The sequence below is a fragment of the Oryx dammah genome, unplaced genomic scaffold (assembly GCF_014754425.2).
Source record: "Oryx dammah isolate SB20612 unplaced genomic scaffold, SCBI_Odam_1.1 HiC_scaffold_17, whole genome shotgun sequence".
NCBI lineage: Eukaryota > Metazoa > Chordata > Mammalia > Artiodactyla > Bovidae > Oryx > Oryx dammah.
This window is the reverse complement of record NW_024070201.1, coordinates 5603793-5747971: the sequence shown is the minus strand read 5'-3', so window position 1 is coordinate 5747971 and position 144179 is coordinate 5603793. Positions and strand designations below refer to the sequence as shown.

The following is a 144179-nucleotide window of genomic DNA, read 5'->3' as shown; positions in this document are numbered from 1 at the left end:
AAATATATGTGTGTGTGTATATATAGATACATATATATATGTATCTATATACATTTTTTTAACAGTCTTGTCAACTAATACTGGTCTCCTGCCATTTTTTGGCAGAGTTGTGGATAAGAGAGTTTATAATTCAAAAGGCTGACATTTTAGCTGAGGTCTAGAAAACAAATCTTATCTTATGAGTTCCTTACCTAAAAGCTTCCCTGTAATTGTAGCCTAGTATCATTTAAAAAATTAGGGGCACTGACATTTATTTTTAAAAGTAGATGCATTAAAAACAATCTATCACCTATTAGTGCCATCATTTTACAAAAGAAAGAATATGTTCTTAACAAAACAGAAGAAAGAAATCATCTTAGAATTTAAAAACTGAATGAATTAAATTACTAACGTACTATATTATACACACTATTTTTCATTCCTTTGCAGATTGATAACAGCCTGTATACCTGAGTTTGGAAACCACTGATTTCAAATTAAAATTCCAGCCTATATCTTCAAGCCCTTCCCAGTTAGTTCTTGCCCTACATCTCCAGCTTCTTTTCATCCTGCTCCGCACATCCATCAACTATAATTTTACAGACACTGGGAAGGGGAATGAGAAAGTCTAGAAGGCCCTTCTTGCACACGGTTACCAAGAGCTGGATATGACTGAAGTGACTTAGCATGCACATCTGTGGGATCTCAGTTCTCTAATCAGGGATTGAACCCAGGTCGTGGGAGTGAAAGCATCGAATCCCAACCTCTAGACTAACAGGGAACTCTCTATTATATAATCTTGCTGCTTAGAACTTTTGTTAATATATAATGTCCTTCTTTGACTCTTGTAAAGATTTTTGACTTAAAAGTATAGCTTATCTGCTGTTAGTATAGCCACCTTTGCAATTGTTTGGTTACTATTTGCATGAAATATCCTTTTTTCTCCTTTCACCTTCAACCTATTTTGTGTCTTTGAATTTAAAGTGGGTCTCTCATTTTTTTTTAATCCACTTGGGCAATCTTTTTGATTGGCGAGTTTGAGACTTCTGACATTTTATTATTTGTTTTCTATATGCCTTATAATTTTTTGTCCCTCATTTCTTGCATTACATCTTATTTTATACTTAGTTACTTCTTTGTAGTGAAATATTTCAATTCCTTTTTCATTTCCTTTGTGTGTATTATTGAGCTATTTTCTTTGTGGATACAATGAGGATTATATTTAACATCCTAAAGTTATAGCACTCTAATTGTAATTCATACTTGCTCAATTTCAAGAACATACAAAAACAGCTCCACCCCTTTCAGTTGCTGATGTCACAATATTACATCTTTATACAATTGTGTGTCCCAAAATATAAATTAGTAATTTTAAATATCTTTTATGTAGAAAACAATGTGAAGTTATAAGCCAAAGTTACAATAATACTAGTTTTAGATTAATAATTAAGAAAAGGATTAGTCTTCTAAATCGTGTTGGAAAAAAAGTGGAGTTATGTATCATTGCTACAGCAATTGTAGCTTTTATAATTGTCTGTCTCTTTATATTACTGAGATCTTTATTATTCAGGTGGCTTTGAGTTATTGTCTTTTCACTTCAGTCTACAGGACTCTTGTAACCATTTCTTGCAGGACAGGTCTAGTGGCTGTGAGCTCCTCCTGCATTTGGTAATGTCTTAATTTTTCCCTCAGTTTTGTTGTTGTTGTTGGCCATGCTGCCCGGCTTGAGGGATCTTAGTTCTCCCACCAGGGACTGTACCCAGGCCCATAGCAGTGAAAGAGCTGAGTCCTAACAGCTAGGCCTGCAGGGAATTCCCTTCCCTCACTTTTGAAGGATAGTTCCAGCAGATACAGGGTTCTTGGTTGACAGTTTTTTTTTTTCCCTTTTAGCACTTTGAATGTATCGGCTTAATTCCTCTGATCTCCAAAATTTCTGATGAGAATTTGTTTATAATCTTATTGAGGATCCCTTGTATATGATGAATTGCTTCTCTTTTGCTGCTTTCAAGAGTCCCTCTTTGTCTTTACTTTTCAGTTTGATTGAAATGTGTCTTGGTGTGGATTTCTTTATCTGTTTGGAATTTGTTGAGTTTACATGACATTTATATTCATGTCTTTTATCAACTTTGGGAAGCTGTTGGCCATTATTTAAATATTTAGTATGTTCTATTCTCTCTTCTCCTTCTGGGACTGCCATAATATGTCTTTGGTCCGCTTGATGACCATTTTTCTTCAGTCTTTTTTTCTTTTTTTTCCTGTGATTTAATAATTTCCTTTGTCCTATTTTTAAGTTTGCTGGTTCTTTCTTCTGCCTGCTCAAATTGACCTTTGAATTACTCTAGTGAATTTTAAAATTTCAGTTATTTTACTTTTCAGCTCCAGAATTTCTTTTTGGTTTTCTTTTCAATATTTCTTTATGGATATTTTCATTTTGTTCATACATTGCTTTCTTGGCTTTCCCCATGTCTTCTTTTAGTTCTTTGACCTTCTTTAAGATACTTTCTCTAGAGGTTTTTTGGTAGTAAATCTACTATCAGGTATTTGTCAGGAACAGTTTCTGTTGGTTTACTTTTCCTTTGGATGAGTCATAGTTTGTGGTTCTTTGAATGCCTTGTGATTTTTTTTCTTTGTTGTTGTTGAAAACTGCCCATTTGGAGCTAATAATGTGGTAACTCTGGAAATCTGATTCTCCTCCTTTCACAGTGTTAGCTGTTTTTTTTGTTTGTTTGTTTTCAGTTTATTTTTCTTTATTGTTATAGACTATCTCTGTGCCAAAGATCTGCCTGAGGAACAAACTTAAGGTTTTCTCACGTCTTTTGTGAGCCTCCACTTTCTCCAGGGCATGTGTGATAACTTTCTAATTTTCTCTGTATCTACAGTTGCTTTTGAATTTCCAGGCATGGAAACCCACTACAGTATTCTTGCTGGTAGAATCCCATGGACAGAGGAACCCGGCAGACTATGGTCCATGGGGTCTCAAAGAGTGGGACATGACTGAAGCCACTGAGCATGCACGCACAGTCTTCTGTCTGGCCCTTAATAGGGAAAAAAGACAGAAATGAGGGAGAAAAAGTCATTGATCCTTTAAAGCACCGGGAAGTCACTTTGGCAGGATGGGGAGAGACTTGAAATGGTATGAGGAGATGCAACCCAAGGAATATTTCCTTTTTGTCTGCACTTCTGTGGTCAGAAGCAGCAATCAGTGGGACTTCCTTGACAGTCCAATGGTTAAGACCCCATGCTTTCAATGCAGGGCTGCTGCTGCTAAGTCGCTTCAGTCGTATCCAACTCTGTGTGACCCCATAGACAGCTGCCCACCAGGCATTTGTGTTCAATCCCTTGTTGAGGAACTAAGATCCCATATGCCATATGGTGCAGCCGAAAAAAAAAAAAAAAAAGCAACCATTAGTGATCAAATATCAGACTTCTAACATTTGGAGGACATCCTCACTCCCACGGCTGTGCAAACTGGGTACAGGCTGCTCCAGGAGTATGTGCATAGCTGCCTGCCGTAGGGCTGAGAGGTGGGTAGCTAATTCTATACTAAGAGCTAAAATTGACCAATATTGACTAAAATTTATGGTCCAAGCCTTCCCCTGGAAGTTTCAGGCCCTCTATAGTCTCCAGAGTTCCAAACAAGCTGCCTTAGACAGAGTTGGTCAGTGCAATTTTTGTCTAGGAGGGGAGATATATTTCTGATGCTTCCTATTCCACTATCTTCCCAGAAACTTCCTCTGTCTTTGCTTTTTGTTTTTAATTTTTTAAGTTATGTTTTTTTCTTTATTTCTAGTATATCAATCCAGTTACATTTTAATGTATAACTTGATCTTATGTCTTTTAGAAGTCTTTGAATGATTTCTTAATTTGGACACAACCTAAATGAGAGGTTTCTGTGAGTGAACCTTTCATTTTGCTTTAGGAGTAATTTTTCTTTGCACAAAAACACATTCAGCTTCATAAAGGAATTGACAATCTAGTGGAGACTGTGTATTCATCAGAAGATTGTAAGTCAGTGAGACAAAAGATGACCGTGAGGGGTGCATGTTTGGTACCATGCAAGGTCTTAAGGGGAATGTCTAAGCAGATGCAGGGGTGAAGTGGAGGTCTTTTGGGCATGGAAATGTCAGGGCCGAGGTGTGAAGAATTGCAAGAGTTGCCAGGTGAAGAAAAGGAAATGCCTACATGCATGTTTTTTGTATCTGCGTAAGTGCTGTAAGCCGGGATTGTTTTCCTTGTAGAGCCTCATGGAGTGATTCTGATGGCAAACATCTGCCTTCATCTCCTTGTTTTTCATAATCAAATTGACAGGCAAATTTAGTCAAGAGTGAATCCTTAGTTGATCACTGAATTCTAGATCTCTAAGTCCTGCTTTATGAAGTGAGAGAACTCAAAGGATAGTCCAAGACCAAGAGATGTAAGGAAGCCCAAGCTTTCCTTACTGTCTGTCAGAGCACAGCTAGAACCCCAAACAGAACCTCAGACACGGTTAATACTCTTTTTATTACATATCATTGTTTTTACATTAACAGCAATGGAGTGACAGCAAAGGGCAGCTCTGGTTAGCTTCACACGGGGCTGACACAGTCTATACCTTTTCAGTCACTTTAAAAACAATGATTTTATTTATTAATTTATTTTGGCTGTGCTGGGTCTTCATTGCCGCGGGGGCTTGCCTCTAGCTGTGGAGACTGGGGGCTGCTCTCCAGTTGTGGGCGCAGGCTTCTCATTGCGGTGGCTTCTCCTGCTGCAGAGCTCAGGCTTTAGGGAGCGCGTGCTTCAGTGGTTGTGGCGGGTGGGCTCAGCAGTGGCCCCCAGGCTCTAGAGCACAGGCTCAGTAGTTTCGGTGCGTAGTGTATGTGAATCTCCCCGTCAGGGGAACCTGTGTACCCTGCATTGGCGAGTGGATTCTTTACCTCCAAGCCACCAGGAAAGCCCCTCTTCAGTCACTTTTGATCTGATCTTTGTTCTTTCTTGTTGAACCCCATTTTTATGGAAGATTCCATAGCAAACCATGGTAGATAATGCTGATGAAGGGAGGAAGAAGATGCCTGTGTTATACTATTTCTCTTAATTTTTGGACTTGTTCTGATACTAGCTTAGTTGAAGAGGAGATTTATTGAAAGGACATTACAATGCCTTATAGAATCGAGAAAACTACTGAACAACCAAGCCTTACGAAAGGAAAATACTACAGAATTTCTAGGATCTTGAGCCACAGAAATTTATGGAGTTTTCCTGAAGAATCTGACCGTGAATAAGACTCAGCTCAGAAATTCCAGTCTCTGAGTCTCTCTGTTCATTACTGCTTATGGTGAATTTGTGGGATCCATGTACATAATGACTTTCTTTGTTTGAAATTATATCCTTAAGGTTAAAATTGTGTCTGGAACATGGTAAACACTCAATAAATATTATTGAATAAGTAAATGAATGGAATCACAGTCCCCCTGGAGAAGATACCTCAAGGGCCTTGCCTGAGGTGGGTGTCTGCCTTTTGCTCCAGACGACTGCGGTAAGAGGTGGGATAGCAAACACTTGCCACCCTAGATGCACCGCGGGTCAGTGACATTCTGAGAGCAAGGGCTGTCAGGCAGGTGGCCAGGATCTGAAGGTGACTGTTATTTGTGTTTATCCCTAAAAATACTGACAAGAAATCAATAGTTCTGGAAAACTAAAACTTAAAATAAGGGAAGATTACTGTACAAATCTGTGTCTCTTTTCATGTACTACATCTAAACTTGGTACTCCAGTGAGCACATTTCAGTGAATTAAAATGTCATCTATTGTAGGATGAACCATCTCTGTGTTCAAGACGTTCAAGAAGCAGATTCTAACATAAGATCCCAACATAAGGCTGGGATAACAAATGGCTGGCCTTTTGGTAAAAGGGGCGGGGGGGCCTGGTGGGCTGCCGTCTATGGGGTCACCCAGAGTCGGACACGACTGAAGTGACTTAGCAGCAGCAGTAGCAGCAGACCTGCCATGCCAAAAATGCAGCAAGAGCACGTGGCAGCCTCAATCATAGAGCTGAGAGGAAGAAAACATCCTACCTGACCCTGTGGTCTCCAGTCTGGTTCAGTTCAGTTCAGTGGCTCAGTCGTGTCCAACCCTTTGCGAACCCATGAACCGCAGCACACCAGGCTTCCCTGTCCATCACCAACTGGAGTTTGCTTAAACTCATGTCCATTGAGTCGGTGATGCCAACCAACCATCTCATCCTCTGTCGTCTCCTTCTCTTCCTGCCTTCAATCTTTCCCAGCATCAGGGTCTTTTCAAATGAGTCAGTCCGTTGCATCACGTGACCAAAGTATTGGAGTTTCAGCTTCAGCATCAGTCCCTCCAATGAACATTCAGGACTGATTTCCTTCAGGATGGACTGGTTGGATGGATCTCCTTGCAGTGCAAGGGATACTCAAGCGTCTTCTTCAACACCATAGTTCAAAAGCATCAATTCTTTGGTGCTTAGCTTTCTTTATGGTCCAACTCTCACATTCATAAATGACTAGTGGAAAAACCGTAGCTTTGACTAGATGGACCTTTGTTGGCAGAATAATGTCTCTGCTTTTTAATATGCTGTCTAGGTTGGCCATAACTTTTCTTCCAAGGAGCAAGTGTCTTTTAATTTCATGGCTGCAGTCACCATCTGCCGTGATTTTGGAGCCCAAAAAATAAAGTCTGTCACTGTTTCCACAGTTTCCTCATCTATTTGCCATGAATGATGGGACCAGATGCCATGATCTTTGTTTTCTGAATGTTGAGCTTTAAGCCAACCTTTTCACTCTCCTCTTTTACTTTCATCAAGAGGCTGTCTAGTTCCTCTTCACTTTCTGCCATAAGGGTGGTGTCATCTACATATCTGAGGTTATTGATATTTCTCCCGGCAACTGTGATTCCAGTTTGTGGTTTATTCAGTCCAGCATTTCACATGATGTACTCTGCATATAAGTTAAATAAGCAGGGTGACAATATATAGCCTCGACAAACTCCTTTCCTGATTTGGAACCAGTCTGTTGTTCCATGTACAGTTCTAACTGTTGCTTCTTGAGCTGCATATAGATTTATCAGGAGGAAGATCAGGTTGTCTGTTATTCCCATCTCTTGAAGAACTTTCCACAGTTTATTGTGATCCACACAGTCAAAGGTTTTGGCATAATCAGTAAAGCAGAAGTAGATGTTTTTCTGGAACTCTCTTGCTTTTTTGATGTTGGCAACCTGGTACTCGCTCAGAATTGCTGACTGAATTCACACAAACAGTATAGTGAGAACAACCCCAAGCACATGATTCAGTGTAAAGCGATGTCAGGGTGATAGGCTCCAGGTGATAGGCAAAAGCAAACCCAAATCTCCTGGAGAATTGCCAGCCCCTACTGCAAGATGTCATCTTATTTTTAGCAATGTTAATATGTAAACATGTATATTATGTTTTGTAATACATGGAATTGGCAACGTGCTCCAATTTCCTACATTTTTATATGGTCATGATTGATCAAATTTACATTTCATCCTGTAACCTTAGTTGACTCCCATTTCCACTTGAGACCTCTCCACATATCCCAGACTGAGTCTGATATATTTCACCTATCAGCTGTATTAGGTCTTCATAAATTTAATTTTCTTTAATTTCCTTCATAAATTGCAATTCCTAGTCCATGGGTAGACCTCCTTCTATTCTGTTTTATTGGTTTACTACCACTTAGATGGAAACTCAGAAGAAAGCAAAGATAAATTTCTGTGCTCAATCTTCTATTTTAAACTGGAATTTGACTTTAAGATTAGAAAAGATAACAATAAAAGTAATCAACAAAATACAAACAAGTTTTGTGAACTTCTGTAAGTATGCAGTATTTCGGTTTTAACATACAGTTGGTTTTATTCCTTAAAATATAATAGTCCTTTTGTTAAATAAATGTCTCAAAAACAAAGCCACATTAATCTTTTGTTGGTTCTCCTTTCCCATGGGATGGCCCAGGATTAGCAGATGAAAGGGATGAAAAAAGGTAAAGAGGGACATTGCGTCTAATTCATTAAAATAAGAATTTATTTTCTTTAGCTGCATAGATCTCAACTAAGGGTTATTTTGCCCCTTAGCGGTCATTTGGCAATGTCTGAATTCATCTTTGGTTGCCATGACTGAGGATGGTTTACTGGCATCTAGTGGGGAAAAGAAGGGAGCAACATAGACTGGCAATTCGATTCTTACATGATATTATACATGTTTCAATGTCTGATGCAGGATATGGCACGCTTGGGGCTGATACGCGGGGATGACCCAGAGAGATGTTGTGGGGAGGGGGGTGGGAGGGGGGTTCATGTTTGGGAACGCATGTACACCTGTGGTGGATTCATGTCAATCTATGCCAAAACCAATACAGAATTGTAAAGTAAAAATTAAAAAATAAATAAATAAATTTTTTTAAAAAAAAAGAAGGGAGCAACAGAGGATGAGATGGTTGGATGGCATCACCGACTCAATGGAGATGAGTTTGAGTATTGTCTGGAGTTGGTGATGGACAGGGAGGCCTGGGGTGCTGCAGTCCATGGGACTCAAAGAGTTGGACACGACTGAGTGATTGAACTGAACTGAGCTGAGTGGGGAGAGGCCATGGGGTACTGCTGAGCATCACCCAATGCCCAGAACAGCCTCTCATGAAGAATTCTTCAGTTGAACATGCTAATAGCGCTAAGGGTGAGAACATTTGCTGCTGCTGCTGCCGCTAAGTCGCTTCAGTCGTGTCCGACTCTGTGCGACCCCATAGATGGCAGCCCACCAGGCTCCGCCGTCCCTGGGATTCTTCAGGCAAGAACACTGGAGTGGGTTGCCATTTCCTTCTCCAAAGCAGGAAAGTGAAAAGTAAAAGTGAAGTTGCTCAGTCGTGTCCGACTCTTAGCGACCCCATGGATTGCAACCTACCAGGCTCCTCTGTCCATGGGATTTTCCAGGCAAGAGTACTACTCTTGCAGAAAAATATGGGTATACTTAATATGAACTATACACTTAAAAATGGCTAAAATGGTAAATTTTATATTATGTGTACTTAACCACAGTTACAAAAAAAAAGAACATGGGTTCTTATTTTCTAGGCAGAATTTCTAGTTAGAAGTGAGCTTATGCATTTTGCATAGAAATAAGAAAATTCAGCTTCTATGCTCAATTAGTGTTTAACTTCATATTTAAGACCGGTGAGATACACAACAGAACCCTTGTGTCATACACCATAGGAGAGCTGGTCAAGCTACCATGGCAGAGATTTGCAAACAACAGGGATAAACTGACTCTGGTTAATAGAAGCAAGAGATAAAATTTATTGGAAGGCCCTGCAGTCAGCTGCAAAACCTAAAGAGAAGTCCTGTACCTAAGATGTTTGTAGGTCAGGACCCAAGGCAGCTTCAGAGATTTATCCAAGTGTAGGACTGAGTAGGCAGTGTCTCCAAAACCCACTGCCAGGGTAAATCAGCCTCTGGTGTTTACAGGTGAGTGTCCGAGAGGCCAAACTTGGTTCCTGTAACCCTTCTCAGCCCTGGCAATATGTGGCATACATAGTGATGTCTTACTAAGACAGTCTACAAAGGAGAAAGATGGTCCCTGTCCCCAAAAGTACGGTGAAAGGATGCTGGGCAGGTAAAAACAACATGCATTTCAGCTGCAAGATAGATACTGTCTTCTGTTGCCCAAAGCAAAATGCAAACTGGCAAACAAAAAACAAGAAATGCTTTAAATACAAGACATTTGTTTACTATGAAATTGATGGAAATCACTTATCTTCTCTTGATCTGTTTTATCTTCTACAAAATGAGGAACTTTAATGATTTCTATCTTCTTCTACATTTTTATTATAGACCTGTTCCCTTATGTTTCTAAAAAAGTCTTTGAACTCCTGTTCATATATACCTTATATTTTACCTAGGCAGTGGATTCCCCCTCTCATTTGTTTCTGTTCTTGGAATGGTTTCCTAATGGTTTTGGTGGTATTTCTCACTGGGGTCCAGCCCCCGCAGAATCCAGGGAAGCCCGAAGGAGAAATGGTGTTGGCGATTGCGATTGATTTAGAGAGAGAGAGATAGTTAAGAATGTTGTAGATAAGAAAATAGAGGAGAGAAGAAAAGAGGCTGATGTTTCTTGGTTTATACAGAAAATCAATAAAGTCTCAAAACAAGAGACTTGCACCATCTACGTGAGGCCACAGGTGCCCTCCCGGTCTCCCGAGGGAGTGAAGGCACAGGGTGCCTTCCCGTTCAGGTCTTAGAAACCCAGGCAAATAAGTAGACACGGCGGATCTCTGTACTCCAGATGGGAACTAGCCTGAAAGAGAGAGTAAGAGGAAAATGATTGACACGAGGAGACCAAGCTGCTTTGATGAGCAAGATCCATAGCTTTATTTTTAAACGGTACTTATATACTTTTTTGGTACATAGAGGGAAATGAAAGATGCAAGGTCATACAGAGTCAGCCCAACATTCCAGTTTTGCCCTTATCGAAACCATGATTTTTCCTGCATACCGTTCTCACAAATGATGTTGTGTACAGTATCTTCTGGCCTTGGAGGCCTGTGAACATTTTATGACCCTCTTTTGATAAAGGCTGCTCAACCAGAAAACTTATTTTCCCTCAAAGTGTTTTTTTCTTTATATTTCTAATCTATGTTAGTCTCAGAAAATGCCAAACAGAGTTATGTTTTTCACAGAGCAAAGGTGAAGCAAGTTACAAGAAAGAACCAATTAGCTCAAAAGTCTGATATGGTTAAATTCAAGGCTACACTTGTTTTTCTTGCATTCTCTCTATTTTAACTAATACATTTTCAGGTGCACAGTGGATAAGAGATATGGGAACTTAGCAACAAGCATTGGCCCAATAATAAAATCCTACACCAGCACTAGCACTACTCTAATAACTTTTAACTCTTTCAAAGCCTCTATGTTTTAGGCTTTCCGTGCTTCTCACAGTTGGGAGGCTGTATGCATAGCTGCAAGAGTCTGGATATACCTGCCAAGCAAGCTAAAATGCTAACAGAGGGAGTTTTATTTGAAATATTCTTCTCATGTCCAGGAGACTTATTAGCTATAGCCCTAAGGTGATTTTCTCCAGAGAAAGGTGGTCAGGGTTGGCCCCCTGTTAATGTCAGAGGAGTTGGTGAAAGTCATGAAACAATAAAACAGACAGATTCTGGTTTTGGGGTAGATGTTCGAGAAAGCCTAGGGAGCCCCTTGAGTTCTAAAGCCTTGCTTAACAGTTCTCTTCCGCATGACCCTGTCATGGGTGGGATCTCCCTTGGCGGCTCCCAGCAATTTCCAAATTTTGAATTATTGATATATTTTGGGTGAAATAATAGATCTTTTCATGGCGCTTATGTGTGGCATAATTTGTATCAGAAAGAAAGTCGATTCCAATTATTCATCCCTCCACTTATAGAGAAAACCGTGAGGGGGTGTAGGGAGTATGGAGGAGGAACAGCTTACATGGAAAAGCCTTTTCCGGCTCTGTGTCCTGCTCAGGGTTAAGCCCCGCACGGAGAGTGTTTTTCCTACAGAAACACAGTAGTGAATCTCTATGCCCGGAAAGGGAGAGCTCCCTGGACTTCAGGAGATAAGCTTCTGAGGGAAGCTGCAAGGACTGGGGTGTAGAGATCTGAAGATCAGGAGAGACGAGGGAGGAGGTTGGGGCCTGCGGAGGCTGGTGGCTGGTGGGAAATTCCTGACGCTGGGACGCGTCAAGGATGTGAAGAATGAGGATAACATCCAAATGGAGTTTTGGTCAATCATCGTCCTTGTGCAGTGTAAAACCGCACGGTTGATACAGATCTCACAAGGTCTGTAGGACTGGTTTGGAGAAAGGAAGAGAGAAGAGGGTGATCCATATCTGGGTTGCTGTGGGGCAGAGGAGGGGGGCCAGGGCAGCTGTGGTGGGAAAGATGGAGTGAGGTCAGGTCGGGGGGGAGCTTGCTGCTGGGAGTGACTATGAGAATGCAAATCCTTGGGAATTCACACATGTTTTGTGGGAAGCACTGGACTACTCAGAATACTCAGAGTGAGTGCTCGGCCCAAAGGGTGAGGGGAACTTAGTGTGCTTTTGGGCTCTACTGTCTTGGGTTATATTACACTATACCTGACCTGGTAATAGGTTAGGGGCAACTGAACATCCAAAATAATGTGGTGGGGTTACTTATGTTTTTGATTTCATTGAATGGCATGTCTTCTTTCGCCACAGTCCTCCCAAATAGAAATCATTTTTGTACTCAGTCACTTCAGTTGTTTCTGACTCTCTGCGGCCCCATGGACTGTAGCCCGCCAGACTCCTCTGTCCATGGAATTTTCCAGGGAAGAATACTGGAGCAGGTTACCTTTTCCCACTCCAGGGGATCTTCCCAACCCAGGGATTGAACCGGAGTCTCTGGGGTCTCCTGCATTGGCAAGCAGATTCTTTACTACTGCACCACCTGGGAAGCCAGAATAGTTTTACCAAGAAATAAAAATTGTATTTATCTATATGTTTAACATTTATTGACATCCACCAAGTGTGCCTTGCTTGAGGAGAGGCATAGATGAGTAAGACATACTGATATCATAAACAAGTTTATCCACAAATGGAGAGACATAAAAACCAACCAGAATACAAGGTTGGAGGCAGCAAGTGTTAAATGGAAGGCAGGAACAGTGTTCATTAATTCTGGTTGGGAACAGTTACATAGAACCCAATGAATGAATGTGTGTTCTTGCTGAAGTTTCTATTTTTTTCTTGAATCATTTCTCTTTCCTGTTAAGAGACAAAAATAAGAACATTCTGGCATTGTATAATACACAGCACACACAAATCCTAAGGCTAAAAAAACACAAGAAGTGTTGCAGTAGGTACTCATTCATCCAGCCCACTTTTCTATGCCTGGGACAAGTTTTGAAGATTAACCTCCAAAGGCTAAAAAGGCAGCATTGAATAGTGTGTAGGCCTTGGGGGTCAGATACTTTTGCATCTTGTCTCTGCCATTTTACCAGCTGCATGATCTTGGGTAAGATACTCCTTATTAACAGCCTCTCTTCGTATTAGATTACCAGTCTATAGAACAAGGGCATTAATAATTTACTGGATTGTTGGAATAAACAAGCTAATGCATGTGAAATGCTTGGTACATTGTATAAACTTGATGCATTTTAGCTATTATTTTTATGATCCTGAAAAGAATGTTGGGAATTTTACATTTGTGAGTTTAATCACATTCTTTTGAATTTATATTTTCTGCTCATAACACTTCTTGGATTAATAAACACCTTACATTTAATACCTATATAATTAAGTCTTGCTTTAATTTATCCAGAAGCTATCTCTTTCCAACTTTGACTGGAGGCACCTCACTCTCTAAAACATAGGATTTAAAGCACTAATCCATGAGTTCCATGGTTTTATATAATGGGAGGTACTAATAATATTTTCTACTTTTTGGTGATAACTGCCAACAATTGTCAGTGTTTCATGAGCTTTTTTGACAGCAGCATCTCCTTAAATAAGAACTTTGAGGTACAGTTACATGATATTTTCCAAACTGTCTTCTTTGAAATGCTATTCTGAGAGGGCTCAATGGGTGTTCCAAAGAGAGGATTGTAATTTAGGAAGCGCTGAATTAAACGAGAGTTTGTTAGGTTCTCTGTAACATCCCATGTACCTCAAATACAGTAGGTAGTGGTTTTTGAATTTGTTTCTCCAAAGCATCTTTTTTTTTGGTGGGGGCCAGGTAGAGACAGGAATTGTCCGGTAGGACAAGTGTTCCGGGAACACAATTTGAGAAAAGCTGATTAATAGTAAATTACAGCTTCAATCTGTTGTCTTACAGGAGTAATTTCCCTCTGAGGACATGACATTATTTATTATGTGGAAACACTTTCACTGCTTTTCTGAACATTCAAAAACTCTTAGGTGATCTTTCTGCCGTGTATTCTTATTATCCTGACATTTTTGCCAGAAAAGTTTAATTGTATCTGTTTACTTAAAGATATCATTCTGTATGTATTCTCTTTTCCAAATTGCTTTTAAAAGCATACTAAGTAGTGATCAGCTGAATTGTGTAGTAGAAAGTGTGAAGTCATGCAGCCCTGGCTTGGAATCTGTTCAAGAACCCAGAATTTGTCCTTGGACGATTTATTTAGCTTCTTTGATTCCTACTATTATATTTTCTGCTCTATTACTATTATATTTTCTGTAAGGATTAATAAACTCTTTACAGTTAATACCTATATAATTAAATCTTTCATTTGTCTGGAGACATAGCTTTTTATCCTTGTCCTTTGATTTCTTTCTCGCAATACTCTTTCTGACTTGATGAAGCAAATACAAATCAGTTTATTTTTTTAAAACTGAGTTTGGAACTTGATTAAAACAAAAAAATCCCATGTAGATTGGGACATGGGATATCCATACAATCATGACTAGCAATTGTAAGAAGTCACTGCTGATGGCTAACCCCTTTCCCTATGTACATATGCAGGCATGAAAAATTAGGTCACTTTTCGTCCTCTAGGGCCAAATCCTTGGGAGTGGGAAGCTACAGGGGAAGGTGTTATATTCCTTAGTCTATCCCTGTTAAGGAGTCTCCTAAAGTACTTGAATCGAGCAAGAAGGAAGAGCGAGTTGCAGCTTAAAGAAAAATCCCTTGAAGTTTCATTTTCATGATTTCATCAAATGATATTATATTACTGAAAACTTAAAATCATAGTATAAATATTCTCATAGTATAAGATAGTCTGATTAGATTTCAAATATCCAATGTCTCAGATTTCTCCCCTCAATAGGCTTTTAGATATATAAGTTCCAGTGTGTTTTTCAAAGTAAATACCTATTTCCCAGCCTTTCTCATTCAGGCCTACCATAAGGAGACAATGCCTCCTTATGGAAATATGGAAATCATAAATATTACCATATAATATCTGAATTCCGTTGATATCATCCTGTGAAAGTTTGAAATTCTTGGAATCTTCTTCACTGTAGGTTGGATACATCACAGCATTAGGATCAGACGAATGACTCAGACCTAAGGAATGGCCAAGCTCGTGTGTTGCAACATACAGGAAGTTAATTCCTGAGACCAAAGAGAGACATACAGTGACTGTAAAAATAACTATGTGTATAATAAAATCAAAACAGAAAATCAAAATCAAAGTAACTAGAAGATACCCAACTCTTTAAATCCTCCATAGTTGTCTTGTTTCCAGACATTCTTGAGGGGGTAGGTTTAAAAAAGGAATCAGAAAAGTAGTACTTTAATCTTATCACCACTTCTGGTTTTAAGAAAATATAAGTTTTTTCTGCTTATTTTCTTCTTATGTAATCACTCAGCAGTGTTCAGAAGCAGAAAGCAAAGGCTTATTATAAAGACCTGAGTTTGAAACCTGGCTCAGCTACTTATTAGCTGGACAACTCTGGACAAATAAATGGGTATTGCTGAGTCTCAGTTCCTCATCTGTTAAATGGAGACAATAATTCCTACCTTATAGATTTGTCATAATAACTCAAATTTCCCAATATCTGAAAAATGATGAATATTCAATAAATGATAGTGGCTCTGAATAGCAGGAGAGAGAAAATTGGTTTCGAGAAAGCATGACTGCAGGGCAGGACCTCCAGGCAAGGCTGCAATTTGCTTTTGATTTGTTAAAGTGTGTTAAATATATGTTCTCTCTCCCTCAGACTCATAGATAGGCTTTGCAAATAAGAAGGAAGTTGTGAGTGTGTGAGTTTGAGGGGCCAGAGTTCCAATCATGGTGCATTAGATTGAAAGAAAGTGTCTTTAGTCTACTTTGAGTGGGAAGAGGGAAGAATGAAAAACACTGAGATAGAAGCAGTGTCATAATTTTACATAGGTTAGATTTTCACAGCAAGGCATCACTATGGTGGTGAATTCCCACTGCCAAACACAGGTATTCATTTCACTTTCAGGGCCAGTTAGTAGCCAATTTTTTAAAAGCATTGCTTTCAATTAGGATTATTTATCTAGAGCTTCATTAGTTTTCTGTTTTGTCTATAATCTTCCACTGTAAAATGATGACCACAATGGGCTGGGTTATAGTGTGGGTTCTTTTTGACCAATAGTGACTAATATTAGTGTGTGAGTGCTGTCGCTTCAGTTGTGCCCATGTCTTTGCAATGTTATGGACTGTGGCCCACCAGGATCCTCTGTCCACGAGATTCTCCAGGCAAGAATACTGGAATGGGTTGCCATGTCCTCCTTCAGGGGATCTTCCTGTCCCAGGGATCGAACCTGCCTCTCTATGTCTCCTGCATTGGCACGTGGGTTATTTATGACTAGAGGAAACTAGGAAGCCCAAATAATATTAGAATTATATATAATTCTCCAGACATCATAGTCTCTGCCTCCCTTTCTCCTTTAATTAAAACACATTTTGGGGATATATACAAAAGAGTTATAATTTATTGAAATATTAATATATTCCAAGCTCAGTGCTAAGCATTGCATAAGCATTATCTCATTTAATTCAAACAACAATCCTGAGAGGTGGGAATTACTTACAGTTCCATTTCACAGATGAGGAAACTGAGGCTCAGAGAAGTTAAGTAACTTGTCCAAAGAGAATGTGACTAATTGGTAGAGGTAGAGCAAATTGAACCCAATGTTGCTTGACTCTGTAGCCCGAGCCTCCATCTTCCATACATGGAACTTTATGAGCACATTTAAACACAGAGGTTGGCAGTTAGCAAGACTAGATAACTATTATTAATCAAAGCAAATATCAAAATTAGAGTTAAGATATAGAAAGTTCAGGATTTTAAAAAGGATGTGTAGTGGAAGAGATACAGGATGCTGTACCTATCCCGCTAGCATCAGTCCAGCGCTCATCCTCATCGAAGTGAGCATCTCCTCCCAGGCCTGGCCCAGGTGCAAAGGCATGAGCCAGTGTGGCTCCTGGACCATCAAAGGGATACGGGTCCCCGTGAGCTGAAAGGAAGCAGAGCGATTGCCTTTAGAGATTGAATCTATATCCAGTCATTCCGTCTTTCAGTCTATATGATTAGTGAAGTGAAAAAGATCAGTCCAAGCAGCCAGCTACATGACAGGGTGGTTTGGGTATTTGTTTGTCACAGGAACTTTTTCTTTCATACAGCTACTGCTTATCCCCGATAACCTCCACATTTTGAAAACTTACTGATGCAGGACTTTAAAAATATTCACGTCTAATTTATGGTGGCATCTAAACATTAAATTTGATCATTTTTCTTTGCCGCATGGTGGCAGAGTGGAGAACACTGGATTCAGCAGGTAACTGAATATCATTTAATGTAAGTTTTCTTAAAAATCTAGCTTATTCTTTGTGAATATAGTAGATAGTTTCTTAAAGAACTGTGCTCAAGGTGTCTTAAAGTGGATTTTGATGTGCTTTTGTGATGCAGAGAAATTTCTTTTCAAACTGTTATCTGGCCATATCCAATTTATCTGGTTCTTAAAAAGCATGGATTGTCATGATCAGTACTTTCTGTAAGGTTTTCTTCACTCTTGTCAATATTGTGGTTTAAGTTTAAATTTCAGCTAAATTCACAGCACCCAGGAAGTAATATTAAAGCAGACCAAAAAAGTAACATTTTCCTCTAAAATTTGCACCATGAAGCACCAGTGATTAATAGCAGTTCATGTATATGGGTTTTATCTCCTTAAGCCCTTTAACATAAAATTTTCTATTTTCTGCTTTCTTACTAAATACATGAAAGGTGTTGGCAATAGGCCACAGGGGCAATTCAATTCTTGGAGACCACCTAAGGCCTTTGGAAATTGTAACCTCTTCTTTTGCTTATATATGTGTGTGCATGCTAAGTTGCTTCAGTCATGTCTGACTCTCTGCGACACTATGGACCGTAGCCTGCTTGGCTTCTCTGTCCATGGGATTCTCCAGGCAAGGATACTGGAGTGGGTTGCCATGCCCTCTTCCAGGGAACCTTCCCAACCTAGGGATCAAACACGTGTCTCATATGTCTCCTGCACTGGCAGGCAGGTTCTTTACCACTAGCACTGCCTGGGAAGCCCTTGCTTATAACTTACACATGTATATAAAATGACTCATGTTATAAAATAGAGGTTGGCAAACTTTGTCTGCAAAGGACCAGATCTGTGGGCTTCATGATCTCTGTTGCATTTATTAAAGTCTGTCCTTGTAGCCCAAAGCACTCACAGACAATAGGTAAATGAAAGAACATAGTTATGTTTGGGCTTTCCTCATAGCTCAGTTGGTAAAGAATGTGCCTGCATTGTAGGAGACCCCGGTTCAATGGACATAAGTCTGAGTAAGCTCTGGGAGTTGGTGATGGACAGGGAGGCCTGGCGTGCTGCAGTCCATGGGGTCGCAAAGAGTCAGACATGGCTGAGTGACTGAACTGAACCAAATAGCTATGTTCTAATAAATATTTATTTACAGATTTGGCACATGGATCATAGTTTGCCATCTTCTGCTATAAAAAGTGGCTCTAAATTAATGGACTAGAAAAAATGTAGTAACATTGATATATATATATACACATGCATCTTTATATCTGTATTCCATTAATCTGTAAAGAGATCAATGTATCTGTCTCTTATCTATCTATATCTCATTAAAGATTTTAAATCTGGAAAACAGGAGGGCGTGGATATACACAACAAGCAAAACAGCACACAGGATCAGCCTGAAGGAATCTTCCTTACCTCTTCTTGCAAAGCCAATCATGATATCAGCAGTTCCCCATCTAACTCTCTTAAATGTCAGTGGGATCACTTCGCTCCATATTTTGAAGGCCTTGGCCACTAATTGATTCACTGTGATATGTGGTAAGTCTGAAGTATATGTCACGATCCTGGTAGCAAGCAAGAAAACAAGTTTGACCTTTTAAGAAAAAGACTATATTGCTTTTGCCAAAATGAGCCGAAGCAAAACTGACCTGTAGGTGACTACTTTGGAAGTCCATTTTGGGTGATTTGGGAATAGCGAAAATTCTGCAACATCTGGTACTCCACATCTGGGCTTCTGCATGATCTCTATAATACGGGGGCTTAATATTCCAGTGACAGGAAGGTGAAAGAATCCTTCCATCTGCTTGAGTCTGACTTCTAAACTATTGGCATTTTTCATTTTTGAGTCAGATGAATAAAATCTCTTAAGATAGTCCTGTTGGAAAGAGAGTAATTGGTCTGTAATTCTTGTTTGTTGTCTTCTTTTATCTCAGAAGTCTGCCCATCTTTGCCTCTGATTCCTATGGACCCAAATAGTAGTTTGGAGGCAGAATAGTTACACAGTAACCAGGTAAAACAAGAGTGCATTCATGAGAAGAAAATTTAATATTGATGATGAGTCATTTCCATTTCATTTCATGGCCAAAAGAAAAGAGTCCCTCTATTTTTCTATTATCCCTTTGTATAATTTATAAAACATAGACTTGTTTTTAATAGTCAGGAAGAGTGCCCAGTGTCCTCTCAAGGTGTGCACCTGAGGTCTTCCCTTGGCATCAGAGACCCTTCGGGGAGATCCAAAATCACCCAGCCCTTTCTAAGACGTTCTGGAGGTCAGGTCCCTGAGGTTAAAGGTCTTAACATTTTAGTCCTGGGAAAGGAAATTAGGACATTATTTCATTTAATATATGTATTTTCTAGGTGAAGAAATCAAAACTCATAGTAACTAAATGATGTGCTCCGCAGTCACGTATTAAGTTAGTAGGCAAACTGGTCCTGAGTTTCTTGACTGCTTGCCAGGCCAGCGCTCCTTCCATAGCTAAATTCTTTGTAAAACCCTCCTTGTGAAGCTGTAAGGTAAAGCAGGTCTCTTAGGTGTTTTCCTTGTGCAGTTAGGTCCCTGGTAATTTCTTAAAGGACCCCAGTGAATGGGTGTGAGGATAGTGGTCCCGCAGCCTAAATAGGAAAAAATAGAGAGTGAATGAAAATAACAACAGCAGCAGCCTCCCAAGAACCTTGATGAAGCACTTACTAGCGGCAGGGACTATACCAAGAGCTTTATATGCTTATCTTATTTAAACCTCATAACCACCCTGGAAGTTGGGTATGGCAATACTTTCCTGTTTCACATTTGAAGAATCATGGCTCAGAGAAGGGAAGTAACTTCCAGGAGTAACCAAAGCAATGGGTATTTGAACTATTCTGATTCCAAAGCCCGTTTCCCCAGAAAAACCTACAGCATCATGCTAATGTGTGATAGTGCCGTCGAAATGAGTTAGGTGTATGAACTTCACGTAAGTAACCTTTGCAGTAAGGTGCTCTCTCTTCCTGTTCCCAAGGACTGTGTTTCATTCAATACAACAAGTACTCACTGTTCATCCAGGACAATGGGGAGTTAATCCCCGATTTGAAAACAAATAGCTCATTTTCTCCCTTCCAGAGCTACCAGCTTTACAAAGACATCCTCTGGAAGAAATCTCTCGGTATCCTTGAGATGAGTTTTCCTACCTTCCTTTAAAACTAGAGAACCTCCCTCTGGTTTACTGGCAATCTGCACCCTGGGTGAAGGGGCTCAACACTCCTGCAAGTGGACTCCCCCTGGAGAATCCAGAAGGTGGAACTATATGAAATGGATGTTTTCAGATCAAAAGAAAACAGTCAAATAAGACCTCCCTGATGGTTCAGTTGTTAAAACTCTGCCTGCCAATGCAGAGGACATGGGTTTGACACCTACTCTGGGAGGATTCCACATGCCGTGGTGCAACTAAGCCTGTGTGCACAGCTACTGAACCTATCCTCCTTATAAGAGATGCCACCACCATGAGAAGGCTATGCATTGCAACTGGAGGAAGCCCGCACACAGCAACGAAAACCCAGCGCAGCCGAAAATAAAATAAACACATTTTAAATAATGGTCAAATATCAGTCATTTCATATGGTTCAATCCAACACATTACAGGGACTTTCATAAAAGTCAAAGTTAGTGTGAAATAAAACTCAACTTTTGTTATGCTTAAAGCTTAAATTTATAAACAATACTTTTACCAAGTAATAATTACATGCACTTTGGGCTTTTCTGGTGGCTCAGCCTGTAAAGAATCCGGAGAACCCAAGGAGGCTTGGGTTCGATCCCTGGGTCAGGAAGATCCCATGGAGAAAGGAATGGCCACCCACTCCAGTATTCTTGCCTGGAGAATCCCATGGGCAGAGGAGCCCTATGGGCTACAGTCCATGGGGTTGAAAAAGAGTTGGACTCGACTGAGCCACTAACACTTTCTGTCCCTCACTCACATTAGGATAATTATTAAGTAATATATTGGAAAGTACATGACTTTTGAACCAGAACTTGTTCTTGACTCTTGTCTCTACAGTGAGCAAGTATGTGGGATGTGAATCAACCTTACTTTGGTTTCTTCTTTTTCCCAGGATAGAGCTGAGGATTCAATGACACCACGTTTAGGACGTATTTCCTAATCTGAAGTTGTTACATACACGATAGTTAGTATTGTTACCACTTCATTTATTTGCTAGACTCCTCCAGGTATAAAACACAGTATTACTGTCTCCACTGGATATATGAGAAAACGAAGTCAGAAGTTCATGCCTCACCCATCATCATCAGTTTATCAGTAGGAGAGCTGCAACATCTACCTTCATTTTCTGTTCTCAAGTCTCTCCATCACTAGGGTCCTCATCTTAAGAAGCATCGCTTTGCTCTTTATGAGAATATCTCGAGTTACAATACACTGTAGTGGTCCTGAAAGCTTCAATTTTTGTAATATGTCTCAGGGATGTTGCTTCACAACACCCCCATTTGATTGATATCATTGTATCTTCAGCTAGAAAACTGAAGCTCAAAGGTTAATAACATGCCTCTGTCCATCGACCCAGTAGAGTGAAGGAGGTGGAACTTGAATCCCCTCTGGGCAGGCTTCAGAGCCTGCACTTAATCGCTACTTGATTAAAGCATATAATGCCTTTATAATCGGGAAAGTTATCAAAGTGGCAAAGCACAGTTTGTCTGGAAAGTCCGTGGCGGCCCAGGAGAGCGGGCCAGAGACGTACCTGAGCCAGCTGCCAGCGCGGGTCGCCCTCGCCTCCCGGGCCCGGGCTGAGCGGCAGGGCCGGGCTGCCAGGCAGCAGGCATGCGGCGCACAGCAGTGCCAGCCGCATAGCTGCCTCCTTGCACTTACGGGGCATTTGGTGTTCTGTGCCGGAGGCTGGAGAAATTTATATGGCTTCTTAACCTTGAATGTGAAAACAGGTGACTCATTTGAGTGTTTTCTTTGTTTGGAACGTCTTACGGAACTTTGAAACGTGTGTGTTATCTTTCATTAATGACAACGAGGAAGTATTATGCTCTTATTGGCAGGAAGCACACAACAGATATGTCTTTCAAAGGGGTTTTTTCCCCACTTGTCTTCTATATAATTTAACCCATGAGAAGACATATTTTCTTTGCCAGAATCAAATTGCTATTTTTTTTTTTTTTCTCATTTTAAAGCCTTTATTTGTGCATTCATTTTTGGCTGTGCTGGGTCTTTGTTGCTGCGCAGGGTTTTCTCTGGCTGCAGCCAGTGGGGCTACTCTCTGGCTGCGGTGCGCAGACTTTTCATCACGGTGGCTTCTCTTGTTGCCGAGCACAGGCTCTAGGGTGTGCTGGCAGCAGGAACTGTGGCACGGGGGCTCAGCGGCTGGGACCCTTGGGCACTAAGCAGAGGCTCAGTACTTATGACAGATGGGCTTAGTTGCTCTGCTTCCCAGATCAAGGATCGAACCATGTCTCCCGCGTTGGCAGGCAGATTCTTTACCACCGAGCTACCAGGGAAGCCTTCAAATGGCTACTTAGACATGTCTTCTCAATGAAAAAATCGAGGGAGCATTATAAACAGGACACCTGTATTTTAAACAATATTAAAAAATGAAACACATAGAAAAATACTAACACATAAAACATGCAAATAGTTAAGCCACGATGAAGCAAACACTGTAACTGTCTACAAAGTCACAGAGGGGAAGTCACATTGTTTACATCGTGTACATTCCTGAGTATACTCTACTGGAGCTCATTGTTCATTTCTGAATTTTCTGCAGTTAGCTTAAAATGTATTTTGCTTTGAACTTTTGCTTTGTTGCCTGTGTTTAGTCATGCTGATTCTGTGCCTTTTGTAAAAGAATGTTGCCTATAGCCTGAAGTATATAGGATAGCCTATTCTTAAGGCTCTGGCTTTTAAGAGTCCATTCATTTAGAGATTAAAGAGTTGCAGAAGAAACAATAGTATTTGTCCTGTTGGAAGTTTACAGGAACACTGTGACTGACCTACATGAGCAGCTGCAAGAACAAACGATTCCTCCATCAAGAAACTGGCAACAATCAGCCATGCCCCTCTCTCATTTCGCCTTTAAAAGTGATTTGCTGAAACCCTTCGAGGAGTTGGGGGTTTTTCGGATACAAGCCACCTGTCTCCTTGCATGATCCTGCAATAAATCTTTCTGCTCCAACTACTGATGTTTTGGTTTGTTTCATCTCACTTGCATTAGGCACATGAACTTGTGTTTGGTAACAATAGCTTCCGACGATTTTTTCAAAAGAAGGAATATCAAGTAGACAGGTGAATACTTAGAGCAAGGGGCATCAGGAAGGAAACTTTTCCTAAAACCAGCTACAAATACTTCCTAAATTGTTTTGATAATTCTTTCTTTGTAGATATATTTTTATTCATCATAGCAATTCTCTCTTTTGTGCATAAGACTTCCCTCAGGAAAGAAAACTTTTTCCTGATCTGTCTTTGAGCTAGCACCATTAAGTATATTTCTATGTCCCCAAATTTGTGTTGTTGTTTAGTTGCTAAGTCATGTCTGACTCTTTTGAGATCCCACTGGACAGTAGTCTGACAGGTTCTTTTGTCCCTGGGATTTACCAGGCAAGAATACTGCAGTGGGTTGCCATTTCCTTCTCCAAGGAATCTTCCTGACCCAGGGATCCAACCCACATCTCCTGAATTGACAGGCAAATTCTTTACCGCTGAGTCACCTGAGAAACCCTTGCCCAAATTTACTCATTCATAAAACAAAAACATTCATTTATCCATTATATGTGCTTGGTCCTAGGGATAAAGGAGTCAGTATACTCTGAACTCAATTATCTTGTAGGGAGATATAATGGAATCATCTTACAGAGCTTAAATTAAATATTAAACTAAAAATATGTGTAGAGTCATTTGTTGCTAAATCTGGAAAACTCATTTTGGTCCTTTTCACAGTTGATCATGGATGGGCAGTTGATCCCTGTCATGAAAGGCTGTCTTCCCTGGGATTCTGTGGTAATACATTCTCTTGTTTTTTCTTCTATTTTGATCCCAATTTTCCTATTTAAACTCCTCTCGTGTCCACCTCTTAACTCTTCGTGATCTTTAAGTTTCCGTCAGTGGCCTTTACTTCTTGTGCTATGAACATTCCTTCAGTTCAGTTCAGCTCAGTCTCTCAGTCGTGTCCGACTCTTTGCGACCCCATGGACTGCAGCACGCCAGGCCTCTCTGTCCATCACCAACTCCTGGAGTCCACCAAACCCATGTCCATTGAGTCGGTGATGCCATCCAATCATCTCATCCTCTGTGGTCCCCTTCTCCTCCTGCCTTCAACCTTTCCCAGCATCAGGGTCTTTTCAAACGAGTCAGTTCTTCGCGTCAGGTGTATTGGAGTTTCAGGTTCAGCATCAGACTTTCCAATGAATATTCAGGACTGATTTCCTTTAGGATTGACTGGTTGGATCTTCTTGCAGTCCAAGGGACTCTCAAGAGTCTTCTCCAACGCCACAGTTAAAAAGCAACAATTCTTTGGTGCTCAGCTTTCTCATATCCATACATGACTACTGGAAAAACCATAGCCTTGACTAGATGGACCCCTGTTGGCAAAGTAATGTCTCTGCTTTTGAATATGCTGTCTAGGTTGTCCATAACTTTTCCTCCAAGGAGCAAGTGTCTTTTAATTTCATGGCTGCAGTCACCATCTGCAGGGATTTTGGAGCCCCCCAAAATAAAGTCTGACACTGTTTCCACTGTTTCCCAATCTATTTCCCATGAAGTGATGGGACCAGATGGCATGATCTTAGTTTTCTGAATGTTGAGTTCTAAGCCAACCTTTTCACTCTCCTCTTTCACTTTCATCAAGAGGCTCTTTTGTTCCTTTTCACTTTCTGCCATAAGGGTGTTGTCATCTGCATGTCTGAGGTTACTGATATTTCTCCAGGCAATCTTGATTCTAGCTTGTGCTTCATCCAGTCTAACATTTCTCATGAGGTACTCTGCATATAAATTAAATAAGCAAGGTGACAATATAAAGCCTTGACATTCTCCTTTCCCAATTTGGAACCAGTCTGTTGTTCCATGTCCAGTTCTAACTGTTGCTTCCTGACCTGCATACAGGTTTCTCTAGAGGCAGGTCAGGTGGTCTGGTATTCCCATCTCTTTAAGAATTTTTCACAGTTTGTTGTGATCCACACAGTCAAAGGCTTTGGCATAGTCAATGAAACAGAAGTTTTTTCTGGAACTCTCTTGCTTTATTGATGATCCAATGGATGTTGGCAATTTGACGTCCAGTTCCTCTGCCTTTTCTAAATCCAGCTTGAACATCTGGAAGTTCATAGTTCACGTACTGTTGAAGCCTGGCTTGGAGAGTTTTGAGCATAACTTTGCTAGCGTGTGAGATGAGGGCAATTGTGCAGTAGTTTGAACATTCTTTGGCATTGCCTTTCTTTGGGATTGGAATGAAAACTGAACTTTTCCAGTCCTATGGCCACTGCTGAGTTTTCCAAATTTGCTGGCATATTGAGTACAGCACTTTCACAGCATCATCTTTTAGGATTTGAAAGAGCTCAACTGGAATTCCATCACCTCCGCTAACTTTGTTCATAGTGATGCTTCCTAAGGCCCACTTGACTTCACATTCCAGGATGTCTGGCTCTAGATGAGTGATCACACAATCGTGGTTATCTGAGTCATTAAGATCTTTTTGTACAGTTCTTCTGTGTATTCTTGCCACCTCTTCTCAATATCTTCAGCTTCTGTTAGGTACATACTATTTCTGTCCTTTATCGAGGCCATCTTTACATGAAATGTTCCCTTGGTATCTCTAATTTTCTTGAAGAGATCTCTAATCTTTCCCATTCTATTGTTTTCCTCTATTTCTTTGCATTGATCACTGAGGAAGGCTTTCTTATCTCTCTTTTCTATTCTTTGAAACTCTGCATTCAAATGTGTATATTTCCTTTTCTCCGTTGCCTTTCACATCTTTTCTTTTCTCAGCTATTTGTAAGGCCTCCTTGGATGATCATTTTGCTTTTTGCATTTCTTTTTCTTGAGGATGGTATTGATCACTGCCTCCTGTACCATGTCATGAACCTCCATCCATAGTTCTTCAAGGACTCTGTCTATCAGATCTAGTCCCTTGAATCTATTTGTCACTTCCACTGTTTAATTGTAAGGGATTTGATTTAGATCACACTTGAATGGTCTAGTGGTTTTTCTTACTTTCTTCAATTTAAGTCTGAATTTGGCAATAAGGAGTTCATGATCTGAGCCACAGTCAGCTCCCAGTCTTATTTTTGCTGACTGTATAGAGCTTTTCCATCTTTGGCTGCAAAGAATATAATCAGTCTGATTTTGGTGTCGACCATCTGGTGATGTCCATGTGTAAGGTCTTCTCTTGTGTTGTTGGAAGAGGGTGTTTGCTATAACCAGTGCATTTTCTTGGCAGAATTCTGTTAGCCTTTGCCGTGCTTCATTCTGTACTCCAAGGCCAAATTTGCCTATTACTCCAGGTATCTCTTGACTTCCTACTTTTGCATTCCAGTCCCCTATTATGAAAATGACATCTTTTTTTGGGTATTAGTCCTAGAAGGTCTTGTAGGTCTTCTTAGAACCATTCAACTTCAGCTTCTGCAGCGTTACTGGTCGGGGCATAGACTTAGATTACTGTGATATTGAATGGTTTGCCTTGGAAATGGACAGGGATCATTCTGTCATTTTGGAGATTGTATCCAAGTACTGTATTTCAGACTCTTTTGTTGACTATGATGGCTACTCCAGTTCTTTTAAGGGATTCTTGCCCACAGTAGTAGATGTAATGGTCATTTGAGTTAAATTCACACATTCCAGTCCATTTTAGTTTGCTGATTCCTAAAATGTCGATGTTCACTCTTGCCATCTCCTGTTTGACCCATGATCTCATATCACTCCACAGGTTCATTTACTTTCCATACTTTAATCAGTTCTAAGCTTGTTTAAATCTCATTTTCAGGGACTTAATAATATCTTGTCACTTGGTTGCTATCAGGATAAAGGAAATGTTTACATATCACTTATCTTATTCCCTGACATAAATTTAGCCTAAATCTCTTCCTTATAAATTTGTATTTCCTATTGCATTCTAGAAATATCCATTTGGATGTTCTACAGGAACTACACATCCTAAACTAAAGTCATGATCTTTCTCATCAGTCCTCTTCAGCTCTGTGTTTTTATTTCAGTGAGTGTTAACACAGTTCACATTTGCTTTTGTGACTCTATAGGCATAGTGTAGGTCTGCCTCTGTTCTGACTCTGGCTTTCAAATTCAGGAAAGCAGCTAGGGTGGTGGATATATTGTACAGCGCAGAAAGTGGGTGCTGCAGTCCATGGGGTCACAAAGGGTCAGACACGACTGAGCAAATGAACTGAACTGACAGAAATTATAGTCAATATTTTATAATAGCTAAACCTTTAAAAATTGTGAATCACTATGTTCTACATCTGAAACTCATGTTGTGCATCAACTATACTTCAATAGAAACAAAATGTAATACATATGTAAGTCCTTAAAAATGCACACAGAAAATAAAATATAAAACATTAAAAAAGGAAAAAGAAATAATACTTGCTAAGGAAAGTAGAAAAGCCAACAGCAATCGAATTTCAACAATATTAATGTCTGTAATTTAAAAATAATCCAAAGATGAATTATTGAGCTCTTACTGTGTGTCAGGCATGGTTTTTAATGTACCATGTGAATTATTTCATGTAATACACAAAGTAATCCCATGAAGCAGTGTAATAGTCAGGGTCCAGTTTGGAGGAGCCTGGTAGGCTGCAGTCCATGGGGTCGCTAAGTTGGACACAACTGAACAACTTCACTTTTCACTTTTCACTTTCATGCATTGGAGAAGGAGATGGCAACCCACTCCAGTGTTCTTGCCTGGAGAATCCCAGGGACGGGGGAGCCTGGTGGGCTGCCATCTCTGGGGTTGCACAGAGTCGGACACAACTGAAGTGACTTAGCAGCAGCAGTTGAGGATGACAGAAATTGCCTTACCTAGTTTTAGAGGATAGGAAATAGAGGAAGAACTTTCAGAACAACACCATAAAACTTACCAGTCAAAGAAACCACACCTTTCGTGTGCAGGATCCTGGGAAATCAGAGAGCTGCTCTCTACATCAATGGTCCCAGAATTCCACACTTTATATTTGTCATCTGTCTGACTTATTTCATCAAGCCTAATGTGCTCTAGGGTCTCCTGCATTGCAGGCAGATTCTTTGCCATCTGAGTCATCAGGGAAGCCTTAGGCCATCCACATTGCTGCAAATGGCAGCATTTCATTTTTGGTGGCTGAATAATATTCCATTGTGTGAGTATGTGTGTGTGTGTGTGTGAGAGAGAGAGAGACACCTTAATCCAATAATCTGTTGATGGGCACTTGGGTAGCTTCTGTGTCTTGACTATTGTAAATAGTGCTGCTGTGAATACTGGAGTTGTTTGTATATTCTTGATTTAAGTGTTTTCATTTTTTCCAGATATCTATTCAAGAGTGGAATTTCAGGATCATATGGTATTTCTGGGCTTCAACATAGAGAAGCTGGTTCAACCCCTGGGTCAGGAAGATCCCTTTGAGGAGGGCAGAGCAACCCACTCCAGTATTCTTGCCTGGAGAATCCAGTGGACAGAGGTTGCTATAGTCCATGGGGTCACAAAGACTGAAGTGACTTTGCATGCAGGCGTGGTATTTCTACTTTAATTTTATGAGGAAACTTCATACCGTTTTCCATAGTGACTGCCTCAATTTACATCCCCACCAAGAGTGTACTAGGCTTCTCTTTTCTCTACATCCTCTCCAACATTTGTTATTTGCAGACATTTTGATGATAGCTATTCTGACAGATGTGAGGTGATACCTCATTGTGGTTTTGATTTGCATTGCTCTAATAATTAGTGATGTTAAGCCTCTTTTCATATGTCTATTGGTGATCTGCATGGTCTCCTTTGGAAAAATGTCTATTCAAGTCTTTTACCCATTGTTTGATTTGGTTGTTTATTCTTTTGATGTTGAAATGTAAGTGCTTTATATATATATTTTGAGTATTAACTCCTTATTGGTCATATAATTTCCAATATTGTCTCCCATTCTCTAGTTCTTTTCATTTTATTGGTGCTTTTCTTTGCTATGCAGAAACTTTTAAATTTAATTAGGTTTCATTTGTCTATTTTTGCTTTTATATTTTATGCCTTTAGAAATAGATCTTGGGAAATATTGCTATGCTGTTGTTTAGTTGCCAAGTTGTGTCTGACTCTTTGTGACCCCATGAACTGCAGCACTCCAGGCTTCCCTGTGCTTCGCCATCTCCTGGAGTTTACTCAAACTCATGCCATCCAACCATCTCATCCTCTGTCGTCCCCTTCTCCTCCTGCCTTCAATCTTTCCCAGGACCAGAGTCTTTTCCGATGAGTCGGCTCTTCACATCAAGTGGCCAAAGTATTGCACCTTCAACTTCAGCATCAGTTCTTCCAATGAATAGATCCTGGAAAATATTGCTATTTATGTCAAAGAGTGATCCTCCTATATTTTCTTCCAGGAGTTTTAGGGTTTCCAGTCTTATAATTAGGACTTTAAACCATTTTGAGTTTATTTTTGTATATGGTGTTAAGGAATGGTCTAATTTCATTCTTTTACTTGTTGCTGTCCAGTTTTCCCAACTCCAATTATTAGACACTGGCTTTTTTTCTGTTGTATATTATTACCTCCTTTGTCATAGATTAGTGAACCATAGGTGTGTGGGTTTATTTCTGGGCCCTTTATTCTGCTCCACTGACCTATGTGTCTTTTTTTGTGCCAGTGTTATAGTGTTTTGAATACTGTAATTTTGTAGTGCAATTTGAAGTCAGGGAGCATGATAGCTCCAGTTTTTTCTTTTTAAAGATAGCTTGAGGAATTCAGAGTCTTTTGTGATTCCATGTAAATTTTAGGATTATTTGTTCTAGTTCTGTGTAACGTGTAATGAGTATTTTGATAGGATTTGCATTTAGTCTGCAGATTTCCTTGGGTAGTATGATTATGTTAACAGTATTAAAATTTCCAGTCCAAGAACACGGTATATCTTCCCATCTGTTTGTCATCTTTAATTTCTTTCATCAGTGTCTTATAGTTTTCCAAATACAGGTCTTTCATGTCCTGAGGCAGGTTTATTCTTAAGTGTTTTGTTCTTTTGATGCAATTGTAAATTGTATTGTTTCCTTAATTTCTCTTTTTGATAGTTCATTGTATGTGTATAGAAATGCAACAGATTTCTATATATTAATTTAGTATCCTGCAGTTTACTGAATTCATTGATGAGCTCTAGTTTTTTGGTGGTATCTTTAGGATTTGCTATGTATTCAGTGACAGTTTTACTTCTTGCTTTCCAGTATGAAAGTGCTATCTATTTTTGTATTATACTTTATAATATAATAGTAAAACTTTATAATATAACCATAATAACAAATATTCTTATAAAGTTTACAGTGTGCTCAGCTCTAAGTGTTTAACATATTGTTAAATCCTCGAAACAAACCTGTGGTAGGTACTATTATTTTCATTCTTTTTTACAGTTGAAGAAACTGAGGTGTGAAGTTTAAGCAACTTACCCAGTGCACGCATGCTTAGTTGCATCCGACTCTTTGCGACCCCATGGACTGTAGCTCACCAGGCTCCTCTGTTTATGAAATTTCCCAGGCAAGAATACTGGACTGGATTGCGATTTCCACCTCCAGGGGATCTTCCTGACCCAGGGATTGAACCTGTGTCTCCTACATTGAAGGTGGATTCTTTCCCGCTTACTGCTGAGCCACCAGGGAAGCAACGTATCCAGTATCATACAGCTATTAAAGTGGCAAAGATAGGCAGTCTATCCTATTTATCACTGTATAGTACTGCCTGTACCATGGGATGAAATATTGTTTCATAAATTACTTCAAGGTTATTTCCTGACTCAATAGGACTACAAGGTCCTTGAGAGCAGGAACTTGTCTATTTTTTTGCTGTGTGCTCCATTTTGCGTGTCCTCCAAGTTATTTTTTCTTTCATATGTACCTTAAAAACTTTTTAGTGTAAAATAATTTTAGAGTTTCAGAACGTTCTGAAAAATAAAACAAGGAGTTCCCGAATACCCCTTACCCAGGTTCCTTTAATATTAATATCTTACACAACCATGATCTTTATCAAAATGGAATTAACATTGGAATATCACTTAACTAACATATAGACTTTATTTAGATTTCATCAGGTTTTTCAATAATTTTTTTCTATTCCTGGATCCAGTGATATATACCAAGTTGCATTTGGAGTCTTACTGTTTTTTAAATCTGCAAATAAGCAAGAGGAAAGCTGACTACACGGGCCAATTTAATAATGATATCCAACAGTCTAACTCTAAATATTCAGAGTTTTTAACCATCAGGTTTTCCTCCTTAGTTTTCGGTGACAGCAGTATAAATTTCTGTGCTTTAAAGTAGGACAGTATGACACACAAAGTTCAACATTTAAAAATAAGTGGTTTTTTTCTTTTTTGTATTTGAATAAGGAGAAAATTCAAATTGAATGTGCAATTCTTGTAGTTACATCGAATTCCATCCCTCTTAAAAGCTTTGTTATTAAAAAAGCTGCAGTTTGTTGACTGCCCACCCCTGTTTAGTAAGTACTTTACATGTGATTTTGCTGTTAATCATCACATCAATGCTAAAAGATAATTTTAGTGCAAAGACATTAGTTTTTGTGTGTTTGGCAATTTTTATTTTTGTCACTGCCCTTCCCCAACTTGGTATGATCTCCTGTTTGTGGATCACCCACCTGGAGGCTCTATGGCAGTGCCAAGGGGGACCTCCTCCAAGAGGACTGATGCCAACACACTGCACCTCCCAGGACTGCTGTTGCCAGTTCTCCGACCCCGAGGTGGGCCGCTGTGGACCCACACGTCCGCAGGAGACCCCCAAACCCTCGCAGGCAGGTCTGCTCAGTCTCTGGTGGGGCCACTGCTCCTTTGCTCTGGGTGCATCCCCAGTCCTGTGGAAGTTCTGTAATCAAGTCCCGCTGACCTTCAAAGTCAGATTCCCTGGGGATTCCCAGTCCCTTTGCTGGATTCCCCAGGTTGGGGAATGCAGGGCCTGATGTGGGGCCAGTCATACCAGAAAGATTCTTGCACTGTTGCAAAGGTTCCTGGCCCCACTGCTGCTAGACTAGTGCTGACTCTTACCATCCTTCCTTTCAGTGTTTGCATGAGTTTTTTTTTTTTTTTAAACTTATTCATTTATTTACCAAATATTTATAAAGCATATGGTATGTGAGCCCTTATGAGAGGGCTAGGGAACTCAAGAAAACTAACACTTAGACACTACCATCCAGGAGCTGGCAGCTTTGTTGAAATAGCCACAGAGAATTGGAACGCAATATGGTCAGTGCAATGACGAGGTGTTCTTGAGATATGAAGGAATAGGGAGGACGAATATTTAGCACAGCCTGGTGTTGTTGGCTGATACACTTGTGACAGTGAAGGCAGACTCACTCATACCTGCAACATCTGAGTTCTTCACATATTGATTAACTGGTAAATCAAATAACTGACCGGTCCCTTTGAGGAAGGCCGCCATACTGAAGGCTCAGATTTGGTTCTTAATACTGACAAGTCAAATCTGTAGTAGCAGCGGCCACAGCGAGATCAACTGTAGGTGAGCTCATGAATAGCTTCCAAGTCTGTTACTGTGCATTTTGTTCACAGGTCCACTATGTTCATGGGTAGCTGAGGGCAGAGGCGAGCTGACCTCTACTAGACACGTGATTCCATCCACAGAGGTGTTCAGGGCTTCCTTCTACGGAGATGTGCTCCTTCAGACATTGATGTGAGACACAAAGATCCACACGTTTTGTGCTTACTTGCCTAGGTTCATTCAGGTGCTACTTTCCCAGACCTCTTTATATTTGATCTTTATAATCTTTCTATCTTGTTCCTTCTAGATTCCTGATGAACCAGTCAAGTGACTTGTGATTACAGGAATTTATGTATATTTTTATTTTTATGTGATCACTTCCCCCTCCAGACTGAGTTGGTGGCTGCTTATCATCATCAACATCAACAGCAACAGCAAATGCACTGTTCAATGCTCTGCTTGCTGGAAGCATCACCCTTCATTACTACCTTTCATAGTCACGCCCCGGGAGACTCGAGTACGGCAACAGCCTACAGTGAGCCAGGCATGAGAGTTTCCCTGTCATCAGTTAGTGAAGGGGAGCAGAAAATGCCATCCCAAATATGTCACTTTGGCATAAGGCTTATTTGGAGCTGAAAGCAAATGAGAAGAAACAGAGAAAAGAAAAGCTCTATGCCCTCTCCCTACTTTCTTAAAAGCAGGACATAGATTTATAAAGTATCCTCATTCTCTATTTACCAGGAAGGACCAGACCTCCTATCAGCGCAGAGACAGCCCTAGAGAAATCTATGTAAAAAGGTTTACCTACTAGATCTTCCATGAGTTCTCCCATATACCTACCTTCCCACAGTTTGCTGTCCCAGAAACTGAAAGCCCATTTCCTTGTCTTGTCATTTCTCACATTCACCTTCTCCACCTTTATCCTAAAAGGCCACTGAACTGAACTTTACCCTAAATTAAATGACCCTCGTGAACTGTCATGTAAATGATTCCAAGTATCCAAAGATATATAGATAAGTCAAAAGCATTTAGCTAAATAAAATGCTTAGTATTATTCCCTTGGACACAAAAGAGATCTAACCGGTCTATCCTAAAGGAAATCAATCCTGAATATTCATTGGAAGGACTAATGCTGAAGCTGAAACTCCAATTCTTTGGCCACCTGAGGCTAAGAACTGACTCGTTTGAAAAGACCCTGATGCTGGGAAAGATTGAAGGTAGGAGAAGGGGACAACAGAGGATGAGAAGGTTGGATGGCATCACTGACTCAATGACATGAGTTTGAGTAAGCTCCAGGAGTTGGTGATGGACAGGGAGGCCTGGTGTGCTGCAGTCCAGGGGATCACAGAGAGTTCGACATGGAGTGACTGAACTGAACTGAACTTCATCCTAAATTAAATGACCCTCAAGCACTGTCATATAAATGATTCCAAGTATCCAAAGATGTATAGATAAGTTAAAAGCATTTCGCTGAATAAAATGGCTAGTATTATTCCATTTGCATAAATAAATATATATTTAAGTATAAAATATATGTGTAGTAGTGATTTCTTTTGAGGAGAGAGGTCAGTGGAGCACAGATAAATGGAGGTTTTCACTTTTTATTTTATAACAGTTAATAAAAGATAACATTTTTGTATGTGGCAGACCCTGTCCTAAAGCTTTACTTTTTTTTTAATTTCCCTTACTCATTACAACCCCACAAGGAAGATACTTGTGGTTGAGAGTGTAGACTCTTCCAGTCTACAGACATTTAAGAGATCATATCTCAGCTTATAGTCTAGCAGTGCAACTGTGAGCTTAAAACAAATAATCTAAACACTGTGCTTCAGGTTCCTCATCTGCAAAATGTGAATAGAATTAATAGAGTTGTTGTGAGGGTTAACTGAGTTACACATGGAAGCTTGTTAGAACAGCCTTGACACATAAAGCACTCATAAAATTATTATTATCATCATCATTTCCATTTTATAGATAAACAGAGCGAGGCCCAAAAGTTTTAAGTCACTTGTTAGTAAGTGGTAGAGTCAAGTATTAAACCCAGCCTGTCCCTAAAACCTAGGCTTTTAATTATTTAGTCAAACTGCTTCTCAGTTCTCTTGGATAATTGAGCTTTTTGTAAGCATGCTTATGAACACATGTGTTACTTGTGTAACTTGGAGAAATTAAAAGCTGTGAAAAGAAATGTGAATGGAAAATAAATTTTTACAAGATGAAGATGAAATTTTAAACTATCACCTGTGCAATTTTTAAGAGAGTATCATAGATATTAATAGGGCTTCCCAGGTGATATAGTGGAAAAGACTCTGTCTGCCAAAGCAGAAGACACAGGTTGGATCCCTAGGTCAGGAAGATGCCCTGGAGAAGGAAACGGCAACCCATTCCAGTATTCTTGCCTGGAGAATCCCATGAATAGGGTAGCCTGGCAGACTACAATCCATAGGGTCGCAAAGAGGCAGACACGAGTGAGCACACATGCATGCATATATATTAATAGTGTTTTTTTAAGCAGCTTTATTGGGATTTCATTTACATACCATAAAATTCACCTGCTAATGGTGGTTGGTTTAGAGAAAAAAAAGTTTTGGTTACAGAGTTTTGTTTTAGCTCATGGTAGCATTTTCAAATTCACTGCAGTATTTAGCTTGATGGCCAATAATTTGGTTCAATTCAACCCACTCACAATTATTAAGCACTCATGGAGGAGAGGCCTTGGGGGATATAGCAATCATGTGAAAAGTCCCTGATTTTCCCGTAAGTATAATAGCTGGTGTTTTTTTTATCATTTGCATTTGATTATTTTTGGCCTTTTTTTTTTGTCATGATGCAAACCATGATTAAATTATTCATCACACCACTGTTTTATTGTGTGTGTGGCAAGAGATAATAAATTCAACATTTTTTGCTATCAGAAAAAATGCTTCTTTTGCGTACTTTTTTGTTTTGAAGAAGCTGCATTCATTTGTGGCGAAGGAAGGACTTCTCTAATAATCTACTATATCCCTTGGAAGTAATTCTAACATCATGTCATATCCTGATCATTCTAGTCTGAAAATTTCCTGAAGTGTTTGTACAGTCAGAAAGATTCCCCTTGGTTATTAGGAAACTCCATCAGCTCTCCTTTCATGGGACTCTCTTCATTATTGAATTTCCAACATCCCACATCTAGCCTTCATTACAGACTGGCCTGAACTGACATCATGTCTCTATGTATCGTAAGTCAGGTTATTTTGTAGAAGGGTAGTCTCTTTCCTTAGGGACTTGAATTTGGTATATATTATGAGCCAGACATAGACCATCAATTGGGGAAGCAGAATGAGGGTTACTGGAAGATTATAAATATCTGGAGTGGGTGATATGATGTTGGGCTTCCCAGGTGGTTCACTGATAAAGAATCTGCTTGCCAGTGCAGGAGACGCAAGACACACGGGGTAGATCCCTGGATCAGGAAGATCCCCTGGAGGAGGGCATGGCAACCCACTCCAGTATTCTTGCCTGGAGAATCCCATGGACAGAGGAGCCTGGCTGGCTACAGTCCATGGAGTCACAGGGTTGGACACGAGTGAGCAACTGAGCCCATGCACACATGATGCTGAAAGGGTTGCTATGGCCCCCACAACAGGCTTGGCTACATTTGTGAACCCCTTGATGGGGCAGGGACTGAGTCCGACCTTGTGTTTCTATTGATGGAGATGGTTTGTTTTCTCACATGCAGGAGGCAGTACGGGGTGGTGGAAAGAACGTGGACTTTGGAATCAGATATATATTGATTCAAATCTGAGTTATCACCTTGGACAGGTTATTCAACTTCTCTGAGTCTGATTTCTTACCTCTTCAATGAGGTTCTAAAACTCTTGTTTCTGGCTATTATAAACAGTGCTGCAATGAACATTGGGGTACACGTGTCTCTTTCAATTCTAGTTTCCTCGGTGTATGCCCAGCAGTGGAATTGCTGGGTCATAAGGCAGTTTATAATAGCCAGGACATGGAAGCAACCTAGATGTCCATCAGCAGATGAATGGATAAGAAAGCTGTGGTACCTATACACAATGGAGTATTACTCAGTGATTAAAAAGAATACATTTGAATCAGTTCTAATGAGGTGGATGAAACTGGAGCCGATTATACAGAGTGAAGTAAGCCAGAAAGAAAAACACCAATACAGTATACTAACACATATATATGGAATTTAGAAAGATGGTAACGATAACCCTGTATGTGAGACAGCAGAAGAGACGCAGATGTGCAGAACAGAGTTTTTGACTCTGTGGGAGAGGGAGAGGGTGGGATGATTTGGGAGAATGGCATTGAACCATGTATAATATCATATAAGAAACGAATTGCCAGTCTAGGTTTGATGCAGGATACAGGATGCTTGGGGCTGGTGCACTGGGATAATCCAGAGGGATGGTATGGGGAGGGAGGTGGGAGGGGGGTTCAGGAGTGGGAACTTATGTACACCATGGCAGATTCATGTTGATGTATGGCAAAACCAATACAGTATTGTAAAGTAAAAAAAAAAAAATTCCACAAAAATAAAATAAAACTCTTGTTTCTGGTCCCTTGGCTCTCAGTAATTTTTTTTTTTTTTTTTGCTGGGCTTCTTAGCCAAAGTAAATGTTCAACTGTCCTGTTTATTAAGTAGTTAGGTTTGAATCAACTTAATAATTATGTCCTAACAACTTAAAAGCTATTTGAAAAAAATAGACATAAGTTGAAAGAAAAATAATCTTTTGATTTCATCCTTAAATAATCACGATTTCTTACTAATGGAATGTGTGTAGGCTCCTGGTGGGCACTACAAAACTTCTGGATTTTGGGGGAAGATCAATCCACACTGATTTTCACACAGTATTTGTTTTTTATCACAGAACCCAATTTTGCAAAGTTTGATGATTTCCAAAGGAATGTAGCATGATCTAATACTGAAACTGTGAATTACCTTGAACTACTAGTTTGCTCAGTTTCCAAGAAACACTGAGCATTGCTGTATTTCCCCTGAAAATTTGAGCTATCCCAGGAGCCTCCCTGCGTGAAGTTTGGGAGCCATGGGGTTGAGAGAATTCAAGTGCAGTGATTTTGGAGGGATGATGTAATAATGAGTGGCCAGTGCCTGGAACGTCACAGGTGCTCAGTAAGTGCAGCGACAGACATGTGCTCGGTGGGGGTGGGAAAGAGAGAACATGGCCCAGAACTCAATTCGGTATTATTCCTCTTCAAATTAACTCCTCTCAGTGTGCTGAAACAGAGTCCTCTCTGGACGGCCCCTGATCCTTGCAGTGACTACTGCCACGGTGCCCTCTTTCTTTTATGCACACACATACAATAGGCCAGTAGTATCAAATTCCCAGTACATTGGGGAGAGCCTAGGAATTCAACTCAGGAGATCTGATGTGCTGGTTTCAGTAAAGTGGGGGTGATTACTTAGGGTCTCTGACACTTCAGTTAAGAGGCAGCCTATTGTTACCAGATATATACGAGATCAATATATACCATATATATATAATAGATATATACCAGATCAATACCATATTGATACCAGAGATATCATAAATTTTAAAAGATTATGTATTTTGATTTTGGCTGTGCTGGGTGTTGGTTGCTGTGTGCGGGCTTTTTCTGGCACGTGAGCTGGTGCTCCTCTCTAGCTGAGCACTCAGGTTTCTCATTGCGGAGGCTTCTCTCGATGTGGAACATGAGCACGCAGGATTCAGTAGCTGTAGCACATGGGTTTAATTGCCCTACGGCACGTAGAATCTTCCCAGACCAAGGACTGAACTACCATCTCTTGATTTACCACAGGACGGCCAGGGAAGTCCCAGAAATTTTTAATATTATTAAAAAATTAATACCTAATATATGAAAATTCTGATCTTTTTGTATCACTTTCCATAGTGTTTATTTTAATAATGTCACTAATGGCCTCTAAAAGGTTTTACAGTGCTGGGCACTCAAAAAGGTAAATTAAAAAAAAATTTTTAACTGTTTCCCAGTCTGCTAAATTCTATTTATATTTATTATTTTTTAATTTTATTCAAGTATAGTTGGCTTACAATGTTGTGTTAGTTTCAGGTGTATATAAAAGTAAGTTATAAGTACATGTGTATCTTTTTTCACATTCTTTTTCCTTATGGGTTATTACAAAATATTAAGTGTAGTTCCCTGTGTTATACAGTAGGTCCTTGTTGGTTATCTACTAATATTTTATCTACTGTAGTGTGTATATGATAATCCCAAGCTCCTAATTTATTCCTCTTCCCCTTTCCCCATTGGTAAACATAAAATTGTTTTCTATGTCTTTGGCTCTATTTATTTTTAGTATATATAAGTTCATTTGCATCTTTTTTGATTCCACATGTAAGTAAAATCATGTGATACTTTTCTTTCTCTAGCAGACGTACTTCACTTAGTACGATAACCTCTAATATGATAAAGTTGCTGCAAATGGCATTATTTCTTTTTTTATGGCTTAGTAATTTGCCACTGTGGGCTTCCCTGGTAGCTCATCTGGTAAAGAATCTGCCTGCAATGCAGGAGATTCTGGTTTGATTCCTGGGTCGGGAAGATTCCTTGGAGAAAGGATAGGCTCCCCACTCCAGTATTCTTGGACTTCCTTGGTGGCTCAGATGGTAAAGAATCTGCCTGCAATGCAGAAGACCTGGGTTCAATCCCTGGGTTGGGAAGATCCCCTGGAGGAGGGCAAGGCAACCCACTCCAGTATTCTTGCCTGGAGAATCCCATGGACAGAGGAGCCTGGCAAGCTACAGTCCATGGGGTTACAGAGTCAGACGTGACTGAATGACTGAGCACAGCACACAGCATGGTATGCCACTGTAAGTGTGTATACAGCGTATCTTGTTTATCCATTCATCTGTTGATAACATTTAGGTTGCTTCCATATCTTGGCTGATGTAAATAGTGCTGTGATGAACATCAGGGTACACATATCTTATTGAGTTATGGTTTTCTTTGTACAGGCACTATGGAGAACAGTATGGAGTTTCCTTAAAAAAACTAAAAATACAGCTACTGTGTGATCCTACAATCCCACTCCTGGGCATATAGCCAGAAAATCCTGATTTAAAAAGAATGTTTATGTAAGTAATTTAAACAAATAAGTAAACAAACAACCGACCATACTATGTGGCCCAACACCCTGCAGGTCAAACAACGCGTGCCTTTAGGTTTTCCCCATGGACCATGCTTTCCAGCTCTGAAACCAGCCCAAACTCTTTACCTCTGGTTGACAAAACTAGTGCTTACGGCCCATGGAGTGAGTCATTTTTCAACACCTCCTTTCTCTGTATGACAAAAATATTTTCAATCATAATCAGGAAACGAAATGAATAAGAGTACTGACTGGAAAGAAAATGCAGAAAGTGAAATTTTCAGTTACTGAACATTGTAATGAATAACGTTGCACTTTTTGTTTTTAGACCTGAACTTCACTGTAATCAGTTTTGCACAGTTGTATCAAAATTTGTCAATCTATCTTGACTCACAGTGCATCGAAGAACACTTTTTTGATTTGCACTTTATTTATTAAACTTTTAAAATTGACATATAGATGATTTCGGAGAAGGCAATGGCACCCCACTCCAATACTCTTGCCTGGAAAATCCCATGGATGGAGGAACCTGGTTGGCTGCAGTCCATGGGGTCGCTAGGAGTCGGACATGATAGAGCGACTTTACTTTCACTTTTCACTTTCATGCATTGGAGAAGGAAATGGCAACCCACTCCAGTATTCTTGCCTGGAGAATCCCAGGGACAGAGGAGCCTTGTTGGGCTGCCGTCTATGGGGTCACACAGAGCCGGACACGACTGATGAGATTTAGCAGCAGCAGCAGCGTAGATGATTTACAACATTGTGCTAGTCTTTACTGTATAGCTGAGTCACTTTCGCACATATAGATAGACATTATTTTTAAAATACTGTTTGCTATTACCGTTTATCCCAGGGTACTGAATCTAGTTCCCTGTGCTGTATGGTAGCACCTTGCTGCTTATCCAACCTGTATGCAACAGTTTACATCTGTTAACCCCAGACTCCTGGTCCCTCTCTGCCCGCTCCCCACTGGCACTCACAAGCTTGTCCTCTATGTCTGTGAGTCTGTTTCTGCTTTGCAGATTGGTTCATTTGTGCCATATTTTAGACAAAGGTGATATCATATGGTATTTATCTTTCTGTTTCTGACTTACTTCAGTTAGTATGACAGTCTCTAGTTGCACCCATGTTGCTGCAAATGGCATTATTTCATAAAGAACAGCTTTTGTTAATTTAATTTTAAAGGTTTTTTTCACATGAAGTGACGGAAATACAAATAGGAAAAATCGTAAACTTAGGGATACATTTGTCAGTCATAAAAAATTCCCATTTCACATCAGTTTCCAGATATCACAGTGCTATCCACATCTGTTACTTTGGAACTGACTATAGCATCTTTCATACACCTCTACGGTCGAAAAATTTAAAATACCAAAAAGCTCCACATGGTCACAGGGGATGACAGAAATGATGAGTTCAGATTCTGTTTTCTTGTTTTTATAATCCCTTATTTCTATTGTTTATCTTGAATCTACTCTTCAAACATAGGAATGAGTAGTCCTATAGAAACTGGAGAAAATAATTGGGCCATAGTGATCATGAAAGTTATGAACTTACTTTTAAGGGTATGTCTGTAGCTGAGTCCTCATTAGTCCATGGCTAACTTCAGCTCTAAGTTCTTCAAATTAAGTTCTATGTGGGACACAATATCTATTAAAGATAAGTAATAAAACCATGCATATTGGAAGTCTGCAAATACATTATTAAAATTCAGCTGTAATGTCAGCATTTATTTAGAATACAGATTGACACAAGATTTTGGGAGGGGGCTTATTTCAATGCTGTTTGTTAGAACTGCTGGCACATGGTGATAATAAAAAGGAGGCCTAGATTTAGTCACTCTGGAAAGATGAAGCAAGCTATCCAAGAACACAGACTTCATTAACAGAAGACCAGGACTGGAGCTCAGATTTCTTGTTTCCTAGCATCTGGTAACAAGATGGGTAGCACTGCAACATGAAACAGTTCCTCAGGACTGTAAAAGGAAGTAAAAATAATTATTATTTTAATATTATATCAATATATTTATTGATCACTTTATTGCTTGTTATGAGCTAGGCATTGTGATATGTGTTTTATGTAGATCGTCTCACTTAATGAAAGTCAAGACTATGAAATGGAAAATGGAGGCAAAGGAGCTGAAGTGAGCTGTGCAATAACAATGCTCAAAATTCTCCAAGCCAGGCTTCAACAGTGTGTGAACTGAGAACTTCCGGATGTTAAAGCTGGATTTTGAAAAGGCAGAGGAACCAGAGATCAAATTGCCAACATCTGTTGGATCATAGGAAAAATAGGAGAATTCCAGAAAAATATCTACTTCTGCTTCATTGACTACACTAAAGTCTTTGACTGTGTGGATCACAACAAATTGTGGAAAACTCTTAAAGAAATGGAAATACCAGACCAACTTACCTGCCTCCTGTGAAACCTGTATGCAGGTCAAGAAGCAACAGAACCAGAGCTGGAACAATGGACTGGTTCAGAATTGGGAAAGGAGTACGTCAAGGCTGTTTGTGGTCACCCTGCTTATTTAACTTCTATGCAGAGTACATCATGCAAAATGCTGGGCTGGATGAAGCACAAGCTTCATTGAAATACCAATAACCTCAGATATGCAGATGACACCATCCTTATGACAGAAAGTGAAGAAGAACTAAAGAGCTTCTTGATGAAGGTGAAAGAGGAGAATGAAAAAGATGGCTTAAAACTCAACATTTAAAAAACTAAGATTATGGCATCCAGTCCCATCACTTCATGGCAAATAGGTGGGAAACAATGGAAACAATGAGAAACTTTATTTTCTTGGGCTCCAAAATCACTGCAGATGGTGACTGCAGCCATGAAATTTAAAAATGCTTGCTCCTTGGAAGAAAAGCTATGACCAACCTAGAGAGCATATTGAAAAGCAGAGACATTACTTTGCCAACAAAAGTTCGTCTAGTCAAAGCTATGCTTTTTCCCATAGTCAGGTATGAATGTGGGAGTTGGACCATAAAGAAGGCTGAGCACTGATGCTTTTGAACTGGGGTGAGAAGACTCTTGAGAGTCCCTTGGACTGCAAGGAGATCCAGCCAGTCCATCCTAAAGGAAATCAGTCCTGAATATTCATTGGAAGGACTGATGCTGATGCCAAAGCTCCAATACTTTGGCTACCTGATGTGAAGAGCTGACTCATTGGAAAAGACCCTGATGTTGGGAAAGACTGAACGTGGGAGGAGAAGGGGACGACAGAAGATGAAATGGTTGGATGGAATCATTGACTCGATGGACATTGGTCTGAGCAAGCTTCAGGTGATGGTGATGGACAGGGAAGCCTGGCGTGCTGCAGTCCATGGGGTTGCAAAGAGTTGGACACGATTGAGTGACTGAACAAAAAGAACAACAGCAACATTAAAGTAACAGGAATTTCCTATTTTTTCCTGGTGTTTCCAAGGAAGTGTTCAGGGGCCTTTAAATTTGGGGAAGTGGAAAGGAAAGTACAGGCAAGGGGAAAGAGAAGAGCCCTGCATGTTGGCAGCCAGCACAGGAGATCCCACCCATGACAAGGTCATGTGGAGAGACCTGGTGGGGAAAGGCGAGTCAGGTATGAAGGGGTCCTCTGCCTGAGCATCTACCCCAAAACCAAAATCTGTCTGTTTACTGTCTGCTATACAACACTCTTCTGACATTAGCAGGAGGCTATCCCCAACCACCTTTTTCTGGAAAAAGTTAACTTAGAGCTCCAGTTAATAGTCTCCTGCATATAAAAGGAGTGTCTCAGCTCAAACCCCTCTGATGGCTCTCTAACTTGCCTGACAGGCTTCCCTGGACTTTTACAACTACGCATGTGATTGTTTACAGCCTCCCAACTGCGAGAGGCACGGGAAGCTTAAAACTTAAAACTGTATCTTAAAGATACAGTCTTTTAAAGAGCTAAGAATTATACTGGTGAAGGGTTTCATTGTTGAGTTAATGTTGCCACCAGGCCTCCATATCCTTTATCTTTTAGGCACCTGGGAGGATGTTAATCAATGTAATTGGGATGCAGAAATAGGAATATAGTAGTTTTGATGTTAGCAATACTAGACTTTTGAGTTAATGAATTTTCTTTGTTATAAATCGTTGTATCCTTGCTATGTAAGAATGTAACTTTATTTAGTGCTTTCTGAGAGTGGCATCAGACTTTGGAAAGAACAACACTTTTAGGGCAAATAAGTATTCTGGTTGACGGACCCTTATCAGAAAAGGGCCATAAAATGCTAATAGGCCTCCTGGCCAGAAGATGATGTAAATCACCTAAGACCTGTGTATACAGATAGGTATGCAGAGAGAAAGCCTGGTCTCGATAGGGTCAGGGCCGCTGACCCTGCATGACTTTGTTTTTTCCATTATTCTCTATGTACAGCTTAAGGCATATAAGCCCCCTGGAAAAATAAAATTTTGGGCCTCGCCTCATCATTTGCTTGGCTCCCCATGTCAATTCTCTTTTTCTTTCTCTCTCTTGCTCTCCTTTTCAGGCTGATCCCTTGGAGTGCAGGGGCTCGCTGTGTTCACCTCTCTGCCCAGGCTTCTAAGACCCACGTGAGAGGGAGCCCAGGGCGGGGCACCCTCTGCTATTCAAGCGGATGCCTGTGGCCTATGTGAACGGTATAAGTCCCTTGTCTCGGGACTTTATTGGCTTTCTGCGTAAACTAAGGAATATCAGCCTCTTTCTCTCCTCTATTTTCTTAACTGTTTTGTTATTTCTCTATATATCTCTAAGTCTATAAATCTATATCTATATATCTCTCTTGCCTCGCTGTCCACGCTTTGGATACCCTGGATCCAACTGGGGCAGGTCCTCGGTACCCACAGATGGGGGGGATTAGGGCCTGAGGAGAGAAAGAGGCAGGAAAGGGTACTGGGCTGACATTGTTTGGGAAGGGAAGGAGCTTCCCTGGTGGCTCAGTGGTCAAGAATCTGCCTGCCGATGAGGAGACATCGGTTAAATTCCTGGATCAGGAAGATCCCCTGGAGAAGGAAATGGCAACTCACCCCAATATTCTTGCCTGGAAAATCCCATGGTGAAAGCACTGGTGGGCTACAGTCTTGGTGTTCAGTTGTTCCATTGTGTCTGACTCTTTGCACCCCCATGGACTGCAGGACCCCAGGTTTCCCTGTCCTTCACAATCTCCCAGAGCTTGCTCAAACTCATGTCCACTGAGTCAGTGATGCCATCCAACCATCTCATCTTCTGTCATCCCCTTCTCCTCCTGCCTTCAATATTTCCCGGCTACAGTCTAAGGGGTTGCAAAAGAGTCAGACATAACTTAACATGCACACACACACACACACGGTTGGAGAATGTTTTAAGAGAGCATTGATACTCTTCTGTGCTCTAATCTTCTCCTTAAACCTGCGATCAATCTGCCCCTCACAGCCCTGTGATTGTGAGGACCTGGAACAGGGGGAGGGAAGAGGAACTGTGTCCATGATGAAGGGGACAAAAGGCCTAGGAGGGATGACGAGGCACAGACGACTGTGATGAGGAGGAGGAGCCTGAGCAAAGACAATGGAACAAGTAAGAGATGAGAGAGAAAGCAACATCCTCCTAGTATGGAAAGTCTCAGAGGATCTGCTTGGTGATAACTTGAGAGTCAGTGCAGAAAGGGTGACCTTGAGGGTGGAAATTTGGAGCTAGAATCAGTACTGTAGGCTGACTCAGGATTGTGTCCACCCAGAGGGTAAGGCCAGGCCAACTTGGCCCTCAAAGAAGCAGACTGAGTCTCCCAGGGTTTTTCCCTCCCTGAAGGGCATCCAAGAGTTTCAAGAGGGGAAAACCGATGATCTATGCGCAGACATACTCCACTTGTGGGTTGTGGGAAGGTGGTCAGACAGCCAGAGCCTCAGAGCACCCTTCCCAGGGTTTACCTGACGTTTTCAGGGCTCAGCTCATCAAAGAGGCTGCCGGCTTTCTCAGAGGAATTCCCATCAGAGTGGGAGGATAGGCCCACAGCAGGGGAATGAGGAAGAAAATTCCACTTAGAAAAAACAAACAGAACCAAGAACAAAGGGTGGAGTTCCAGGAAGAGATAACAGAAATTTTCTTCCCTGGGAAAGGTGAAATGTGTGTGAAAATCACTCTTTCATTCAGAGCCCTGGAGTCTGTATTATTCTGTATTATTATTCTAGGAAAGCTCCAGGAAGTCAGACGACTCATTGCTCACGAAATGACAGATGCCAGAGGCTGCAAGTGCAGAGGGCAGAGCAATCCCAGGCAGAGCGATCCCAGGCAGAGCTCTTGACTTGGGTGTTGTCTATCTCCCAGTCTTGTCTAAGCCATCCTTCCCCTCCTTTCAAATCTCCAAATCATCTTCCTACACTAACTGCATCTGGGAGGCTTGGGTCTGTTCCCCTCAGCTCTCCGTGTATCCCCATGCACAGCTGATGGGTGGCTGACTCACAGGACCAAATGCAGTTCTTCCTTTACTGCACTGAGGGGTACTTTTCAGATGTGTTTGCTCTGGATGTACTGAATCTTTCTCAGGGAAGGCTTAGTGGCTCAAAGCATTGGACATGGATTCCAGTCATATCTCTGCCTCTAGGACTAGGGCAAGTTCACTTAACTCAGAAACAGAGAAAAAGAAATACCCACCTCACTGAGTTGTGAAGATTAAATAAAACAACACGTGTAAAGCACTTAGATGGTGTCTGGTACATAGTAAATGCTCCATAAAAAGGATCATTCACTGGAACTCACACACTGTTGACTGAAGTGTATATTAGGACAATCCCTCGAAGATGCATGCACTCTTGAAGACAACTTTTTGCGTATATTATATATCAAAGCTGAACATATGCATCAATTATCTCAACAATTCTATTCAAAGTTACAATCTTTTGTTAGTTTAAAAGGTCACCATCATGGAAAATATGTTCTGAGCTCTAAAGAGCCAACTTACAAAGTTTTGAAATCCAACCCAAGTATAACTTGAGGACTGTTTTATATTTGATTAATAATGTTGTGGTTTGGTGCTCTTTGGTAGTTAAATTCCTGAGCCTTATTGGCTTGAAGTTCTTAGCACTCCATGGTTAAGTTAGTCACATAGTCATATTTTGGAATTTGAGCTCTGTTATTAGAGGAATAATTACATCCTGGACTGACTTGGAAATGACTTGGAACTGGTTGACATCCTTGAATAGACAAGAGTAAGTCCCATGATGCTAGGCCAGCCACTAGGAGGGTTTCTGGGTGTGACAAATGTCACATTGAAATGCTTGACAATTTTCACTGTTGAGGACATTATTACTTGTGTAAGAACTAAACACTCATCAAATGCTCACTTGGTGAAATTACATTCAAAGTTCTCTTATTCACTCCTCAGCAAGACTGTCACATTTGGTTGTAATTTTATGAGTAAAGCCTTATTGATATACATTTTGGTGCAATCATAAAACTGTCAGCTCATTCTACTTCTTCCCCTCTTCTTACTTCCCTCCCTTCTTCCTTTATATCTCTGCTGTGATCTATTTTCAGATATCTCATAAATATAAACATATATTACTATGAAATACTTTACAGTTGACTTTGAAAACTCGCTGAACAACACTGTTGATAGGATAAAAAATTTGAATTTAAGGCATGTCATTTTGAATGGCTCCATGCCATAGACCAGGGCCACTCAGAATGTGGTTCTCAGGGCAGTGTCTGTCTACGATCTGCTTGCTACCAGTCTGTGAAGACATACCTACCGAACTCCTATAGAACTCGACAGTAAGCATTTATACATTTTTATAAGCAGTTTCTCAGAGTGCTTGTATGTCCGTCGAGAATGTCTGTAAGAACGCCTTCCAAAGAGAAGCAAGTGGCTCATCTCATGCTGCTGCTTCTCTTCCTCTTTTTCTCCCATCCTCCTCCTTGTCCCCCTCATCCTTTTTCTTCTCTTCCTCCTCCTCCTTTTCTTCTTTTCCTCCTCGTCCTTCTATAGACATAAAAGTCTGACATAATATCATTCACATGAGGTGCATAAAGAATTGCTTCTCTCAGTCAATGCAATGGCGACTTTGTTTAAACCACTGTTGGAGGAGGCCCTGTGAGGACACGACTGCCCGCTGACGCTTGGATTGCTGTGCATCCTGCCAACTATGCCAACTGTATCACTGATTGTGTTCATGACGCCAGTTGTCTTGCTGTTCACACTGTCTGCCCTGTTTGCTGAACCCGGGGTAAGGCAAGGTGCAGGCTAAGAGGCTGGAAGCAAACTCGGGCAGTGGTTGGATCTGCAGATGCGTTTCTTCTCTCCTGTCTGACGCAGCAGCCGTAGCAGCAGACATGCTATATTCTCCCCTCTGGTGGTTGACCCCACAGACACAGCCGTGACGCAGCAGTAATTGCCGCCACCTTCTGAGTGGAGCTCACATATGGACACCGCACACAACCGGAGACTATGCCAGCACTTTGTGAGGCACATGCGCAGTGCTGTAAGTGTTCTCAGCTGTACTGTTTACAAGAGTCAAGACGTGGGAGCAACCTAGATGTCCCTTGGCAGACAAATGGATAAGACAGCTGTGGTACACATACACAGTGGAATATTACTCAGCCATTAAAAAGAATGCATTTGAATCAGTTCTGATGAGGTGGAGGAAACTGGAGCCTATTATACAGAGTGAAGCAGGTCAGAAAGAAAAACACCAATACAGTATACTAACACATATATATGGAATTTAGAAAGATGGTAACGATGACCCTATATGTGAGCTGGCAAAAGAGACACAGATGTATAGAACAGTCTTTTGGACTCTGTGGGAGAAGGTGAGGGTGGGATGATTTGAGAGAATAGCATTGAAACATATATACTACCGTATGTGAAACAGATCGCCAGTCCAGGTTTGATGCATGAAACAGGGTGCTCGGGGCTGGTACACTGGGATGACCCTGAGGGATGGGATGGGGAGGGAGGGGGGAGGGGGGTTCGGGATGGGGGACACAGGTACACCCATGGCTGATTCATGTCAATGTATGGCAAAAACCACTACAATATTGTAAAGTTATTAGAATCCAATTAAAATAAATAAATTGATTTTTACAATGATCTCAGCTGTTCAGTTCAGTTCAATTCAGTCGCTCAGTCATGTCCGACTCTTTGCGACCCCGTGAATCACAGCTCAAAAGGCTTCCCTGTCCATCACCATCTCTTGGAGTTCAGTCAGCTGTTACACAGTCATTTACAAAACGTGGGTGAGAGCTTCTGAACGTTCCATTTTGGCCAGTGTGCTCTGTCTCCGTAACCCCCCGGCTGGACCTGGGCAACCGGAGGCTTTTCCCCCTCTGCTGCTCCTGGAAGTCATGTTCTGCCGACCCTTCCCACAGCGGGAGTTATTTTCAGGATGCAGCTTAAGATAGCATATGCTGTTGAGATCACTCGAACTGGATGTGTGACAGTGACTGAACCTGGTTAAGACCTCTGTATAAACAAGACTCTGGGGGCAGATGCAGAGATTTACTCCCCTTGAGGTCGCCCAAGACAAGCCTTGTATGTCAGCTCCCTCATTTATCATACCTGCCACCTACCCATCTGGAGTGATCTGCTTTCTCCAGTCTCTCCTTGCTTTACGTGTGTGGGAGCCAGTTTCAAATTTCACCCAAGGGAGCTCTTGAAGTTGTGAACCAATACCCATTGTTAAAAATACTCCCTTTTCTCTCTGCAGCTGCTGAGTCACTTCATTTGTGTCTGACTCTATGGACTGTAGCCTGTCAGGCTCCTTGGTCCATGGGATCCTCCAGGCAAGAATATGGGAGTGGGCTGCCAAGCCCTCCTCCAGGGGATCTTCCCGACCCAGGGATGGAACCTGCATTTCCTGCCGCTCTTGCATTGGCAGGTGGGGTCTTAACCATTAGCTCTGCCCGGGAAGCCCAAATGCTCAGCACTGCTACCTGTCAGGGAATCAGACCCTGCTCTCCTGTGTGACAAGCAAGGATATTCACTACTATACTAAGGAGGAGTAGCTCCATTAAAAAAGTCAGTTTTACAATTTGGATTTTTTTATTGAATAAAATATAGTTCTTCAGCTTGACCTTTAGGATCTTAACATAAGCCCAGTATAACAGCTGAATTTCTCGTAATTCTTGTAAAAGTTAAATAATTTCTTATTATCCATTTAAACCATTTTTTCCCCAGAATGTTTTCTCTGCTTAAATATTTATGAATTTATTCACTCATCTAATGAATATTTGCTGGGCTTCCCTGGTGGCTCAGATGATAAAGAATCTGCCTGCAATGCAGGAAACCTGGGTTCAATCCATGGGTCATGAAGATCCCCTGGAGAAGGGAATGGATACCCACTCCAGTATTCTTGCCTGGAGAACTCCGTGGACAGCGGAGCCTGGTTGGTTACAGTCCATGGGGCTGCAAAGAAGTGAGCATGACTGAGCAACTAACAGTTTCACTTTACTTTTCCACTTCAGATGCTGGGCAATGGGTTTCTGCCCCTCAGTAGTTTAATAACTAGTACTTCAAATACTTACCTGCTTTGGGGACTAGCTCAAGTCTTGCCTTCCCCATGAGGTGTAATTAGAAAAAGTACTGACTATTGTCAGAAGAGTTGAGAGTCAGAACACTTGGATGTGAATCCCAACTGGGAAAGTTATTTTACTCCTTGAGTCTCATTTGTATAGTCAACTGTAAAATGGGGCCAATAGTGATCTTTTCTTCATAAAGATTTATTTTTTTCAAAACAGCCAGATTGACTTCTTTGTATCTAGCGGCACCGGGTCCTTGCAGCTGCGCCCCCGCCCCCGCCCCGGTTTCTCTGGTCGTGGAGATGGGGTCTGCTCCTTGTTTTGGCGCTCAGGCTTCTCGCTGTGGTGGCTGCTCCTCATGGCGGTTCTGTTGTTGCAGAGCACCAGCTCTAGGTGCACAGGCTCCAGCGGGTGCTGTCCACAGGCTTAGCTGCTCTGGGGCATCCGGAATCTTCCTGAGCCAGGGATTGAACCCGTGTCCCCTGCATTGGCTGGCAATTCTTAACCACCAGGGAAGCCTCATAAAGATTTTTATTTTTTAAAATTATATGGGATAATGATGTAAACATGTCTGGCATAATATGAAGTCTTTCCACGCTATTTTCCTCTTTTCTCCTATGATAAATTTTGCTTTTTACTCAATCTAATTCTGCCATCAAAGGCATGTTTTTTCTCTCTTCAGTACTGTACACATTCTAAATTAGTTCATTTAACTGGTACGATCTTCCTATTCTAACTTCCCCCTTTTCTGGAATCTTCTCCCTTCCTTTCCCATCTGCCCCAATTCATTATTTTTTTCAGAATGGGGTTCAAAGACCTTGCTTCTCCAAAAGTACTCAGAGGCTCCTTGACTTTTTGGGATTTCCTTAGAGAACTTTAGCTTCTAGCCATGTTATCTCAGGTGTTGTTGGCCATTATATTAACCCCACCTTATCGATCTAATGAAAATAAATGTTCTTTGATGGTAGAGAAAATGTTGTTATGTGTTGTTTGTATTTTCCTGCTCCCTGGAGTTTAGAACATATGATAAGTAGTTTAAAAACCCAGTAGAACCTTGACACTGGTGAAGACATTGATGGTAAGTCATATTTTAATGCAGGGGACCAGTGGCTGCAGGGTCTACTGCTCAAACGCTTCTCTCATGTATAGCCTCCAGACGAGGGAACTGCAACCAGTTTGTTCTTCAGCAAAATAATTAACCCGTGTCCTCAGACATTCTGTGTTTGCAAAAGCCTGAAACTTCGAGGGTAAAAACTCAAGGGCTTCTTATGCTTTTAATAAAGTTGGTTGTGCCCCCAAAATACTGGGTGGAAAAATTCTTACTCAGCCAATTATTTTGACATCATGCTGCTTCAGTAATAGACATATCACCAATTACCTGTCAGGTGTGGCTTGGAAGGTGGCTTTTGGGTAAATACAGACAAGGGAATAACTGCTAGTTCTTGCCTAGAGGCTCTGAACCCGCTTGCATTTTCCCAGCTCTGAAGAAGCAGATGCCAAACACTCCTCCGGGTGCTCAGTGAACTCCCAGAGGCCACATCACATGTCTTCAAAAGTCCTGCTCCAGGAAGTGTCCTTTCTCAAATATTCTATCTCTCAGTAGCTCTACCCAGTAACCAACTTTCTGAAGAATAGTGTCTAGCAAAATGGAAGGAGACAGCAGTGTTCTGACTTAGATGAGTATATTTTATTTAGTTTTAACTTTATTTATATTGACTTTATTTATAAAAATTCAAAAAGAAAAAAGTAAGCTCAGAATTATACCATATTAAGAACTAATATTAGAATTAACTTTCAAATTATAGCTAACCTTAATTGAATGCTTATAATGTACCTGTGCAGTCTTTCTTGTCCAGATGGTATATGAAAGCAGACTCAAAAAGTGCATGAAAACAGAACAAAGAATTAATTATATAAAAGAATTAATTATATAGCACTGAATAAATTGATGTTGGAAACTAATTTTGGTTATTTATTGCAAATTTCAAGAAAAATTATGAGACTTAGAAATGGAGACAAAAAGAGAGCATTGAGTGTTCTTCCAGCAGAGTGGTCATGAGTGTTGTCTAGCTGATCATCCAGGGATTATTTGATTATGTTTTACTATTTCACTGTCTGGTCTGATCGACAAGTATATTCCATAATTCTGTAGAGAGAGAAACTAAGTTGTAGAAAACTGATAGCAATCTAAGTTTTTCTAGTCCACAGTAACGCAAACAATCTTGTCCATAGAAATGCAAATACTCTAAAAACAAATGAACAAACAAAACAAAAACAGTCTCATAGAAACAGAGAACAAACCTGTGGAGCAGGGGTTGAACCAAATAGGTGAAGGGGGTTAAGAGGTACAAATCTTCCAGTTATAAAATAACTGGGCTTCCCAGTGGTGCCCGCTAATGCAGGAGATGCAAGAGACGCAGTTTTGATCCCTTGGTCAGAAGGATCACCTGGAGTAGGAAATGGAAACCCACTCCAATATTCTTGCTTGGAAAATTTCCTAGAGGAGCCTGGTGAGCTATAGTCCCTCGGTTTGCAAAGAATTGGATAAAAGAGCATGCAGGCACACACACACACACACACACACACAATAAGTGTCATGGGGATACAACGTACAGTGTAATATCTGATAGTATTTTTAAAACTTTGTATGGTGACAAGGCCTCCCAGGTGGTTCAGTGATAAAGTATCCGCTGGCTGATTCAGGAGACTCAGGTTTGATCCCTGGGTCAGGAAGACGCCCTGGAGAAGGAAATGGCAACACACTCCAGTATTCTTCCCTGGGAGATCCCATGGACAGAAGAGCCTGGTGGGCTACAGTCCACAGGATCACAAAAGAGTCCGATATGACTTAGCGACTCAACAACAACAACAAGAAGAATGGTAACAGATGATTACTAGACTTATCATGGTGATCAATTCATAATATATGAAAATGTCAATGGCATATTGTCTCATAGAGATAAAACTTTGAAATGTAAAATTTATATCTTATTGACCTATAGAATTTTAATCAGTTTTGCATTTATTAGCAAAAATATTTCAGTGTACCTAATTGCACATATATATTCTCCAAAATCTCTGACTTGTACATTCATTAATTAATTGAATAAACCAATTATTTGATACATGTTTATTTTATGTTTGAGAGTCATCATTTTAGAAAATTATAGCTTAGCATTTTTGGAATTTCCAGTGAGAAACCTGAATGGGCTCTCTTGGCAAAGTATTAGTATCAAGTAAACTGCACTTCTGGAAACATTCACTAATGGTTATTTAACCTGGACACATCCCTTCTTGGAATCCAGGGCGAATTCCAGTAACAGTAGAACTTAAGCTCTAGTTTCTCTGTTTCTGTAGTTTTTCTTCTCCCTCGACTGATTTTTTGTTTTATTTTCCTTTCTGATTTGCTCATAGTCAATAACACATGGACTGGTATCCTGGTAGCTTGTATGCACCAGGACCAAGGAGAAAGCAGTAGTGACCCCACAAGAGATTGAGCCAGACTTGCCCATGAGTGTCCAGAAGTTACCCGTGGAAGCCTGGTTTGACAGCAGCCTGCAGTGGGGTCAGGGGCTCTGAATACAACAGTCCTGGGAGCTGCACGGTGTTCTGGCATGAGTCCTTTTGAAGGAATTTGGCCTCAGGCCAAACTACTGGGAGTGAACACAGCCTCACCCATCAACGGAAAATTGGATTAAAGATTTACTGAGCATGGCCCTGCCACAGAGCAAGACCCAGATTCCCCCACTGCCAGTCTCTCTCATCAGGAAGCTTCCACAGCCTCTTATCCTTATCATCAGAGGGAAGTCAGTCAATCAGTTCAGTCACTCAGTCCTGTTTGAATCTTTGCGACCCCATGAATTGCAGCATGCCAGGCCTCCCTGCCCATTACCATCTCCTAGAGTTCACCCAAACTCACACCCGCAGAGTCGGTGATGCCATCCAGCCATCTCATCCTGGGTCGTCCCTTTCTCCTCCTGCCCCCAATCCCTCCCAGCATCAGAATCTTCTCCAATGAGTCAACTCTTCGCATGAGGTGGCCAAATTACTGGAGTTTCAGCTTTAGCATCAGTCCTTCCAAAGAACACCCAGGGCTGATCTCCTTTAGAATGGACTGGTTGGATCTCCTTGCAGTTCCAAGGGACTCCCAAGAGTCTTCTCTAACATCACAGTTCAAAAGCACCACTTCTTCAGCACTCAGCTTTCTTCAGAGTCCAACTCTCACATCCATACATGATCATTGGAAAAACTATAGCCTTGACTAGACGGACCTTTTTTGGCAATGTAATGTCTGCTTTTCAATATGCTGTCTAGGTTGGTCATAACTTTTCTTCCAAGGAGTAAGCGTCTTCCAATTTCACGGCTGCAGTCACCATCTGCAGTGATTTTGGAGCCCAGAAAAATAAAGTCTGACACTGTTTCCACTGTTTCCCCATCTATTTCCCATGAAGTGATGGGACCAGATGCCATGATCTTCATTTTCTGAATGTTGAGCTTTAAGCCAACTTTTTCACTCTCCTCTTTCACTTTCATCAAGAGGCGTTTTAGTTCCTCTTCACTTTCTGCCATAAGGGTGGTATCATCTGCATATCTGAGGTTATTGATATTTCTCCCAGCAATCTTGATTTCAGCCTGTGCTTCTTCCAGCCCAGCGTTTCTCATGATGTACTCTGCATAGAAGTTAAATAAGCAGCCTTGATGTCCTCCTTTTCCTATTTGGAACCAGTCTGTTGTTCCATGTGCAGTTCTAACTGTTGCTTCCTGACCTGCATATCGGTTTCTCAAGAGGCAGGAGAGGTGGTCTGGTATTCCCACCTCTTTCAGAATTTTCCACAGTTTATTGTGATCCACACAGTCAAAGGCTTTGGCATAGTCAATAAAGCAGAAATAGATGCTATTCTGGAACTCTCTTGCTTTTTTGATGATCCAGTGGATGTTGGCAATTTGATTTCTGATTCCTCTCCCTTTTCTAAAACTAGTTTGAACATCTGGAAGTTCACGGTTCACGTATTGCTGAAGTCTGGCTTGGAGAATTTTGAGCATTACTTTACTAGCTTGTGAGATGAGTGCAATTGTGCAGTAGTTTGAACATTCTTTGGCATTGCCTTTCTTTGGGATTGGAATGAAAACTGGCCTTTTCCAGTCCTGTGGCCACTGCTGAGTTTTCCAAATTTGCTGGCATATTGAGTGTAGCACTTTCACAGCATCATCTTTCAGGATTTGAAATAGCTTAACTGGAATTCCATCACTTCCACTAGCTTTGTTTGTAGTGATGCTTTCTAAGGCCCACTTGACTTCATATTCCAGGATGTCTGGCTCTAGGTGAATGATCACACCATCATGATTATCTGGGTCATGAAGATCTTTTTTGTACAGTTCTTCTGTATATTCTTGCCATCTCTTCTTAATATCTTCTGCTTCTGTTAGGTCCATATATTTCTGTCCTTTATCGAGCCCATCTTTGCATGAAATGTTCCCTTGGCATCTCTAATTTTCTTGAAGAGATCTCTAGTCTTTCCCATTCTGTTCTTTTCCTCTATTTCTTTGCATTGATTGCTGAGGAATGCTTTCTTATCTCTCTTTGCTATTCTTTGGAACTCTGCATTCAGATGCTTATATCTTTCCTTTTCTCCTTTGCTTTTTGCTTCTCTTCTTTTCACAGCTATTTGTAAGGCCTCCTCAGACAGCCATTTTGCTTCTTTGCATTTCTTTTCCATGGGGATGGTCTTGATCCCTGTCTCCTGTACAATGTCACGGACCTCAGTCCATAGTTCATCAGGCATTCTATCATCAGAGGGCAGACAGAATTAGAAACCACAATCACAGAAAACTAATCAACTGATGACATGGATCACAGCTTTATCTAAATCAATGGAACGATCGATCAGTCATGCCATGTAGGGCCACCCAAGACACACGGGTCATGGTGGAGAGTTCTGACAAAATGTGGTCCACTGGAGAAGAGAATGACAAACCCTTCAGTATTCTTGCCTTGAGAACTCCATGAACAGTATGAAAAGGCAAAAAGAAAGGATACTGCAAGATAAACTCCCCAGGTTGGTAGGTGCCCAATATGCTACTGGAGAAGACTGGAGAAATAGTGCCTGAAAGAATGAAGAGGCTGAGAAAAAGCAAAAAAACACACACACCCAGTTGTGGTTGTGTCTGGAGATGGAAGTAAAGTCCTAGGCTCTAAAGAATAATATTGCATAGGAACCTGGAGTGTTAGGTCCATGAATCAAGGCAAATTGGAAGTGGTCAAATAGGAGATGGCAAGAGTGAGTGTTGACATTTTAGAATCAGTGAACTGAAATGGACCAGAATGAGTGAATTTAATTCAGATGACCATTAGATCTACTACTGTGGGCAAGAATCCCTTAAAAGAAATGGAATAGCCATCATAGTCAACAAAAGAGTCCAAAATGCAGTACTTGGATGCAATCTCAAAAATGACAGAATGATCTCTGTGCATTTCCAAGGCAAATCATTCAATATCACAATAACCCAAGTCTATGCCCCAACCACTAATACTGAAGAGGCTGAACTTAAATAGTTCTATGAAGACCTACAAGACCTTCTAGAACTAACACCAAAAAAGGATGTTCTTTTGATTATAGGGAACTGGAATGCAAAAGTAGGAAGTCAAGAGAAGCCTGAAGTAACAGGCAAATTTGGCCTTGGAGTACAAACGAAGCAGGGCAAAGGCTGATAGAGTTTGGCCAAGAGAACACACTGGTCATAGCAAACACCCCTTTCCAACAACACTAGAGACAACCCTACACACTGACATCACCAGATGGTCAATACCAAAATCAGATTGATTATACTCTTTGCAGCTGAAGATGGAGAAGCTCTATACAGTCAGCAAAAACAAGACTGGGAGCTGACTGTGGCTCAGATCGTGAACTCCTTATTGCCAAATTCAGACTAAAATTGAAGAACGTAGGGAAAACCACTAGACCATTCAGGTATGACCTAAATCAAATCCCTTAAAATACAGAGGAAGTGAGAAATAGATTCAAGGGATTAGATCAGATAGACAGAGTGCCTGAAGAGCTATGGACAGAGGTTTGCGACACTGTACAGGAGGTGGTGATCAAATTCATCCCCATGAAAAAGAAATGCAAAAAGGCCAAATTGTTGTCTGAGGAGGCCTTACAAATAGCTGAAAAAAGAAGAGAAGTGAAAGGCAAAGGAGAAAAGGAAACATATATCCATCTGAATGCAGAGTTCCAAAGAATAGCAAAGAGATAAGAAAGATTTCCTAAGTGATCAGTGCAAAAAAATAGAGGAAAACAACAGAATGGGAAAGATTAGAGATCTCTTCAAGAGAATTAGAGATACCGAGGGAACATTTCATGCAGAGATGGGCACAATAAAGGGCAGAAATGGTATGGGGCTAACAGAAGCAGAAGATTTTAAGAAGAGGTGGCAAGAATACATAGAACTGTATAAAAAGTATCTTAATGATCCAGATAACCACTTTGGTGTGATTACTCGCCAAGAGCCAGATATCCTGGAGTCTGAAGTCAAGTGGGCCTTAGGAAGAATCACTACAAACAGAGCTATTGGAGGTGATGGAATTTCAATTGAGCTATTTCACATCCTAAAAGTTGATGCTGTGAAAGTGCCACACTCAATATGCCAGCATATTTGGAAAGCTCAGCAGTGGCCACAGGACTGGAAAAGGTCAGTTTTCATTTCAATACCAAAGAAAGTCAATGCCAAAAATATTCAAACTACCACACAATTGCACTCATTTCACACACTAGCAAAGTGATACTCAAATTCTCCAAGCCAGGCTTCAGCAGTAAGTGAACCAAGAACTTCCAGATATTCAAGCTGGATTTGGAAAAGGCAGAAGAACCAGAGATAAAATTGTCAAGATCCACTGAATCATAGAAAAAGTAAGACAATTCTGGAAAGAATTGACTATGCTGAAATCTTTGGCTGTGTGGATCACAACAAACTATGGAAAATTTTTAAAGAGATGGAAATACCAGACCCCCTTACCTGTCTCCTGAGAAATCTGTATGCAGGTCAAGAAACAACAGTTAAAACTGGACATGGAACAACAGACTGGTTCCAAACTGGGAAAGGATTCCATCAAAGCTTTATATTGTCACCCTGCTTATTTAACTTATATGCAGAGTACATCATGAGAAATCCTGGGCTGGATGAAGCACAAGCTGGAATCAGGATTGCTGGGAGAAATATTAATAACCTCAGATATATAGATGACACCACCCTTATGGCAGAAAGAAAAGAGGAACTAAGGAGCCTCTTGATGAAAGTGAGAGAGGAGAGTGAAAAAGCTGGCTTAAAACTCAGCATTCAGAAAACTAAGATCATGGCATCTGGTCCCATCACTTCATGGCAAATAGATGGGGAAACAATGGAAACAGTGACAGACTATTTTCTTGGGCTTCAAAATCACTGAAGATGGTGACTGCAGCCATGAAATTAAAAGATGCCTGCTCCTTAAAAGAAAAGTTGTGACTAACCTAGACAGCATAAGCAGAGACATCACTTTGCCAACAAAGGTCTATCTATTCAAAGCTATAGTTTTTCCAGTAGTCATGTATGGATGTGACAGTTGGACCACAAAGAAAGCTGAGTGCCGAAGAACTGGTGCTTTTGAACTGTGGTGTTGGAGAAGATTCTTGAGAGTCCCTTGGATTGCAAGGAGATCAAAACAGTCAATCCTAAAGGAAATCAGTCCTGAGTATTCATTGGAAGGGCTGATGTTGAAGCTGAAGCCCCATACTTTGGCCACCTGATGTGAAGAACGGGCTCATTGGAAAAGTCTCTGATGCTGGGAAAGATTGAAGGTGGAAGGAGAAGGGGATGACAGAGGATGAGATGAGATGGTTGGATGGCATCACTGACTTGGTGGCCATGAATTTGATCAGGCTCCGGTATTTGGTGATGGACAGGGAAGACTGCTGTGCTGCAGTCCATGGGATCACAAAGAGTTGGACATGACTGCGGGACTGAACTGAACTGAAGAGCATATTCTCAGCTGGTTGCATCAGTTTTGGTTTTGGGAAATTTGCTTTTATAGCACAAACATTTGATGATCTTTCTAGATAATGGATATGAATTCTCAGTTTGGTGAGAAACAGCAGAGAAACTGATTGGTCTTTTTTGTTTTTTTGTTTATCTATTTGTGAGCTCACATTTATTCAGAATTTTGAGGCCATTGGGAAGGAGGATAAAGCTGTAAGATCTAGACGAGTTAGATTTTGTTTGTTTGTTTGTTTGTTTTATTCTCGACTCAGCTGAAATGTGAGACTGAAGCCATAAGCTCTCTATATGCTTATGCATCTCTCTGTGTTAGTGTCTATAATTGAAACAGGTTCTATCCTATAATTGTGAAAATGGAAAATGTTTTCCAACTTCTGGAAGGTACTGCTATGGCAGGGTATTAATAGATTATAATGTCTTAAAGAAGCACTGTTCTGATTTTTTCAGAGGTAAATAAGCACTTATATAATTATTAAAAAATAAATGCATAATATATTTAAAAGGCAGTAATAGTCTTCCCATTCTTATGTCTTCTTTTTCTCACAATGTGCAGCAACATAGACCTCTTGAAAGTTGTAATAAATAAATGTAACAGTGTCACAGAATCCAAAATTCATACACCAAAATCAGCTGTATTTCTATATACTCACAAAGAATAATTGGAAACCAGAATAAAAAAGAACACCATTTGCAGCAGGATGAAATATTTATATATGAATTTAGTAGAATACATGCAACACCAGCACACTGACAACTACAAAACACTGCTGGAGAAATCAGGGAAGCTGGCAGTGGCTTTCCCATCAGGAGCTCTGTTTTGGATGGAATGGAGTCCAGGCATGAGTGGCTCATGGGATCGGGAAAGGGGAATAAAGGTGCACTGGCTTTGCCATCCGTGTTGATAGTGACAGGCAATATCTCCAGAGATTGCTAGGTGACCTCATCTGAGACCAATAATTCATGATATACTTGGTGTTACTGACCTGGGTTCTTGGACTCTTCAGTCAATAGAAATTGATGAGGCCAGATGAGAAATTTAGGCAAGGGTTTATTAGGACTCAGCACGAAGGAGTGAAAACAAGTAACGGGTTCCCTTGCTCCCTGTCTGAGTGGGGGCAAGCTGGTCCCTCTAGTCGGGTGAGGGTAAGGGAAGATCCACGGTCAGGCCAGAGGGGAGGCTTACGTGGTCTGCCCACCCCCTTGGTGGTGCTGTGTGCAGGGATCATGCTTAAGTACTTCACTTTTGCTCCCAGCACCTCAGAAATGGCAGTTAGGGTTTGGCCTTTTTGAATCTTATTATTCATAACTTGCCCCAAGTGGGCATGCACACAGTTATTTTTAGCCCATTATAGTTTCTTTGTATTTTGCTGCTTGAGATGTTTGTTCAGGTATAAGTACTGCAGTGATTTATAGAAGGGAAGGCCATAAACCTAGACTGACTTCCTTAGAAGGTAAAAATATCCTGGAGCCAGTATCTTAGTTTTCTGGAAGACTTTAACTATGTGTGTCTCTTTTTCTTGTTAGTGAATAAATAAATATCCTGAGTTAATGAAAAAAGTGATTCATAAATCATTCCCCACCCTCTTTCCATAGTAATAAGGACAGAGCCTTGGGGTGATGTGCTGAGGACAGAGAGAAGTATTACAAGACTCTAGAATCACGTCGCTAGAGTTTTTCATGTGATGTGCTTTCCGGAAAAGCCTTTACTCTCTGTAGTAGTTTGAAGTCTGGTTCTCCTGTAGTGAAAATTCCATTCATATGCACATAACTTATCTAGGCTTCAGGCTTTCAAACTAAATTTGATCTGGAACCTGGGAAAAGAGAGATACTGCGGGGAGGTATTGAGAGAGAGATTGGTTATGGGGTTGTGTTCAAGGAAAGTGGGAATCCTGATAGTTAAGCTTAACCACTTTAGAGTGTTACTGCTGCTGTGCTCAATCATGTCCGACCCTTTGCCACCCCATGGACTGTAGCCAGCCAGGCTCCTCTGTCCATGGGATTCTCTGGGCAAGAGTACCGGAATGAGTTGCCAAGTCCTCCTCCAGAGGATCTTCCCAACCCAGGGATCGAACCCAGTCACCCGCACTGCAGGCAGATTCTTTACTGTCTGAGCCACCAGGGAAGTATTCAGTTCAGTTCAGTTCAGTCACTGACTCTTTGTGACCCCCATGAATCGCAGCACACCAGGCCTCCCTGTCCATCACCAACTCCCGGAGTTCACTCAGACTCATGTCCGTTGAGTTGGTGATGCCATTCAGCCATCTCACCCTCTGTCGTCCCCTTCTCCTCCTGCCCCCAATCCCTCCCAGCATCAGAGTCTTTTCCAACGAGTCAATGCTTTGCATGAGGGGGCCAAAGTACTGGAGTTTCAGCTTTAGCATCATTCCTTCCAAAGAACACCCAGGGCCGATCTCCTTTAGAATGGACTGGTTGGATCTCCTTGCAGTCCAAGGGACTCTCAAGAGTCTCCTCCAACACCACAGTTCAAAAGCATCAATTCTTTGGTGCTCAGCTTTCTTCACTGAAAGTCCAACTTTCACATCCATACATGACCACAGGAAAAACCATAGCCTTGACTAGACGGACCTTGTAGGCAATGTAATGTCTCTACTTTTGAATATGCTATCTAGGTTGGTCATAACTTTTCTTCCAAGGAGTAAGAGTCTTCCAATTTCATGGCTGCAGTCACCATCTGCCGTGATTTTGGAGCCCCCAAAAATAAAGTCTGACACTGTTTCCACTGTTTCCCCATCTATTTCCCATGAAGTGATGGGACCAGATGCCATGATCTTCGTTTTTGAATGTTGAGCTTTAAGCCAACCTTTTTACTCTCCTCTTTCACTTTCATCAAGAGGCTTTGGAGTTCCTCTTCACTTTCTGCCATAAGGGTGGTGTCATCTGCATATCTGAGGTTATTGAGATTTCTCCCGGCAATCTTGATTCCAGCTTGTGCTTCTTCCAGCCCAGTGTTTCTCATGATGTACTCTGCATAGAAGTTCAATAAGCAGGGTGACAATATACAGCCTTGACGTATTCCTTTTCCTATTTGGAACCAGTCTGTTGTTCCATGTCCAGTTCTAACTGTTTTTTCCTGACGTGCATATAGGTTTCTCAAGAGGCAGGTTAGGTGGTCTGGTATTCCCATCTCTTGAAGAGTTTTCCACAGTTTATTGTGATCCACACAGTCAAAGGCTTTGGCATAGTCAATAAGGCAGAAATAGATGTTTTTCTGGAACTCTCTTGCCTTTTCAATGGTCCAGTGGATGTTGGCAATTTGATCTCTGGTTCCTCTGCCTTTTCTAAAACCAGCTTGAACATCTGGAAATTCACGGTTCACGTATTGCTGAAGCCTGGCTTGGAGAATTTTGAGCATTACTTTACTAAGGGACTAGACCTGATAGACAGAGTGCCTGATGAACTATGGATGGAAGTTCATGACATTGTACAGGAGACAGGGATCAAGACCATCCCCATGGAAAAGAAATGCAAAAAAGCAAAATGGCTGTCTGAGGAGGCCTTACAAATAGCTGTGAAAAGAAGATAAGTGAAAAGCAAAGAAGAAAAGAAAAGATATAAACATCTGAATACAGAGGTCCAAAAAAGAGCAAGGAGAGATAAGAAAGCCTTTCTCAGCAATCAATGCAAAGAAATAGAGGAAAACAACAGAATGAGGAAGACTAGAAATCTCTTCAAGAAAATTAGAGATACCAAGGGAACATTTCATGCAAAGATCAGCTCGATAAAGGACAGAAATGGTATGGACCTAACAGAAGTAGAAGATATTAAGAAGAGGTGGCAGAAATACACAGAAGAACTGTACAAAAAAGATTCACAACCCAGATAATCACGATGGTGTGATCACTCACCTACAGTCAGACATCCTGGAATGTGAATTCAAGTGGGCCTTAGAAAGCATCACTATGAACAAAGGTAGTGGAGGTGATGGAATTCCAGTTGAGCTATTTCAAATCCTGAAAGATGATGCTGTGAAAGTGCCGCACTCAATATGCCAGCAAATTTGGAAAGCTCAGCAGTGGCCATAGGACTGGAAAAGGTCAGTTTTCATTCCAACCCCAAAGAAAGGGAAGTATTACTGAATCAAACTTCAGAATCAGACTTCAAGTTCCCTTGTAAGAAGGAAAATCCAAGATTCCCTTTCTTTTTTCCTCTCTCTTGCCACATTAAAAAAAAAAAATATTGGAATTCTGTCTCTTTTCCCTTCCCTCTTGCCAAATTTTTTCCCAATTTGAGTTTCTATAGCATGTTTGGCTTGTCTTCTTCCCTTGGCAATTTAGTTAGCATTGATGTTATTCTCTGTACACATTCACGTACATTTCTAGCCTTATCTGTGTGACTGTGGAAGTAATAGTACCTCTCAGGGTTATTGTGAGTCTCCAAGCAAATTAGGTGTGAAATGATGTTTTAAAAACTCTGGTGCTGAATATAATTCTGAGATACCAGCCAAGTGATCTGGGGTTGAAAGCAGGTTAGGAATTTGTGTGCTGGGAACAAACACTGAGGCAGGGGTGAGGGTGTGCATCTCTGGGATTCATCCTAGCCCTTGGAATCCTGGCCCACTGGAGAGCTCCACTGATGTCTGGGCTGAGTTTCCAGGCCTAATGGTTGTCTTAAAGGTTGACTTGGATATGGAGGTAAAGACATAGGGATTTTGGTTTTCAGGCAAAGGCAGAAAAATGTGGTCGAGACCTGGCTAATCACTTTCTCTGTAAGGCTTGGTAACATTACAAATAGAAGTTCTTCCACTATAAGAACAAAATGGATTTTTAAAAACTCTTAAAACTTTTTTAAAGAGTTTTAAATAAATCCCTTTTAAATAAATTCCCAGGATACCAACAACTTTCTTCCAGAAGAGCAATCCATAAGATTTTGTATTTTCTTTTATGATTTAGGCTTTCATTTTTGCTCCAAGAAATGTAACTATCAAGGAAAAAAAAGCCTCAAAACATAAAAAACTCTTGTTAAAAATTAAACCATGTTCTTGAAGAGGGTAAGAAGAATGGATTAGTAGACTGAGCACTAGATCCTGATTAAAAAACTTTGAATCATTTTTATCTGCCTCTTTATTCTTTTGTAATTCATTTTACCCAGGTTTCATGGTAGTCTGTGGGGGAACGGGCCTCAGCAGGTTGTAAACTGCAAGGTAAGGGTTATCTGTGATTCCCAGATATCTAGCTCCAAATTCTTTCTTGAACTCAAGCTTTTATATCTACTACCTAATCAGACATCTTCCCTTGGAATACATCCCCTTGGATGTATTGATAGGTAACTCAAACCCAGCAAAGTCAAAATTGCACTCCTGATTTCCAGCCCTCATAAACCTGTGCTTCCTCTAATCTCCCTCATTTTACCGCCATTCTCCCATTTGCTTAGCCCCCAAATCTTAGAGTCATTCCTGACCCCCTTCTTTTTCTTAAAGCCACATGCACTGTGGGGGCGAATCCTATTGGCTTTATTGTTTTTTAAAGTAACAGCTTTGTTGCAGTATGAATTCACAGACCATAAAGCGCACTCTTTAAAAGCATACAGTAAGTGGTTTTGGGTATGTTCACAAAGTTGTGCATCGGTCATAACCACCCGATTTCAGAACACTTTCATCTCCAAAAGAACCCCATTCTCATTAGCATTCATTCTGTTCCCTATTCCTCCAAGCTCCTGGTGGCTGCAGGCACCACTTTACAACATACCTGCATTGAGGGTTCCATTTTCTGTACATCCTCGTCAGTACTTGTTATTGTTTTGATTAGAGCCATCTTAGTGGGTATGAAGTGGTGTCACACTGTGTTTATGGTATGTATTTCCTGAGCATCCTATTGGCTCTTCCTAGAAACCTTCCTCCCACCTGACCATCCTTAGTGTCTTCACGGCTCTCTCCTTGGTCAGCACCATCGTCATCTCTGCCCCTGGGAAATGCCCCTGTCTGGTGTCCGTCTCATGCTTCCACATGCTATGTCCCACCATAGGCACGTGGCGTCCCTCATCCACTCGTATGCTTCTACAGGCCTACTGCCAGCCGGCAGCCAGACTGACTGTTAGAAACCTGAAATCATTGTGTGCCTGCTCACACCCTTCTCGTCAGTGTGCAGCCCATCTCCTTAGGTGGCCCACAGGCTCTGCAGAGTGTGGCTGGCTTCCTCTCTGACCTTGCCTTTTCTACTTCTCTTCTCCCACCGCCTGCAGCCACCCCGGCCTTCCTGCTGCACCTCAAACGCGCCCGACCCTTTCCTAGCTCAAGGCCTCACCTTGCTGCTTCCCCTACCTGAAACCTAGAGACACCCGTGTCTCCTTCCTTCCCTCGCTCACATTGTTGCATGAACATTCCTGGCTCAGTGTATCCTTTCCCCACACTTGCTTTTATAAAATGGTGCTCCAACACCCTTTTTACTCTCTCCCACTTTACATATTTTCCAAATTATTTTCAATGTCTTCCATTGTATTGAGTTTTATTTATCCATTTGAATATTGACTGTCTCTCCCATTAGAATGTAAGCTCCTAGAGGGCAGAATTTTACACTTGAAAGCAGCTGAGCCTAGACTGGTGTTCACAAAAAACAAACACTGTTTTTTTTAATGAATTAAGAATGAATCTTGAGGGTGATGATGGGATAGCTACAGCCTTCAAAAAAGACTGAATTATTTGTGGAGATGAAGTATTTTAGGGAAGGGGTAAAGTGAAGAAGAACTGAAGAGCCTCTTGATGAAAGTGAAAGAGGAGAGTGAAAAAGTTGGCTCAAAGCTCAACATTCAGAAAACGAAGATCATGGCATCTGGTCCCATCACTTCATGGCAAATAGATGGGGAAACAGTGGCTGACTTTATTTTTTGGGCTCCAAAATCATGGCAGATGGTGACTGCAGCCATGAAATTAAAAGATGCTTACTCCTTGGAAGGAAAGTTATGACCAACCTAGTCAGCATATTGAAAAGCAGACACATTACTTTGCCAACAAAGATCCGTCTAGTCAAGGCTGTGATTTTTCCAGTAGTCATGTATGGATGTGAGAGTTGGACTATAAAGAAAGCTGAGTGCCGAAAAATTGATGCTTTTGAACTGTAGTGTTGGAGAAGACTCTTGAGAGTCCTTTGGACTGCGAGGAGATCCAACCATGCCACCCTAAAGGAGATCAGTCCTAAATATTCATTGGAAAGACTGATGCTGAAACTGAAACTCCAATACTTTGGCCACCTGATGCAAAGAGCTGACTCATTTGAAAAGACCGTGATGCTGGGAAAGGTTGAGGGCAGGAGGAGAAGGGGACGACAGAGGATGAGATGGTTGGATGGAATCACTGACTCAATGGACATGAGTTTGGGTAAACTCCAGGAGTTGGTGATGGACAGGGAGGCCTGGCGTGCTGCGGTTCATGGGGTCGCAAAGAGTCGGACATGACTGAATGAGTGAACTGAACTGAACTGAAAGTCTTTCAAAATAAACTGTTGAAAAAGTATTAACTTCCAGAAATTGCCAATTCATATATGGAAATGTGCCTAAAGTTTAATGGAATGACATGCTGCATGCAAAGGGGATTGAGCTGCAAGTGATTCGTGTGTAATGTGCTTTAAGAGGACTTTTGATGCCCCATCCCCTACTGAGGCAGCTGTGAACACCCAACCTCAAGAGTTCACATTATTTACTTTGTATTACAGGCCTAGAATTTTCCAAGAATAAACAAATTACTAGCTATTTACATAGACTTGATTTTCTCCCATCACTGTAGATGATCTAAAATGGATTTAAATGTTACCTTTATTAATTGGTCTTTTGCAACTGTTTTTTCATCCTTTTACCCTTTTCTGATCTCTCCCTCTACTTGTAGAAATAATATGCTGCATTGTGTAACAAAGATTTAATTTTATCCCCAACCATTTAAAAGGATATCTTGAATGAAGGAAAGTATATTGGATTAAGATTAATGGATAAGAGGTTGAAAATGAGGATAGGTCCTTTAGAAGCATCCCAAAGTCACTGACTAATTTCCTACTCTACCTTACTTACCAGCATGCTTCCAATTCTGCTTTATTTCAATTCCAAGATTCTAAGCTGTGACAGCAAGGCAGAGATTATGCAGTGTTTAGCATAAGAGGATGGCCTTTAGCCTCACCATCTTGACAAGCCACTTGGGGATGAGAATGAGACCAAAGACAAGTTTACCAGTTGGAAGATAATCAGAAGATACTGTTTAGGCCTAGTCAGGCCTGTAGGACAGAGACACAGAGAACCTTTTGGCCCAGACCTTTCTATGATCCATTTTGTTGTTGCTATTCAGTCACTAAATTGTGTCTGACTCTGTGACCCCATGGACTGCAGCATGTCAGGCTCCTCTGTTTACCATCCCCCAGAGCTAGCTCAAACTCAAGTCCATTGAGGTGGTGGTGCTATCTAACCAACCTCATCCTCTACCACCTCATTCTCCTTATGCCTTCAGTATTTCCCAGCCTCAGAATCTTTTCCCGTGAGTCAGCTCTTCACATCAGGTGGCCAAAGTATTGGAGCTTCTGTTTCAGCATCAGTCCTTCCAATGAATATTCTGGATTGATTTTTTTCAGGACTGACTGGTTTGATCTCCTTGCAGTCCAAGAGACTCTCAAGAGTCTTCTCCAACACCACAATTCAAAAGCATCATTCTTTGGTGCTCAGCTTTCTTTATGGACCAACTCTCACATCTGCACGTGACTACTGGAAAAACCATAGCTTTGACTATAATGAGAATCTAAAACTCCAACCCATTGACAAGCATTAGGCATTTCCACTCACTGGGAAATTTGAGCTACAAATACTCACATAAACCCTTCAATAGAAGGAATGAGTAAAAGCAGGAATGAAGAGGAAATGTGGATGACATATAAATGAAAGCTCTTAAAAACCCTGTGACACATTTTAAACATATCACACACAATTCCAGATTAAAAGCTGTAGTTCATCTGTCATCTACCATGTGAAATAGAAGTCCAAGATGTTTCTGAATAAACATTTGAAAAAGAACAGAGGACGTGGCAAAGTTAAGCCCATTTCACACCAGGCTAACTGGAAGAGAGCTTGGTTCCAGCCACAGAAAATTTAATGCTGATCTGTTAGGGAAGCTCCCCACCCAGGTGATCCATTTGTCCTTTAGCAGCCTTTCTGGTGCTTTCCAAGGCCACCTAGAAATCATTATAAAGAGGTTAGTAGGATAATACACAGAGGGCATCAGAAATCGAACTCTGTTCTGCTTCCTCTTGATTTCAAAAGAAGCAGTTGATTGCCACTTTGGTCAAAACTGTTATTTAACCAAATATTTTTTTCACTGTTATCCTGAAAACACTGTATTCCAGAAAAACATCTACTTTTACTTCATTGACTGCACTAAAGACTTTGACTGTATGGATCACAACAAACTGTGGAAAATTCTGAAAGAGATGGAGATACCAGACCCCCTTACCTGCTTCCTGAGAAATCTGATGCAGGTCAAGAAGCAACAGTTAGAACCAGACATGGAACAACAGACTGGTTCCAAATAGGGAAAGGGGTACATCAAGGCTGTGTATTGTCACCCTGCTTATTTAACTTATATGCAGAGGACACCATGAGAAACTCTGAGCTGGATGAAGCACAAGCTGGAATCAAGATTGCCAGAAGAAATATCAATAACCTCAGGTATGCCCATGGCCATCACTGTTATGGCAGAAAGCAAAGAACTAAAGCGCCCCTTGATGAAAGTGAAAGAGGAGAGTGAAAAGGTTGGCTTACAACTCAACATTCAAAATACCAAGATCATGGCATCTGGTCCCATCACTTCATGGCAAATAGATGGGGAAGAAATGGAAACAGTGACAGACTTTATTTTTCAGGGCTCCAAAATCACTGCACATGGTGACTGCAGCCATGAAATTAAAAGATGCTTGCTCCTTGGAAGAAAAGCTATGACAAATTTAGACCGCATGTTAAAAAGCAGAGACATTACTTTGCAAACAAAGGATCATCTAGTCTAAGCTGTGGTTTTTCCACTAGTCATGTGTGGATGTGAAAGTTGGACTATAAAAAAGGTGAGCACCGATGAATTGATGCTTTTGAACTGTGGTGTTGGAGAAGACTCTTGAGGCTCCCTTGGACTGCAAGGAGATCCAACCAGTCCATCCTAAAGGAAATCAGTCCTGAATATTCATTAGAAGGGCTGATGCTGAAGCTGAAACTCCAATACTTTGGCCACTTGATGGGAAGAGCTGACTCATTGGAAAAGACCCTGATGCTTGGAAAGACTGAAGGCGGGAGAAGGGGATGACAGAGGATGAGATGGTTGGATGGCATCACTGACTCAATGGACATGAGTTTGAACAAGCTCTGGGAGTTGGTGATGGACAAGGAGGCCTGGCATGCTGCGGTTCATAGGGTCGCAAAGAGTTGGACACAACTGAGTGACTGAACTGACTGATCCTGAAAACAAGTGAGCAATATATGTTATAAACTACTTCTGCACAAAATTCCTCTTTCAGATGAGGATATAAATATTCCAATTGAGTTCTGACACAAACAAAATCACTTTTTCCTGTGCTTTAGAGAGACTATATCTTTACAAAATACAACTATTTACCTTACTCAAAAAGGGATAAGGATTTGTAAGAATTCCTTCTGGTGGATGGGGGTTAACCACAGTCAGTATATTATTTGAAGATTAATTCAATTTGGAATTTGGGAAAGAAAAATTTCAGTCACTGGCTGTCAATCTTTGTGGTACTATTGCTCAGCTATCTCAAGGGATAATTACAAAGTCTCTAAAATATCTCAAAACAAAATTAATTCTAATTGTTTCAAAAGCAACAGTTTTAGAGTCCTTATATGGGCTATCTAGAGTTCCACATATTTTGACTCAGATATTTAAGCCTCTAAATATCCCAGTGAGGTAAGAATTATTCTTACTGTAATTTTACAAAGGAGGAAACTAAGAAATTAGGGAACTTGACCAATATCACAAGGCTAAAGATGGCAGATCTGGGGTTTGAATTCAGTCAGGCAGGCCTCAGAGCACACTCATTTTGCGCCCCGTAACATTCGTTTGTTTGGTGAAGTGTCTACACCGGACACACGCAGGGCTAGCAGTGGCCGCAAGGTGGATACCTTGCGTGCTGTGCTCAGCACTACACGCCTTCAGGCCAAAGCTTCGCTGCTGGGGGTTCCTGGCCACAGACGGTCAGCCGGCACGGCCTGCACACATCTTCACACTACCTTGATCTCCTTGCTTATTATTTCAAAAAATATAACAGGTTTATTGAGATATAATTCACATACCTTACAATCCATTCACTTACGGTGTACAATTTAATGGCTTTTAGTATATTCACAGATTTGTGCAACCATCACCTGTAGCGGCTCGTACGCGATAGCAGTCACATCCACACCCCCTTTCTCCAGCTTCTGACAAGCAGAAATTAGTTTCCTGCATCTCTGAACATCTCATACATATAGAATCATGCAATATTCTCTGCCTTTTGTGCATATCAATGCCTTATGTGTGTGACTTTTTTCACTTAGCATAAGGTTTTCAAATTTCATTCATATTGTAATATGTATTAGTGTTTTTTCAATTGTCAAATAATAATCCAATATGTGAATTTTCCAGATTTAAAAAGTCCATTCATCATGTGATGCCTGCATTTCCACTTTTTGGCTATTATGAATAATGCTGCTGTGAATCTTTATGTGCACATTTTTGTGTGGACATATATTTTCACTTATCATAGGTATATACCTACTTGGAGCCTGGCCGTCTTCAGTCCATGGGGTTGCAAAAGAGTCAGACACAACTTAGCAGCCAAACACTACCACCACCACCTAGTAGTGCAATTGCTGGGTTATGTGGTATCTCTATGTTCTGTGTTTTGAGGAGATGCCAGACTGTTTTCCTTTCTTGCGTATTGATATTAAGTTTTCCTCAGCTGACCATTTTTGCAAAAGTGACTTTTTTTTACTCTGTAGAGTCAGTTGACATTGGAAATCAGGGATACCAGATTTTGTCGTCAACAGTCTGGTTGGCTCTAAATAGCCACTTTCAGTAATGGAAACCAAATGGAAAGTTTAGAGTACCCTTGAGTAACTGTCCCATCCCTTCTGACTATTAAGTCTTTTTAGTGAGCATATGAAACAAATTTAATAAATACTAGTAAAATTATAACTAGTATCTATTGAATACTGTAGTTGTTCCTGGCAGTCTATGAAATATGCTAACTATATTTTATCATCTAATTTTAGAACTACTTTTTAAAAACATCTTTTTAATTGAAGGATAATTGCGTCACAGAATTTTGTGGTTCTCTGTCATACATCAACAAGAATCAGCATAGGTACACCCATGTCCCCTCCCTCCCGAACCTCCCTCCCACCTCCCTCCCCATCCCACCCTTCAGCCTGCCACAGAGCCCCTGTTTGAGTTCCCTGAGTCACATTAAAAAAAAATGAAGTATGGTTGATTTACAATGTTGTATTAAATTCTGATGTATAGCAAAGTGGTTCAGTTTTATACATATAAGAATTACATATTATTTTTCATATCTGTTTTCATTATGGTTTATTACAGGATATTGAATATAATTCCCTATACTATATAGTAGGGCCTTGCTGTTTATCTATTTTATAAATATTTGTTCGTAGCTGCTAATCCCAAACTCCTAATTTATCCTTCCCCTGCCTTTCGCTGTTGGTAACCATAAGCTTCTTTTCTATGTCTGTGAGTCTGTTTCTGTTTTGTAAATAAATTCATTTGTATCATATTTTAGATTTCACATATAAGTGATATCGTGCGGTATTTGTCTTTCTCCTTCTGACTTATTTCACTTGGTGTGATAATCTCTAGGTCCATCCATGCTGCTGCAAATGGCGTTACTTCATTCGTTTATAGCCAAGTGGTATTCCATTGTATGTTTATATCTTCTTTATCCATTCATCTGCTGGTGGACATTTAGGCTGCTTCCATATGTTGGCTATTGTGAATAGTGCTACTATAAACGTTGGATTGCATATGTCTTTTTAAATTAGAGTTTTCTCCAGATATATGCCCAGGAGTGGGATTGCTAGATCATATGGCAACTTTATTTTTAGTTTTTTGAGGAACCTCTATGTGGTTTTTCCTAGTGGCTCCACCAACTTACACTCCCACCAACAATGTAAGAATGTTCTCTTTTCTCCACACTTTCTTCAGCATATATTGTTTATAGCCTTTTAATGATGGTCATTCTGACCTGTGTGAGGTGATAGCTTATTGCGGTTTTGATTTGCATTTCTCTATTAATTAGCGAAGTTGAGCAATTTTATTGGCAATCTGTATGTCTTCTTTGGAGACATGTCTATTTAAGTCTTCTGTTCATTTTTCGATTTGGTTCTGTTTCTTTGTTATTGAGTCGTATGAGCTGTTTGTATATTTTGCAAGTTAAGCCCTTGTCAGGTCTCATTGTTTGTGTATTTTCTCCCAGTCTGCCAGTTGTCCTTTTGTTGTTATGGCTTCCTTTGCTGTGCAAAAGCTTACAGTTTGATTAGGTCCCATTTGTTTATTTTTGCTTTTATTTCTATTTCTTTGAGAGACTGAACTAAGAAAATGTTGCTATGATTTACGTAAGAGAATATTTTGCCTATGTTTTCTCTTCTAGAAGTTTTATGGTGTCATATCTTATATTTAATTAAGTCTTTAAGCCATTTTGAGTTTACTTTTGTGTAGGGTGTGAAAGAGAAATTCGCTCAGTCATGTCCAACTCTTTGTGACCTCCTTGGAATTCTCCAGGCCAAAATCCTGGAGTGGGTAGCCTTTCCCTTCGCCAGGGGATCTTCCTAACCCAGGGATTGAACCCAGGTCTCCCACATTGCAGGTGGATTCTTTACCAGCTGAGCCACAAGGGAAGCCCAAGAATACTGGAGTAGGTAGCCTATCCCTTCTCCAGGGGATCTTCCCAACCCAGGAATCCAACTGGGGTCTCCTACATTGCAGGCGGATTCTTTACCAACTGAGCTGTTACGGAATCCCATAGGGTGTGAGGAAGTGTTCTAACATCATTGATTTATATGTGGTTGTCCAGCTTTCCCAACACTACTTGCTGAAGAGACTTTCTTTTCTCTATTGTATATTCTTATCTCCACAGAGATTAATTGACTGTAGGTGTGTGGGTTTATTTCTAGACTTTCTATTCTGTTCCATTGATCCATACCTCTGTCTTGAAGCCAGCACCCTGCTGTTTTGATTACTTTGGCTTTGTAGTATTTTCTGAAGTCTGGGAGGGTTATGCCTCTAGCTTTATTCTTTTCCCTCAGGATTGCTTTGGCAATTCTGGGTCTTTTGTGGTTCTGTATAAATTTTAAGACTATTTGTTCTAGTTTTGTGAAAAATGTCATGGGTAATTTGATAGGGATTGCATTAAATCTATAGTTTCTGTTGGGTAGTAAGGCCATTTTAATAATATTAATCCTTCCAATCTAAGAATATGGGATATCTTTCCATTTCTTTGAATCATCCTCAATTTAATTTATCAATGTTTTAAAGTAGAACTACTAAAATATAAGATAAAAAATAAGAATGACAGCTGTATTTTATCTGTACTAATGACTAGGTAGAAAAAAAATTAGCTTGAAATAAGAAAAACTGAAGCAAAAGACAAACTTCCCCAAATGAAAAGCTAGTCAGAAGAGGCCTTCTTAGAAAGGTTAAAGACAGTTTCATTGAGAACATTTTATTTTCAGGAAGGAGGAAAAAGAGTGAATTACTATTATTTCTTCTGAGTCTGAATATTCATGATACTATCTCAAGGTTTGAGTTTTCTACAAAGTACACAGAATTTGTTATCAAAGTGTGATAGAAGCTGGTAACCATTAACTAAAGAGAAATACTGGATTGATCTTACACAACATTTTTATTGGCTTTTGTTAAAAATTTTCTTGTTGTTGCAAAATGCCCATCTCTTACCTAGTATGAGAATCCATTGAGTAGATTTGCCCATTATAACCTACTTCAAAGACCAATGAGCACACGTAGAGTCAAACAAACAAACAAACAAACACACAAACAATGAGAAACAAAACTTATACAGTATGTAGTCTGTGATATGGTTAAAGACAGATACATTTATATTCGCCATAGCAAATGTTAAGACCAAAAAGGCTTGTATAGAATTAATATAATTTGTGTGGTAATGCTATTTCCTATTAAAAGAATTATAATGCACGTCAGAAAATCCACAAGTAGGCTTCTTCCTGGAAATAAAAACCAAACGGATCAATTTGCCTCAGTGTATTAGTGAGGAAAAAAAATGATGCGTATCTAACTGAAAAGTTGCACTATGTTGATTCTGATTTTGTGTGAAGCTGACTGTATAATAATTTCCCATTTGGTTTAAAATTCTGACTCCAAAACTGAGAAACTGTTTAGAAGCATAATTATTTTCAATGAATTCGAAATTACCCTTAGCATTGAAGGCCATGGGAAGAATATGTAACCTGAGTTCCGATTTAGTCCTTAAGATCCAGTCCTCAGATCCAGCTCTCAGCCATCTTCATTTTTGAGGAAAGACTAGACTTTGCTATTTAGCAACCAATCCAGGAACTAGATTTCAGCACACTAACCACATCCTCCTTCTCTGTATCATATTTGTATGCTTTGGGTCCCGAAAAGAAGTAAATGTAGCCTAAAAGAGACAAAGATGAAATTATGGTTACTGAAAAAGGACTTGAAAATTTATAAATGGGATGGCCGTGCAATTGTAACTTTCTCCAGGGGGCACCGAAGAGAAACAGGAAATGTGCCAGGGGGCAGGCTAACCCTCAGCACAGCTCTCTCTGAGCCCTGGAATCCGACATCCCTAACTTGCCAGTCATCTCTCATCATTCTGTCTGCCACGCCAGGGGCGCTCTGTGCCTCTTCTCAGGCTGCTCCCATCCGGGAAATCCACCCCCCACTTTTTCTTTCCCGAGTCAAAAATCTAGCCGTTCTTTAAAACCCAGCGGAAGTCCCATCACGAAATCTACACCAGCTGATGCCTGTTTTGATCTTTTCTTTCTCAGATCACCTCTTGTAGTTATTGGGAAGACTACCACAACAATTCAGTACTAAATTATACTTGATTTCGAGTAATTTCATCTGCGTTGGATGGAGGGGCATTTCCCAAAGAGAGTAACCATTCCATGAGGGCAGAGACCCTAACTGAAGTTGCCTTTGCATTTCTCAACAGGGTCCAGCTCTGTGCTAAACACTCAAGAAGAATGTGTTGACTGACTGATTCGAAGATTCAATTAAACTTATTCAACCCAGTTCAATTCAACTTTTACAGCTATGTGTCAAACTTCAGAAGCTGGGTGATAGAATGGGGAAAGGCATTTATTCTCAATGGGAAGGTTGAGAATATGTACATTTTAAAGATGAAAAAGGTAATTTTGACTAGATGGCCTTTATGATGTAACTGGCTAATGGACTGAAGCTATACTTTTAAAAGTTTCCATTTGTAAAGAGACCTATAATGGCAGACTTTTTATACTTTTTCTGGTGGTTAATCTGGTTAACTAAATTTATAAGGGACTCAGGGCCCCCAAAAATAAGAACCAAGGACTCCCATTCGGAAATACATTTTCAGTTATGTTAAAGCAAAGCCCAGAAATTGTTACAATTTCTACAAAGAAAGTGTTTCATGGAAACACTCACCATTTAATTCTACAGCTGCATCTATTTGGCCATTGACTCCTGAAAATTCTTCTTCAGTACTCTTTGGATAGTCTTTTTCCATTTTCCTTTTTCGTTCATCGTAACTGTAAGAAATATTATTTCGTAAATAATATAAACATGAGGTATTCATTGATTGTGGAGGACATCGTGCTAGTCGGGTGTATTTAGCCAGGGTTGACTTATGATTTACTTTGGATCTCCTCTGTCTCTCTGTTTCTCTGCTGTCTCTCTCACACACACACATTCTGCCATTACTTTCCCAGGTTGCAGAGATTCTGTGGACACTAGTTTGGGAGTCACTTGCTCTAAACATTTTCTTTAGCAAATTGCCAGATATGTTGTTTAGACTTAGTTATATTGTTTAGAATTATAAGATCATATTTATATAATTAAAAATTACTGCTTTTCAGTGGAAAATCTACACTTATTTTCAGTGCTTTTTTCCACTATTGTAATTTCTCTCTCTCTTACCCTCCATGTATGAATTTCCTGGCTCACCAACAGTTGAAAGCCCTTCACGGAGGCTTTCATTAACCATTGCCATAGTTAGTCATCAGAAGTGCCAGTAAGGAGCTTTGTGCTACGTAGAGAAGGGGTTGAACAAATGACACACGATGAATGAATAAACAAAGAAACAAATGTGTGAATGATCAATAGATAAAGACAAGAAGTGAGAAAGTCTGGAATAACAGATATTCTGCTTTTAAAACATTCTAATTGTTTCCTAGAAAGATTATACAACTAATCAAAAAGTAGATTAGGTTTGTTTTTCTGAACTCACAACTACCATGCAAATGCTAACTCTGAAGACTGATTAATACATCTCTTTAGTAACTCTCTAAATTATCCCTTGTAAAGAGATTGACTCATATGAACCAGTATGACTTGGATGAGCTCAGCATGTAGGCAGAGCAGGCTCTCTTCCCTTCAAGAAGACTTCATTTAAAGTGTGAGAAAGTCCCTTCTTCACCAGCATGGAGCTCCCAGTGGGGACATTCTCTAGGTGGACACCCTACTCATTTCCCACCAGAAGGTCAAACAGTTTCTCCCAGTGCCTGGGCCACTGGGAGTTTCCTGCAGCAGCAATCACAACTGCTTCCCCTGAAATGTGCCTCTCACACGGCTATGACTACCCAGGCAGGGGACAGAGCTCTCGTGATACTGAGTAGATCAAACCCCGGGAAGGAATATTCAGGTTGAAACTGACTTGTGGTTGAGATGCTTTGCTGGGTGTTGAGGAGAAAAGTGGAAGTTAACTCCTGGAAGTCCAAACTCCCTTTCCAAGAGAGTCATTAGAACCTTCCAGCAGGCGGAGGGGAAACCCTAGCTATGTGAGTTACACAGATAAACATGGAAACCATTGCCATGGGTTGGCATCAGAAGTGCCAGTAAGGAGTGTCTATGCTGTCCGGGGGCGTGCTGCAAGGTGTCAGGACTGTAGTGAGGGAACAAGTCGGGGAAAGGACAGCTGGGCATAGTGCCTCGCCAGGGCTTGGATTTCTCTTGTTCGCTTTGTTCCAGTGTTTGAAATCTAGAGTCCCTGGTTCAAAGTAGGAGGGTGGTTGTTTACACATTAACCAGTGCTTACTAGGTTCTCTTCACTCACTTCCCTGAAACAGTTGAATTGAGGAAACGGATGCTATTACTGGAGCGTATGAGGAGGGTAATTCTAATGCTTAAAATATTTTGGGCGAGGGATGAAACAGGAAGAACAAAGTGACCGAAAGGTGTTGGCATGTCTGTAGACATACAGAGAGATGTGGTGGGGGATACCAGGGAACGTGACATTTTGAATTCTTTGTTTAATGTCAACCCCTAAGCTCAGGGGAAAATAGTGAAATGCCTTTCATATCCACTTCCTTTTTTGTCTGTCCTGAATAAAGGATTAGGGGCTGAGCTATGTTAATTAGAGCTATGCCTTACCTTTGTGTGCATTAAACATTTATGAGTGATTTTAAGAACTTCATCACCATTTACATCATTTTACAGCAAAATGTGTTCTCAGTTCCAAACAAGTGACTGGCCAAAGAATGTCTGTAGGGAAACCTATTACAAATTGAGATCTGCTCATACTGAGAAATCTGGAAAGTATGAAAGGAGAGAGTGAAGATCTTTTCTTGAGAATAGAAAAACCATTTAAATAATATGGAATAGGTTTTCAAGAAAATGATGACTATTAATCCAACAAAAAAAAAATAGAAAAACCCAATAGATGTGAAAAAGTGATCTTTCTTTTTTTTAAATGTGTGTGCTTAGTTTGCTAAGGGCAGTGGTGACAACTAAAATCTTATATATCTATCTGTTGAGAGGATAATGGAGTTAATAATATTATATGTAAATACAATTTCAGCAGAAATTTTGGACAAGCAATATCCAGCTGAGAATTTTAATTTTCAATTACATTTATAAAACCATAGGCAAAAATTTTGGCAAACCTGTGAAATCATTTTTCTTTTTTTCATCCCTTCTACCACTTAGTTCCTCTCCGTTTCTGTCAACTGCATCTCTGCCCTCTTACCCTTTACCCTATAACTGCTTTTCAAAGAGTATCTTTTTAGAGTATCAATAAAATCTCTGTTAAAGTATCAGTCTGACACATAAACCATGTGGTCCTCGGATGTTGGAGTGGGTAACCATTTCTTTCTCCAGGGACCTTCCTGACTCAAAGACTGAACCCTGAAATGCAGGTGGATTCTTTATCATTCAGGGCCAGAGCAATTATGGAAGCCCACATTTTAAGGTTAGCTGATAACATATATATTTCATTTGGGCCTCTTATATAGACACTGTGTAGATGGCCTTATGCAGTTAACATAGGGTTAAACTACTTCTCATTTTACCAAATAAGAACATTACCATTAACCATCAAAATAATAATTATCACCTATTTTCATCATCATTTCATAAAAAAAGAAACTTTAATACTGAAAAAGGCAGAAAGAACATAACCTCAGAAGAAAAGATGGTTCTTGCAAATAATACTGATCCAGATCACATCCTCCTATGTCTTTATTGTGCTATTCTATTTTTCTGTGGACTAATGAAAACTTTGTGATGATCTATCCCTTGGTTTTTGGACAGGTATTTGAGGATTTCACTTCCCTGGTAGCTCAGTTGGTAAGGAATCTGCCTGCAATGCAGGAGACCCCAGTTGGATTCTTGGGTTGGGAAGATTCCCTGGAGAAGGGATAGGCTACCCACCCCAGTATTCTTGGGCTTCCCTTGTGGCTCAGCTGGTAAAGAATCTGCCTGCAATGCAGGAGACCTGGGTTTGATCCCTGGGTTGGGAAGATCCCCTGGAGGAGGGAAAGGCTATCCACTCCAGTATTCTGGCCTAGAGAATTCCAAGGACTGTATAGTCCATGGGGTTGCAAAGAGTCAGACACTACTGAGTGACTTTCACTTTCACTTTGAGGGTTTCTGTTATAAAGCAGAGGGAGCACAGTCGATGGCACAGTCAGGGTTTGAGTTCTGACTCTGTTATGTGCTGGCTCTGTGATCAGGAGAAAGTGTTCTGAGCCCTGGTTTCTTTATCTGGAATATAGTGGCCATGAGGATGAGAGAAATCACACACCCCCACACACACACGCAGGCACATATGCACACAGAAACGTGCCTGGCACATGTAGATATCAAGGGCTGGCCCAAATTATTTGTTGTTTATTTTGGCCCCAAGAGGGCTTCCCTTGTGGCTCAGCCAGTAAAGAATCTGCTTGCAATGTTAGAGACCTGGGTTTGATCCCTGGGTTGGGAAGATCCCCTGGAGGAGGGAATGGCTACCCACTCCAGTATTCTGGCCTGGAGAATTCCATGGACTGTATAATCCATGGAGTCACAAAGAGCTGGACACGACTGAGTGACTTTCACTTCACTTGGTCCCAGGAGCCATTAACTGGCTGGCTAGCATGAAGTTGAGTGAACGTGTGATTTTGTCTGGGATCCTGAGTCATCAAAGAGTTTAGTGTTTACCTAATTTTTTAAACACACTTCATTGGGATAACATTTTGCAGTAGTAGGCAAAGTTGAGAAAAAAAGAAGAAAGGAGGATTAGAAAATATTGGAGGTAGTCCAGAGACCCCAGCAAAAATGAGGTTAGAAAGTCTACTGTTAATAGTATACTGAGGATTAAAGAAAATAAAATTATATGACAGGACGAGAGTTATGGGCATGGTTATTTTAATTGACAGTAAATAAACATATGGTGAAGAGAATGAAAAGTTACTACACATGGTAGATGGAAAGGACTTCTGGATCTGAACTCAGAGGGCATAAAATACAGCCTCGGATGGACTACTTTTAACTGTGTGGCCTTGACTTAATCACTTAATCTCTTAGATGCAATGTTTCTACATGTGAAATGAAGATAACAATACCTACTTCTCAAGATGGTTGAGGAGGCAGATGGGAAAATGAGAGGGAAAAAAAAGAAAATAGTTTGATTTCTAACACATAATAAACCATCAATATTTGAATACTAAGAAAGTATTTATTGTAAATTTACTACTGTGTGTATGCTAAGTTGCTTCAGTTGTGTCCACCTCTGTGCGACCCTATAGACTGTAGCCTGCCAGGCTCTTCTGTCCTTGGGATTCTCCAGGCAAGAATACTGGAGTGGGTTGCCATTTCCTCCTCCAGGAAATCTTCCCAACCCAGGGATTGATCCCACGTCTTTTATATCTACCTGCTTTGGCAGGTGGATTCTTTACCACTAGCACAACCTGTGTACTAGATACCTGGTAAAAGCACTGCACACATTTTCTCACCACTAAGGTCTTGTTTGTGAAACCCAAATCCCAGCTAAAAACGATTAACCAGTAACTATGTTTATTTCCTTTGAGAGTATTTGTTTCATCATTTAACACTGATCAATAGGTATAGAAATTAAACGAATCATTACTGACAGTTAAACTTTACTAGCAATATTGTTTAACTGCAATATTGGAGGGCTGTAGATATCTGATATGCTTTTTCATATATATTATCTTACTCTCCACATTTGCAATCTAAGGATTTAGGGAGTATTTTGGTAGAGTACCTGCGAATTGTTTAACTTTTGGCCAAGAACTTAGATTTGTTAGAAATTTCTAGCGTTTCCATTGTGATGATTTCTAACTTGTGTCAACGGCAAAATTTAACAGCATTCTGTCTTTTTGAACTACTGAATCGGGAGTTCAGTCTGCTAAACAATGCTTAAAGAAAATGTGAGAAAGGATGGCAGACGCAGGAATTTACTGTTTAGTATGTAAGATACCGTCTTCCCAGGTGGTGCTAGTGGTAAAGAACCCACTTAACAATGCCGGAGACATAAGAGACTTGGGTTCCATCCCTGAGTTGGGAAGATCCCCTAGAGGAGGGCATGGCAACCCACTCCACTATTCTTGCCTGGAGAATTTCACAGACAGAGGAGCCTGGTGGGCTACAGTCCATAGGGTTGCAAAAAGTTGGACATGACTGAAGCAACTTAGCATGCACACATGTATTTATGGTACATGTTTCAAGAAGTTTCTTCAAGGAGAGCTTTCTAGTGAAATCTAGTGGAATTTCTCATGGAATCCCCTTTGAAGTTAAGCCACTTCTAGCCAGGAAACACATGGTTCTCATGGAGGAAGGGATCTTTGTGATCTAAACTAGAGAGGGTAGGCGGGTAAATGATCAGGAATGAAGAGAAAGGAGAAGAGTAAGAACCTGCCATCCACCATCTTAGATGAGGAAAGTGGCTATGAGAAAATTCTGGAACAAAGAATTAGTAATAATGTTGAAAAGTACTGATGATCTCAATTGCTATCTGATGGATGAAATGCAAAATTATATCCAGCCTGAATGATCTAAATTCAAGACCTGTATATCCAACTCCCTTCCAGACATTTCCATTCTTTGATCTTACCAGCATGTCAAACTATATAACTACAAACTGGAATTTCTGTTTATTCTTTTAATTTTGCTTTACTTCTTAATTTTATTCTTTCCCTACTGAATGGCCTTAGCATCCTTGTCAAAAAGCACCTGAACATAGATATATGGACTGTCAATTTTATTCCATTTATCTATATGTCTGTTTTCATTTTTTTTTATAATTTTTTTTAATTAATTTATTTATTTTTAATTTTTACTTTACAATTCTGTATTGGTTTTGGCATAGATTGACATGAATTATTAGTATCATATTGTCTTGATTAATGCTGCTTTCTGGTAAATTTTGAGATTAGGAAGTCTGAATTATCCAGGTTTGTTTCTCTTTTTCAAAGTATTTTGACTATTCTCTCTCTCTTTTTTTTTTTTTTCCAAATAGATTTTAAGATCAGCTTCTCAATTTCCAAGAAGAAACCAGTGGTATTCTGGTAGGGACTGGGTGGAGTCTATAGATCTGTTGGGGAGCACTGCCATTAAATAGGGCTCTGAGCCATGAACATAAGATATCTTTCCATTTGGAGCTTGTTTAATTTCTTCTGACAGTGTTTTGTAGTTTTCAGATTACAAGTTTCACATTTATTCTGTTAAAATGTATTTCTAAGTGTATTTTTCTTCTTGATGCTATGGAACTGCTTTCTTAAATCATTTTTGCATTGTTCATTGAAGTATAGAGAAATACATTAGATTTTTTCATATTGAACATATCTACAAATTTGTGGACTCATTTTTCAGTTTTAACAGTTTTTTTTTTTTTTTTTTTTGAGGTTCCTTAGGCTTTTCTTTGTAAAAGATTATATGACATACAAATACAAATAGTTTTACTTTCTTTCCCATCTTCTGTATCATTCTTTTTAAAATATCATTCATTCTTGCTTAATTGCCCTGACTAGAGCCTCCAGTAAAATGTCAAATAGAAGTGGTAAGAATGAAAATTTTTGTCTTGTTCCTGACTTTAGAGGGAGAGCATCCAATCTTTCAACACTGAGAATGGTATCAGCTGTGGGTATTCATAGATGCCTTCTATCAGAGTGAAAAAGTTTCCCTCTATTCCTTGCTTATTGAATTATTTTTTTATAATGCAACAGTGTTTGATGTTGTCAAATGCTTTTGCTACATCTATTGAGGTGATCTTATGGTTTTTAATTTTTAACTCTATTGATATAGTGTATTATATTAATTTATATAATTAATTAATTATAGATGTTATTATAGATTAACAGATGTTAAACCAATCTGGCATTCTTGGGGAAAAATTCCCAGCTGGTCGTGGTGTATAATTCTTTTTTATATGTTTAAGGATTTGGTTTGGTAGTATTTCTGGAGGATTTTTGCATCCATATTCACAATAGACATTGGTCTGAAGTTTTATTCTATGATGCTTTCATCTGGTTTTCATATAAGGGCAATACTGGCCTCGTACAATGAGTTGGGAAGTATTCTTTTCTCTTCTACTTTCTGGAGGAGTTTGTTAAAAATTGGCAATAATTTTCTTTAAATGTTTTGATAGAATTCACCAGGAAACATGTAGGCCTGGGTTCTTCTTTGTGGATAATTTTTATACTATGAATTAAACCTCCTCATTTGTTATACGTCTACTCAGAATGTCTTATTTCTTCATGACTCACTTTGTCTTTTTATCACTTTGTATTTTTCTAGGAATTTGTCTGTTTCATCTAGACTTTCTAATTGATTGGCACACAATTGTTTATTCTTTTATAGTCCATTTTATTTCTGTAAGGTTGTGTTCACTCTTTCATTTCTGATTTTAGTAATTTTGGTTTTGTCTTTTGTACTAGTTTAATTTAGTGAGAAGTTTATAAATTTTTTTGACCTTTTTAAGGTCAAAATTTAGCTTTGCTGATTTTCTCAAATTGTTTATTCTCTACTTCATTTTCACTGTTATCTTTACTATTTCCTTTTTCTTGGTTGTTAGAATTAATTTGTTCCTTTTTCCAGTGTCTTAAGTGGAAAGTTAGGTTATTGATTTGAATTCTTTCTTTTTTTTAATATGGATATGTACAGCTAGAAGTCTCCCTTTGAGCACTGCTTTAACTGCATCAACATAGGTTGTGCTTTAATATTCATTCATCTTAAAGTATTTTCTAATTTCTCTTGTGATTTCTTCTTCATCCCATTGATTGTTGAAGAGTGTGATATATAATTTCCATTTATTTGTGAATTTTCCAGTTTTTCTTCAGGTATCTGTTTCTAGCTTAATTCCATTGTAATCAGAAGAGATATTTTGTATGATTTCAATGATTTTAAATTTATCAAGGCTTCTCTTGTGGCTTAACTTCTTATCTATCCTGGATAATGTTCCACATGCACTTAAGTAGAATCTATAGTCTTCTTTGACTGAATGAAGTGTTCCACAGATATCTATTAGGTCTAGGTGGCTTATAGTGCTTTTCAAATCTTCCTTTCCGAATTGATCTTGTTTTCCAGTTGTTCTGTCCATTATTGAAAGTGAAGAATTGAAGTCTCCAACTATGATTACTTCACACGTTGTTTCCTCTCTTCATTTTTGTCTGTATCTTTGCTTCATGCATTTTGAGGCCCTACTGTTAGGTTGTCTTATATTTTTGGTAGAGTAATCTGTCTTTCACTATAAATTGTCCCTGTCTATTCCTAGTAATACTTTTATTTTAAAAGTATTGTTTTAATACTTCTTGTTGCCTGATATCATAGCTACCCTGGCTTTCTTATGGCCATGGTTGGCAATGATATATATATATATATATATATATATTCCCCCTCCCATCCTTTTAACTTTCAGTCTATTTGTATCTTTGAGTACACAGTGGCATCTTGCTTTTTAATCCAGTATGACAGCCTTTGTAATTTGATTAAATTGCTTAATCTATTCATATTTAATATTACTGATATAAATGGATTTATATACTTCTGTTTTCTACATATCCCACATCTTTTTTAGTTCTTTTTCCCTCCTTATGCTTTCTTTTGCATTACTTACAAATTTCCAATGTACCATTTAAGTTTCTTTTGTTATTTTTTCACTTCACTTAATAGTTATTTTCTTAGTAGTTGCTATAAAGCATACCATGTACTTATTTTAACTTACCATGCTCTGCTTTCTTCAGAAAGAAACAAATCTTTCTATATGTTATAGGCCCAACAATATAATTATATACATATATATGCTTTTATACAGTTAATTTAAAAATTAGAGCAAATATACATTTATACTGCCTTTCATAGTTTCATAATTGCACTCACTGGTGTTCTTTTTTTTAATGTGGATTCAAATTTTCAAATTACTGTCTGGGTTTACTTGCTTGAAGAATTTTCTTTACTACTTCTTGTAAGGAAGATGATAGTGATAAATTCTCTGTTTTTGTTTATTTGGGAATGTCTTCATTTTGCCTTCATCTTTTAAAAATAGCTTTGCAGAATAGAGGATTCTTGGTTGAGCATTTTTTCCTTTAAGCACTCTGAAGATGTTTCCCACTACTTTCTGGCTTAACTGGTTTGACTGATTTTCAATCTTGTTCCTGCTCTAATACAGCTGCACTGCTTTCAGAGTGATATAACAAAAACCTTAATGAGTTACTTCCCTTAAGACCTTTACAGATATCCCTATTTTCTCTAAATTAGCACTGATTTCATAAAATGGCACAGGCCCTTCCTGATCTCCATCCTTGGGCTGCATCTCTCATCCCAGCCCATGTTCTGATCATACTGAACTATTTGAGGTTTTCCTCCTATACACAGGCTGTTTTCATGCATCAGTGCCTTTGCTTCAACTGCTCTCTTTGCCTGGAAGATACCCTGCCCATCCTGTCTGGGAAACTCCTACTCAACTCTCAAAATGAAGCTCAGTCATTGCTTCCTCTAAAAACTCTTTCTTGACAATTTTGCTAGAATTGGTCATTTCCTTTTGGTTTTGCTCCACTGAACTCTGTGCAGTCTTCCCCTTGTGGCCACTTGTGGCATCTGGGTTGCTTTTAATTAGTTATCTACACATTTACTTTCAACTGTACAACTTGCTGAGGGCATAAATAACACCCAATATGAACTGAGTCCTTACCATATGACAGGAATTTCACATTTTTCTTATTGATTTCCACAACTCAATGAAGTATATACTATTTCTGCATTCAGAAATGATCCAACAGAAAGATGATCCAACATGCCAGAGTTGAGATGAACACTCTCTTATTCCTGTCTACACTCTGAAACAGCAAACTTTGTGCCTTGTTATGAGTGTCAAGGTCTTAGTACACAGCTTGACATGTAATCATGACCAATACGGGCATGAATACAGTAGTTTGGTAATACATTAAAAAAAAAAAGATTAAAAAACAAGATTTTGAAATCTATCCATCTTTCTTATTTGTGTTACTATTATTTATTTCTCTATTTTGATTTAATATAAAATTTTTAAATAAACAGATCCAGTTTCAGCATTCTTGAGGGATCCAGGAAGGACAGAATCTGGAAGACTGTATCTTAATTTGGGCTTCCCGGATAGCTCAGTTGGTAAAGAATCCGCCTGCAATGCAGGAGACCCTGGTTGGATTCCTGGGTCGGGAAGATCCTCTGGAGAAGGGACGGCTATGCACACCAGTATTCTTGGGCTTCCCTTGTGGCTCAGCTGGTAAAGAATCTGCCTGCCATGTGGGAGACCTGGGTTCAGTTCCTGGGTTGGGAAGATGCGCTGGAGAAGGGAAAGGCTACCCATTCTAGTATTCTGGCCTAGAGAATTCCATGGGGTCGCAAAGAGTTGGACATGACCGAGTGTCAATCATGCCTCTAGTCTATCTGTTAGAAAGAATGATTTAGGAGTGGAAAAGGGCTTGTACCTATACATTTGTAAGTCATTTTACACAAATTTTAGAAACCACTGACAGAAGCAGAAGATATTAAGAAGAGGTGGCAAGAATACACAGAAGAACTGTACAAAAAAGTTCTTCATGACCCAGATAATCATGATGATGTGATCACTCACACTTACCTAGAGCCAGACATCCTGGAATGTGAAGTCAAGTGGGCCTTAGGAAGCATCATTATGAACAAAGCTAGTGGAGGTGAGGGAATTCCAGTTGAGCTATTTTAAATACTAAAAAATGATGTTGTAAAAGTGCTCCACTCAATATGTCAACAAATTTGGAAAACTCAGCAGTGGTGACAGGATTGGAAAAGGTCAGTTTTCATTCCAATCCCAAAGAAAGCAATGCCAAGAATGCTCAAACTACCACACAATTGCACTCATCTCACACACTAGTAAAGTAATGCTCACAGTTCTCCAAGTCAGGCTTCACAACACGTGAACCGTGAACTTCCAGATGTTCAAGCTGGTTTTAGAAAAGGCAGAGGAACCAGAGATCAAATTGCCAACATCTGCTGAATCATGGAAAAAGCAAGAGAGTTCCAGAAAAACATCTATTTCTGCCTTATTGACTATGCCAAAGCCTTTGACTGTGTGGATCACAATAAACTGTGGAAAATTCTTCAAGAGATGGGAAAACCAGACCACCTGACCTGCCTCTTGAGAAACCTATATACAGGTCAGGAAGCAACAGTTAGAAGTGGACATGGCACAACAGACTGGTTTCAAATAGGAAAAGGAGTACGTCAAGGCTGTATATTGTCACCCTGCTTATTTAACTTATATGCAGAATACATCATGAGAAACGCTGGGCTGGAGGAAGCACAAGCTGAAATCAAGACTGCCGGGAGAAATAGCAATAACCTCAGATATGCAGATGACACCACCCTTATGGCAGAAAGTGAAGAGGAACTAAAAAGCCTCTTGATGAAAGTGAAAGAGGAGAATGAAAAAGTTGGCTTAAAGCTCAACATTCAGAAAACGAAGATCATGACATCTGGTCCCATCACTTCATGGGAAATAGATGGGGAAACTGGGGAAACAGTGTCCGACTTTATTTGGGGGGGGCTCCAAAATCACTGCAGATAGTGACTGCAGCCATGGAATTAAAAGACTCTACTCCTTGGAAGGAAAGTTATGACCAACCTAGACAGCATATTGAAAAGCAGAGACATTACTTTGTCAACAAAGGTCCATCTAGTCAAAGCTATGGTTTTTCCTGTGGTCATGTATGGATGTGAGAGTTGGACTATAAAGAAAGCTGAGCACCAAAGAATTGATGCTTTTGAACTGTGGTGTTGGAGAAGACTCTTGAGAGTCCCTTGGACTGCAAGGAAATCCAACCAGTCCATCCTAAAGGAGATCAGTCCTGGGTGTTCACTGGAAGGACTGATGTTGAAGCTGAAACTCCAATACTTTGACCACCCGATGGGAAGAGTTGACTCATTTGAAAAGACCGTGATGCTGAGAAAGATTGAAGGCAGGAAGAGAAGGGGATGACAGAGGGTGAGATGGTTTGATGGCATCACCAACTCACTGGACGTGGGTTTGGGTAAACTCCGGGAGTTGGTGATGGACAGGGAGGCCTGGCGTGCTGTGGTTTATGCGGTCGCATAGAATCGGACATGACAGTGATTGAACTGAACTGACTATCTCAAAGCATGGTGGAGTTGATGGCCTCCCACTTCTCCCAGAGTCCTCAGAGGCCCCTTGGTGTAATCACTGCTCTGTTGTTAGTAAGCAAGGGAGAATACTTACAGGGAGAAATTATCCAGAGGCGGCAGAAGTAATGTAAAGAAAGAAACTGGATGGATAATTTAGGCTGTCAATTATAGGAACGGCAAACCACTTCAGTATTCTTGTCTTGAGAACCCCATGAACAGTATGAAAAGGCAAAATGATAGGATACTGAAAGGGGAACTCCCCAGGTCAGTAGGTGCTCAACATACCACTGGAGATCAGTGGAGAAATAACTCCAGAAAGAATGAAGGGATGGAGCCAAAGCAAAAACAATACCCAGTTGTGGATGTGACTGGTGATAGAAGCAAGGTCCAATGCTGTAAAGAGCAATATTGCATAGGAACCTGGAATGTCAGGTCCATGAATCAAGGCAAATTGGAAGTGGTCAAACAGGAGATGGCAAGAGTGAACGTCGATATTCTAGGAATCAGCGAACTAAAATGGACTGGAATGGGTGAATTTAACTCAGATGACCATTATATCTACTACTGTGGGCAGGAATCCATTAGAAGAAATGGAGTAGCCATCATGGTCAACAAAAGAGTCTGAAATGCAGTACTTGGATGCAATCTCAAAAATGACAGAATGATCTCTGTTCGTTTCCAAGGCAAACCATTCACTATCACAGTAATCCAAGTCTATGCCCCAACCAGTAATGCTGAAGAAGCTGAAGTTGAACGGTTCTATGAAGACCTACAAGACCTTTTAGAACTAACATCCCCAAAAGATGTCCTTTTCATTATAGGGGACTGGAATGCAAAAGTAGGAAGTCAAGAAACACCTGGAGTAACAGGCAAATTTGGCCTTGGAATGCAGAATGAAGCAGGGCAAAGACTAATAGAGTTTTGCCAAGAAAATGCACTGGTCATAGCAAACACCCTCTTCCAACAACACAAGAGAAGACTCTACACATGGACATCACCAGATGGTCAACACCGAAATCAGACTGATTATATTCTTTGCAGCCAAAGATGGAGAAGCTCTATACAGTCAGCAAAAACAAGACCGGGAGCTGACTATGGCTCAGATCATGAACTCCTTATTATCAAATTCAGACTGAAATTGAAGAAAGTACGGAAAACCACTAGACCATTCAGATATGACCTAAATCAAATCCCTTATGATTATACAGTGGAAGTGAGAAATAGATTTAAGGGCCTAGATCTGATAGATAGAGTGCCTGATGAACTATGGAATGAGGTTCATGACATTGTACAGGAGACAGGGATCAAGACCATCTCCATGGAAAAGAAATGCAAAAAAGCAAAATGGCTGTCTGGGGAGGCCTTACAAATAGCTGTGAAAAGAAGAAAGGTGAAAAACAAAGGAGAAAAGGAAAGATATAAGCATCTGAATGCAGAGTTCCAAAGAATAGCAAGAAGAGACAAGAAAGTCTTCTTCAGCGATCAATGCAAAGAAATAGAGGAAAAGAACAGAATGGGAAAGACTAGAGATCTCTTCAAGAAAATTAGAGATACCAAGGGAACACTTCGTGCAAAGATGGGCTCGATAAAGGACAGAAATGGTATGGACCTAACAGAAGCAGAAGATATTAAGAGGAGGTGGCAAGAATACACAGAAGAACTGTACAAAAAAGATCTTCACGACCCAGATAATCACGATGGTGTGATCACTCATCTAGACCCAGACATCCTGCAATGTGAAGTCAAGTGGGCCTTAGAAAGCATCACTACGAATAAAGCTAGTGGAGGTGATGGAATTCCAGTTGAGCTCTTTCAAATCTTGAAAGATGATGCTGTGAAAGTGCTGCACTCAATATGCCAGCAAATTTGGAAAACTCAGCAGTGGCCATAGGACTGGAAAAGGTCAGTTTTCATTCCAATCCCAAAGAAAGGCAATGCCAAAGAATGCTCAAACTACCACACAATTGCACTCATCTCATACGCTAGTAAAGTAATGCTCAAAATTCTCCAAGCCAAGCTTCAGCAATATGTGAACCGTGAACTCTCAGATGTTCAAACTAGTTTTAGAAAAGGCAGAGGAACCAGAGATCAAATTGCCAACATCTGCTGAATCATGGGAAAAGCAAGAGAGTTCCAGAAAAACATCTATTTCTGCTTTATTGACTATGCCAAAGCCTTTGGCTGTGTGGATCACAATAAACTGTGGAAAATTCTTCAAGGGATGGGAATACCAGACCACCTAACCTGCCTCTTGAGAAACCTATCTGCAGGTCAGGAAGCAACAGTTAGAACTGCACATGGAACAACAGACTGGTTTCAAATAGGAAAAGGAGTACGTCAAGGCTGTATATTGTCACCCTGCTTATTTAACTTCTATGCAGAGTACATCATGAGAAATGCTGGACTGGAAGAAACACAAGCTGGAATCAAGATTGCCGGGAGAAATCTCAATAACCTCAGATATGCAGATGACACCACCCTTATGGCAGAAAGTAAGAGGAACTAAAAAGCCTCTTGATGAAAGTAAAAGTAGAGAGTGAAAAAGTTGGCTTAAAGCTCAACGTTCAGAAACGAAGATCATGGCATCTGGTCTCATCACTTCATGGCAAATAGATGGGGAAACAGTGGAAACAGTGTCAGACTTTATTTTGGGGGGCTCCAAAATCACTGCAGATGGTGATTGCAGCCATGAAATTAAAAGATGCTTACTCCTTGAAAGAAAAGTTATGACCAACCTAGATAGCATATTCAAAAGCAGAGATGTTACTTTGCCGACTAAGGTCCGTCTAGTCAAGGCTATGGTTTTTCCAGTGGTCATGTATGGTTGTGAGAGTTGGACTGTGAAGAAGGCTGAGTGCTGAAGAATTGATGCTTTTGAACTGTGGTGTTGGAGAAGACTCTTGAGGGTCCCTTGGACTGCAAGGAGATCCAACCAGACCATTCTTTAGGAGATCAACCCTGGGATTTCTTTGGAAGGAATGATGCTAAAGCTGAAACTCCAGTACTTTGGCCACCTCATGCGAAGAGTTGACTCACTGGAAAAGACTCTGATGCTGGGAGGGATTGGGGGCAGGAGGAGAAGGGGACAACCCAGGATGAGATGGCTGGATGTCATCACTGACTTGATGGACGTGAGTCTAAGTCAACTCTGGGAGTTGGTGATAGACAGGGAGGCCTGGCGTGCTGCGATTCATGGGGTCGCAAAGAGTCGGACACGACTGAGCGACTGAACTGAACTGAACTGAGAAATAGGAACAGAGAAGGCAATGACAACCCATTCCAGTACTCTTGCCTGCAAAATCCCAGGGATAGGGGAGCCTGGTGGGTTGCCGTCTATGGGGTTGCACAGAGTCCAGCAAGACTGAAGCACCTTAGCAGCAGCAGCAGTAGCAGCAGAAATAGGAAAGGAAGGAATAAAAGCAAACAGACGAATGGGGAAGTAGCCCTTGTTAGTAAAGTTATCCAATGTGTCATTTGATGGGGCAGCATGTGCTGGCATCAGCCTGGCAGAGCCCCATTTGGGTTTCACTTTGTAGCTCTATGGTCTGCTCCTCTGTAAATTACTATTACACTGATATGTGGGTTCTCACTCTTAGGTGGTGGTGGTGGTTTAGTCACTAAGTTGTGTCCCACTCTTGCAACTTCAAGAATTGTAGCCCACAAAGCTCCTCTGCCCATGGGATTCTCCAGGCAAGAGTACTAGAATGGGTTGCCATTTCCTTCTCCAGGGGATCTTCCCAACCCAGGGACTGAACCCCAGTCTTCTACACTGCAGGCAGTCTCCTGTATTTCAGGCAGATTCTTTACCCTTAGCCACCAGTGAAGTCCCCTTACTCTTAGAGCCTGAATCAACTTGGCCCAAGGAAACACTCAATCCTCAGGGGAGGAAGCTATTCAGTAGTTTTTTTAATGGCACTTCATTCACTAAAATGGGTCCCCAGCCCTAGGGGTTCATGGAGAATTTCCCTGACAACAAGCATATCTAGAGACTTTTCTTCCATTGGCACATTATTTGTACCACAGACTGAACTAGCACGGGGACCAAAGAAGAACCTGAGGGATGACCAAGGAGAGTAAATCCTAACACACTGTCCAGGGGTATCAATATAGTAAAATTCTTGGTGTGTAACTTGAGGCTTCGGTATTTCTGGATGTGTCCACGTGCTTTACCTATAGAACTTCATTGCCCCCTTTCTCTTTCTTTCCAGTCCAACTTCTTTCTATTTAATATAGGATATAGCAATGGCACCCCACTCCAGTACTCTTGCCTGGAAAATCCCATGGATGGAGGAGCCTGGTAGGCTGCCGTCCATGGGGTCACTAAGAGTCGGACACGACTGAGCGACCTCACTTTCACTTTTCACTTTCATGCACTGGAGAAGGAAATGGCAACCCACTCCAGTATTCTTGCCTGGAGAATCCCAGGGACGGTGGAGCCTGGTGGGCTGCCATCTATGGCGTCACACAGAGTCGGACACAACTGAAGCGACTTAGCAGCAGCAGCAGTAGTGACTGAGGCACCACTGGCCATCAGGAATCCTGTGGCAATCATAAGAGTGGAAGCTACCTGTTAATACTTGAGCAAAATGTCAGAAGGAACTTGGGACCCTAATGGCCATGGACCCATCTTATCAGCTCTAAATCCATAAAACTTCAGACATCTCACATATATGAGAAAAAAAACCCTTGTGGTGTTTAAGCCACAGTTATTACTGGCCTCTCTTTCTAGCAGCTGAACATAATTTCTATCTGATACAGGGCTTTATAGACTATAAGATGTCATACATCTTATAGTCTATAGGCCCTATTGAGCAAAATGTGTCAAACACAGGGGGGCAGTTATTAATAAAAATCATACATTAGCTTTTCCTGAACTTCTGAGCTGTAGGTCAAGGTTATTTGTCATATTTCTTATTGTGAAAAACAGTGTGTGTGTTGGAGAGTGTAAAATAGAAGACTCTCATTGCTGAAAATACTGTATCTGCCTTGCCAGAAGCAGAGATTTCAGTGCAATGTCAAGGCACTTCAGTGTTTAAAAAGAAAATTCCCTTTGATGAACTCTTTGACTGGATTACTATTTATAGGAATATTTAGGTTTAAGCAATCACTTGTTAAATATCACAACGTTTTAAGCAATTATTTGTTAATTACCATATAAGCTCAAACAGGAGGTGGCAAGAGTGAACACTGACATTTTAGGAACCAGTGAACTAAAATGGACTGGAATGGGTGAATTTAATTCAGGTGACCATTATATCTATTGTGGGCAAGACCCTTAGAAGAAATGGAGTAGCCCTCATAGTCAAAAAAAGAGTCTATATCCAATCTCAAAAATGACAGAATGATCTCTGTGTGTTTCCAATACAAACCATTCAATATCACAGTTATCCAAGTCTATGCACCAACCACTAATGTTGAAGGAGCTGAAGTTGAATGGTTCTATGAAGACCTACAAAACCTTCTAGAACTGAAAAACCTTCTAGAACTGAAAAAAGATGTCCTTTTCATCACAGGGGACTGGAATGCAAAAGTAGCAAGTCAAGAGATACTTGGAGTAACAGGCAAGTTTGGCCTTGCAGTCCAAAATGAAGCAGGGCAAAGGCTAACAGAATTCTGCCAAGAGAACACACTGGCCATAGCAAACACCCTTTCCAACAACACAAGAGACGACTCTACACAAGGACATCACCAGATGGTCAATACCAAAGTCAGACTGATTATATTCTTTGTAGCTGAAGATGGAGAAGCTCTATAGAGTCAGCAAAAACAGGACCAAGAGCTGACTGTGGCTCAGATCATGAACTCCTTATTGCCAAATTCAGACCAAAACTGAAGAAAGAAGGGAAAACCACTAGATCATTCTAGGTCACCATTTAGGTCACCACCATAGGTATGACCTAAATCAGTTCAGTTCAGTTCAGTAACTCAGTCGTGTCCGACTCTTTGTGACCCCATGAATTGCAGCACGCCAGGTCTCCCTGTCCATCACCAACTCCCGGAGTTCATTCAAACTCATGTCCATTGAGTCAGTGATGCCATCCAGCCATCTCATCCTCTGTCGTCCCCTTTTCCTCCTGCCCCCAATCCCTCCCAGCATCAGAGTCTTTTCCAATGAGTCAACTCTTCGCATGAGGTGGCCAAAGTACTGGAGTTTCAGCTTTAGCATCAGTCCTTCCAATGAACACCAAGGGCTGATCTCCTTCAGAATGGACTGGTTGGATCTCCTTGCAGTCCAAGGGAATCTCAGTCTTCTCCAACACCACAGTTCAAAAGCATCAATTCTTCGGCGCTCAGCTTTCTTCACAGTCCAACTCTCACATCCATATATGACTACTGAAAAACCCATAGCCTTGACTAGATGGACCTTAGTTGGCAAAGTAATGTCTCTGCTTTTGAATATGCTGTCTAGGTTGGTCATAACTTTCCTTCCAGGGAGTAAGCGTCTTTTAATTTCATGGCTGCAGTCACCATCTGCAGTGATTTTGGAGCCCCCCAAAATAAAGTCTGACAGTGTTTCCCCGGTTTCCCTATCTATTTCCCATGAAGTGATGGGACCAGATGCCATGATCTTCGTTTTCTGAACGTTGAGCTTTAAGCCAACTTTTTCACTCTCCTCTTTCACTTTCATCAAGAGGCTTTTTAGTTTCTCTTTACTTTCTGCCATAAAGGTGGTGTCATCTGCATATTTGAGGTTATTGATATTTCTCCCAGCAAATCACTTACAATTATACAGTGGAAGTAACAATAGATTCAAGGGAATATATGTGACACACAGAGTGTTTGAAGGACGATGGGTAGAGGTTCATGACACTGTACAGGAGGCAGTGATCAAGACCAACCCCAAGAAAAAGAAATGCAAAATGGTTGTCTGAGGAGGCCTTACTAATAGCTGAGAAAAGAACCTGAAGGCACAGGAGAAAATGAAAGATCTGTCCATCTGAATGGAGTTCCAAAGAAGAGCAAGGAGAGATAAGAAAGCTTTCCTAAGTGATCAGTGCAAAGAAACAGAGGAAAACAATAGAATGGGAAAGACTAGAGATCTATTCAAGAAGATTAGAGATATTAAGGGAATATTTCAGGCAAAGATGGGCACACAAAAAAGGACAGAAACCGTATGTACCTAACAGAAGCAGAAGATATTAAGAGGTGGCAAGAATACACGGAAGAACTATATGAAAAAGATCTTAATGACCAAGATAACCATGATGGTGTGATCACTCACCTAGAGCCAGACATCCTGGGATGTGAAGCCAAGTGGGCCTTAGGAAGCAGCACTATGAACAAAGCTAGTGGAGGTGATGGAATTCCAGCTGACCTATTTCACATCCTAAAAGATGATGCTGTGAAAGTGCTGCACTCAATATGTCAGCAAATTTGTAAATTTCCAGGACTGGAAAAGGTCAGTTTTCATTCCAATCCCAAACAAAGACAATGCCAAAAATATTCAAACTACCGCACAATTGCACTCATCTCACGGGCTAGCAAAATAATACTCAAAATTCTCCAAGCCAGGCTTCAACAGTACATGAACGAAGACTTTCCAGATGTTCAAGCTGGATTTAGAAAAGGCAGAGGAATCAGAGATCAAATTGCCAACATCTGTTGGATCATCAAAAAAGCAAGAGACTTCCAGAAAAACATCTACTTTTGCTTCATTGACTACGCTAAAGCCTTTGATGGTGTGGGTCACAATAATCTGTGGAAAATTCTGAAGGAGATGGGAATACCAGACCACCTGACCTGTCTCTTGAGAAACATGTATGCAGGTCAAGAAGCAACAGTTAGAACCGGATATGGAAAAACAGACTGGTTCCAAATTGAGAAGGGAGTACGTCAAGGCTGCATGTTGTCACCCTGCTTATTTAACTTCTATGCAGAGTACATCATGTGAAATGCAGGGCTGGATGAAACACAAGCTGGAATCAAGATTGCTGGGAGAAATAGCAATAATCTCAGATATGCAGATGACACCACCCTTATGACAGAAAGCAAAGAAGAACTAAAGAACCTTTGATGAAGGTGAAAGAGGAGAGTAAAAAAGCTGGCTTAAAACTCAACATTCAAAAAACAAAGATCATTGCATCCGGTCCCATCATTTCATGGCAAATAGATGAGGAAACGATGGAAACAGTGACATACTTTATTTTCTTGGGCTCCAAAAATCATTGCAGATGGTGACTGCAGCCATGAAATTAAAAGACACTTGCTCCTTGGAAGGAAAGTTGTGACCAACCTAGACAGCATATTAAAGACCACAGACATTACTTTGCCAACAAACGACTGGCTAGTCAAAGCTATGGCTTTTCCAGTAGTTATGTATGGATGTGAGAGTTGGACTCTAAAGAAAGCTGAGGGCCAAAGAATTGATGCTTTTGAACTGTGGTGTTGGAGAACTGTGGACTCTTGAGCGTCCCTTGGACTGCAAGGAGATCCAACCAGTCCATCCTAAAGGAAATCAGTCCTGAATATTCATTGGAAGGACTGATGCTCAAGCTGAAGCTCCAATACTTTGGCCACCTGATGTGAAGGACTGACTCATTTGAAAAGACCCTGATGCTGGGAAAGATTGAAGGCAGGAGGAGAAGGGGACAACATAGCATGAGATGGTTGGATGGCATCACCGATTCAACAGATGTGAGTTTGAGTAGTTCAAGGAGTTCGTGATGGACAGGGAAGTGTGGTATGCTGCAGTCCATGGGGTTGCAAAGAGTTGGACATGACTGAGCGACTGAACAACAACAACCATGTAAGTTCCTTTTATTTACTACTAAACAGTTACTCTTTTTGAGCACCTGCAATATATCAGGCAGTGTATTAGGTAGCTATCTACATCCATTACATCACTTAATACCCTCATTAACACAGGGAGGGTAATATCAAAAGTGGCAACCGTGGTTTCTTTTCCTTTCTGGCAAAATGAGCTCTTTAATATTTGAATTAATATCCTAGGCCAACTTAAAATGAATTTGCTTTATCTAGATTGCCAAAGACTTTTCCTTAATAGATTCTCACAGAGGTTTGATGTAAAGTTTCAATATTATTTCCTCAGGGGTGATTAGTCATCATTAATATCAGATATCTTCTCCCTCCCATTCCTTAATTTACAGAAGAAGCACAGGCTGGAATCAAGATTGCCGGGAGAAATAGCAATAACCTCAGATATGCAGATGACACCACCCTTATGGCAGAAAGTGAAGAGGAACTCAAAAGCCTCTTGATGAAAGTGAAAGAGGAGAGTGAAAAAGTTGGCTTAAAGCTCAACATTCAGAAAACTAAGATCATGGCATCTGGGCCCATCACTTCATGGAAATGGATGGGGAAACAGTGGAAACAGTGTCAGACTTTATTTGGGGGGCTCCAAAATCACTGCAGATGGTGACTGCAGCCATGTAATTAAAAGACGCCTCTTTGGAAGGAAAGAGTTTAGCATAGTCAACTACTTACAATCTGTTTTTGCTTCTCTCTTAACGTTCAGAAAGACGAGTAATTCTAAAGTGAGAACTGTGACTAGAGAAGGTGTGGTGGCAGAGCTTGACAAATTTGTTCCCAATTCTTCAACATGAGTCAGTTAAGGTAGTGAGATTAAGCAGGAGAGACGAGGTGTGACCCTGTGCACAGTGATCGAATCTGCTCATAGTAACCTCTTGTAAGACAGGCCTGGAAATTACGCATGATCTTTGGATAAGAAGAATTTTCATGCTCTAGGTTAAAGAACATAGCAATAAGGCCTTTGCCTTTCAGCAAAAATTTCCTTCAGAGAGCCCCACAGTTGTCACCACGTTCATTTTGTACAAAATCCCAGAGCATTCTGGAATGCAATGATATTCATGTATCAATAGGATATATGCACATAAGAGGGAATCAGTTCTTCTTTCAAGGCATTCCCAGTGGGTAGTTATGTATTGGGAATGGTAACTCCACTCTTTTAGGCCACTGGGCATCCAGTTAATGAGTGCTTCGAAAGATTAGGATGTTTCATGTGTTAGACACCAAACAATGGGATTATTGAATGAATGTTTCACTTATTTGGATGGTTCTGTATGTTGAAGACAGTGTCAACCATCAGCAAATGACACCCCAGTGACTGAGAAGAGTCAATTGGCCTTTTGTAAATTTGCCTTGCATTCTTTTTAGCAAAAGGATTTTCCCTCTCATTGAATACAGCTGGACAATCACAAAGAGCAAAGCCATACCTGTAGTATTCATCTCCCACAAAGAAAAGGGTCTTCTGTGCGTCCTTGAGATAGACCGCAGCGTCTATTTGCTGCACATATCTTGGGAACCCAAAGTCATAAATGGTCCGAGGAGGACCTTGCATTTGGAATCCTCTTGTTATCCAGTAGTGAGGTCCTGGAACCAGAAATTAAAGCTTGCAAAAACTCTGTACTATTTAGTAATGCCCTTCACTCATTAGGATTTCTATGCAGGATTACAAATGGGGCTAGTTTATGGGATATTTGCCATGGATAAAACCCAGGAGGAGATACAAGTCTCTATTCAGTTCAGTAAAAGACTTAAAACTTGCCCTGGAGGCAGAAATCTCTAGTCATGCCTTATGAAGGCAATAATACTGATACAACTGTGTCTTAAATGCAACACATTCATTTTTTTTTCAAGATACTTTTCATCTGTATAATCTCGTTTCAGTCTTATATATGTGTGAGACAGAAGGGGCAAGTGAACCACAAATGCTGATTCTTGCTTAAACTGGCACTAATCTTCTATCCTCAGCCTTCAGCATCAAGAAAATACAATCTAAACTGATGGTTAACGTTTGCTGGACAATTTCCATTGGCTAGCCACAGTCACATCTTCAAGGTTGTCATTACTATAACTATTTTGCACAGGAAGAAATGACGATGCAGAGCAATTAGATAACTTCCTTAAGGCACTCAAATAGTAAAGGGCTGGAGACAGAGTCCAGGCGTCTCTCTGGTCCCAGACGCTTGTATTGCTTTCCTGAGGTTTCTACGCTGACTTCTGTGAATGAGGGGCTCTCAGCAGAGAATACCATGTCACTCAGAGCAGAGGTCTGGGGGTTGGGGGGGCGGGGCAGGGAGCAGGTTTCCACCTTCCAGGACACTCGCTCCTCACTGAGCCTCACCAGACTGCACCTTTGGCTCTGGGAAGAGTTTGACAGTCACCGTCACTGCCGTCACTGTCACAGTACAGTAGAGGGATGTTTCACCCTCAATCTGAGGAACAGGAATGGCTGGAACTGCTCTGTGATCACTAACAAACACTGATAGTTCTGGGTGCTCCAGACACACCGTGCCCTGTACCTGGCCACTTCTTTCTTTGCGGGACCTTCAGCATACCTTTAAAGAAGTAGGCTGTGCCCCTCTCAGCCACTTCGTAAGCTGCATCCACATTGGACATAAGCTGGGGGAAGGAGCTGGTGATGGTGCTGGGCCGGATCCCTGACATCAAGTGAACCTGCCGACGCCAGAAAATCCTATTTGGCAACAGAAAAGGAATAGGATCAGGGTTGACTTAGATCTTCAGTTGAACTTGGACTGAAATATACGGCAAGCCACACTTTAGAGGCCATTTCTAAATGCCTCTTGTCCATGTCTTGTTTTTAAGTAGAATACATATATATATATATATATATTGGTTTTAGTAATCTGCTTCTTTTTCCTTTTCATTCTTTTAGCATCTCTGTAATTCTTTTTCCTTCATTTATTTAAGGATGTTCAAAGCATGGAAGGAAATAGCAGGGATTGACATCAATCATGTATACACTTAAGCTGTGCATCTTCATATTCCAAGTATCATTTGCTACAAGTTTTCCTTTCCTCTTCTGATTTTTTTTTTATTGTGTGTGTGTTTGTGCTTTCTAAAAATTTTTAAAATTTATTTTTTAATTGAAGGATAACTGCTTTACAGAATTTTGTTGGTTTCTGCCAAACATCAACATGAATCAGATCTTTTGAAAATTAAAATCTCATAAAGGTAGCCATTCAGGTGTATTTTATGAGTATTATATAAATGAGCCAAATTTTTGTGGTTTGGAGATGCTAATTACTTCCAGTAAAAATAGCAAAAACATTAACAATTATAAATTATGTTGCCTATTTGCTTATCTATTGAAAGTGTTTATATCTTAGGACCTAATGGCTAGTTCACAAAAATCTGGTACCTATACATTAACTGAAGATTTAGCACCTTAACCATCCATTTTCCCAATATTATTTACATAAAATTGTGGGAGTATACATGAGGGTACTGGTTTGAAAATTTCAATGTAAATGTGGTCTATTTTGAATTTTGGAGTTTAAAATCATTTTTATAAAATACAAATAGTCTACTGACTCAACAGAAGCTAGAATCAATGCATAAACGTATTTATGGACAGGGAACTTAAGGGAAAGTTTTGATTTTTAACTTTCCATGTGGTAAATTTAGGCACTCCTCAAACATTCTGTTGAGTTTCAGTTAATCTAACAAATATTTATAAGCACCTATCAGCAGGCACTGAGTTAGACCTTGGGATGAAACACTGAACAAGATTCAGGCTCTGCCCTCAAGAAGCTATCGTCTAGTAGTAGAGGCAGATAAGTAGTTAGACACTGTGCACGCTTAGTCGCTTCAGTCGTGTCTGACTCTTTGAGACCCCATAGATTGTAGCCCACCAGGGTCCTTTGTCCACGGGATTCTCCAGGCAAGAATACTGGAGTGGGTTGCCATGCCCTCCTCCAGGGGATCTTCCCAGCCCAGGGATCGAACCCAGGTCTTCTGCATTGCAGGTGGATTCTTTACCATCTGAGCCACTGGGGAAGCCCAATTAGACATTATAATCCAGGGCAATTTGTGCAATGAAGAGTTAAGTTCATGATGTTCTGGAGCAGAGCATGTACCCCATAAGAGGGATGCTGCATATAGGGGTCTGCTGAAGCTATCTGGGTGAGCTGATAATGAAATCCAAAGGACAGCTCTATTGAGAGATAGGGATATTTTTTTTATGTTCCTAAGCAGCATCATGATTCAGAAGAGAAAGCACATCGTGTTTTAGAAAACTGTAAACTGTCTTTGCACCTCCGATGCTGACCATTATCTCCAAGCTTGTTTCATAATCTCTTAAATGCAAATAATAATACCTGGTCTATCTCATGAGATCATTAAGAGGATCAACTGAGATAAAGCATCTGAAAGTGTATCATAAACTGTAAAGTGCTACTTGGCTGGATATTGTCCATTTTAAAAATAATTACTTGGGCACCTACCATAGATAATACTCAGTGTGTTAGGAGTCTATTGAGGGTATACTTCCTCTCCCCAAGCCCTATACATCATGGCCTTATCTAGACTGTAGGTATTTTTGTTGTTGTTGTTGTGTTAGTTAAGTTTTATTGGGGGCAAAATAAAGACTGTAGGCTGGGAGATGGCCCCTCAGATGGCTCTGAGAAATTGCTCCAAAGATGCAGGGTGGTGGGAGGTCAGTATATATATTTGGTTTTGGTAAAGAAGGAATATATAATCAAGCACATATTTTTCCAGAAGGTTTCTGCTAGTCTGGTGAAACCTTTCTGCTAGTCACAAGTAACAGTTGTCACCGTGAAGGATTTTAGTGCTTTTCTAGATATGAAGAGGTACAAAAATTAGGCTCATAAAATCAGCTCCTAAAAACATCTATCTGCAAACCCATTCTGCCAGCTTTTCTCTGAGCACAGAGTGCCTCATTTTTGCTCTTCACCTTGAACATTTTCCGGGGGATGTTGAAAATCAGCAGTTGCCCCAGCTCAAGATTTAATTCTTGTAGAGGTAGGTGGCAATTTGTAGTTGACAGGGCCCCCTCACAGTTACAAATTTGACCATACTTTGGGAGGCATTTCATGACCATTTCATCCCATGGAGCAAGGAATTTATTCTTAGGTCTGGTGAAGATTTTGCTGATAGGCCACTCAGTGTACTGTTACTATCAACAGTAACCAAAGGGTTGGACCAACCTGTCTTACCCAGTCTCTTACAGTCCAGGAAAAATTTCCTCTTGTTTGTATCCTTCCATATCTAGAGTAATTACAGTTATCGATTGCATCCAGAACTATGTATTTGATCAACTTCTCCAAGTTGCCTAGTTATTATTATTTTGTTGGAGGTTCAGTCACACATTTGGTAATACAGGAAACAACAATCTCATAAAATAGGCAAAATGCAAATAACATAGCTAGCAGTATTATTAAAGTTATATGTAAGAATTAGGCCAAAAACTTCTTTTAGGTGTGGGAAGCCCCTGGTGGCTCAGTGGTAAAGAATCTGCCTGCAATGCAGAAAACATGGGTTCAATCCCTGGATCAGGACGATCCCCTGGAGAAGGAAATGGCAACTCACTCCACTCCAGTATTCTTGCCTGGGAAATCCTATGGACAGAGGAACCTAGCAGCCTAAAGTCCATCAGGTCTCAAGAGTTCGACATGACTTAGCAACTAAACCACCACCGCCATTCCATTAGGTGTAGCTCAGTATATTCTCAGGTTGTCTGAATTAGTCTATTTTGTACCAATCTTTATCTTTCAAGGAAATTATATATTTACATTGTATGCATTAAAAGATAGAAAACTGAGACCCAGAAAGGCTGGGAGGCTCTAATGTCAGTGAGCGGCTAAGGCCAGACAGAGTCAATTAAACTCCAGCTGCCTTGATTTTCATCATACGCCCCAATTTCTCTACTTGCTCCTTCTCAGCCTTGTGACCTCTGGTTTTCCTCTGTTTATAACTTGACCGCTTACCCAATGAGATCTGGCCTTTTCTGGAGGCCAGAAGGACTGCTTTCCCCCACTTCCTTCTCTTCACCATCACAAAGTGAGCACTTGTTTGGGTATCCAGAAGAATCAGGTAATAAATATAGAAAAACAGATTAAGTCAAAAGCTCATAATTTCATCTTTGATAAGGAAGCGAAAAAATGGATTCACTGGGAACCCATGAAGAATCCAAAAAGCATTTTCCAATTAATTCAACTCGATACGTAATTCCAAAATGCTGACTCTGCTCAAGTCACTGTGCTAGAGCCTCTCTAAGGTACAAAGTGTGCCTTTCAGGCAATTAAAATAATGAGGATGAGAAAAGTGGGAAGGAGGAGGAGCAGACACATTGTCTAATAATCAGGCTTTTTCTGAATTACATCACTGATGAGGTTAACTTCTAGCTGCTTTCTCTTTTTGGGTACTCTAGAGTTGGGCTGTATTTTCTTTCATTTCTCGTTTAAAAATCATGTGGGAGTTTTAAAATTCTCATTTAAAAATCAAGTGACTCTAGGCAAATTAAACCCAATCTTTCATTTGAAGTTACATGTTATTGATGTCCCAGATGACTCAATGTGAGAGGTAGTAAAGTGCAATGGTTAAGAGTTTAGGCAAACCAAAAATGTACTTTTGGAACTGTTCACAGGTGGTAGAATCTTATATTCCTTACTTGACTTAGGATATTGTGGGTATTAGGAGGATTAAATTGATACAAAGTAGTCATTCTAAACCAAGAATAATTTTGTGCCATGGAAGACATTTTTTAATGAGTGGTGACAATTTTGGTTGTCACAACTAGGAGTGGGTAATGCTTTTGGAGTCTAGTGAAAACCAGGGATATCATTTTAGTTTACCTTTTACAATGCACAGGATAGTCCAGCATGGCATAGACTTGTCTGGCTTAAAATATCAGTAGTGCCAAAGTCAGGAAACCTTGGCTTAAACACTGTTATGACATATTAGAATATATACATGAGAGGTGGTAATAAACACTACCTATATGTGATACTTATATAAAGTATCACAAATTCCAAAAGAATCTGTACTCATGAAAAATTTCATATTAATGAAGAAAAATTATATCTTGTGGGTAATAAAGTGATAAGACACATATCCAGAGGATTTATAAACTTAGAGCTGTAGATTACAATAATAATTAAAATTGACCAAAAAAGATATAACAATTAACCTCCTAATACACCTGTAAATAGATTTAAAGTATAAGGCAAAAAAAGAAAATCTATAAAACTGTTAGAAAAGAAGAACTGAGGGGGATGGGAAAAGATATTCCATGCAAATGGAAATCAAAAGAAAGCTGGAGTAGTAGTACTCATATGAGACAAAATGTTGTTGTTGTTGTTTAGTCACTAAGTCAAGTCCAACTCTTGCAACCCCAAGGACTATAACCTTCCAGGTTCCTCTGTCCAGTGGATTTTCCAGGCAAGAATACTGGAATGGGTTGCTATTTCCTTCTCCAGGGGATAGTCCTGACCAAGGGATCAAACACATGTCTCCTGCATTGGCAGGCAGATTCTTTACCAGTGAGTCACCAAGGAAACCCAAGACAAAATAGACTAGGATAAAGACTGTTGGAACCCTCTTGCACTGATGGTCAGAATATAAATTGATAAAGCAACTATGGAGAACAGTATAGAGGCTCCTTAAAAAAAATAGAACTACCATATGACCCAGCAATCCCACTGCTGGACATAAACCCTGAAAAAGCCAAGTTTCAAAAAGACATGTGCACCACAATGTTCACCGTAGCACTGTTTATAATAGCCAGGACATGGACGCAACCTAAATGTCCATCAACAGAGGAGTGGATAAAGAAGATGTGGTACATATACACAATAGAATATTACTTAATCATAAAAAGGAATGAAACTGGGTCATTTGTAGAGATGTGGATGGACCTAGAGGCTATCATACAGGGTGAAGTAAATTAGAAAGAGAAAAACGAATATAGTATATTAATGCATATATGTGGAATCAAGAAAAATGGTATATATAATCTAATTTGCATAGTGGAAATAGAAACACAGATGTAGAGAACAAATGTATGGATACTAAGGGAGGAATGAGGGGTTGGATAAACTGGGAGATTGGGATTGACATATATACACTACAATGTATAAAATAGACAGCTAATGAGAACCTACAGTATAGCTCAGTGCTCTGTGGTGACCTAAATGGGAGGGAAACCCAAAAAAGAGGGGATATATGTATATGTATAACTGACTCACTTTGCTGTATGGTAGAAACTAACACAACATCGTAAAGCAACTATACTCCAATAAAAATTAATTTAAAAAAATGATAGATTGTTACAGGGGACAAAGAAGACACTACATAATGATCAAGGGATCAATCCAAGAAGAAGATATAGCAATTGTAGATGTGGCACTAGTGGAAAAGAACTCACTTGCCAGTGTAAGAGATGTAAGAGATGTGGGTTTTATCCCTGGGTTGGGAAGAGACCCTGGAGGAGGGCATGGCAACCCACTCCAGTATTCTTCCCTGGAGAACCCATGGAAAGAGGAGCCTGGTGGGTTACAGTACATAGGGTTGCAAAGAGTCAGACATGACTGAAGTGGCTTAGGACACATGCATACAGGCACCCAACATAAACTTCCCAGGGGGCTCAGAGCAAAGAATCCACCTGCCAAGCAGGAGATGCAGATTCAATTCCTGGGTCAGGAAGACCCCCTGGAGAGGGAAATGTTAATCTACTCCAGTGTTCTTGCCTGGAAAACCCCATGGAGAGAGGAGCCTGGTGGGCTACAGTCGAGGGGGTCACAAAAGAGTTGGACATGACTTAGTGACTGCTGCTGCTGCTGCTGCTAAGTCGCTTCAGTCATGTCCGACTCTGTGCGGCCCCACAGACGGCAGCCCATTAGGCTCTGCCATCCCTGGGATTCTCCAGGCAAGAACACTGGAGTGGGTTGCCGTCTCCTTCTCCAAGGCATGAAAGTGAAAAGTGAAAGTGAAGTCGCTCAGTCGTGTTTGACTCAGTGACCCCATGGACTGCAGCCTACCAGGCTGCTCCGTCCATGGGAGTTTCCAGGCAAGAGTACTGGAGTGGGGTGCCATTGCCTTCTCTGGACTTAGTGACTAAAGAACAACAAAAACAACATGCGAGCACCTGTTAACAGACATACAAGGAGACATACAAGCAGATATTGACAGAAACACAATAATAGCGGGGGACTTCAACACCCTACTTACATAAATGGACAGATCATCCAGGCAGAAATCAATAAGGAAATGCAAGGCTTAAATGATGAATTAAACCAGATTAACTTAATTGATATTTATAGAACATTCCATCTGAAAGCAGTGGAATAGTCATTCTTTTTAAGCGCACACGGAGCATTCTCAAGAATAGATCACGTGCTAGGCCACAAAGCAAGCTTCAGTAAACTTACCAAGATTGAATCATATAAAGCAGGGGTCCCCAACCCCCAGGCTGAGGACCAGTACTGGTCTGTGGCCTGCTAGGAAGTGGACCACACAGCAGGAAGTGAGTGGCAGACAAGTGAGTGAAGCTCCCTCTGCCATTCCCCATTGCTTTCCATCATTCACATTACCACCTGAACCGTGCCCACTCCCCGACCTGCTCTGTCCATGGAAAACTGTCTTCCACAAAACCAGCCCCTGGGGCCAAAAAGGTTGGGGACCACTGATATAAAGCACGTTTTCCATTCACAATACTATGAGATTAGAAATCAACTACAAGATTTGTGCAAAAAAATACAAACACATCAAGGCTAAACAATATGCTGCTAAACAACCAATGGATCACTGAAGAAATCAAAGAGGAAATAAAACAAAATACCTAGAGACAAAAGAAAGTGAAAACACAATGATCCAAACCCTGTGGGATGCAGCAAAAGCAATTCGAAGAGAGAAGTTTATAGTGACACAAGCTTACCTCAGGAAACAAGAAAAATCTCAAATAGACAACTTAACTTTATACCTAAAGCAACTAGAGAAAGAAGAACAAACAAAACCCAAAGTTTGTAGAAGGGAAGAAATCATAAAGATCAGAGCAGAAATACTGAATAAATGAAATGGAGACAAAACAGAAAAGAGCAATAAAACTAAAAGCTGGTTCTTTGACAAAATAAACACAATTTATAAATCTTTATCCAGACTCATCATGAGAAAAAGGAAGAGGGCCCAAATTAATAAAGTTAGATATGAAAAAGGAGAAGTTACAACCAATACCGTGGAAATATTAAAGACCTTAAAAGACTACTACAAGCAATTATATACTGATTAAATGGACAACCTAGAAGAAATGGACAAATTCTTAGAAAGAAATCTTATAAAGTTTAGAAATCTCATAAAGCTAAACCAGGAAGAAATTTTAAAAAATGAATAGATGAATTACAAATACTGAAATTGAATCTGTGATTTAAAAGCTCCCAACAAACAAAAGCCCAGCACCAAATGACTTCACAGGCAAATTCTACTGCACATTTAGAGAAGAGTTAACATCTACTGAAACTCCTCCAAAAAATTTCAGAGGAAAGAACACTCCCAAATTCATTTTAAGAGGCAACCATCATCTTGATACCAAAATCAGAAAAAGATATCACACAAAAAGACCAGAAATAAACCCACACACCTATGGTCAATTAATCTATGACAAAGGTTGCAAGAATATACAATGGAGAAAACACAGTTTCTTCAACAAGTGGTGCTGGGAAAACTGGACAGCAACATGTAAAAGAATGAAATTAGAATATTCTCTAATATCACACACAAAAATAAACTAAAAATGGATTAAAAGCCTAACTGTAAGACTAGATACTATAAAATTTGTAGAGGAAAACATAGCTAGAGCACTCTTTGACATAAATTACAGCAATACCTTTTTTAATCCATCTCCTATAGTCATAGAAATAAAAAAGTAAACATACAGGATCTAATTAAACATAAAAGCTTTTGCACATCAAAGAAAACCATAAACAAAATAAAAAGACAACCTACAGAATGGGAGAAAATATTTGCAAAGACAAACTATCCAACCAAAAAATGGGCAAAGGATCTAAACAGACATTTCTCCAAAGAAGATGTACACATGGCCAAAAGGCAAGCAAAAAATGCTCACCATTGTTAATGATATTAGAGAAATGTAAATCAAAACTACAATGAGGTATCACTTCACACCAGTCAGAACGGTCAGCATCAAAAAGTCTAAACAACAGAGAGGGTATGGGAAAAAAGGAACCATCCTATACCGTTGCTGGGAATGTATATTTGTACAGTCCCTATGGAGAACAATAAGGAGGTTCCTTAAAAAACTAAAAATAGAGCTATTTATAACCCTGCAATTCCACTCCTGGGTGTATATCTGGGGAAAACCAATTTGAAATAATACATCCACTTTGATATTCACTGTGGCACTATTTATAAAAGCCAAGACGTGGAAGCAACATAAGTATCCATCAACAGATGAATGGGTATGAAAGATGGAATACATATATATATATATATATATGTATATAATGGAACATTACTCATCTATAAAACAAATGAAATAATGCCATTTGTAGCTACGTGGATGAACCTAGAGATTATCATACTAAGTGAAGTAAGCCAGACAGACAAATATCATATGATATAGGTTATATGTGGAATCTTAAAAGACTAATACAAGTGAACTTACATACAAAAAGAATTAGACTCATGGATATAGCAAACAAATTTATGGTTATCAAGGGGAAAGGGGAGAGAAGGGTAAAATAAGTTTTTGATCAAGATATATACACTGCTGCTGCTAAGTCGCTTCAGTCGTGTCCGACTCTGTGCGACCCTAGATGGCAGCCCACCAGGCTCCCCTGTCCCTGGGATCCTTCAAGCAAGAACACTGGAGTGGGTTGCCATTTCCTTCTCCAATGCATGAAAGTGAAAAGTGAAAGTGAAGTCGTTCAGTCGTGTCTGACTCTTAGCAACCCCATGGACGGCAGCCTACCAGACTCCTCCATCCATGGGATTTCCCAGGCAAGAGTACTGGAGTTGTCTTCTTCGAGAAACACACTACTATATATAAAATAGATAACCAACAAGGACCTACTGTATAGCACAGGGAACTATACTCAATATTTTATAATAATCTATAAGAGAAAATAATCTGAAAAAATATATGCATGTATAACTGAATCACACTGCTGTATTCTTTAAACTAACACAACTGTAAACCGACTGTGTGTTCAGTTGTGTCTGACTCTTTGCAACGCTATGGACTGCAGCCCACCAGGCTCCTCTGTCTAAGCGATTTTCCTGGCAAGAATACTGCATTGCCATTTCCTGGTCCAGGGTATCTTCTCAATTCAGGGAAAGAACTCATGTCTCCTGCTTCTCTTGCATTGCAGGTAGATTCTTTCCTACTGAGCCACCAGGAAAGCCCACTATACTTCAATTTAAAAAAGAAAAGAACAATTGCAGGATATTTTGAAAATGGTAGTGAAATAAACAGATCATATTAATAATGTGTAATCTGATCTTAGGTAAGGAGGGCAAAACAATGGAGTTTATTGATATTAAAGACTTGCTGATAGATATTTAACTGCATTGTTTAGCCAGGAACCAAAGCTGTATCTGGAACATAGTTAGGCTCAATAAATATTTGTTGACTAGATAGATAGATGTCATGGTTGTGTAGAACTTATCTAATCATCAGTTTTCATACTCTCTTTACTAAACAACAGTCTAATCATCAGTTTTCATATTCTCTTTACTAAAGAATAGCATCTAAGTCACCAGGTTTGAGCAGAAGTCACTGGTAACATTCCTGATGCTTGCTGCCAGTCCTGTGAGCTCCTTGCGGCAGGGTCGTGTATCATCATCTATGTATTCTCAGGATCAGCAAGTCCTGGCACATCTGGGGCTTGGTTCAAGTCTGTTAAGCTTTTTATCCTTTTGTTGTTGTTGTTGGACCCCTCTGTCTTCATTCCCCACCTGCTTGACTGATCTTCTTGGTCTTTCCTTTTCAGGAGACACAGTCACCTCTTCGCTGACTGTAATCCAGCAAGAGTTGATGGGCCCTTTCATTTTCCACTCTCTTCACCCCTGACTTTCCTTGACTCTTCTCTTCTCTGTCACTCTGTACCCTAGTTTCAGGAGGAGGGGGTGTCTTTTTTCTTTCAGCTGAACTGAATTGATGCTTCTCTTCCCTGAGAATGGGCACTGTGGTGCAGTGAAAGAAGCAATGGGTGCTTGAGACCTTATTTTATTATTGGATGTGTGACCTTGTATGAGTCACTTAATTTTTCTGAGGCTAAATTTCTTCTTGTCAAATAAGAATGAAAATAATAATAATAACTGCTAACATTTCAAAGGATCAATCGAGACAACGCATATGAAAGTGTTTTATAAACTCTGGACTACTCTTACAATTATTTGTAAATACTTTAATAAGACATGTTTTCACCCTACAAATTTATTAATTATGTAATACTTAGAGTTTATGAATAGAACTACATTTTCTTCTAAATTTTTCTCATTAATATAAAATTTTGTCAGTGGAAACTTTGAAATACAAACAATCACATCATTGGTCAAGAAGGCATTCATTTGTGGGAAGCCTGCTAACCAGGGCTGTTTATATCAGGAGGTTTAAGAGGCCAAGAATCAGACATGCATCATCCATCTCACTGAAACCAAGAAAAACAGAGCTTATAAAATTAAAATCCTACATGTAGATAGTGGTTAAAACAGTGAAAACTATTCACTGTGTCCTTATATTAAGTGTATATATCCATCTGTGGAGCCTATGGAGATCCATATTTTAAGCCACAACTTATGAAGATGTAAAGAACCTCATCCTTAGTCAGAAGGAGGGATTTCAGAAGAAATGACAGTGAATCAGCAATCTTTGTACACCTTCGGCCTCTTTGAATTCATAATACATAACAGGGAATCAATCTAAGTACATACAATGCCATGTGTTGACTTTCAGTGATGCAATCTTAGAGCCAGAAAAGAAATATCCTCAGGGAGACTGAAGGAGGAAGACTTCCTCTTTAGTTGTGCATGCTTTCCTCAAGCCCATGAAACTCTGCAAAATGCTAGGTTCCAATGGACTCATCTATTAATAATAGGAGAGGGTACTGATTTTATTGTCTCTCCTTCTGATAGAGCTTTTCATTTCTTTCTCCTCAACGGCTCCTTTTTATGCCTTCAAATGTTCACAGGTATTTCTCAGAGTGAAAAATCCTCATTTGACTCTCCTGTCTCTTCCAGTTATTGTCTTAAGTCCTTGTTATTAACAAGATTTTCAAGTGAATGATTTGAAAATGAATGATTTATACCATCACTCTTTGTGCATGTGTGCTAAATTGCTTCAGTCGTGTCCAACTCTTTGCGACCCTAGGAACTGTAGCCCTCTAGGCTCCTCTGACCATGGGATACTCCAGCCAAGAATACTGGAGTGGGTTGCCAGGCCCTCTTCCAGGGAGTCTTCCTGACCCAGGGATCAAACCCTCATCTCTTCTGCCTCTTACACTGGCAGGGGGGGTTCTTTACAACTAGTGCCATCTAGGAAGCCCACCATTACCCTTTGCCTTTCCATCCCTCATTCCAAGAATGATCTGGGTTCATTCCTTGTTGCTGTTTAGTCGCTAAGTTGTGTCTGACTCTTTTCAACCCCATGGACTATAGCCTCCCAGGTTCCTTTGTCCATGGGATTTCCTCAGGCCAAAATAATGGAGTGGGTTGCTATTTCCTTCTCCAAGGGATCCTTCCCATTCGGGGATTGAACCCGTGTCTCCTGCATTAGCAGCCGGGTTCTTTACCACTGAGCCACCAGGGAAGCCCCAACTGTGCTGCTAAAACTATAGTCCTTCATCATCCCGACAGTCAGTCCTGTTCTTCAGTTTCCGACCTGGTGACCTCAGCAGCACTGTACACTACTGATCTTTTTTTTATTTTTTTAAAAAAAGACAATCCTCTTTTCCCTGATTTATCTGGGGTTCCATTATAACAATTCTGTCTCTGATGTCAAGTAGACCTAGGTTAAAACTCTAGCTGGGAAAAAGTATGTGGATTAAAGGAGCAGGTGTCTGTAAAATGCTTAGGATAACAGAGCACATTGTAAAGGATCATGAAATGTCAGATTTTATAATGAATAATATCATAAGAGTTTATCTAAAATTGAATTTTTCTTGATGCATCTAAATCTTTTTGATTTTCTTATCTAAGTGAGTGATGCTGCTACCTTTGACTCTCCTTTTCCATTATTCTCATCAAATCAGTGTCAAGGTCCTGCTGGTGACTTTTTCAAGATGCCTCTTACATTTGTCCTTCTCTTCAATCCCTACATGCACGACCCTGAAACATATTTTTCTTTCCATTACTATATACAATACATAACATCTTTCAGAATGTAACAATGAGTCAATCAGTCAGGGATTTACAGATGTTTTAAAATAAAGAACCCTATTTTGAGAACAAAACAGCATGTGGAGAAGCCTAGCAGACATTTCTGGGGACCTGGATACTCAAGAACCTCCTCCTCCTTGTGGCTCTTCACTCAATCTGCAAGCCCAGGGCCCAGGGACATAGCAGCTTTTCTTACTCACACAGATGCATTCCAGTCAGAAGGCATTCATTCATTCAAGTCAAAATTCAACATTCTCTTCACAGTTCCACTGCACAGCTATGAGGCTTTCTATGTGAGTGATAGACTCTGTGCTGGGTTTCAGCAGGCCTGGGTTGCAGAGCAGGTCTTCTGGGCTGAGCGTCCCGGGCCTGTCTTTCTTGTCTCCAAAATGAAGGATTTGGACACAATCAACCTTTATGCCTATTCTACATGTGAAATGCTATTATTCTTCTGAGATCTGAAGCTGATAGACATATTCTTGATCTTATCATTAAAACTGTATCATGTAAAATACAGAATAATAGAAGGCATACAAATATCACTTGGGTATGACTGCTGTTTCAGTCATTTCAAGGAAATCTGAGATAACCTTAATATTTTGTCATTTATTATAAAGAGTAAATCTATGTGAATTAAATGTGTGTGTGTGTGTGTGTGTGTGTGTAGCTGACGTTTCTTTTCAAACAGAACATCTCAATGGACCCATATCCATTTATACGCTGTGGAGAATGTGCAGCAGTCTCACAGTGACTTTAAAAGGCACTGCAATCATGCTTTGGAAACAAACTGTGCGGTTATTACATGCACAGCCTGAAATGTCTCATCAACAGATTATTGTTAGTGATGGGGAATTCCAGGCTGGCGGGAGGGAGAGAACAGGCTGGGAATGCTTTCGTATAGCCCCCAGGTTGCCACGCTGGCTGTGGCTCAAAGAATTCTTTGTTCTTTGTCCAGGCTTAGCAAGCCCTTGGGGACTTCTGGTGATGGGCGGTAGAGGATCAGGGCCAAGCGAGTCCAGCTCTGCATGGCACCCACGAGGCAGCAGGGCAGGGCAGTTAGGAGCCCAGCCTCTGGCACAGGACTGTGGGTGTGGGCCCCAGCTTCAAACATGACTAGCCTTGTGAGCATGAACAAGTTGTTCATCTTTTCTATGTCTAAGAAAAAGGCAGTAATAATAATTCATACCTTACAGGGCTGCTGTAAGGAGTTGATAACAAAATGCTTAGCACCAAGTACTGAACACATTGAAGTCACAACAAATATCAGGCAACATCTGCTTTTGCAAAGGAGGAAGAGAGGTTCAAGGTCCCACGGCGAGTTAGTGGTAGCTCCAGTGCTGAAAGGGTACCACTACTGGCTCCCCGTCCTCTTTCTAGTTCTTCCTAGTTCTTTGGAATTACCTGCCCTTACCACAATAGCTCCTCAGATCCTGAGGGGAAGAAGATGAGAAGGCGATGGCTGAGCAGATGTAAGTTAATGAGCCATCTTTCTTCCCCTAATTTCTTCCCTGCTTACTAAATGTCCCTTATATCTATGCTTCTCTTTCTATTCTCTTACCACGCTCAGTATTTACATTTTATTTACATTTGGTATTTCATCAAAGGATGAAATTAGTTGTCCAATTAGTTGTTAGCAATTGTTGAATGCTCATAGTTTGATAAATAGAAGTTTAAAAAGTGTTTCCTTTGGTTTTTAAAGAAAATATAATTGTGTGAAAGGGCTATCTTTGACTTCACTGTCTCCTTTGCCTCGATCACAACCACTGATAATACCAAAAGAAGAAGTTACTTGCCGCACTGGGGTACAAGTCTTACACCCCTCATCAGGACAGCACAGAGTCAGATGGAGCAGACGTCACCTTGCATGGTGTCTGGGGCTCTCCTGCTCTGCACCTTGCCTATCACTCCTGGGTCAGTGCCTACAGATTCAACTTTGGTTTCATTTTTGGTAATAAACAATAAAAACAAAGTACATAATCAGCAAGTCTTAAGAAAAAGAATCAATCAAAACAGGTAACAATTAAAAATACCTCTGGTTGTTTCCAAGCCTTAACCCACTGTACATATTTTTGATTCCCCCTCCTAAATATAGGAACTGCCTTTTATTGAGCGCTCACAAGTTTGGCACATGACTTGCCCGGTGTCACCTGATCAGTAGGAAGCATAATCAGAATTCAAACCAACTTAGCCTAAGGCTAAAGCCTAGATTTCTGGGTTTTCCTCTCACTTGCTTTGAAAAGTAGACACCCATCCATTGCTGAAGATGTAGTTCAGCTGTGTCTAATTTTGAAAAATTGGAAACAATACAGATGTTCATTAGTTTGGGACTGGTTAAATAAGTAAGGATAGATCTATACACTGGGATAATATACACGTATATTAAATAAAGATGAAAATTAAAGTTCATTGACATGGAAAAAATGAGATAATTGAGTGCAAAAGTTTGCAAATCAGCACATCCAGCACATTACTTTTGTGGATATCCCTGTTTCCCTCCCATATTTATGATAAATCTCTACCCAGAGAAAAAGTCTGGAAGGATATTCAATAACATGTTTAACAATATGATTACTCTGTGTTATGGGCTGAATATCTGTGTTTTCCCATCATTCACTGTCACTCCCAGTGTGATGGGACCAGTGGGAGGTGATTAGGGCTTGATAAGGTCATGAGGGTGGGGCTGATGGAATTAGTGTGCTTTCATAGAAAGAGACCCCAGAGCCTTTTCTCTATCTAAATACATCCATGGCACAGTGAGATGGCAGTGCTGTTTGGGTGTTTCTTTCCCTCATCTAACCTTGAGGTGTGCAAAGGCCAGGGGAGTGTTGATCTGTCTTCACAGGCCCAGGTACTGTGACGGGGTTAGCACCCAACACACTTTTCCAATGAAGAAAAAGAATAAGTAATGTCACACATGCTTATGCCTGAGCTACCTCTGCCTATTCTGAATGAATTCTGAATCTGGTGGAATTCTGTCCCCAGTAAAGGGAGGAGTGGAGGTGAGAGTTGGGAGGTTTCTTTTTGTCCAAGGAGAGAAGTAATTACAGAATAACTGGTAGCCAGGTTCCCAGAGACAGCACAGTAGGAAGGAAATAGGAAAAACACAACTTTAATTCATGAGCTTTCCAACAGGTCTTCACGCTTAGCCTTAGTCACTGTCTACTTCTCCTCAGGGGCTCCCAGCTGTGGCTGCTGAATCCCTCCAGCTTGGACTTCTGCTCCACTTCCCTCAGCCTCACTCAGCACAATGGCTGGAGCTTTTATTACTTTGTTTTTATCAGTGATAGAAAATAATAAAACTATCCAAAACACTGACATCTGTCCAGGTGTTACTACCCACACCAACTATTCTCATGAAGCAGACTGCTCTCTTCTCCACTTCAAGCCATTTAGGCCTAGGAATAGTTCCTATTGGTACTAGTCAACCACACTTAGCATTCCTTCATGTCTGCACACCTGCATTTTAAAAATCCATATTATTTGTATGCTCTGGGTCTACTCTTCATAACTATAAACAAGACACCTTTCAAATGGGCAGCTTATTTAAAGCTTTACTCTTTATTTCAACCTCACTTACTATCAGAAGCCTACAGCTCATAGATAGGCCTTCCCTTAAAGGATTTTTCTCCAAAGATTGAATTATCGAAATTGCTAACACATTGTATACCAATGCCTGCACCTGATTAATAAGACTCACTGCCACTTTCTTAGCAGCTGCCCAAAGTATTCAAATTATTTTTCTTCATGTGTCTAGAAGAATCTCGTTTCTGACTCTAATTTTAATAAATGAAAATAATCCTCTCCTAACTGATTCTATTAAATGTCTTTTAATCAGAAGAATTTTCACTAGAATTTTTACTTCCAACAAGATTACGTCAACAACTATTGACGTATAACTGCCCTACCACCTAAAATGAGCAGCTTCGCTGTAACTCTCTCAGGTTTTATTCTAGTACTTGAATTTAACTTTATAACACAAAACCTAAAATTTAATTCCCCTTTGTGTGTTAGTCATTCAGTTGTATATGACTCTTTGAGACCCCCCCCCAGACAGTAGCCCACCAGGCTTCTCTGTCCATGGGATTCTCCAGGCAAGAATATTGGAGTGGGTTGCCAGTCCCTTCTCCAGGGATCTTCCCGACCCAGGGATCAAACCCAGATGTACTGCATTGTAGGTTTCTTTACTGACTGAGTCCCTGGGGAAGCTCCTGCATGAATTTTCCAACCTCTTCAGATTTTTCCAGTTATCACTCACTGCCTGTCACCATCCATCCACCTTTCAGCAAGCCAAAAGTCAGCATCATTATCACACTTAATTTGGCTAGAAAAATGTATTACCAAAGCCTACTTCCTATCTTCAAATAAAAACTTCTACATTAATTTCAAAACAAAAAGTTTTAATTTTCTCCTTTTCCCTTATTACACTAATGTTAAACTTACATCTACTTAATTTCCATGAGTAATCTCCATAACAACAAAATTACTAAAAAATAAAGATCAACCACCAACCACCACTCATCATAGCTATATCTGCAGCTATTCCTATAGTATCTTCACTAAAAATCCATCATCTCCAGTATCATAAATTACTCAGTCTCCTATGCCATAAAAGTCAAATACAATGCCATCTCATTGTTTTTTATAACTCACAGAGCTACTGAAACTTCTGTTAATAAGCCCAAAAGAAGCATTCCTAAAACAACAATAATAGAAACTCAAACGTCAGGGTATTCTTTTAGTAGCTATAGCTGTGGTATAACAAGAAGTCACCAATATTCCCTCTCTTTCTGAGCTTTTTGACAACTGACAGTTGAAAAGTCAAGAGGCCTTGAGAAACAGGGCCTCAGGAAGAACACTAAGTTTAGAGCTCTCCACCCATCAATCTATGCTCCTGATTATCCATCTGTGAATCCATCCATCCATGCAACAACCTATCTATCCGTCTTTCCATCTACCCAATCCTCTTTAACAAATATTTATTGAGAATATACTATGGACTCTCAGTAGGGATACAGAGACGAATAAAATAGAAATCAGAGAAATCTGGGCTGATGTCATAACTCAGTCACTTAATACAACTGTGTTACCTTGTAAAGTTTTGTGTTCTTTTGGGCTTCCGTCTTCATCTGTAAATTTGGGATTCTAACTCTGCTTCACAGTGAACAAGATTAGAAGAAATACTGGAATTATATAGAAAACAGCCCAGTGGCAAGAGCATCGGAGGTACCCCACAAACAGTAGTTTTGGCGACTCTATGTTTCCCCAAAGACTCCTGCCTCCCATCCGACTGTCACATAGGACAGCACTTCTGCACGATCGTCACCCAAGGCAGCGACAAGGTCTCCTCCGACAACGTGTGCCTGGGCACGCAGCTGAGGCCTGGTGAGAGCTGGGGGCACGTGTCAGGCTTACCGGTCCCTGAAGAGCAGGAGCTCCTTCCCCAGCATCGTCACGGCATCGAAGGATAAGTTGGAGTCACAGGGGTCGGGGATGGATGGATTATGAGGGGGGCCGTGGGGCGCGGTGGGCTTCCCTGGGAATGCTCTCCGAGGTCCTAGGATTCAAAGTGACTTGGTCAAAATGGTACCAGGAATGAAGTCTGTACACTTCTGCTCCAGGGACCCACTTCCAGTGCATATTACAAGGTCACAAACAGCGTGGTTGTTGATGACACGAGGACCTGGGTTTGAATCCTGGCTTTAGTTGCTGACTCTTATGCTGGTGGTTCAGTTGCGAAGTCATGACTGACCATGGCAACCTCATGGACTGTAGCCTGCTAGGCTCCTCTGTCCATGGGATTCTCCAGGCAAGAATACTGGAGTGGGTTGCCATTTCCTTCTCCAGGGGATCTTCCTGACCCAGGAGTCGAAGCGAGGTCACCTGCATTGCAGGCAGATTCTTTACCAACTGAGCTATGAGGGAAGACTTGTGTGATTCAGATAAATAATTCAATCTCTCTAAGCCTCCATTTCCTCATAGTAAAATGGGGGAAGGCAATAAAGGTACCTACCTCAGAAGGTTTCTGTGAGAATTAAATAATGCCTGAAAAGCACTTTTAGTGGAGTGCTTGACACATAATAAAAGTTCCAAAAAATGGCAGCTATTATTTTATTGTTATGCAAATTTCTTTGACAGCTATGGGTGTTTGGAATTAGCAATCTATTTTGAAAATTTCCTCTGTTTTTTTTTTTTTTTCTTTTTGGTTATTAAGTATTCTTGCTTTCAATAAGATTCTATCTTTCTTGTGTGTTTTCTTATTTTTGAACAGCTTCTGGGTGTCCTGCCCTGTGTATAAGCTTTTTGTTAGGTGTCCAGGAGAGGCTGAGCAAATTCTTGGGGCCCTGAAGTACCATGGAGATGTTTCCCATTTAAAGGCAACTTCTAGTAGATCCTCTTGGAACACAGGACCCAGCCCTTGGGGGAAATGCTATTGAGTTTTCATCTCCCGTTCTTTTCCTGAGGACTGTCTGCCGACTACAGAGGTCTGATCTGGGGCTGCCTAAGCCACTGCTCCTGGCAGGTCCCTGTGTTGAATCGAGTTTTGTTACCATAGCTGGGGATCAGAGAAGGAGTGAGGCCAGGGGGTGAGCTGGGTAAGACCCGGGTAGAGAAGGGTCAGCAATAGGATGAAGATCAGAGGTTGGGGTGAGGCTTTGGGAAAAGATCAGAAAGTGGAAACTGGTTGGATCAGAAACACACTGCCATTTTTTGAACACTTCCTAATCCTCTAAGCACTCTGCTGAAGCTCAGGGTGGTAAGGTGGTCAGCAGTGGGTGAGGCTTGTGCCTCTTGGCGTTATAAAACCACGTTTCTGTATTTTGTTCACTTGCAGAAAAACGGCCTTGTCAAAATATAAACTTCCTCTCCTGGCTGAGGAACAGTGGCTGTCAGAATGGTGGTGACGCTTCAGGGCACAAAGACCCATAAAGGGTAGGCACAGATCTGGAGTGAGTTCCTCTTGGGGACCACAGGAGAACGGCATGACTACCCACTCCGGTATTCTTATCTGGAGAATTCCATGGACAGAAGCCGCTGTCCATGGGGTGACAAAGAGTCAGACATAACTTAGTGACTGAGCACGCATTCCCTGATGGCCGCACGAAGGGTTTTACACTGGAGCCCTAGCTTGTCATATGGAGAAATTCGCAGGATTTTTTTTTTTTTTCTGTCACTCAAGAGAGAAGCAGAACTGGCATAGATCCCACTCTGAAGGGAAACAGCTGGCTGAACACTTCTTGGGATGAAATTTGTCTTTTATATGCCTCAGGTGAGATCTGCCTGCAGCTGTGTGTACCTACGTCTAAACAACAGATGAACTGGCCAGATGCAGGAAGGCAGGAGGAGCTGGGTTCTACAGGCTCTTCTCTAGGCTGAGCGAAGAGCAGGAGTGCCCACAAGTAAACACTGAATGAGCGGGTTCTGAGGCTTACAGGAAAGGCAGCTTCCTAGATTCTCCAGCTTTTTACCCATCAAACAAACAAAATGTCAAGGTCTAGTGGTGTTTCAAGATTTCTTCTCATGGATGAATGGACTTGACTTTCTGTTCAGGAAAATGGGATATAGAGTTCCCCATAATCCTTTATTACCTTTAATAAAATGCTAACATTTCAGATAATTTTGGATATTTTGGGATATGGTCTTTGAGCCTCAGCTTTTTCAACTATAAAATGCAGAAAACATTTTACATCCCTCAGGCTAGTGATGAGGATGATATGTGATAACTCATATGAACATGATTTGTAAACTGCAGATCGGCTATATGACTAAATGGTACAGTTATTACCATCAACATTACTATTTTTAGGAAGATAAGGTCCCTTCCCTTCTCGAGAGGATCTTCTTGATCCAGGGATCAAACCTGGATTTCCCGCATTGCAGGCAGATTCTTTACTGTCTGAGCCACCAGGGAAGCCCCGGGATAAGATCACTTATTTGCAAATGGATACACACTATATATATATATGAACTATACAAAAATCCATCCTTTTAATATCTAACCCCTGATCAACACTCAAAATACACACAAATGATTGTATTTTCTATGGCCATCGAGGGACCAATATGCTCTGGAGGAAAGATGTAAAATTTAAATATTCATCTTACAAAAGAAAGCAATACTCATATATGGTAAATAAGTTTTTCCTAAGAGGGGATAGTTGGGGCTGTGGTTTCTACCTTAATCTTCACCTATGCAGGTTAATGGCTGGCAGAGTACACTTTGCCACGAGACCAAATGCCTGTCATTTTCAGGGTCTGTACTCAAAAAAGTGTAGTTATTGTACCATACAGTGCCTGGATCCCCTTCACGTCGTCCTTGGGGAGATGGAACCCATAGGGATTCTGATACTTATAAGTTGGGTACATCAGTGCTGACGGGTCTGTGGAATGGGCCAGGCCCAGTGCATGGCCAAACTCATGAGCAGCAACGGTGAATAAATTGAAACCTAGATAATATGAGAGAGGAAGAGACAGCATCAACACAGAGTTTTATTTTCACTATTTCCTGTCTTCACAGGAGACTTTATGCCAAATCAGAGTTTATTCATTTTTTTTCAGAACTGGGTTGTTATAAAGTTGGTAGGGTGTTCTGGCACTTAGCTTTGCTGACTTTAGCCTGGTTCTTCCCCCCTTGGTGAGGAGGGGCTTCGGGTAGGGGACAATGGAAATGTAAATCCATTAATTTTGTTTATGGTCAGTGGCGCTCCGTAAAGAAGGGCTTCAGCACTAACAGTGGCAGTAATACCTAGATTTAGTCCATGCATGCTTTATTGGTTCCCTGTCTGCTCTCTTTTATCCACCATGTTTCACACTGGAGATTTCCAGATGACATGCATGATATTCTAGAAATTTTAACCCATCCCCATTGCCCTTCTCAGTAAAGTACTAATTCTTCTCAGGTCATTTATGAACGTAGCCTATTTCCAACTACAAGTAAGAAACAAAAAATACTACGGAGTTGAAGAAAAATACTGCTGTGTGTTGAGTAGGGGATTGCTGTTTCTCGAAATTATACCCTGTGAACCAGAGATTAGACAAATCTACAGAGCAATCGAGGGTGGGTCTTTTCCCTTATGGGGTTCCCTTTTGGATTTTTGGCTTACTTGTTTTTCCTAGCCAGCCCCCCTAGTTAAAGGGTGGCTTGGGACGTTGAACCTCAAGGTTTCATGATGGAGGCCCAGAAGAAGGTACAGTATTTTCCAGGCTATGGTGAATTGGGCATATATACCATTCGTTCCCATAGTCCACTTCTCAGCATTGTCGAAATGTGTGTCTCCTCCCAGGCCTTCTCCAGGTGCAAACGCATGGGCTAGAGTCCCTCGAGGCCCATCAAATGGATAGGAATCCCCGTGATCTAGACATATGGGGCAAAATGCCAACAGGATTTAGTCCTTCTAGCAAATTTTGAGGGGTACATAATATCACAGGGAATGGACAACTTTTTGAATAGCATTGGTATTTCTCATACAAATAGATTTACTTTTCAATATTCATTTTTTAATAAGAGGAATCTCACATACCAATGAGGGATCTAGTAAGATGATAAAAGCGATATTTTGTGTTTTAAAGATAGTGAGCATTAAAATTTTTTTAAAAATGTTCTTTTGTTATTGTATTTGTTGCACTATCAATTGGCGCAAGGCCTACTGTAGACTATGATCATGCTGCAGATTACAGAAGGAGAAAGGCAGATGGTTATTCAGCCACCATCTGATCCACTCACTGGACTGTGAACGTGTTGGCAGAGTGATTTCAATGTATTATTTAGGGGGTGGCAGTGAGGGAGGGACAAATTAGGAGTTTGAGATTAATGTATACACATTTCTATGTATAAAGTAGGTAACTGACGATGAACTACTGTATAGCACAGGGAACTATACTCAACATTTTTGAGTATAGTATAGTGTAATAACCTATAAGGGATAAAAATCTGAAAAAGAACATATATATATATGAATTACTTTGCTGTACAACTAAAACTAACACAACTTTGTATATCAAATATATGTCAAAAAATTGCTAACAAAAAACAAAACAAAAATACGATCTGGCTAAGACAGTGATAGTAAATTGGACAAGCGTGTGCTTTCTGTTTGTATGCTGCTGCTGCCGCTGCTAAGTCGCTTCAGTCGTGTCCGACTCTGTGCGACCCCATAGACAGCAGCCCACCAGGCTCCCCTGTCCCTGGGATTCTCCGGGCAAGAACACTGGAGTGGGTTGCCATTTCCTTCTCCAATGCATGGAAGTGAAAAGTGAAAGTGAAGTTGCTCCGTCATGTCTGACTCTTCGTGGCCCCATGGACTGCAGCCTCCCAGGCTCCTCCGTCCATGGGATTTTCCAGGCAAGAGTACTGGAGTGGGTTGCCATTCCCTTCTCCAGACAGTGTGAACCAATTAATCAGAGTGCAATTACATTAAAACCTGCCTCGTACTTTCTGTAGCACACTGCATTATGGTAAAATGAGAGGTTGGTCACCCATTCTCTACTAATAGGCCAGCCTGTGGTAGTAAAAAAAAAAAAAAAAATGACAAAGCATAAGCTATTCAGAAAACACAATTCAAGGTAAACTAATGTTGTAACTGCTGCCTTTCAACACAGCCCACAGTGACTGACTGCCCCACGATGCACATGGGTGGAGCCCAACACCTCCCACGAGGACATGGCCTGGGCTCTGCATGTGAGCCCCGGGCAGCTGCCATCTTTCCCACCCCCGCATCAGCTCCACCTGACTCAGGCATCCCCACACTTAACACATCTTCCACAACGTAAAGATGCATTCAGAACAAGTCCAATTCTTATTTTGCTTAGTGTTTAGTTTGGAAACATTTCTGATTTTTAAGTTTTAAAAGTGATTTGTAGAGCCCAATATATTTTAAGGACATGTCAAAAAAAGAAAGAAAATTTCTCTGTAATTTTATTATACTTTCATGCATAAAACTCCTGAAAGCAACAGACGTATTTATAAAATTATAGCTTTTAAAGCTTAATAGGCTTTTGTTTTAGTATGTATATTTACTTAAAAGTTCATTACAAAATAATAGAAAAGGAGGAAGAATAAAATGAGGGATATTATAGAATACACTTCACAGATTTTCAGGATTTTGGTGAGAATACCTTGTTTTATTTAAACCCAACCAAACAAAGTTCTGGTGTGCCATTCCCCAAGTTTCAGAGCAGTGTTGTTTAATCAGTACATGCCCTGAGGTCCTGGTTAAATGGCAGCAGAGGGCCCAGTCCACTTGTTTTAGGGAACAGAGCACCAGCTTGAAAGATTGAGAGCCAGATGTTAACTCCATCACCCCTAAAGCTACCCCAAGCCACACTGCCCTGCCGCTTCCCTGGGGGTGGATGGCCTTGACCCTGCGGGAAGAGCAAGACCCACCATGGGCCAGTCACCCCAGCGCCACCTCTCAAGGGCTCCAGCTCAGGACTTACTTAATCCTCTCTCCCAGCTTCTATACATGTCTCTCCCCAGTGACATCAGATTAAAATTAGGATAAAGACTTTAAAGAGGACACTTAGAAAGGTTATCTGTGGAGTAAAAGAGGCGGGGATACTCACCTTGACTCTGAGAAAGCTGAGAGGGAAAGGATTTAAACGGCCTTTCCTTCATTTACTACTAGACCCGTCTCTCTGAAACAGGGGCGAGTGAGGGGCAGAGTGTGAAGGCTGGTGGCAGGCCTGGCAACTCCACCAACAGGCATCTGAAGCGTGGGCCAGACAGCAGTGACAGCCGCCCTCCTAACCGCGCTGCCCGGGAAAGCTGCAGGAGCTCTGTGGACTGACCGTCAGAGAGGATTCAGAGGGGCAGATCCTCGGCTGCTATGAAGGGGAGTGATGGACACCATCATGGGGCAGGGGTGAGGTCAGAGGGCCTCCCAGCCATAGAGAAGCTAAACCTGGCAGAACTTGTCCCTGATGGGGCAATGCCACAGCGAAAATGGGTTACGCCTAGTCTGTTCTATAGCTCAGTCATGTGGAGAACACCCCGGATCTGTTTTTTGACTAAATAAAGGTCGTGACTTTGCCACGATCTCGGCCTCTGCCCTTCACAGCTCTGAGAAGGTGCATGCTGGTCACATGGATTAAACATTGTATGAGGAAAAGTACGGAAATATTTTTCCTCTGGAGTAATAGACAAAATCCAGGAAGCACCACAGTACCTCCGGTTTCAAAAGAGATCATAATGTCTGCTTCGCCCGCATTGACTCTGACAAAGTTCAGAGGGACGGCGCTGCTCCAGGCCCTCAGGGCCATCTCCATGGCTCTGTCCACCTCCGCGGGGGTCATGGAAGGGGTGTACTTGGATATTCTGTCAAAACAGAAGCAACACGTCTTCCTTTTAACAAGTGCTCCTAAGTGAAGAAAGTGAGAGTTATGTCAAGCTCATACTGAAAATAAAAATAGTGATAAAAATAGTGACCATAAATCTACAATTTAGAGATTTTTCTCCAAAATAATAATTCTTGTTTTGCTTTCATCTTTATTACATTACTGAAACATGCTAACTTAAGGAAAATGAAGGGGGTGAAATGAAAAATTTGAGATTTCTGATGCTGAAACAGTTTGACTTTTGTTGTTATTATACATCACTAATTGGAAAGAATAATACCTGTGTAACTTTATGAGTAGCTAGAAGTCTGTTTTTCCTAAAGCGGTTTTAATTGAGAAGGAATCTTTTTCCCCTAAAGAGACCAAAATTTTTCAATTGTAAAAAATAAAGACAAAGAGTTTTGAGGTTTTGTAAATTCTTATTCAAGACAAGCAGGTTTTCCCCAGGGCCATGGGGGAATGTTTTTTCTTAAAATAATGTACATCTTAAAGAGGAAGTGCTAGCTTGTCACAAGGATGCTCACTTGGGCTGAAAAAGGCTCAAGTCTTTCTTTCATCAAGTCCTGCTCTGCCAATGACGCTGGAAGGCATAAAAGTATAGAGCATTTTGGATACAGTGGGTAGAGACAGTTGGTATTTTTCTAGGATGTGCCACTTTGGAACCCAGGGGCTGGGGATTCTAAGCTGCCATAAAGGAAGGGCAGAAGAAAGGAACTGCAACCTGGGGCCTTGGGCTCAGGTTGAATAGTGCGGGCAGAGTTGGAAGCGAATTCTGTAAATGTCCACCTTGAGAGCCAGACACACAGTCTACTTTTGCCAGGTCCTAACCCTGGCTCTTGCACATAGTAGGTGCTTAGCAAACACTTGCTAAATGGATGAACTAATGAACAAAAGCTAGTGTTTTTTAGGGCCTACTTAGTTGTTCTCAAAGTTTAGGACCTGTGATAACAACTCAGAAAGCTTGTTAAACACACAAGCGCGATCAAGAAATCTGCATTTTAACAAGTGTCCGGCAAAACCAATACAGTATTGTAAAGCAAAATAAAGTAAAAAAAAAAAAAAGTGTCCCAGGCTCTTCTGATGCAGGTGGTGCAGTCTCAGCCAGAAATCAACAGTGGTTGTCCCAGAGGCCCCAGAGGAAGGGACCATGTCCCACAGAGAGGAAGGGAAATAGCCAAACCCAGCAACTGAGAGGGAAGGAATAAGATCTCTCACTCCAGGAACTGGGCCCAAGAGGAGGGAGCTAGAGTGTCCAGAGGGGGATCCAGGACTCTTAAAGGGACGAGTTTAGTGTTTTCCGAATTTGCCACTCCCACAGCATAATATGAACCTGTGATTTGTCGTGGCTCTGTATAGTTAGCATTCCCCAATTCTCTCATATTGTAGATAAGTTATCCATCCCCACATAGCGGCCTGTGTGTGTTGGGCTGGAGAAAACAGGCATGGAGAAGGGATGGACCAGAAAGCAAGAGCATGTGGACAGAGGCCTTTGCCCAGAGGGTCTAGAGATCGATACAGCAGCAGTGATGACAGCCGAAGTCCTGGGAGCACACGCTAAGGGCTGGACTCGGTTCCAGGCACTTTTCAATGTGGTATGCCTGCTAACCCTCACAGCCACCTTCAGAGGTAAGAGTATCACTCTATGTTTCATGACTAGTCAGGAACTCAGCCCAGTACTTTATGGCTCCAAAGTTTATGCACATAAGCACTAGATCATATTTTATCTTTTTCAGTCCTCTGAGTGCTAAGTTGCTTCAGTCTGTCCAACTCGGTGCAACCCACCAGGCTCCTCTGTCCACGGGATTCTCCAGGCGAGAATACTAGAGTGGGTTGCCATGCCCTCCTCCAGGGGATCTTCTCAACTTAGGCATTGAACCCCCATCTCTTACATCTTCCTGCTTTGTCTGGAGGGTTCTTTACCATTGCCACCAATGAAAGGAAGCCCTTCCAGTCCTCTCTGTGTGTGTTAGTTGCTCAGTCCTGTCCAATTCTTTGCTACCCGACGAACTATAGCCCAACAAGCTTCTCTGTCCGTGGAAATCTCCAGGCAAGAATACTGGAGGGGATTGCCGATCCCTTCCTCCAAAGGCTCTTCCTGAGCCAGGGATCGAACCCTGGTCTCCAGCATCACAGGCAGATTCTTTACCGTTTGAGCTACAGGGAAGTCCTTCCAGTCCTCTGGGTTACCTTAAAAGAAGTTATTCTGAGATCCAGTAGCTACACAGAGCTAAGGTAGTCTCTAGTTCCCTTTTTTTTTGGAGAAGGGGAGGGGAGGAGAAGGCAAGTTGTTCAGGAGGAAGTGGATGGTCAGTGTGGGTGTGTTGAGGGGTTTTGGGGACTGCCCAAAGAATATTCCCGCAAGAATACTATACTTCAAATCCCAAGTTAGGCTGATCTATCCCCTTGTCTTTGCTGTGCGTAATCACAGACTATGGCTTCCCAGGTGGTGCTAGTGGTAAAGAACCTGCCAGCCAATGCAGGAGACGTAAGAGAAGCGGGTTTGATACCCGGGTCGAGAGGATCCCCCGGAGAAGGGCGTGGGAACCGCTATTCCTGCCTAGAGAATCCCATGGATAGAGAAACTTGGCAGGCTATAGTCCATGGGGTTGCAAGGAGTCGGACACGACTGAAGTGATTTAGCACGAATGTAATCACAGAGGACGCGCTCGGAAATGTTTACACAGTTTAGGAAATGTTTAGGAAAGTTTACTCAGTTTAGGAAAACTTCCTATGACACAGTTTAGGAGATGATGGGAAAGACTTCATGAGTTTATATAAAAATATAAAAATTTCCTCTCTTACCTCGTAATCTCGTGGGCGCTCAGTTTCTTTTAGGCGTTTTTTTTTTTTTTTTTCCCCAAGAAAGATCTTTGAGGCTTTCTTACAGTGAGGCAGAGACTAATAGCTGTATCCAGAGTGCCACCTTATGGACTCAAAGGCTCATAGCAGCTAACAGGTGGCCTAGAGGAATCATCTGATCTCTGCTTGGGTTTGGGCCCTCACTGGAGTGCGCGGGCCGTGTAACCGCTGGCTCTGGGGCTACCCGCCTCCCCTCGCAGGGTTTGCTGATTACAGTATTGGAAACACTCTTCACTACGGCTCATTTCAGCTACCAGCCTGCCACCAGTGAACGTCAAGTTGGGAAGAGATGAGCCGCAGCAGGTCATTTCCATCACACAGATGAGAGCTGTAACTCACCTCCCGAACATCGATAACAGTAAAATGCACTACGGCCGGTCTATCGGAGGTGGACCGAGTGCGGAAGGAAGCCCGCCCTGGCCCCGCCAGGGGATGCGGGCTGCGGGGCTAGAGTTCAGGCCTGAGACTCCAAAGCACAGCGCGGGGGTTGGTTCTGCCTGGGTGAGTCCTCTTGGATGATGCAGAATCCTTGTTCCCCCTCGGGCAGGAAGACATCGGAGGGTGGCCGAGGAGGCTGGGCTCACGTCTGGGAGCCGAGGAGGACCAGGCGGGAAAGGGGCGAGCCGGGGCTCGGGGCGGCCAGCTCTCGCTTGGCCTTCGGGTCAGGCGCGGATGTCACGGGCCATCCCTGGGTGACCTGGTGCTTCCGCAGCTCTCTGCTTAGACTTGTGGTTTCACATCTCTCACCCGGAGCTGCGGCCATTTGCATGTATTTCTCCCCCAAAGGCGAGGGAAAATGATGTAATTAACCTTTTATCTCCAGAACTGAATGCCCAGACATTGAACAGATTGCCCACAAATTATTTTTGGAATTAATAAAAATTAATTTAATTAGGTGAGCTTTACTTCTAATTTAGAAGATTGTTTTAAGAAAACTGGTACCATCAGGTTATGAATCTTAGACAAGATTCATTTTCTTTATGGAAAAACGTGTTGTCTCTAAACTGGTAAAACTGTCATACCTAAAATGGCCACTCATTAGGACAATCTTGAGGTCATGTTTTCTCGTGAATTCTCCATTGTCTAAAGAGTAGACCAAAAAAGTTCGCATTCTCTTTTATGATTGGGACGAGTCATGATTTTTATACACATCAGAAGGAAGATACTTTTAAAAGAAAAGAAGAAGAGGGAGGCTATTTCTCTCTGAATTTGGAAAGACTCGATCTCATTACCTGTATGTCAAAGTATTTTTTTTCCATTTGGGTTCACCTGGGAAGAGGCGATAGTCGGCCACGTCGGGAACTCCACAGCGAGGCCTCTTGATCACGTCCATCGTAGCTCGGTCTAACTTCCCGGTGACTCGGAGGCCGAAGAACTCCTGCAGCGCCTTAATCTTTTTAACCGTGGAATTGCCTCCTCTTGCAACCATCTCCCCAATCTGGGGCCCTCCTTTCTTTGTGTAATACTTGTCAAGGTACGCCTGAAATGGAGAGGCAGGCTGATGTCTACAGCACAAGCTCTGAGCAACACTTATGCTCAGGTAAGACAGGACAGTATTCTTGTTATGCTAAAGACAGTCTGCACAGCATTTGCCACTTTTGAAAAAAAAAAATAGATATACTTGCATATATAAAGCTTAGATAGATAAGTCCAAGTTATTAACAACAATTACCTTTGGGAAGTGGCATTTTAGATTTTTTTATTTGCATGCATTTTGTGCTTTTTCTACAATGAACTGCTATTTTAAGAGAAAAAAATATTAGAAAGAAAATAGTGTGAACATTTTCCCCACAGCCCACTTATCTGTATTGAAGTCTTTAATAATTTGCAAAATAAAGACTATCCTATTTCTCTGTAAGCAACTATCAGTGTCGCCTTTTCATTATACACTGTGAAAGAGCAGTCTGTTCTTAACTCTGTGAGGCCACATAGTACAGGCTCTCATTTTATATGAAAGCAGGAGGTGTCAATCTGTTTCCTGACTGAGACTTTTAAATAATTTAGGTGTGTTCAATACGTGGGGTGTTTTTCAAGGGGCAGGTTTTCTAGGACTAACTGTTCCTTGAAGCAAATATTAGAAAATTAGACATAAATATAATGTTTTAATTTGCATTTAAAGGCTTAAAACCCCTAATATATCACTCAAAACACTGTATGACTTATTGGGTGAAGTGAATAACATAGTCACGCAAAGGCAGGTTTAGTGCCTGCTGTTGTCCTAGGAATTTCAGAAAGCAGCTAAAGATTTATATCTGTATTTTATTAAACATAAATGTTCATATTTATATAAGGTGTATGTTGTATATAAAATTATTTGTATATCCTATGAACTAATTCAGAAACCATGTGTTTTATTATATTCTATATAAACTATGTGTATCATTCATTTCCATTAAATATATTTATGTATAAGTAATAAAATATTGGAAGTAATCTTAATATCTAACAATAGGGAATGTGTTAGATACATTATTATATATTTATTTGAAATAATACTAGGCCTCTGCTAATATCATGTTTTTGAAAAATATTTAGTGGCATGTGTAATGATTCAATATAATGGCAATACACTGAGAAAAGCAGAAAGTGAAACCTTTATACAGATTATAATCACAATTTCATACATAAACCAAATCATATAATGTATATGTATTATGTTCATTTTATTATATCTGTATGTTAATATATCAATAATAATGTCAGCATGTATATTAACATTTAAAATTAACATACTAATCAATGCACTGGTAATCAGCACATATAATTTAATAGAATGAACGTAAGTAACATAAATAATGGAAGGAAATATATCTGAATATTAATCTTGCTTATCTCTGAGTTATAAAATTATGGGTGACAATTTGTCTTTATCCTTTCCTATATCCCAAAGATTTCTGGTGTCAACATAAGCTGTAATTGTTAAGCAAAAAGTGAAAAGGAAATAAGACTCACTTGTTTAGACAAGGTGCTCTGTGTCCTTACTGTGTCCTTCCTGTGGGCTCAACCAGCCCTTAGTCCTTGGCCTGCTTGTGAGCAGACCTCACTTCCCTGGTGGTTGTGCTTTGTAAAATCTTAGTGAGATAAGAACCCAAGAGGAGAAAAAGGGTGAGGAAGCCCTGGAACCCAGGAGAGGTGCCCTGAAACAGAGGTGCGACTATTTGCTTTCATTTCCATGTCTCATTAAGCTATCTGATACACGCATTTATGTTTCTGATTCTTTTGGCAAGATGACATTGATTCTCTGAGCTATTCTGTTTGCTCAAGCGGATGCTGTAGCCATACAAGGCTCATGGTAAATCTGAATTACAGTCTTCAGAGGTGAGTTCTGTGTGAAGCTCTGTGCTCCATATGTTCTGAGGCTGTTTAAATTTCAAATATTTTGTTTCCTGTTAGATTATGTGTTACAGTTACACTCTAAACTCTAATTTTGATTTCACAAAATATGGTCCCATAAGAAGATGCCTTGGCCACCTGCTGCAAAGAACTGACTCATTTGAAAAGAACTTGATGCTGGGGAAGATTGGAAGCAGAAGGGGATGACAGAGGATGAGATGGTTGGATGGCATCACCAATTCATTGGACATGGGTTTGAGTAAACTATGGGAAGTGGTGATGGACAGGGAGGCATGGCGTGCTGCAGTCCACGGGGTTGCAGAGAGTCGGATATGACTGAGTGACTAAACTGAACTGAAGAAGATGCTTAATATACATTAAGTGAAAAGAGATTTATCACTATTATTATTACAGTACAAGCCAAGTTTGTAAATAGAAATGTGTGTATATGAATACACACAGATATAGAGTGATAAACTAGGATGAGGTGAGGAAGTGCGTAGGGGTTGCCAAAAACACAGTGATCCAGAAAAATAATATCAAATGCAATATTTTTGGAAAAATATGTAAAGGCCAAAAAAATTCACGGTGGAAAAAATATTAAAATTTTAAATAAAGATAGGATCCAACCTTTAGCAGTCCTTTGTCCTAGTCCCAGCCCTGAATCATAGAAAGTATTTCAAAAAATATAGACTAAGAGATTAACAGTTTTTATATGTTGGTGATGGAATTAAGAATAATACTTTTAAAATCATAAATGTTATATAGATATGTTTGCTATGAACATATAGCAATAAAATTTTTACAATAAAATGGTTCTTCTTCAAAATGCGTGTAAGAGGCTAGGCCTGCAGCTCAAGAAGTTTAAGGCTAGTGATAGTAAATAGGATGCAAACCATCTTCAATGAAGTAAAGGTAGAATTAGAAACAGTTTCTCCTTAGAGCACGAGGACTGGTTGCTGCGGTGAGCGGGTGAGCTGCTCCCTGCCGGGTGCTCCCGCGGGATGCGGCTCCTACATGGATCCTATCTTTATTTAAAATTTTAATATTTTTGCCACCATGATTTTTTTTGGCCTTAATTTACTTTTTTTTCCCAAAAATATTGCATTTGATATTATTTTTCGGGATCACTGTGTTTTTGGCAACCCCCACCCACTTCCTCACCTCATCCTAGTTTATCACTCTATATCTGTGTGTATTCATATACACACATTTCTATTTACAAACTTGGCTTGTACTATAATAATAAAGTGATAAATCTCTTTTCACTTAATGTATATTAAGCATCTTCTTCAGTTCAGTTTATTTTCTGAAATATTTGTCACTTTTAAACATGATGTTTACGAACATATAAACATCAAAATTTTATTATGATATAATAATAAAATAAGAAGGAACCAAAATTTGAGTATGCTGGTAAGTCACTTCAGTTGTGTCCGACTCTGTGTGACCCCATAGACGGCAGCCCACCAGGCTCTCCCGTCCCTGGGATTCTCCAGGCAAGAACACTGGAGTGGGTTGCCATATTCCTTCTCCAATGCATAAAAATGAAAGTGAAGTCACTCACTTGTGCCCGACTCTCAGCGACCCCATGGACTGCAGCCCACCAGGCTCCTTTGTCCATGGGATTTTCCAGGCAAGAGTACTAGAGTGGGGTGCCATTGCCTTCTCCAAAATATGAGTATAATGGCAATTTTAAAATATCTTTATGCAAAGAAAGTGAAAGGGTAGTAAAGGCACCTGAATTTAACAATTTGTATTTGGAAGTTTTTTAATTTTTATTTTCTTCAACTTTTAAGTTAATAATGCTGCTTGCTGCTGCTAAGTTGCTTCAGTTGTATCTGACTCTGTGTGACCCCAGGGACAGCAGCCCACCAGGCTCCTCTGTCCACAGGATTCTCTAGGCAAGAACACTGGAGTGGGTTACCATTGCCTTCTCCATAAGTTCATAATGTGATAATAAAAGCTTCTATCATTTTAAGGACAACTTAACAGCCTGTATTAAATGTCATATTGATATTACTATTTAAAAACAAACAAACAATAGGCTGAAACTCTGGACGATGAGACTAATTATTTCATCTTTTCCCAAGCCTTTGTGATAATTAGCCAATGAGAATTGAAAAGATACAAGCGGGCATGAAATAAATCAATTAAAAACCTGTTTATCTTTGCAAGAGTAGACTATTGTGTTCCTGGGTGGAGGAAGAGGTGACTTGCACTTGGAAATATTTCCTGCCTGGAGTTCCCAGGCACAGTTTGCCCGCTCTTGGTGAGCGATCGAGAGAGAAGCGAGCAGGGTGGAGGCCCAGGCCCCGGTGTGTGCTGGCCTGACTCTGGACTCAGTGGTGTCCTGTGATCTGGCCTGCTGCCCCAGGCTGCTGCACTCGCTCTTTCCTCTGCCTGGACAGCTCTGTCTCCAGATCTTCACACGACTGAGAAGTTCAGGTCCACATAGTTCTTTACAGAGTTCAGGTTCATTGCAAATATCCCATCCTCAGAAATGCCTTCCTGGACTACTCAGGTGAGAATGCCTCCCTCCCCCTCCATGGCCCTAGTAACTCTCTATCATCCTGGTAAATTTATTTTTTAATATCACATGGACACTTTTTGATTGCCTGGCTTGTCTCCTTCCAGCTCTTCGCACTCCTCCATCATGCCCATGTCAGTGCTGGAAGCACAGGAACTTTACTTGTTTTGTTCATTGATGTTTCTCGAGTGCTTAGGACATACCTTGGCACATAGCATATAGCAAGTGAAAGGGTGAAAGTGAAAGTTGCTCAGTCATATCCAACTCTTTGCGATCCCATGGACTATACAGTCCATGGAATTCTCCAGGCCAGAATACTGGAGTGGGTAGCTTTTCCCTCCTCCAGGGGATCTTCCCGACCCAAGGATTAAACCCAGGTCTCCTGCACTGCAGGGGGATTCTTTACCAGCTGAGCCACCAGGGAAGCCCAAGAAAGCTGGAATGGGTAGCCTATCCCTTCTCCAGCGGATCTTTCTGACCCAGGAATCGAACCGGGGTCTCCTGCATTGCAGGCAGATTCTTTCACCAACTGAGCTATTAGGGAAGCCATTCAATAAATAATTGCTAAATGAATAAACTTAAGCTATTTTATGAAATAAGTCTATTTTCATGTCGTTTCACTTGTTGTATTGTTGCCTGAGTTGTTAGCTATTTCTTTAAACTATAAGGTGGGACAGTAATTCTTTCTAGTCATTGGGATGCACTTAGGAGGTTTGCCTAGATCATACCAGTCTGCTGAAGAGTGATACCCTTTCCTTCCTGGAGCTGATGCCTAGGGCCGCTGCAGGCAGGAGAAGTCCTGTTTGCCAGGTGTCAACAAGTTTCCTTGATCCTTGGTCGAAGGTCTTTCAAAGTATGTCGTAAGGGAGACTGAAGGGGGCTGGCTTGCTTTGGAGAGAAAGGATAAAGGGTCACTGTGAAAGTGACAGTGTTAGTTGCTCAGTCGTGTCTGACTCTGCAATCCCTTGGATTGTAGCCCTCCAGGTTCTTCTGTCCGTGGGATTTCCCAGGCAAGAATACTGGAGTGGGTTGCCATTCCCTTCTCCGCGGGATCTTCCCCACCCAGGGATCAAACCCAGGTCTCCCACACTGCAGGCACATTCTTTACCATCTGAGTCACCAGAGAAACCCCAGGGGGTCACTAGAGACCCCTAACATTCCAAGAACACCTAATTCTTTCCCAATACTCTTAGCAAGGACAGATTTCTTTCAAGGCTCACTGGCCTTACTCCTACGTAGACCACTATGGGGTCAGTTAACTGTTTTCTGAAAGGTCCGATAATTAATATTTTCTGTTTCATCACGTGATTTCCACCATTGTGGTACAAATGCAGTAGATGATTTGTAAACAAACAAGGGTGGCTGGTTTGGGCCCAATGACCATAGCTTGTCTGAACCTGGACAAAACCACAATTTTCAGCCACCAGATCAGTTCTAACCTCAGCATGACACTCCTTCTGGAGGTCCAGTGGCCTGAAACTGGGTAAGCAACAATTACATGTCAGGAGAAGGGAGGCAAAGCCTGGTGGCAAAATACGATTGGAAATAGACCCAGTTAATATTCTGAGATATGTTATTTAGAATTTAGTTCATCTGAAAGTGGTTTCAAGTCAAAGAACGTTCAACTCAACAAGTCTGTACTCGGCATCCACTGTGCTGTTTATATGGAGGGCTGATATTCAAAACGTTGAACGATCGGTGTGGCAGGAGGACTGATCAGTTAGAAAGCAAGAGTGGCGTGAGCCATCAGTAGGGACACGCGGTGTGTACAGAAGAAGCAGCCCACGAGTGTGGCCTGGCAGGTAGGAAAGCAGTCCCCAGCAGGGCTGCAATTACAAGTGTGCTGTCTTTGTGACAGATACACAGATCAGAGGCCCTGGTGCAAAAATGTCTCACTACACACATTTCACTGAAAATTCCTCCACTGAAGATTTATTTCTTTGGGCTAAAGTTTGACACCTTTGTTTTAAATGTAAATAAAACAAAAGCAAAAAAATCCCTCCCACCTCCCCCACCCCCCAAAAAAAACACCCAAAAAACACTTGGAAGCAAATATACATTGAATCACTTTGAGTCACTCTTAGTCTTTGAAGGAATTCTGGTATGCTGAATGAATTATTTGTATTCGATCCTTGCCAACAGTCAGTTGGGAGAGATTTTAAAAGAGAAAGATACAGAAAGTGTAAGTAAATAAGGGGCTTTGGGAATATGCTTTAGAGAGGAAAGACCTTGGCATGAGAAGTGGGTTGGCATCCAAGAAAAATTTGGTTCACCTCAAATTTTGATCAAGTTTGCCCTGAGTATAAAAGCCATTTTTCTGAAAAGTGAACTCAGGAAATCTTTCTGTTGTGACTGTTAGGAATCTTAGCACTAAATTTGCAACCCACCTCTACTGTGCAATGGAGAAGGCGATGGCACCCCACTCCAGTACTCTTGCCTGGAAAATCCCATTGATGGAGGAGCCTGGTGGGCTGCAGTCCATGGGGTCTCGAAGAGTCAAACATGACTGAGCGACTTCACTTTGACTTTCTACTTTCATGCATTGGAGAAGCAAATGGCAACCCACTCCAGTGTTCTTGCCTGGAGAATCCCAGGGACGGGGGAGCCAGGTGGGCTGCCGTCTCTGGGGTCTCACAGAGTCGGACATGACTGAAGTGACTTAGCAGCAGCAGCTACTGTGCAAATCTTACACTTTGTTGTTTTATTTTTCTGCCCTTAGTTTTCCTTCTACGTTGTTCCTCAAACACTTCTTTGTCTTTCTGTAATGCTTATATTTTTGCAAGCCCCCTCAAATTCTGTGTGCAGCAAAATACCTGGATAGATATTCATTCATGTATTTATGCAATCTTGCAACACAGATACTCAGTGTGTACTAGACACCAGTCTTAGCTGTACAGGGAATCATGTCCATCAGATTTCAGTGGACTTAGAAGATGATTTCAAAACCACAACAGATATTCCTGATTTTCTTATTATTATCCCCTTTAGATTTTCTGGGGCAGGAGGGGGAAGAGGGAATTGTGCAAAGATTCACCAACCTGTGCAAGGCGGTAGTTGTTCCTTGAGGTCCTGGGGGAGGCTGCAAGTAGGGAGGGGGCTGCGGTGGAAAACTTCAGAGCAGTGATGAGGAGGACAGCAAGGCCAGATGCAGGGAGCACCTTCATCTCCTCTTGGCGGATCGGTAATTATAGCAACCCTAGGGGACGCGAGACAGTGCATGTTTGCACTTCAATCTTGAGCTGCTTTTATAGAGTCAAACAGGTCTGGGCCCTCAGAGTAAGGATGATTCATGTCTCAAAAGGTAATTATACAGCTCCTTTCTCCCCTGATGACGGGGTAACACAGTAGGACACAGGAGTCAGGGAAAGCTTCATTCTTTGCCATTTACCAAGTGGCAAAAGGAGGAAAAACAATCACTTTTAATGCAGTTTGTCAGCTATTAATAATTCCACGAATTGGAGTAAACAGGATTAATCTGAGCCCATCTCAAGTGAAACCTTTGGTAAGTCTCAGTTTGGGGCCTTGTCCATTCTACTTGCAGGAAAGGTAAATGAATAGAATATACTTTAATTTGTCCTCAGTAATTCTGGGCTCCCCACACGCTCACCCCTATCACCTTCTTCTGCATTCACTTGGACATTTCTCAGAAACAAATGCTGCTTATAATGATGGTGCTGGGACACGTAAGATCCTGAGTCATCAAGGAAACAGTACATTATTCTGTGCTGACTTAGGTTGCAAGGTACACTGGTAACTGTTAGAAAGCTTTTGAATAAGTTAGCACAAGAGAGTTGTTCTTTGTTAAATGAAATATTAAATTCCGCATTCTCTGTGCACTCTGGTTAACTAGAGTCATACTCTTTTTCCTGGCTCTGATTTAGATGAATCGTGACTTAAAGATAGCATGCAGAAGTGGTGCAAAATCACTTTGGCATCAAATAGAGATTAAATTTCATTTAAGAGACTTTCTAGCTGTGTGATTTTGGACAAGTTATGTAACCTCTGAACATCAGTTTGTTTTAATCTGCCAAAGACTAACTAATGCTGTGTACAAGCTCGTCACATTACAGAGGTAGCCCAGCAGGCAGCATGATGTCTGTGGGCACCACTTGCATCCAGTAGATCTGGGTTCAAATGCTAGTTCTGACACTTGTCCATATGACTTTGAGCAGGTTACTTAATGTTTTTCAGCTATATAATTTCTCCTGAAAAACGGGGGAAAAGATGCTTACTTCGAAGAATTGTTATAAAGGAGTAAATCAGGTCATAACAAAGCAGAATGCTCAGTAGACATCAGCTCTTACAAAATAATGTTCAATTTATCTTTTTACTTTGATACCAGGCACTAGGTAGGCTTTTAATTAATGTTTTTTCAATATATGTGCTATTATTCAGTTGCCCAGTTGTATCTGACTCTTTGTGATGCCCTGGACAGCAGCATGCCAGGTCCCCTGTCCTTCACCATCTCCTGGAGCTTGCTCATACTCATATCCATTGAGTCAATGATGGTGTCCAACCATCTCATCCTCTGCCACTCCCTTCTCCCCCTGCCTTCAATCTTTCCTAGCATCAGGGTCTTCTCCAAGGAGTCAGCTCTTCACATCAGGTGGCCACAGTATTGGAGCTTCAACTTCAGCATGAGTCCTCCCAGTGACTATTCAGGGTGGATTTCCTTTAGGATTGCCTGGTTTGACTGATGGATATATGAATGACTCAATCAATGAATCTCAAAATGTAGTTCCTAGACCAGTAGCATAACTATTACTAGGAAACTTGTTGGAAATGTAAATTCTCAGGCCCCACCCAGAATTACTGAATCAGAAACTCTGGGACTAGGGCCCAGGAGATATGTTCTAACAAGCTGTGCAGGTTATTCTGATGCACGCTTGGAAAACCATTGGAGTAACTGAGCAAACAGGATTATGAAATATGGGATGAAATGAACAATATATACAAAATGCCAAAAACGTCCTGGTCACAGACAGTATTCAGTGTCACCCTTGCCATCTGCAACAGTGTGGCATTTCTTGTATTTAAAGTCATTTGCGAAGTCTGTTGCAAATAATTTAACACTAACATTTGTTAGGTGATAGATAAAAATATGTGAATGTCTTACTTAGATATTAGAATAAGTATGATTAGATTCAAGGTTATTCCTAGGTGATCTCTCTCTCTCTCTTGCTGTGTTTTATGGTGATATATTTTCCTACATGAAGAGAAAATAGTGGAGTTACAGGCCATGTATGGGGGTCTGGTGAATAATCCCAAGTGCTTGGTGAGAATTTTTTATACATGTGAACATTATCTCCATCATATGCTGTGAGATACACAAAACATGATCCTCAGAAGAAAAAAGAAAATCACAGATCTAGTAGACTAGTTCAACTAACTAAATTATACTGTTCCTTGAGAATGAATGATACAAGTCTCACTTAAGGTTGTTTTATAAATGAATGAATGAACATACACACATATACTCATTGCCACTTTTTGGCCTGAGGAAAGGAAAAGACTATTACAATAATCATTCAAAATTTCCATCTATATATTCTCCTATCTTCTACAGTACTACTTACTACTATAACTTCATAACAGCTGCCACAACTGAAAAACAAAGAATAAATGAGTCCTTGAAACTTCCCTCCATTTGATCATCTCATTCCCCTGTTTTCTCCCCACACTACTGTTCCAGTTTAACATGAGGGTCCACTGCAGACAGGAAGTGGAGGAATGGTAGCGAGAAATTCTGGACCAATTGAGAGAAAACGCTCTCATTTCCAGAACTCCAAAGAGTTTACGAAATTCCATTTTTGGATGCAAATTGAGGAAAATAACTGCGTATAAGGTATGATCTGGGCTTCCATGGTGGCTCAGATGGTAAAGAATCTGCCTGCAATGCACGAGGCCTGGGTTCGATTTCCTGGGTTGGGAAGATGCCCTGGAGAAGTGAATGGCTATCCACTCCAGTATTTTTGCCTGGAGAATTCTATGGACAGAGGAGCCTGGGGGGCCAAAGCCCCTGGGGTCACAAAGAGTCAGACACAACTGAGCAACTAATACAAGGTATGATCTAGATATTTCTAGAAGATTCCAGCATGCAGTTTTCATTTGCATGAGCTTAATAAATCTCAATACTCTCAAGTATGACCCTTTGATTGTTAACTACAAAAGCTGATAATTTCTAGGTATTTTCTCTCTTCACAGGGGAGAAAAAACTTGCTTTCTACCATTTTTGTGTCAAGCCTAAGTTAAATCCAAATCATTCCAAGCTAAAGAGGTCATATCAAAGCAAGTCAATGACTAAAAGGTAATGAAATGAGAAACCATATCACAGAGAAATGTGGAAAGCACAGTATCTGTAGAAAAATTGGGTGATAAAAATAATATGAAGATTGGAGGCTGACAATCTGTTTCATGTTTACTGATGTTTGGGTTGATGTTTTGGGATCCTGCAGACGTTGTAGAAAGTTTATACAGAACTTAGGTTTCCATATACCACTAATATAAGGGGCTAAGTATTTCAAATTATAGAATCAAGTTCACTGCAAATAATTGCTCTTTTTTAGACTCTCGCTGAACTCTATTCCATGGTGTGATCACTAATGTCTGACTCTTTGGACCCCATGGACTATAGCCCACCAGGCTTCTCTGTCCATGGGATTCTTGTCTTCTCTCTCCAGGCAAAAATACTGGAGTGGGTTGTAATTTCCTATGCCAAGGGATCTTTCCAACCCAGGGATCGAACACACATCACTTAACTCTCCTGTATTGGCAGGCAGGTTTTTTACCACTAGCACCACCTGGGAAGCCCTTGATTCCATGGAGGTTTTAGTAAATCCTCAGCATTTAGGTTGCTGAGATGGTGCCTGCTGTGAATATGATGGATAATTGTTGAATAAATTACTGCTTGCCCAGTTGACTTACTTAAGGGGTTCTGTTTTTAGACAGACCTAAAATTAAATATTGACTCGGTCGCTTTCTAAATGTATTATTAGTTAGTGTTATTAAGTTTCAAGCTATGAAAATCTGTTTGGATAATTCAGTTTTTAAAGGATATCAGGCATCTGAGAGGACTTCCAGGAAGGCTGGCACATCAGGCTTGGAGAACCAGCAGAAATAAGGGCAGCAGAAACCAAAGCCAAGGAGTGCTCTGTGGCTGGGACCCGGGCATCTTACAGCCGGGCACAGGCCCAGCTGGACAGTCAAGGCCATGCTGCGGGGCTCTGGTTTCTGATTATCTTTTTCTCTCTCCCACAGCATTCAGAGTCTTTAATGAGAGATTCTGTTGTTTAGGTTGGGTCAGTGTTCTTACCTTGACGTTCAGGGTCAACAAGCATGTCTCCACACTAAAAGGCAGGACACCTTCCATAGAGATCACTGATTATATATATAATGTATATAATGGCAATATCCCCCGGAGAGAACAGTGGTGCTGGGCAGTCAAAGAACAAATCATAACCAAACCCAGAAAATGTCTATTACAATCTGTGAACCCTCCTAAACTATCTTCTGCATTATAAAATCGGGGAGTGGGGTAGTATCTATCTCAGAGGGATGTTGAGAGGATTAAAATAGCTTAAGAAGCTTAGTATTCAGTCCAATTCTGAATAGGTTTCAGAATTGCTTTTTGCCATGATTTGCAAAAATTCCCCAGAAATATTGTGATTAATTAATAAAAAAATGAACATATGTCATTTTCTAACTTCTAAGATACCATTGGTTATTGAATTGACCATTGATTAAAATAACAGTTGTGGGAAAAAACAAAGCGTCACATCATTAAATGTACATATTGATATGCTGCTGCTGCTGCTGCTAAGTTGCTTCAGTTGTGTCCAACTCTGTACGACCCCACAGACAGCTATGCTACATGTTGTTTAAATATGTTTTGTCTGAGACTCAATACTAGAATGTAAGCTCCATAAGGATAAGGACTCTATATTTTCTCTGCAACAATATCTCTAGTACATAAAATAGTGTCTGGCACAAAATAGGTATTCAAAAGTAGTTGAATAAGTGATTGCATGCATGAATGAATGATTGAATGATTAAAGCTAAGAATACGAGAAATGATTGTCCTCAGAGGGATAAATTTTACTCAACCCATATGGTGAATCAAACAAACGTGTGTAACATTACCCTAAGGTATTATTAAACCCTTGTTAGACACCACACTTTGAGCCAAGCACCCTCTGTACACTTCCTCCAAAAGTGTAGAACACTCCATTTTTCCCATGAAGACACTTTAGGCTTAGGGAGGGTAAATAATTAGTTGGACTATCTATAGATGCTAATTGATGGCTCCATGATTTTAATCCAAATTTGTCAGAGCTCAATACCTGTGTTCTTGACAGTTACCGGAAGCCTATATGCATGTGTGCGTGGGCCAGGCAGTGTCCTTGGGAGCACTGGGCTCAAGTTGGCTAGGAGAGGACTGCCTGGCTGACTCCAGCTGCCCAGCAGTTCCTGAGCACTTTCAGGTGTGGTTTCTACATTCCTGGTTTCTGCATCTCAATCTCTAGTGAATTCAGCTTTGATAAATGATTGGATCTCTGGACTTCTGAGGGGTTCAGGCACAGTCTGGGAGAATGCCTTGCAAGGGAGACAGGCTCGTAGCAAATCAGCCACCAGCATTACCATAGTCTTTCTTTCATACTTCTCAAATAAACATACTCCACTTTGAATGTCTGACTTGTAAAAATGCTGCAAACTGATAGAATCCTAAAATCACTATGTATCAAGAACCATATAAGGGTTCATACTTTTTTGAACATTTTGTGTAATCCTCAGAACTCTCATTGAGAACATAATTTAAAAGAATAAAATCCGAAGTGTTTATTTTATTCTTAGTGATAACAGCAAAAACTTGGAGACAACCTAAATGTCTAAAAATAGGGAAGTGGTTATATAAGTGATGGCAACTCAAGACTGTATAATTTAGTCATTAGAAAGGAAACAGCAATGCATAAAATACTAAAGAAACAATTTCAACCAAAAAAGGAAATCACAGAATTGCACAAATTTGTTTCAGTCTGCTAAAAAAAATATACATGCTGCTGCTAAGTCACTTCAGTCGTGTCCAACTCTATGCGACCCCATAGACGGCTCCCCCGTCCCTGGGATTCTCCATATAGCTATTGTAAATGTTTAGTTATTATAATATACTGGCTACATTCCATCAGGCTCCCCCGTCCCTGGGATTCTCCAGGCAAGAACACTGGAGTGGGTTGCTATTTCCTTCTCCAGTGCATGAAAGTGAAAAGTGAAAGTGAAGTCGCTCAGTTGTGTCCGACCCTCAGCGACCCCATGGACTGCAGCCTACCAGGCTCCTCCGCCCATGGGATTTTCCAGGCAAGAGTACTGGAGTGGGGTGCCATCGCCACATAAAGGCAAAAGAGAATACCTGGAGAAATGGCAGCAGTAGTGTTAAGGTGGAAGGTCTTATACATAAATGTGTTTGTAAATCTCCCTCTAATTCGACCATACGTTTAAAAAAATAGTGAAAATTTCAGATGCACAGAGCAAGCTAATGGTCATCAGTGAGAAGAGAGAAAGGGGAGGGGCTGTTTGGGGGAGGGGACTAAGAGGTACAAACCATTAGGCATAAAATAAGGTACAAGGGGGCCTTTCCTGGTGGTCCAGTGGTCAAAGAAAAATGCCTATTATACAGAGTGAAGTAAGTCAGAAAGAAAAACACCAATACAGTATACTAATACATATATATGGAATTTAGAAAGATGGTAATGATGAGCCTATATATGAGACAGCAAAAGAGACACAGATGTATAGAACAGTCTTTTGGACTCTGTGGGAGAAGGCGAGGGTAGGACGATCTGAGAGAATAGCATTGAAACATGTGTATTATCATATGTGAAATAGATTGCCAGTCCAGGTTCGATGCATTAGACAGGGCGCTCAGGGCTGGTGCAACTGGGATGACCCAGCGGGATGAGATGGGGAGGGAGGTTGGGGGGGGTTCAGGATGGGGGACACATGTACACCCATGGCTGATTCATGCTGATGTTTGGCAAAAATCAGCACACTATTATAAAGTAATTAGCCTCCAATTAAAATAAATCAATTAGTGAAAAGAAAAGAAGAAAAACGGCCTTGCAATGCAAGGAACACTGTTTGATCCCTGGCCTGGGAAGATCCTGCGTGACCAGAGCAACTAACCGTGAAGGCCATAACTGCTGAACACCTAGGACGCCGGCACAGATAGAGCCTGCGCCCCACTGCAGTGAGAGGGCTGCGCACCGCACCTAGAGAAAGCCCGCGTGCAGCCAAGGACCCGCATGCAGCCAAAGAGCAAAAGCAGATAAATCTACAAAGAACAAATAAGCAACAAGGAAGTAGTGTCCGTCGCAGGGAATGTAGCCAGTATATTATAATAACTAAACATT

General features: G+C 40.7%; 2 protein-coding genes across 2 annotated transcripts; both read right to left on the bottom strand.

Moving 5' to 3' along the window:
- Nucleotides 1–12451: 12451 nt before the first annotated feature.
- Nucleotides 12452–22159, bottom strand: MMP7 (matrix metallopeptidase 7). Its single transcript, XM_040257856.1, has 6 exons — nt 21954–22159; nt 18881–19107; nt 18648–18796; nt 16785–16913; nt 14877–15038; nt 12452–12727 (listed from the first exon to the last, which is right to left on the bottom strand). The coding sequence occupies exons 1-6, from the start codon at nt 22086–22088 to the stop codon at nt 12699–12701; spliced, it is 831 nt and encodes a 276-aa protein (XP_040113790.1). The 5' UTR covers nt 22089–22159; the 3' UTR covers nt 12452–12698.
- Nucleotides 22160–74921: 52762 nt separating this feature from the next.
- Nucleotides 74922–136940, bottom strand: MMP20 (matrix metallopeptidase 20). The gene is made up of 10 exons (XM_040257844.1): nt 136815–136940; nt 129146–129393; nt 124886–125034; nt 121951–122076; nt 121007–121168; nt 118137–118278; nt 99911–100047; nt 98786–98942; nt 76149–76252; nt 74922–75138 (listed from the first exon to the last, which is right to left on the bottom strand). The coding sequence occupies exons 1-10, from the start codon at nt 136938–136940 to the stop codon at nt 75038–75040; spliced, it is 1452 nt and encodes a 483-aa protein (XP_040113778.1). The 3' UTR covers nt 74922–75037.
- Nucleotides 136941–144179: the final 7239 nt, after the last annotated feature.

Excerpts from the sequence above, each read along its gene's own strand:
- MMP7 (XM_040257856.1), bottom strand. The coding sequence starts at position 22,088 with ATGCCCCGTAAGTGCAAGGAGGCAGCTATGCGGCTGGCACTGCTGTGC. Across the intron at positions 18,797-18,880 it reads TCCAAAGTAGTCACCTACAG|GATCGTGACATATACTTCAG; the intron begins GTCAGTTTTGCT and ends GCTTGCTACCAG. Across the intron at positions 15,039-16,784 it reads GACTGATGCTAGCGGGATAG|GAATTAACTTCCTGTATGTT; the intron begins GTACAGCATCCT and ends CTTTGGTCTCAG.
- MMP20 (XM_040257844.1), bottom strand. The coding sequence starts at position 136,940 with ATGAAGGTGCTCCCTGCATCTGGCCTTGCTGTCCTCCTCATCACTGCT. Across the intron at positions 118,279-121,006 it reads GGGGATCCAGGCACTGTATG|GACCTCGGAGAGCATTCCCA; the intron begins GTACAATAACTA and ends TTTGAATCCTAG. Across the intron at positions 75,139-76,148 it reads TGCAGCTGTAGAATTAAATG|GCTACATTTACTTCTTTTCG; the intron begins GTGAGTGTTTCC and ends TGTCTCTTTTAG.